Genomic DNA, 144,179 nt, shown 5'->3' on the forward strand with positions numbered 1-144,179 from the left:
ATTATAGGATTGTTTTTGAGTTAGCATCAATGTGCAGGGAAAGGCTTTTGGTTAATGTTCGCAATTGAAACAGGTTTTGGTATTGTTAAAAAAACAAACAGCCGACAGCAGCACAACTTATCCCGATTAGAATTTATTCTTTTTTTTGTATCCCCAAAGCTTTTAGTTTTGTTTAAGAGTTTTATCCATTTTGGCGCCCTTTGAATTGATTCGCAAACGAGGTCATGAACGGTGCCAAATGCTTTAACTCTTTTCCCTTTCACTATGTAACCACCAAACTTTATGCAGTTGTAGTTCGCAAGTCTGGCAGCAGCAGGAATATGAATCCAAGGAGCTGACTTCTTGCGTCGCTGAGTGAAAGAAACGTCTATTTGCACCAAACTTTTTGGCGTTGGCAGAACTGTACGTTCCAAAGAACAATAGCCCATCATTTACTTGTTTACTTGTTTTTGTGCTGTGAGCGTCTGTCAGCTTGAGCGTCTGTCAGCTTGTCAGCTCTCTGTCTTTTGTCATTTTTTTTACAGAAACACTGACTCAACCCGGACCTGCTGTGTTCCCCCGTTATCTACTGGGAGGCACGAGACACCACCAGATACACCAGTCAATCCGGTTGAGCTTGTCATAAAGCTTATGACAGTGATTCACAGCACAAAAAGGTATATACTTTCCCCCTGAAATATTGATATTGTAACTATTTGGCAGCTTACCCTCCTCAGATTGCAGCAGGAGGTGTGACCTTTGTTTATGCATTAACCATGTTCCGTTTTGAGTCTTTCTGTGTGTTAATGATGATCATTACATTACATTACGATCATTTGGCAGACGCTTTTATCCAAAGCGACTTACATTACATTACCACCCTTCGCAGAGGGGGGAGCACTTGAGGGTTTGGTGCCTTGCTCAGGGGCACCTCGGCAGGGGCTCGAACCGGCGACCCTCCGGTTCCCAAGCGGAAGCACTACCCACTGAGCCACTGCCTCATCAAACACTCAACAGACAAAAAATATTTCTCAACATTGTCTCCATTATTTACTGAGGAAATATGTTTCTTAAATCAACTTCTCACCTCCCGATGGTCTCAGAACTGAATTTTAAAAAGTAAATCACAATCGAGCTCTGCCAGAATGAACAAAGGAGATGAGCATCCGGTAGAGCTGAAGGATGTGCTGTGACCTCCCTCCTGGCAATCTGAAAAGCCTTTCACAATTAAAAAGTAGGTGAGGGTAAAATGAGTGGGATCAGCACAGAATCAGCACTATTGATTTGAGTGTGTGCGTGTGTGTGTGTGTGTGTACTACAGTGGAGGACTTGGGTGGGAACATGAATAGGACTAGAGGCAGTAAATCCTGCGCAGGTCAAGGTTTACTGGATGCCTGAATAAAGAAAAATACTTTTCCAGCTATTTCTCTACAAATCCAAGGTTTAATGAGTTCATCCAAGTGCATCCAGAGTACCGAGTGAAAAATGCAGTCAAGGTAACGGTAAAAGATTGACATTTTTCGCAATTCCTCATATTTCAAAGGCAACATTTTGCTTTTGTACATTTGTAAAGACCATTAGGAATCAGGAGTACTTGTGAAATTTTCCCTATGTTTATGTTTTAAGAGTTCAGCTATCGTGTCTTATCTTTTGTGGCATGTTGTATGCCTCAAAATATACACTAAATTGTGTGTATGTTAATATTTCTAATCAGAGTAATTGGTTATTTTGCATTTAGTTTGATGGTTTGGTTGATAAATTACTGATAAATGACTTATTGTGATGTTTTTTATTGGATTCCGTTTTGTTTTTGTTTTGTTTTATCCGTTTTGGCGCCCTTTGAATTGATGCCCAAACAAGGTCATAAACGGTGCCAAATGCTCTAACTCTTTTCCCTTTCACTATGTAACCACCAAACTTTATGCAGTTATAGTTCACAAGTCTGGCAGCAGCACAAATTTGAATCCAAGGAGCTGACTCCTTGTGTCATTGAGTGAAAGAAACCTTTGCACCAAACGTTTGGCGTTGGCAGCCGAGTACGGCGTTCCAAAGAACAATAGCCCATCATTTACTTGTTTTTCTGCTGTAAGAGAGGCGTGAGCACATTTTAAGTGTTCAGCAATCGTGTCTTATCTTAAGTGCCATGTTGTTTCCCTAAAAATATACACTAAACTGGTGTAAAACCCTTCTGTATATATGTAAATATTTATAGTTGTTTCTTTGATTAGTATGACTAATAGACTGATTGTTTGGTTGATAGATAACTGTATTGATATTATATTTTATATTGGGATTCCTTTGAGTTTTCACTATTTTGTGTCTTCCTGTTTCCTGTTAAACTCAATTAATGACCAAATATTTTCACTTTCCCCCTTCCTAATGATTACACACACATGCATTAAGGCCCCAAAAGAGCCATAATGGGTTGTTCTCATCAGTCTGAGAAAAGAAATGGTGTATATGTGTGTGAGTGTGTGTGTGTGTTGCATAGGCTCCAAAAACCTGCCTCTAACTATCTATCCTGCTGAGTAAGTAACATCCTCTTTCTCTATACTTTAAAGATAAGCTCCTTTTATTCTTTGCCTGGCTGTGTTCAGATCCAGCCTCTACCTTTGACAGGCACACAGGGGCAACATTTATGGAAAACCTCCTCAATTTGGAGTTGCAGCCACATTGCAACACCTTTCTCTCATCTGTCTCCTCTCCTCCATCCACAACTTCCTTTGATGACAGAAAATGAATTTCTCAGGGAGAATGAATAGCGCATCCTGCTTTCACCTGGTCAGCCTTTTCCATTGAAAAGCAGCTGACCTTGTGCACATGCTGTCTGTAGATGTTAGCGTTGAAATGTTGGTAGATTTCAGTGCAGTGTTGGTAATAAAGAAGAACCCATTGAGAGGGCTTGTGTGTAGTTATGGTAATGAAATGAATGGTAATAACTGCTTACTAAATGAGCCATTTGTCTGACATGTGCGGGTCAGGGATGTTTGCAAAATGACAATAAGCTTGGGGTGCTGACCCTGAAAAATGTGCTGCTTTGGAACATTACTAATCAAACAATATAATGAAAAATAAATGTCTGTTGTATAGAAGTGGGATGCTATTGCCACAGATATTTGTGTTACACAGAATATAGCAAGAAGCCCATAAACAGCTGGAACCCTTTCCCTCTGTGAAATGAAATCCAGACTATAGGAAAGGTGTAATCAATGCAGCTTGTGCAGTTACTGGTGGATTACACTATTGGTGGAAAGATGCAGCATGTGTTTTGAATGATATAAGAGACAATGCAAGAGAAAAGAGGTCACTTCTTTTCTACAATGTGTCAGCTGTAGTTATTTGCCTGAATAACTTAGAATATATAGAATACAATATCACACGTTAACGTACCAAGCAAGATAATTGAATCAAACTGCAAAAGGTCATTCTGGTTTCATAAAAGGAGAAATGTGAGACCTCCGTATTAAGAATTCTACTTATCAAAGACAGTTGAGACGTGGTATTTAAGTAGGACCAGCTTACCATGATGGGTTAAGGTCGGCTTTACAGCTTTGGTTTCTGTTTCTTTCTTGTAAATGAAGGCGTGGCTGCAATGAGCCTTTGTGATTCAGCAATAAAAACTCCCCTGTATGCGTCTCTTGTGTACAGTGAAGATTCAGATGATTGAATTCCAAATAAAAAAAGAAAAAATCACACTGCCCTGGTGAAATATAAACAAGCATTTCCCCCAAAAGATATTTTAATATGCAAAATGAGAGACATTATGACAGCAACAGTTGTCTTAATGTCACAGCCTCAAACCACCAAATGGGTTTGAATCCCCATGTTCTACATTATGAGCTTGCATGTAATTCATCTACTCTACTCAGCCAGTCATTGAGCTCCTGCAAGGCCTATACAGGACATATAAATAGAAACCAATCTGTAACCTCATCTGGAAAGTGTGTAGTCGGGCACAGCGGTGCCCGGTGGCAGGTATTGGGCTGACGCGATATGGCCAGGATGTGTAGTGTTTGAGCGTGTCTGATTATGTTGGGGCTGTCATCGCCTGCTCTACCTGAGCTTGCAGCCATCCTGAGGTCACTGCCACACAGCTCTCCTGTTTCTTAGGTGAGTGGGGAATGTTTTTGGCATGGCAGTACATTGGTATCCTTTAGGGTATGTACATTATATAGCAATGTCACGTTACCAACCATCAAACCTGAGTAGCTGTTTCTTTATTCTACATGTTTTTTTATGATGGGAGTAGAACCAAAAATGCACAAAACTGTTCCACTGTCATTTACCATGTCAGTGTGTGGAAAAGAAAAGACACAATCTGAAAAGAGGACGTGTTAATCAATCATCCATGGTTGATTTCTGTTGACGTTTTTGCTTTGCAGCTGCCAGTCAATTTCTTTATCCTGTACACACCGTGTATGCTGGATTCCAGTATTATTCAGCGTCCATTTGTCATCATTTTCATCAACAGCAACAAACACTTTGTAGCTATATTAATGATTTATGGTTTAAAAGGGGACAAACAGTATTATTCAAATGTTCTCAGACTGCACACATGCTGGTCAAACACAAGGGCAAACTAGCATGATACTTTGTGGGCGTGTCTAACCAGGCCATAAATTCCTAAAGATTGTTATGGAATTAATCTCATCAAAACTAACAAACTACTCGCCTCTGCTAAATAAATACATATAAAAGAATAAATGTTGTAGTCAGAAAACAGTTCATAATTAGCTGGAGGATGAGTTCGCTGGGCGGCTGATGCTCCTCCTTATCGCAACAACATGGAAAATGTGTTAATTCATACCAGAGATCAGCAGCTGTCATAAAGACAATTAGCAGTGCTTTGATATACCAGCTTCTGTTTTACCTTCATCCAATCCCCCTTTGCACATAATGATTTATTCATGAAACTCACCAAGCATCGCAGCATCCTTTTCTTTGTTTACTAGCCAACTTTCAGTAACACACTAGGGGGACTAGACATGAACGATTCCCATAAAATTATCCCAGAACATTTTCTAGGACGCCTGAAATTTTCTTGACAGCGTTGCCGTTGAGGGAAAGCAGGTGATTGGATATGCAGTGAGTTTATGAATTTGGTTTGTTTTCTTTGACAGTGCATGTAGTGCTGCACTCAGCCCACAGTCTGAGTTTGACTAACATTTTGTTACCTCCTTGTATTTTAGATGCTTATGAACCAGGGCCTCTGTGAAGCCATTTTGTTACATGATAGATAATTTGATTGCTTCATCCAGTGGTCCACACAACCATTATCTGTTGTTTATATGGAGCTCACAAGTCCCTTTACCCCCCACCCCCCAGTACCTGTGACATCCCTGGCAGTCTGAGGCCATCTGGGAAATATAATCCCTCCAACATATTCCGCTTCTGCCCCACGGTCTAGACACGCCTCCCCAGGAGGCCCAGGAAGCGTTCTGATCTTTCAAGGTGCAGTTCTCTCCTGAGCTCCTCACCACGTCACTAAGGATGAGTCCCAAAACCCTTGGAGGAAACTCATTTCAGCTATATTTTCCAAAATTGGAAGTCGCGTTCAAAGGGAATTCCTTTTAAAATAGTGTTTTGCAATAGCTGCTTATAGTACAACTACTGTGCACTACTTTTTTTCCAAGTGATGTAGGAAGAAGGTAAATGTTTTTTTTAGCAAAATGTGGCATTGTTGCAAGGCGTTGACATCTTGTTCGATTGATCATTAACGATACAGAAAATGAATAACGTGTTGTGAATCTGAAGGATTTGCACGGTCATATCCTTCATCATATTGATAAATGCAGCAGCTACTGTGGTTCCTTCTTTCCTACCACAAGAATATAAATGTAGAATTGGGCTGCATAGTTTTTGTCTCGCCCATGCAAAATGAATGATTCTAAATATTTCCTGGTTCTTACTCTCAGGTTTTGCTATCACAGCAATAAACAGTCATTGTTTATTTCACAAGTCTTTGGGTTAGAACCTTATAGTGAACATCCATCTAGCCTGTAAATGGAGATGAATAGACAGGAGATGTCTAACAATTTCACTTCACTAGGAGAAATGGAAAGGGAACTTTTGCGCCTAACAATGCAAAGAATCTTTAAAATCACCAAACTCATCACTGACAGTCAATGCAGCTTTATAACTCTGAGAATAGATGGGTAAAGTGATTGTGGGTATACTAGAGTACACCGTGATTGCCAGTGCTTATATTACTTTCTTTGGTTTTGTACTGTGATATGATTGACGCCAGAGTGTAAAAGGTCACACTCTCTGCTGAGATAAAAAAATAAAGAATGACTGGATAGTAGCTCTAAAATAGTTGGTGTTCATGCCCTACATAAAACATTTACAACTCAGAAAATATAGGAAGAAAACAGCGTAGACTCAAAGGAAAGTTATCTCCTCAAATTTCTCATACAGTGAAAGATTGATGTCTTTTCCGAGAACTTGTGAGCAAACATAAACTTAAAATAGTCTGTCTTCTAAATCGCTGTCAGGCGGTGTGTGTGTGTGTGTGTGTGTGTGTGTGTGTGTGTGTGTGTGTGTGTGTGTGTGTGTGTGTGTGTGTGTGTGTGTGTGTGTGTGTTTGTTTTTCTAACCTGGTGGGGTCCATGACCTGACATATCACTCACGCCGTGGGGACCAATATTTCCCGTGGGGACCGATTGCTGGTCCCCACGGGTACGAGCATTGCAATCAATAGAAAACAGTCAGCTGATATGCCTGGTGCAGTTTTCTTTAAAAAAAAAAAGTGGTCCCCACAGAAGTGATTTTCACTACTCTGTGTGTGCGCCAGTGGTCATCGATGGTATTGCGGTGTGTGAAATTGCACCGGTGGGGTCATTTTCCTGACAAAGTGTGAAACTGTCTATATCATGTAAGCTGCATATTTTATGAGTAGTATTACAGTCTGTGCACTTTAATGTGATCAGACTGATGTTATTAAATTAGTTTGCCTAAAATCAACCAGGGAACCCATTTAGACATTAAACTTCCTTTCAAAGCGGTTTTATTCTTGGGAAGAAACTGATGATAACATTTTTGTTGGCCTGAAAACTAAAAATATAAATAAATAAGGGTAAGTATAAACAATAATTTGTAAATGAATAAATTTATATTAATGTAATGATAACACTGCCCTAAAGTAACAAGTAACGAGAGTCAAAATACTAAAATCAAGGATGAACTGATTAGATTTTGGTGGTCAGAGGTCAAGGGTCAAGGTCACTGTGACCACAAACAATGTAATTTCAAAATCATCAGTGATTTTTCAAAATTCAAACTACAACCGGATGACAACAGGCGAACCTTTCCGGTTAAATCTTGATCGAATGCCAGAGGAAACGTCGAAGTACTTCCTATTTGAGGTAAGTTGCTCTAAGATAAAAAATACACAGCGGCTTATTGTTTGCTTCTACAGCTAAAATATCGGTAAAGATTACATGTGACAGATATCTTTGAAGTTATTTGAAGTTTTCCGTTTGTTGCGAATTTGCGACATTCAGCCATGTTGCTATGGTTAAGGCTATGGTGGCCATTTATATATTTAAAAGTATACTTTCAGTGCTTGCACACATTTTCTATAGGAAAAAACACTCGTTTATTTCTATAATCGTTAAAAGAATAGCATGCTAAGTGCAATTTCTGCCCTTTAAATTCTTATGCAGCAAAGCCAAGAAATGAAACCGTCTGTGTTCTCTTTCAGGTGATGAAAGCAGCTGCGAAAGCAGTAATGAGACTGACAACAGGAGCAGTGCTGAAGACTCTGCTGAAGAGTGCTGAAGAGGGAAATGAACTTCCTAGCACCACTGAGAAATCAGCTACATCAAAAACAAAGAAACAAAAATTAGTCTGGAAGACCATGAGGCAAAAGAACTCTGCAAAAGAGGTTCCAGAATGGAAAAATGCTCTCCCAGATGCTGATGCAATCAGACCACCGATTCATTATTTCAGATACTTTTTTGATGTAGATCTTTTAGAAACAATTGTGGAGCAAAGTAATCTGAATTGCACTCAACAAAATCCAAATTGTTCCCTCAAATTGGAACGCAATGAACTGAAGCAGTTTATTGGCACTTTAGTGTACGTGAGTGTTTTCCATTTACCAAGGTCAAGGATGTACTGGTCCAGTACATGCCGAATACCACAGGTGGCTGATGTGATGCCCCGAGACAGATGGGAACAAATAAAACAGTTCATTCATTTCAATGACAACATGGCACCCAACAACAGTGACAGGCTTTTCAAAATCAGGTCACTCATTGATTCACTTCTCCCCAAATTCCAGGCTCTACCTCAATATCAAATGTGGTCTGTTGATGAGCAAATGGTGCCTTTCAAAGGCAGATCAAGCCTCAAGCAATATATCCCCAAGAAGCCACTGGTGCACAGGGCTGGTGCACTCATTTGACATATTTGCAGGGAAAACTGATCCTGCACCAGGAGAACCAGACATTGGGGGAAGTGGGAACATCGTGCTAAAGCTTGCACAAGTCATTGATGGTGGTGTCAATCCCCTGCTGTACTTTGACAACTGGTTTTCCTCAGTGAATTTGCTTGTTGCACAATTATAGGGATACCAGCCCTTGGCACTGTGCAGCAAAGGCGCCTGCAAGGATGCAGTTTCAGTACAGACAAGGAAATGAAGAAGGGAATAGGGACATTTGAAGAAAAAGAGGCTGTTGTGGACAGTTCGGGAATAAGAGCTGTGAAATGGTTTGACAACAGAGGGGTAATCGTTGCCAGCACTTTTGCCAGTGCCCAGCCTGTTTCAACTGTGGAAAGATGGGACAGAAAGTTGAAAGAGAACATGTCCAAGCCTAATCAGCCTTTACAATCAGTTCATGGGTGGCGTTGATTACATAACATTACGATCATTTAGCAGACGCTTTTATCCAAAGCGACTTACATTACATTACCACCCATTATAGAGGGGGAAGCGATTGAGGGTTTGGTGCCTTGCTCAGGGGCACCGCGGCAGGGACTCAAACCGGCGACCCTCCGGTTCCCAAGCGGAAGCTCTACCGACTGAGCTACTGCCTCCCGATGCTTGATGCTCTTGATGCACTGATTGCCTATTACCGTATCCGCATCAGGTCGAAGAAATATTACCATTGTTTCTTCTTTCACTTTGTGGGGGGCAGTGGCTCAGTGGGTTGTGCTTCTGCTTAGGAACCGGAGGGTCGTCGGTTCGAGCCCCTGCCGAGGTGCCCCTGAGCAAGGCACCGAACCCTCAATTGCTTCCCTCTCTGCGAAGGGTGGTAATGTAATGTAAGTCGCTTTGGATAAAAGCGTCAAATGATCGTAATGTAATGTAATGTAATGTAATGTGGATATGGTCATAGTCAACAGCTGGTTGTTGTATCTGTGTGGATCACTGTGCATTCCACAGAAGAAGCAGAGGGATTTACTTTCCATTAGAACATCTATTGCACAGGCACTTTGCATGCAGGGCAAGGATCTTTCGAAGAAGAAGAGGGGTTGGCCTTCAGCCAGGATGTGGAAAGGGGGTTTGAAAAAAAGAGACATCGGGGACCAGCCAGGGCAATTCCAACAAAGGAAGTCCGCTCGGATGCTGTGGGTCACTGGCCAGTGGTTGAAGGTGTGCGTCAATGCTGCAAACTCCGTGAGTTTCACCAGTGAGACAGAGACACACACATTACGTACATAGTGCAAAGTGCTATGTTCATGAGTAAGGCAGCTGAACTGTTAATCACGTTACAGTCGTGTCAACTGTTTGTCGTGTTACAGTTACACACACACACTTCTTCTTTCTTTCTTCAAAGTGCAATGTTAATCAATGAGACTGGAAAGACAGCTCAACTGTTTGTTTGTTCTAATAAATGGGAAAATGTGTTTTATTTCTATCTCTCTATCTAACATTACTGTCCTTTAATGCCTTTTGTCACTAATGAGTGCCATACCTACATTTCTAGCTATTCAGTGTGCTAGAGTCAAATTGCCAATCTCCACTTAGTTTAGCATCTGCTTGAAGGCAAAAACACTTTTTTTTATATATATATTATGTAATAATCCAGGCGTCAAGGGGTTAAGAATTTAGGATTTTAAAAACGTACTAAATTGTTTCTTTTGGATGCGCTAATATGTTGGTGAAACATGAGTTCGGCAATGCAATGATAACATTACCGCAATTAATCAAAGAGGTGAGGGAGGAACACACCTTTCCTGACAAATTCGGTCCCCACTTTACCCATCCATGCCCATCTCGCACCCGCCCCCCGGTCACGCGGTTTCAAGTCAGGTGCGTGCATGGCACAGGTGGCGCAGACAGGCAGACAGACGGAGACTAGGACGATTGATGGCCAGAGATTGGAAGAAAGAAGAAAAAATTGTACCTCGAAGAAGCTATTTTTCGAAAAAGAAGAAGGGAGAAGAAATGAAAACCAAGTAAGTAACTTGCATGAAATTAACTGTTAATTAATAATTTCTTAATTAAATGAATAATTACTAATTAGGCTAAGCACTGTGGTTAACGTGTTAGCAGCCAGAACACCCATTTTTATATTGACATGGTTTGTTAATGCTAACATGAGTGTTGGACAATATTGTTTGCAAATGGTACAATTTTGAGCTGGTATTTCAGCATTTTTCCGGTTATGGACTGCTTTTTTGCTGCTTACTTTTACTTGGCTGTCGTCAGATACTGTATTATATTCTTATTTTTTATATTCGCGGCCGAGGAGACAAATGACTAAGGTTTAATTAGCATTTTTCTGAGTTGCGGATTCTGAATACTTGGATTACTTCCACATTGAATTGCATAGAGCTGAAGATCTTTGCCCGAACCCGTTCGGGCTCCGCGTCGGGCTCCGTGTAAAGATCTGCGCTTTCATCCTGCCTCGCCACGCGGTGCTGAGTGCAGAGCGACAGACAGCAGGCGCTCAGCGTGTGCAGAGCGACAGACAGCACGGCGGTTAGAAAGACGGAGCCGGTTAGAAACCCGGTAACCTGCACACATGGCAGAGAAATCGGAGGCTTCTTGTTGACAGTTTATGATAGTTAAGAAATCAGCTGACTGGAGGAAGCCACTGTAACCTGGTTAATTAAGTGCAGGTAAACACACTGATAAGAGCTTCATGAACTTGAGCCAGTTTATCATCTGTATAACAACCTTTTAAGCAGGGGGCATTTCTCTGAATAGGTTTAAGCATGGACTTGATTTCCTTAATCTCCAGCTGTGTACAGGATACTTTTTTATTGACTTAACATTACCAGGTTAACTGTAGAGCGGCTGGTTACCCCTTAAATTATAGATATTTTCATTTGAAGTTAAATGCATTTCTAGGTATACAGATGTTACATCAACTGTTTTGCCTCCTGCAGACAGAGTGCACGATCCACCAGGCGGAACGCACGCTTACAACGCCTGAGAGAGCATCATCAAAACTGCTCCTGCAAGAACATGGAATACGTAAAACACCAAACACCGGTAATGATGATGGGGCTCTGATTTCAAATGTGATACAATATTCATACAAACATTCAAAAATCCGATTTTATACAAAGACTGACCTCTCTTTTCAATGGGGCCTCTTACACACACTTCTTCTTGCTCTTCCTCTCTCTCCCACTCTCTCTTTCTCACACACTATCTCTGGGTGTGTATCTCTTTCTTCTCTTATTTTCGCTCTCCTTGATGCAAACAGACCATTTCATAGCAAACAGTGAAACAATTAGAAAGGGAGAGACAGAATTGTTGATGCAATTCTTAATGTCGATACACTATATCCAATGCTAACCTTTTCATTATTTTGATACACACATATCATACATAAAAACACCATGTTCTTAAGCTCTTCATAAACCTCATGTTCTGGAGAAATGGTAATACATGTGTCCTCTGTCTGTGTTTTAGCCCTCAGAACCTTCATCTGAGCTACTTACAGTTTCCAAGACTTCGGTAAGTGTCGAGCACTTTTAGTTTGTTGTTGCGCAAATCATGGAAAACACTCAAATAATTAAAATGTAAACATGAGTCTAAAATCACAATTATCTCTTAACATTAAGGTGCAAAAATGAAGAATACGTAACAAATGCTTAATAAAGTGTGATAAAATAGTGCACATAGTGTACAGTGGTCTGACTACGGTCAGACTTATAAAATCCAAAGAAACGCCATACTGGCGAGTTGACTTTCCTGTTTTATCACCAATCCTCATTTTGTATTTCTCACTCCACGCCGGTTCTGTTTTATTGAACACATTTTTTTATTGATATTGATTACGTGTCTATGGCGATACATATCGTTATCGTTTTATCGCCCAGCCCTATTCCATATGACAGGCTTCCAAATAGTTTACTTCACCCTGCTATTGTTTCTAGCCAGTTACAATGCAAGTATCCTCCCAGGTAATTAGAAATTCCTGTAGTGAGTGTGCAGCACTATGATTGAGACAAAATAATGTATGAGTTGTTGTGTGCTAGCTGTAGGCTATCACCAAACCTAAAACTGAAAACACTGTCTACCCATGTGCAGCCCCTCACATTTTACTTTGCTATTCTTACTACTAGGAAAATCTTCTGCATTTGGATGTTGATATCTGCTTGTCTGCAGCTCTTTAGCTTTTTCATAATGTACAGGTTTGTGTCAGAGTGAGTTAAGCTGTCATTGTTCTAACACACAGAAATACCAGCAAACATGATCCCAACCATGCATTCACAGCTGTGTTGTTAGCATGTACCTTTACTCCACACCACAAAGGTTCATAAGTATGGGATGTTCTTAAAACACGAGCAAGTAGTGAATGATTTTGCATTGTAGGAAATAAGTCCTCTTTTGACAAATGCTCTGGAAGTTACAAATCGTGTTTCATGTCCTTTTTCAATGTATTACAGTAACTGCTTCTGCCAGTGCTTCATTTTGTTTTGTCCCCCCATAGGAAACAAGCCCAGGTGGTGAGAGCGACACAGAGAAATGCACCTCTGGAAGTTCACGCTCTGGTGTTAGTGATGACCCAGATGTACCACCCCTGAGAAGAACTGACAGCATATTTGTAAGTTTGCATAATGAAAAGTAGCGGGACACTTAACTTTTACAAGAGAAATAAACATAAAGGATAATTCGAGTAGTTTTCTATATTTTCCCTCTTTTCAACAAAACTCATGTTTGGATTCAAACCAACAATGAACTCATCTACTAACAAGTGCGGTGTGTGTATCAACGCCTGATATATCTTATTCTCCTGTGCCATACGACTCTGTTGTTTTACAAAAACTACTAAAAACATTGAGATTTGTTGACAAGAAGAAAAATTTAGGAAATTGCCAGCCAAATCCCTTAACATTCATTCCAAATAATCCTTTGGTAAATAAAATAGTCAGTGGAATTTACCTCTATGGCCCTCTATTAACCTCGTAGCTGTTAACAGAACTCTGACAGTACCTTACCCTAACTCTAACCCTGTATCTCACACAAAGGTTGATTGTCAATTGGTTCAGTTGCCCAGGTTTTAAGGGGGTCTCATAGACAATGTAAGATTTACATACCTGGTTAATGTTTCTTGCAGATAATTTAGCTATAAGCGTCTTGTCTATTTCACTTCCAGCTTACCAAAGAATACCTGGAATCAATCTCCAAGGTGTCTGAGAGACCAGAAGACACTATGAGCTGCGTTGAAAGCAGTGGGGATGAATATATTCCGTCAAGAGCCTCAATACATGGCAGCAGTTCAGAGGGATCTCACGATCTTACGAGCAAGGTTCCATTGGTGAAACGGAAGAAACGGAAGACGTCACAGAGGACTTATAGAAGAAAGACGTCGCCCAGTACTTCTTCAGTAATAGACAATAGCGGAGCAGAAAGTAAAAACTCTGATACAAACCTGGGAAAGGTGTCAGTATTGAAGCTGCAAAAAAAGAAAGATGGTGCCAGAGATTACAGTAAAAGACATTATTGTCTGTACTGTCCCACGCACTGCCATAAAATGGCGAGGCACTTAATACGTAATCACGGCAATGAAACAGCTGTAGCAAAAGCAATCTTTTTTCCTTTGTACTCAAAGGAACGAAAATTGCATTTTGACGTCATTAGAAACAAAGGAAACCGTGCTCATAATATGGAGGTCCTAAAAGCTGGTAGTGGAATGCTGATCCCAAGTCAGCAAGCTCGGGAACCAGTGGAAGCAAGTGACTACATGCACTGCATAAACTGTGAGGCTTTTCTTAAAAGAAAATCATTATGGAAGCACATGTCCAGGTGCAGGCTTTCACAAAAATGCAGCACAACAAAGCCAGGCAAAAGTCGGATCCAATCACTCTGTGCCTATGCACAGCCGGTCCCAGATGGTGTTAGCAGAAAGGTTTGGGAGCTGGTAAATGCTATGCACCAAGATGAAGTCACAAACATCATCAAAGAGGAGAGAAGCATTTTGAGACTTGGAGAACATTTGTATGCAAAGCATGGACATGACAAGACCAAACATGAGTACATCAGACAAAAAATGCGAGAAATAGGAAGACTAATTCGGCAGTCAAGGAAAGCTGGCAGACTGAAACGAATTGAGGACTTCTATGTACCTTCCAACTTCAACTTTGTGGTTGAAGCAGTAAAGAATGTAGCAGGCTTTGACGAAGACAAAAACATGTACAAAACTCCATCCTTGGCTCTGAAACTGGGTCATACTCTCAAGAAGATTGCAAATATTCTTGAGTGTGAAGCACAGATGGCAGAGTCTGACAATGAGGAATTTCTTAAGAATCTGGAGAGGAGCCGGAGTCTTTATGAGAAAAAGTGGGATGTGTGTGTGTCGTCACGTGCCCTACAAACTCTAGAAGAGGGAAAATGGAACACTCCTCAGCTCCTCCCTTTCACTGAGGATGTGAAGAAAATGCATATGCATATTGAAAATTGCAGACCAGAATACCAAAGCAGACTTAAGAATGATCCTCAGAAGAAGAACTGGTCCAAGCTGGCCAATTTGACTCTTTGTGAGGTGATTCTGTTTAATCGCAGAAGAGAGGGTGAGGTGTCAAAGATGCCGCTTAGTGCATTCACCCTAAGAGACACTTCAGGAGTCCATTCAGATTTGGCACAAGGACTTTCAGAGTTGGAGCAAAAGCTTTGCCAGCATTTTCAGCGGATTGAAATAAGAGGGAAACGAAACAGGAAAGTTCCCATCCTTCTAACTCCAGACATGCTCTCCTCAATGGAACTCTTGATTGCCCATCGGCGGGCCTGTGGTGTGCCTGATGAAAATCCCTTTTTCTTCTCCAGACCTGAAGCAGAGACTCACTTAAGGGGATCAGATGCCATCAGACAGATTGCAAGGGAATGTGGGGCCAAGCATCCTGAAACTCTGTCCTCAACCAAGTTAAGAAAGCACATATCCACACTGTCCACGGTCCTAAACCTGAAAGATAATGAGATGGACATACTTGCAAATTTTCTTGGCCACGACATCCGGGTCCATAGGCAGTACTATAGACTACCTGAAGGAACGCTGGAGTTGGCTAAAGTCAGCAAACTGCTAATTGCCCTGGAACAAGGCCGACTGTCAGACTTCAGCGGAATGAGCCTGGACCAAATCCAAATCGATCCCAATGGTAAAGGAAATACATATATATATAAATTGTTTATTTATTTATTTTAGAGTAAATGTCTTTTTTCATGTCATATTTGGTTTTGTTATCCCTGCTTTTCAGAGGAAGTGCGAGCAGCTATGGACAGTGATCTCTCAGAGACAGAGATAGACTCATCTTTCTGCTCTATGTCATCAGGTGGGTTACACATTTAACTGTTCTTACCTTCCAACACAATAGACATTGCTTAGTGTGGAGGCTGAATTAGCGTTGAGATCAACCATAGGCCGATTTATTAACTTTATTGTCCTTTTTTTTTGTCAAAGAATCTTCAAGATCTAAAAGAAAACAACCAACCCACTACCCTTTCCATTCTTTCCTTGTTTTTAGAAACACTGAGAAATTAAAAAAATGATCTAGTATCTGTTATTTTAACAGCATCCTCATCATCTAAGCGAAGACGTGAAACTGAGTTGGACAGTGATGCCCCAAAAACAGGTATTTCACACACTAAATGCACTCCTTGGTATTTGTTAGTTACCTGCTTATACAAAAAGGGTGGCATTAAAAAAGACTAATGTGCTAGCGTTATAATATTCTGCCAAATGTACTGTTTTTGAATTGAATAATTACAATTCTTTATTGAAATTAGTGACAATCTTTTTCATTCTATAAACTATTTATTCTGATAGGACCCGCAAGACCCAACAGAGGACAACAAACGTCTGATGAGCCTGGCAGTGCTGAACCTGCTACCACAGGTATCCCACAGACTGAGGCCCTATTAAAATAAGCTCTGATTGGCAGCTTTCTCACCCTCATATGACATGTAATATTACGATCATTTGGCAGACGCTTTTATCCAAAGCGACTTACATTATATTACCACCCTTCGCAGAGGGGGAGCAATTGAGGGTTCGGTGCCTTGCTCAGGGGCACCTCGGCAGGGGCTCAAACCAGCGACCCTCCGGTTCCCAAGCGGAAGCACTACCCACTGAGCCACTGCCTCACCTAATATAACTAATATAACAACTATTTAACACACTAAATGCAGTAGAATTTTAATTGTTTTGTGAAAAATGTTTTCAATACATTGTTTAATAATTGTTTGCTTTAATTTTATAAATTAGTTTGTATGACTGTCATTCTCAATGACTATACACTACCTGTCTTCATACAGGAGCAAATGAATGTACAGATAACTGTTACAAAGGAGCTAATAATGATATAATCATTCATTCTTTTAACAGGACCCTCAAGATCTAAGCCAAGACGTGAAACTGAGTCGGACAGTTATGACCCTAAAACAGGTATTTCACACACTTAATGCACTCCTTGCTAGCTATTTGTTAGTTAGTTAGTGCTTGAGCTCCTGTATAATGTGCCTTTGAATGTGCATGTTAGTCAGTCTGTTGTGCCTGCCCTGTATAAACGAGCACAAGCTGCAGTTCAGGAATTATCAACAGGTCAGAGTCTTACCATGGAGCATTACTGACATTCAGTTATTTATTTTTTCTGATTGGTCACTGAATAATCTTCAATTCACACCCCTGATTGTCTTTTTCTTTTCTGTCTTTCTTTTGTAGAAACCTCAAAGAGGAGGAGTTGGTCACTCGCTGAGGTCCATGCTGTGGAAAAGACACTCATGCACCTCATCGAATCTGGTAAAGTACCAGGAAAGGCAGAGTGTGTCGCCTGTATTAAGGCTTCACCTAAAGCACTTGAAAAAAGAAGCTGGACGGCGGTGAAGTTCTATGTTAAAAATCGTATCGCTGCTATTCAGCGTAAAAGTGCGAGAAGAATTTACTAAAATAAGTGTGTGTGGTGTGGCACTTGTTCATCATGTGTTGATACATGATACTTGTTACAACTGATCATGTTTGATGATATCAGTGTTCTTTATTCAGGCCACTGAGGAGAACTTTTGTCTTCCTCTGCTTCTCTGAGCTTCTCTGTGCACAAGGTGGGGGTGTATCTTGTTGTATCTGGTGTGGTGGGGGTGTTTTAGTGTATCTGTTGGTGTGGGGCTGTGGGTATGTCTCAGTGTATCTGGTGTGGGGGTGTGGGTGTATTTTATGTCTTAAGTTTAAATAAATGGATAAAAAACGGAACAACAAGAAATAAATTCATTCTTGGACATGCAGACACGCAGTGGAACAACAAAGCGGCCTATATGCGGGAATTACGGTCCCCAGGGGGGCCAAAATTCAGGGCTAAAATTTTTGAGAGAGTTTTTTATGTTTAAAGTCATTTTCGTGTTCACATGAATTTACAATGAATTTAGCAGTTAAAATCATGACTCTAGACCCTTCAGAAAGGGTGGATCCCATCAGGCTGCTGCCAGTCAGGTGTCCTCATGATGTGATAAAAACGGGTATGTGTGTGTGTGTGTGTGTGTGTGTGTGTGTGTGTGTGTGTGTGTGTGTGTGTGTGTGTGTGTGTGTGTGTGTGTGTGTGTGTGTGTGTGTGTGTGTGTGTGTGTGTAACCAGAGGAATGTACTCTCAACAAGATGTGCTGGGAAAGAAATACTGCCATAGCTCCACCGTTGAGTTCAGTGTGTGCGCTGTCCGTGGTGCTGAACACTGTGGCAATCGTAAAACAGTGCAGGGGCCTGTAGTTTAAGTTCTTAGTTACAGTTTAATAGGTGTCAGAGTTCTCCAAGTTGTGGAGTATTACTGCTTTAGTACAAGTAGAAAAGAAAAAGAAGAAGAAATTAGTCATACACTAGGGGAGGACAGATCATTTCAAATGTCCAAAATGTAAGGCTTTTTAAATAACTATATTCTCAAGCCACTGCCCTCCGACCGAATTTTAGCCCAACAGTTCATAGGGGATTCAAGTGGACTCTTATCATCAATATGAGCTGATAGTTTAATTTCTGCCATAACTACTGTACAGCACAATTTCAAAAGAAATATTCCATCTCCCCAGGGTAGCTCTGGTTCAGGCAATAGTTAATTACTGTCAACTGTGAAGTTTACTTTAAAAATACTGTGCAAAAGTTGAAAACATTACAAAACGGAAATTGAGTAGACTCAGATCTCTCAGTTTATAATTGCCATTTGTTTAGAGTAACATACATTCAATAGAAAAGACAATATTAAATAGCAAAATGTTAAATGATAACAAGAAAATAACATGGTTATGGTCATCAACGTTAAATCCTAAGAAATGTTGAGATTCCAACAATTCCTAACATTCTTTAGCACATTGTCTTAATGTCTTACAGACTAATGGGAATTTGTAATACACCCCAATTAATCTAATTTCATGAATTATCTAACAATAGAGATGAAATCGCTCACAGGTTTAAACCTCTACGTTCTGTAAAAACACGGTTATATATAAAAAAGAGACTCTTCTACAGCATTAATGCATTATTTATGTTTTTAGTGAACAGAAACTATTTGGCAGTATTATTTTTCAAAGCATAAGGACATTCTTTGCCAAGTTATCCTGAGGGACAAACAGAGACCATTTTGTCCTTGTAGACTGTGGCACCAGGGCGCTCACCCAGGGCGACCAGTGTGTGCAGCTGTAGTTGTTTGGGGAACTTTTGAAAACATTTTCCTTTGTCTCACTTCTAAACGAAGACTTGATGAAATTAAAATGGAACAAAAGCATAAATGCAGAGCCTCCAGTCCTCTTCTATTCTCTCAGGAACGCTCCTCCAATTGCTGGTGAATTGATGGAAAAGAAGTTATTTGTGTGCGTCCTTCAAACTCACATGACAGCTCTTCAACAACCATGCTATCATTGTGTTGGCTTCCCTTGTATTGTCCTGAATGCACCATGTTTATTGTCAAAGTGATCATATCTTCCTCATCATCCTTTGCTTTCAGAAACAAAAACCTAGCTTGACAAAGACCGTAAAAAAAACATAAAGATCACTGTGACCTTGCTGTTGTCCTCACAACATGTTATTGTTCCCTACAACTGCTTTCATCTTGTGGTTTGTTGAAGCCCCTTGTCGTGTGGCTACCAGTGCCACTCAACAGGCGAAGACTAAGTGTTCGACAAGGCTGGGAGCAAATCAGGAAATGTGAATATAAGTATCGTCTATCGTATTCGTTTTTCTGAAAACACACAATTATACTCTACTACTCGCACACATTCCATGATCATATACTGTGATATTGTGGTGGCTTGTGTGAGTGAGTACAGCAGTGTGTTTGTGTGTGTATGTGAGAGGCTATGATAACATGCATGCTAGTATACCAGTATGAGAGTAATCCATATATGAGTATGCTGCTGCGTATGAGAGTCTCTCATACCCTTTACTTGTCTACTACTTTGACTAGAACACAGACACACACACACACACATATAAATGATGAATTCACCTTAAGAGCCACAGGTGTCTTAAGGTACATATTATTCTTAAACATCATTGTAATTAGTTAAGATGACATCGCCATGATACTGGGAATTAGCAACTTTGAGAAGCTTTATTTGAAGCAACACAGCTCAAAAAGCTTCAAAAAGTATTCGAAGCAACACAGCTTTTGACCATAGATCCTTGGACTTTGCGACTAAAAGATCTTGAGTAGAACATTTAAAGGAAGTCTGGTCTTGTCGTGCTCATGACAACCACAGTTTGCAGAGCTTACCCAAGAAGTGACTCATCAAGTCAACTTTTTAAGCACAGGTCTTGACACAACTGAAGCCTGGCCAGTTCTTTCTTCCCCCCCAGTGAACGCGCACAAGTCAGCAGCCACAAACGCTCATTTGCATATTAATTTGAAGACAGATGCTACATGAGCTTTCCACTGTGTGAACAGAGCCCAGAATTGGTCCACATCCACGCCGCTCCAGCTGGGTTTGGTTTACATTCTGTATCCTCCAGATTTATTTAACTTTATTTGGAGGAGTGCATCAACTTCTTCTACGTCTTGTCTGTAAACTGAACTGGATTTGCTCTTGCCGCTGATGTGCCCGTTTCACTTGAGTTGTGCTGTGGCGGCGGCAACGAGACGTGTTCATAACCCGGAACGTCATAAAGAAGGAGCACACAGCCAAATGAGGGGTCACGTAATATCACTATATCAGGGCTGCCACATACAGTAAACGCATATGAATGTTGATGATATTGCTGCTGGGACATCTTGAAGACGCAATGCAATCAAAAACTATACTGTATATGCAGATGAATGCATCTCCCGCTCTCTAACTCTTTCTTTGCAGTAACATGTGCAACTTTATTCTCTCTGAGCTGCAGTGAAGTCTTTTATTTGCCTGTAATTTTATTGGTTTACATTACATTTCCTGCCAGTGCTCCAGTCCAAATGGGCCAGGGGGCCGCAAATACAAACCGGTAGAGGTAGCTTGTTTATTTGAGTCAGTTTTTTACATTAATCTATAATGGAAACCTTTTACTTCCTTTGCAGCAATTTACCTTGCCTACCGCTGATATTTTTTAAGTACACGTAGTGAAATATGAACATGAGGAGCGCCGGTGGAGACTGCAGATTGACATCATTCGAGTGCAACTGCTGTAACTGCTTGCAATCACATGTCAACGTTCATCGGTTTATATCTGTAAAAAACCATCCATCTTGGTGTTTTTGGGACTGTTTAATACATTGAGGGCAAACACAGCAACACAGCAACACACTTCTCATAACTTCTCATAACTCCCACCCCCTGACAAAAAACTGTAAATGCCCCCAAAATTGAATTAACCAGTTCCGGGCACACCTTTTCTAAAGAACCAACTTGCCTCCTGTCTCACTGTCTGTCTCTCTCTTCTTTCCGGCCCTTTGTCTCTCTGTCTCCCTTCTCCCTTCATGTTCGCTCTCTTCGATCGTCTGCAGACCTTATTACGTTAGTGTCTGACTGCGCCGCGCCTCACTGGGGGATGGAGATGAGGATGGTAGCAGACTCCCTGCGTGGACGGAGGAGGATGCTGCCCTGCTCCTTCTGGTTCCTCCTGCTGTTCGCCGCTGGAGGTCTCATCCTCTTCATCCACCTGCAGGACCTCTGTGAGATGGTTCAGCAGCAAGGACCAGGTCAGTGTCCCTATGGTTTTGGTTCCTATGGTGATAGTAAAATTTTCTGAATGATGTCACAAATAAACAAGATGGTGCATATATTTTGTTCAACATCATTAAAATTAGGGAGTTTTCTGGGTCATTCACAATACTAGCAGCACAGTGAAGAACCTCACAAAAAGTGTCTTAAACATTAAAGCTTTTCTTTGAAACCAATAAAGCCGATTCAATATATTTTGAATCGGCTGCTCCACTTATGAAATGCAGTAAACATTTCATAATTAACTATGAAAAGCTGGCATAGAATGAAACTGGATCATGAAACACACACACACACACACACACACACACACACACACACACACACACACACACACACACACACACACACACACACACACACACACACACACACACACACACACACACACACACACACACACACACACACACACACACACGGATGCATCTTACATCCTGTTCTAATTCTAATACATTTAAATAAGCATAAAAACACCCACACAAGCGTATCGAAACACAGCAGGAACACGTGCCTGAATAACTGCAAAAAGACATGCACGCATTCATAATTTCATAGATTTGAGGTATTATTCAGTGTTTAACATGGAGATAATGCTCATTCATTCCCCTTTTGATTCCAGCTGAGTGGCGCTGTGCTCAGTTTCCTGCCTGATAGGAGGAGAGGGTGTGAGTTCTTTGTGTCTACACTGCTTGGCACTCGGCATTAAGCAGATTGGGGTTAAGCAGCCTGAATGGACTTGCAGTCCTCATCACGATCGGTTAATCCAAGATGCTCGTGTCTCAGAAACAAGAGTCCAGCTCTGCACTCGGTGTGCCTCTGGGCTTCTATTACTTTTGTAACCTAACAGAGAGCTGCATTAGTTTCATATTTCTGCCGTTGTTGAAATAGTGCTCAGAGGATTGGATTTTGTTTCCCAACAAACATAAAACTTGTTGTTTCCTCTTCCAGGACACTGATCACCAGTTTACAGTAAATGCGGTCATATAATGTGGGGTTTTCACTCAGATTGTTGTATTACTTTGGAATTAATGTGTATAATGCATATTAATTAACATAAATAGTCCCACACATTCCTAAACTGAATTTGGATATGCACCATCGACTTGTTGGATCTCTTTGCATTCATTTCATTTTCCAGTGAAAGCAAACCAAGAACTGCATCCTCAGTTTTCGAGTCATTTTGTGTAACATCCAGTTTAGAATAGTACTATTTTCATCTGCCCATATAACTCACACAGCACTCCTGTAATAAGGCAGCGTGTCTTTGCTGCTCACAGTCCAGCGAGCTTTGGGGGGAAAAAAAACCTTGACCAGCAGAGGCAAAGACGCTCCAGTCCACTTGTGCAGCGGCGGTATCATGTATCAGCAGCGCAGTAGCTCATTATCAATATCAGAGCAGTGTCATATGCTGCAGCTATAAGAGCCACTTAGCCTGAGTGGAATCTCTCCAACCCTCTAATATTCCTCTGATTGTCAGATGCTTTCAATGATGACGCCAGGGGAAAATGTACACTCACAGTGACACACACACACACAGACAGACAGACAGACAGACAGACAGAGGCAAGGGCACAGACGCACGCACGCACGCACGCACGCACGCACGCACGCACGCACGCACGCACGCACGCACGCACGCACGCACGCACGCACGCACGCACGCACGCACGCACGCACGCACGCACGCATAGATAGTAGAGTATTTGCTTGTAACAAATGCATATTCTAGTGTTAATGCTGACAGTGTATCTGCATGTGTAGACGTCCTAAGAACAATGATTTACTTGCAGCACGTACATGTATGTATTGTGAATACATAAGATTTTGAAGACAAAAATACAAAAGTACAACGTCAAACAAAACTGCAGCACATCGGCTTAATGCATCATTTTTTAAAAGAAACACACATTGGTGTCAATGGAGAGCATTAGCCTGGCGATCTGTCTTCTACTTGACATTTAAGAGGCTTGCTTGCAAAGGGAGTATTTATATGTTTTTATACACAGTTATTCTCTGTCATATTGCAAAAACTGGGCAGCACATTGCTTCTGTTGTTCGTCATGTTCCCATTTTTTTGCTTGGTTTATATGAAATGATCTGTGAGTAAATGATCATGGGAGATAAAAGCACTTCATTGATGATTTTGATTGCTACAAATTGTGTCTGCCACGTCCTTGTTATCTTGCTTGCTGTATCCCAACTGCTGATGTTTACGCTACTGCACAGAGCACAATGGCTGCACGGTCCCCACAATGAGCAAACTCTTATCTTGGCCTTAAGCGACGGAGCTCCAACCCAGCAGGAGCTCACATCTAATCAAGTTGAGTTTAAATAATGTACACTGGGTGTCAGCTTTTATCTGCCTCCCCCTCTTTCTGCACCTCTTTATTTAGCTCACGGTGCACTGAAGAGCTTTGTATTCCAACAGTTATAGATGGAATGCACAATGACTGCTCTGAAAGCTGCACATTAACTGGCAGGAGCCCCTCCCCCCTCCCAAGCTCTCTTTTAAGTAATTGTTTAAGGACAATTGGATGAAAGGCAACCCGTTTTCCAGGGAAGAGAGACACCTGAGAGTTGGCAGTTTGGATAAATTGCCTGCACAAATTTACACCTGTCTATTTTTCTGATGCACATGGCAGTGAAGACCAACCGCTGTCATGAGTGGAAGGTCTGTCTAGAAATGTGTGTCTCCTCATTAAGAGACCTGTCCCGCTAGCCCCAACACAACAATTCTTAAATGGAAGAGAGGGAAAGAAAGTGTTGCTCTCCTGCAATTGTGATTTGTGTCTTGTAATCTGCGACAGCTTGTCAAAACCTGTTAGTACAATGGATTTGAGCATTTCGTCCGGTCATAATGTTGTTCTGCTCATTAGCTTCCAGCTACAGTCTGCAGGTGTCAGCAGTTTGTGCCTGATCAACTGTGAATGACATTAACAACAAAGTAACGGAGAACAGTACATGGATCTTTTTAGCAAAACTGTGCTGTGACATCTGGTCTAATAGGGGTATGCACACACAATTAGTCTGTAAAACTTTCAAGGTTTTCAGCTTGAACATTTTTGGATTTTGCTTTTGTTCCATAAAATTGTGTTCCATTATTGGGTGATGTTGAAATGCCTCTTTTAAAGGGAGAGATGTCATCATTGCCTTACACATTTGAAAAATGTTTCAAATATTCCTGACATCTACTTTCCTCAGTTTTATTGTATTCATCCATGGCAAGACGATGAATCAGTTATGATTTGTTTATTCCTAGGCTGTAGGCCTTCAACACCAAAGCGTTATGTTATGTTATGTAATCAACACATCTCTAGGTGTAAATTTTGCCTTGCATTTTGCAGTGAACGGTGTTAAATTATGCACTGAAGCAACAATTGTAATTACAAAAGCATAATGGCAGGTGTGATGATGTAATTAAGACTTATTCCAATTTATTAAATAGCAGCATCACAAGGGATGAGCTGCTTCAAATACAGCAGACAAGTAATATAAAAGTGAAGAGAAAACTAAAAAAGGAACCAAACAAACAGCATCACTTTGATCCAACTGCTATTTCAATCAATCATCTGCCTGTCCAGCCCGAGCCAATCCCCATCCCCATCTGTCCACATGGAACCTGACAAGATCTGACATATTGTTTCAAGGTAAAATTTGATCTCTCTGTCAGAGGTCCAGTAATCCCTTAAGCCTAGTCTGTTTACAAAATCTTATTTATCAGGCACTTAATATAATTAAAGCATGCTGCTGACCCCGCAGCAGTGCAACAACACTGTGCTTCAATGCAAATCCCCCACTGCATGTTTGTGGAAAAAACGGAATGTTATTTCACCCTGCTATCCTTTCTTTCGTCAGTGCACACAAAGCTGCTTTAACAAAGCCTGCTTGTGTTGTACTGGCACTGCACTCCCCATACCTCCCAGAGCAGGAAGATCATTGGAAAGCAATACTTGGCAAAGGTCGCTCCATCATGGTGATTTTACACAACCTCAAGTACAATATGTCCTGCGGAAACAAGGGACAGACTGTCTCCAGGGTACAACCTACGTTGATTGGCATGTTGAAACAGTGTAAGCCAAGCTTGGCTACTCTGCTCAGTATTTGAATCCCGACAAGCCGCATGTGGCATTGGTAACCCAGCAACAATTACAGCAATTCAACATTCAGCTCTGCCTTGCGGTGTTCACTCAAGGGGTACCTGGGAAATCTTACTTAGGGCCTCCAGGTTATTATATACAAAAATGGAAAAACAGACTATTTCAATGCATGGATATCATGTGTCTGCATCACCTTCCCTTCAGCCTCGTCCAGACCCGGGCTTAGTCAATTGGATTTAAAATGGGGCTGCTCAGAGTCAACAGCAAGGTCATGTGGTTTTCCATTAACATTAATGCCCAGGGTTATGCCATTGGGCCCTGCAGCAAAATCTGTTTTCCCTGCCACCTGATCCTGCGCACTAGTAGCTTCTGTGTGCCAATCTATACCACTTTACTCCACGTGTTCTAATAGACGTCTGAGTAGAAAAAATGTAGAGTGCAGAAAAGAAGAAGTGATCGCTAGTCACTAGACACCACTAGGGCCTGAAAAAGTCTTTTTTCAGTCAGTGGTATTTTGTATATAAACTCTAAAGCCAAGGTTGAAAAATTGTAAAGATTATAACAGGCAAACTCCCATTAAGGCTTTGATGAAATAATTTCACCAAGAACAATTTTTCTTGTGAGTATGTTGTTGTCCTTTGAAGGAAATGCTACTCTGTATGAGAGAGTCCAGTGGGAGTCACAGTCACAAATCACATTAGTGCAGAGCTGAGGCTCAGGAGAGTGTTACTCTATTCTTCACTCTTATACATGAGAAACTTCAAAACAGCTGATCTTGTGCTATCCAGGAAGCCAGAGAATATTAAACAGTCACCCACAAGCAAGCATACACAATGAGATGAGAGGAGCAGAGGAAAGACATTAAACTTACTGGAGATGACAAACAAAAAACACAAAACAAAACAACACAAAAAAATCCATCTTTGGAGCCTCTGACAAGGAGACAGGGTGAGGCCTCCCACTGAGCTGCAGTGCATCCTGCTGGTGGTGGAGGTGCTTTCAGGTTGCCCTTTTCCTCGACGCCACGTCAGGTGGCATTAAACGCACCAAAGGAAATGAAACACAACAAAGCTAAAGCACTAGGTGGATCCAACAGAGAGGATGATTTTTGAAGACGTCTTTGAGGACTGTAATCAAAGATTGCGTTTGAACGCTGTTAGTCTGTGCCATGCTATGTCACTGCCAGAACCACATATGGTAGAAGAAAGAAGAAGAAAGATATAGATAAACACAGGTAGATGCAAAATCAGGACTCAGGCACAAGTAAAGGCCACGCTAGACTTCACGCTTTGAGTTCTTCTGCTCATATCCGATTTGAAAGACTGAGTGTATCTATTGTATGATGGAACCCATATCCAGTACCACTCCAAACTAGCAGTGTTGATGTGTGAAGATGTCACATCTGATTTGGTACAGATGCCTCTCATGCTTGTTTGGAATACATATCAGTTACAGTTTGTGTCATTTCAGTTTCACAGAACAGGAGTACCGACCAAAATGCCATTTGAGACGGAGTTGGCAGAACAACCCCCCCCCCCCTTGAACAATGCACGTATTGTTACCCTGTTCTTTTGTAATTAATACGAACAGGTCTGTCTCATTGGATCAGAGCCTGCCGACACGGATTATAGTCAACACTACCTAGACGTTCTCCTGGTTGCCTGTGTTCCGAGTCCTATTCTACTGTTTGTCTCTCACTCAAATACACAATTTATAAACAATCAAGCCTTACTGTGTTCACACCATTCTGCCTAATTGCACTTTCCTTTGAAGAAATGCTCACAGAGGTGTCACAATCCCGTTAAAACATTTTAAAACCTGAATAAATCTATATACATACACATGATACACATAATGTATTCATGTAATGTAATGTAATGTACGACTCACTTACTCACATACTTTGTAACGTTTGAAAAAGAGCAATCAATCACTGTTTAATTAAACTTCTAAAGTGCAACAATAACCTCCCCATTTATTTAGGATTGGATTGCTTATCAGAACCTAACTAATGAGCCACAACTGAAATCTCTCTCTACCCAACCTGCTACTGAGCAATCTTCTTGTATTTTTTCTTCTTCTCCAAACCATAAATTTGCAGTTTCAAAGACACAGTCGCAGAATTTCACACAATGTCCCAAATTGCTTTTTGTCTGAGCTTCTACTTTCACCACAGGGCTGTTAGGACAGAAAATGTTGGTCAATTGATGCAAACCACTCTTGCAGATACATTTAAGGTTGGCCCTAAAAATTGGAAGGGAGGGAGGGTGGAAGCTTTGATCCATCTTTTTTTTTTTTTACAGGTTAATTAGGAAAATGTTTCTAAGACATTGTCATTTTGACTACAATAGAAGAGGCCTGTGGGGAACCATCAAACCAAGCAATGAACCACAGGGCCGTGGTTACACACCAAGACACCGATAGGTAGCTTGGAGTCGTACCACAGCAGTGAAAGCAGCCAGTTTAGGGAGGTATCCTTCACACGGCCAGCAGGGTGGAAGCCTAGAGGTAGACGTCAGAATACCCTGCAGGGATTAAGATCTCATATAGCTTGGGAATGTCCTTGCATCCCAGAGGAACAGCTGTAATATGTGGCCGGGGAGATGGGCATCTGTTACTTTGCTGAGTCTGTCCCAGTTGAGAGATGGAAAATGCCTTGGGAGTGTTTTCTTCTTCTTTCTTTTTTAGACCATATGGGATGAGTCCAAAATGTTTGCTGTGGCCTCCAAAGACTGTGGAGACGTTATGTATGTGATTCTGAGCTAATAAAATAAACTTAAATGAACTTGTAACCTGTATCCATTGTGAGTCTAAAGACCATAAGGTGTTAAAACAGACTTATCATACAGTTTAACCTCCAGCTAGAATTTTACCAGTTCACTTTACTTCATCAGTAAGTAGGGTCTTTACTTTATGAGCGCCTTTACTTATGTAGGATTACATAGGTCTAAATATTAAAGGGGACATTTCAGTATTCCTGAATATTGGTGGTGAAATCTCCACTCTGTCTATACCGCAATCTACACCTCTGGCTGCCAGACAGAGTCAGACAGAAACTTTAGCTTTTATAAGGCAGGAGCCGGTGTGTTGCATAAGCAGTGTGATTTTTCATGTCAAGTCTGTTTGCATCAAACATAAAGTTTCTTTCAGATGCTCAACTTCACCACGCACCAAAAGCCCTCGTCGAAAGAATTGAGAATACTTTCAACCATAAAGTGAAGTTTCAGCTTTGTAGCTGTCATCCTGCAGCCTGGTGAGGCTACGAACGCCATAGACAGGAAGAGACATGCAAAGAGAGAGTGGGAGGAGAGGGGGGTTATATAACCAGCTATCACCAAGGAGACGCCTTTAAAGCAAAGCAGTGATAGAAAAATGCCAATGATCAATGTTGCTCATCTTCTAAGGAAAATAATGCAATGTGGTTGGTCAAAGATAGCATAATAACACAATAACAAGCCATTCTATTAAACATGGCAATGCATATTTATTATGGCACGCCTCTAAACATCACAGCCAAGGCTGAGGTATATTATCAAGGGACATAACCTTCTTCTCTCATCTCTCTCATCAGGAGAAGGCTTCTTTCTTCCCCTAAGACTTTAAGAGACACAATAATATCTGCATGACCCTTTATTCAAATATTTGCTCAAAGCCAAACAGTTTACAGATTTCTACAGCTGAACAGTTTAGATGGCTTAATTAGGGATAGCTGCTGCTGGAAATAGCTTATCTTCTTTGTGGAAACCTGGGGTCTTAGACCAGCTCATACACTTGGCCACACTTGTCTTGCTTCTGTTGGAAGACACAAAGGTATTAAGCTATGAGAGTTACAGCATTGTGCAAAAAAACATCCCATTCTCTGCTCCTCTTGATGATCAGGGATATTATTGGGAGTGGGATTCCACAGGGTGCGCCTATATGATTGCTCCCAAAGGACAAGCCCTGCCTCAGGAGCTGTGATACGTGATGTGCAGAGTGGAAGCCAGCATAGCCATTATCAAATCAGTCTTGAACCCATCCCCTGTCTGCCAGGGAGACATGTTGAATGGATATCATTGTGCACTGCTGAGGCTTCCATCACTGTAATCCCTCTACAAAGTGCAGGCACTCTAAGAGGAAGATGAAAAGAGCAGAGGCGAGAGTGGCCTATTCACCATGTGTGTCACTGCAGAGGGCACAAGGAGGGAAGTCAGTGGAATCAGTGGCCTGAGCTGACGACGACTCAGCCCTCCCCTGCCCAGAAAAGAACAAAAGATTAAGCCCTCCTGCTATCCAGAGTGATAACAAGCTGTCAACTTCTAAAATGTAATCTGCTGACTCCGGGAGGAAGTGGTGGTGTCAGTGAGGCCGCCAAAGGATCCTTATCTCGTGAGTGGCGCGCCATGATGGAGAGAGCCATGGCCGTGCTGTCAGATACACAAAAGCCACCTCAGTCTGCCGCCAAACAAAGAGCAAAGGTATCTATACCAGGCCAATTTGCAACATATGCATACGCATACATCCCACCCAGACCTCACCCCTCAATCCCTCTCTGTGTGTGCCACAAAGGAAAGGTGATGGGGACGATAAATGTCATGAATAGGAGCCAATTGACTGGCGATAATAAGGCGCTACCCCTGACAATCGTGACAACTGATGGGAAGTCCCCCCTCTCTGTCAGCTTGTCTCTCAAGCACTTCCATTCCATCTTGGCACAGATTGTTAAATGTAAAAGCCATATTGCTGCCAACACGGTGTCCTAATACACAATCCAGTGGGCAGGGTAGCTCTGATATTGGAGCTGTCACCAGGCTGCAGTCAGTAAATCAATCCAGCCAATATGTAGCCCTGTTACCAAGGGAATTGCCATATGCAGCTAATTACCCCCACCTTTTGTTTCTCCCAAATTATACAAGTCAAAGATTGATTTTAAATTACCCAATGGAGCTGCCAGATGGCAAATAAAGCATGTACAGCCATCTTTGATCATACAAGTGATTAATATTTACTGTTAGATGTGTGTGTGTATGTGTGTGGGTGCGTGTGTGTGTGTGTGCGGGGGGGGGGGGGGGGGGGGGGGGGGGGGGTTGTGTCTGTACCGCGTAAACAGAACAGATTTTCTGTTCCGTACAAATAAAAAAAGTCACTTTCAATGTCAGCCGTTATAGCACAGAGAAGGAATTTAGTCACACAGGGGCTATTTCAGGCTGTTTACAATCTGATTTCAAAGCCTGGGGGGTTTTCCTTGTGGACTTGAGGCTGTTGATCCTCAAGCACCAGTCATACGATACGATATGGATTCATTTAGTTGTTTTCCATACAAGCTAGTGGGAGCAAAATGACTTTGACTTAGTGCTATTTTGGATGCTTTGGAGTTATTCTTTGCAGGGGCCTGGTTTCATGGTGTATGTTGACCACAAAGTGCTGATTGATAATGATCAAATTACCAAGATGACAGGTCAAGTTGAGGGTGTGTAGGTTTTTAGCAAATGCTGACATTTTGTGACAGCTGCCAATTATGGATCAATGAACAGAACGCCCAATCAGAACACAATATACATGAAAATGAATTTATATTTACACATTGTTTACATCTGGATCACGGGCTTGTTTTGCTTTTTGAAGTACCAGAGCAATTTGATGCATCTCATAGTCTTGATGCATCTCTACTCTAAAACTCACTTAGGCTCATCAAACATTGACAGTGGAGAGCAAATACTGGAATCTCTGAGGAAGTCTCAGCCAAAAAGAAAAGCCAATTTCCTGTCATGTAGCAGGGTAACTAGTTTGTGTGTGTGTGTGTGTGTGTGTGTGTGTGTGTGTGTGTGTGTGTGTGTGTGTGTGTGTGTGTGTGTGTGTGTGGCGCTGATGTAAGTGAAACCAGTGGGACCAAAAAAAAAAAGAAATGCTGTACATTGAATATTGGGTTGTTGGTCGTGTTCATGTATGTATCCAGGGATGATTTGGCAGTGCACGGATGTTCACAGCCCCCCTAACCCCCACATTCACTGTTGTACACACTAATGACAGTTATTTTTGTTGTCAGTCCTCTTGTTTTAATCTCCAGGTCAGAGGAGGAAATGTAGGTGAACAAGTAACACTCTGTTCTTAACAGCTGCTGTTGTGTTGCCCTAAAGCCTTGTACTGGTACATGGTAAACCCTTCAAAGACTGCACTGCACTGCACAGGGGAGAGTCCACTGAGAATACTTTGTTATAATGAAAATCTCACTACACATTAATTGAAAAGAGGTTGAAATTAATATGAATAATCATACAAGTTAAATGGGGAAAAAATCCATTAAATTCAGAGAGTATTTCCTCTCTATTATTGACCATTAAACAGATCAACTTCAACCAGGTGCTACTTTGGAGTTAAGGAATATTTGCTTTTCTTCTCAGTTATTTTCCTGCAGGTATACGCTGTAGGACTTAACTCCCAACCTAAACCATTTCCCTATACGTTTCACACCTTATCTCAGCGCTACGCTTATAATCGGGAACATTCTGTGAATGGATGTCAGTTCTGATGGTGCTGCAAAACATTCTCAGCCTCATTTCTGACTCTATTACTGCTGTCAAGATGACCACATCTGTGAAGAGTCCATTTTTACCAAATGAAGAGGAGTGCTCATTTTTCCACTGGCACTTGGCGCTCTTGAATGCATCCAATGCCTTTACACTTGACACATAAATGAAGCTCTTTGGACTTCATTTCAGGACTGAACAGAAACATTTCCCCCACATGGTTTTACTTTGTGCAACAGTTGTGTTATCCTTAACATGGTTACTATTGGCAGAGCATATTGTATGTGACATTGCTGATGTGAAATGCAAGTGGATGTCAGGGGTATTGCTTTTTGTGGCTTGCATGTTAGGGTCTTTTTTTTTATCATCTATTCACTTTCACAGAAAATTGAAACACTTTCAAGCCGCTCTCAGACGCTTTCCCTGGATCTCCTTTTTTCCCCATCGCGTTTTACAGCATTAGACTGAGCCCATAACAGGTATGGGCCATTAAATTGCATCAAGACAAATTGAGCTGCTCGCTACCCATTTTCAATTTGCTCAAAGGTTTGCACATAAGAGAATTAGCATAGAGCCCCTTCTATTTATTTTTCAGTGCGTCTTTGAGGCATTTTGTGTGCTTGTGCTGTAAAACAGCTGAGCTTGTTTTATGAAAGGTGACTTTAAGGAGGCAAAAGCTGAAGGATTTAGCCTCCATATACGAATGGGACTGTCTGCCACTTTCAATTCCAGCTGTGTCATGGCTGGGGATTCAGTCCACCTCCAGTGGAATTGATACACTCGCCCCGGCTGTATGTCTCCTCGGCCTTATGGCTTATTGGAATCTCCGATAACTCAAGGCACAGAAAATAGTACACCACCTCTCACACCCCTGCATATTGATTATGAATCAGACTATATTTTATGATGGAGCATTTCTTAATTTGTCGCCAAACTTCATTGTGGGTGTTTATGTGCAAAGAGGATTCCTGTGGATCTGTACAAAAATGGTAGGAGCACTGTTAAGAAATAAGCCCACTTCAATAGGGGGATTTGCGGAGCCCACTCAGAGGTGCGGGGAGCCTTTCAAATCCACCCTTTTTCTAAAGGCTGTTTACTGCACTGTGTTGCACGGTGACTGGTAGCACTCAGCATGTTTCGACTAAACAACAATCAAAAACTTCAGACTCTGGAGCTAAACCTTAACCTGCAGTACTGCAAGTCTCCTGTGTTTTTGTTAATCTATTTCTTCTTTTCTCTGTCTTTTTCAAGACATTTTCTCTTGTCTTTTTGCGATTTCTGTCCATGGTCAGAGTTTTCATGTTTCCAGTGCTGATTTTGGCCAGCAAATGGATAACAAATAGGTTTGCTTTTGGAAAAAGGAACATTAAAATTCTGCTAACAGATCAATGTCGCCTTAAAACTGACAAATATATCCCCTTGTACTGTCTGTCCCATCATGGCATGACGTGACCCCTAAATGGCAACTCTATCAATTCAGTGTCAATCCTCCTCCCAGCAGAGGCACGCAGGGAAGTGAGGCAGCATTAATTATGAGCCTTCAAGCTCCAAGGGACAGTTAATCTTTGTCATTTTGCTCCTGGAGACATTTGGATCTGCCACCAAGATTGGAGCCAGGTCACAACTCTTGACCCTTAACTAAGAATACGTATTCTGATCACGCTTATGGAAGAAACCAATTTGCTTTTCCTCCATGTTGCCTCCAGGCTGTTGTTGTCCGTGGAGTAATGTCTCCGTCTGGAAAGTTTCTGTCATTTGGAAAAAAGTTTGAGATTAGTTGGTCACCTTTGACAGAGAGAAATAAAGTGCATTCTATTCTGAAAATATCTTTCCTAGACTCTCCTAGGTGATATTTATAGTTGACTTTATCCGGTCTAGTAAGCATAGTAACCGTAATTTAATATTTATCATAGGTGTGGAGAAATGTATATATTTGTGAATATTGTCATTTATAATTTGTCAAAATGAATGTTTAGGGATTGTTGTGTCTTTAGCTCACTATCAAAACATCTATCCTTGCCAATAGAGGGAAAGCACTACTTAATTAAAACGCAAAACACAAAAAGATCATCTGTATCCTCTGATGATGTATCTGGAACGCGGCGAGGCTACTGGGGGCCATCATAACCCAGGTGTGAAGAGCTGATTGATTCTAGCAGGCGAGCCAGACAACAAAGCACCACAGAGAAAACAGGGAGGATTCAGTGACGGAACATTTTGACAGATTTGGGGCATCGCCTCGATTATACCTCCTCAGTGCCCTTTTCTGTGTGCTTAATATTGTTCGAACAAGGGAGGCTCCACTGCAGTAAAAATGATGGCGATCATAAATAACCTTTTTTAACCTCACGTGTAACGTCTAGCGATTCACATCCAGTCCAGCCCTGATGTGTGCCTGCATACATTGTCTCGGTGCCAACAGCAGGCGAAGGACACAAACAAGCCTAATCTGCACTGCAGTATGCAGGGTCATGGACGCAGGTGTAGGGAACATAAAGAGACTTCTGAGCTGCTTAAGCTGTTAATTCTGTAAATGCCTTCACACAGGTTGTATTAAAATAGAAGCGTGATTTGTCTTTCATCTACTTCCCACGATAAGCTCCATCTCTAGCTTTGGCAGCATGCTGCACCTCCAAGATGTCGAATAACACTCTGAAGAGAATATGCCGCTCAAGAGACAGGCAGACAGAAAAGGCAAACTCTGACTCTAGATGTGATGAAGATTAATTTGGCTCCCGGCGTCAGTGTCAGTTTCATCTCCGTGTGGAGACGAGCGTGGGATGTTGGAGGAGAGAGTCCTACCATTTCCCGATGCGAACTTGGTCCTTCATATCTTAGGAACAAGGAGACGTTGTGGGGGGGAGGAGGGCTGATCCTGGCGTTGGTAGTCATTGAGGGGCACGTAGGGGATTGATGGAGTGTCACTGTGCGGAGCTGAAATATGGGGGATGTGTTGACTGTGTAAAGTTCAAAGGCATCATCAGCTTCATCTGATGCAGCAGAGCTGCTCAATGCAGGAAACCCCAACAGCTGCTCCATCTGGACACCTAGCTACTGCTGGTGTAATCTCCATGGTAACACCCTGGGAGGGCTCTAGTGGGCTTACTGCAGCGCTGATAAATGACAATGATACATGATGAATGACTGTATGAAGCGATTCAGGCTCAGTCCTCCTGCCTGTTTTAATCAAATTGATAATCAGACCAATTACATTACATATCATTTACTGAATGTATTTTTATTGTTTCATCCCAATAAGACACATTGGCACATTCGAAGATTTGGGAGCTGCAGTGACATCAACAAGCTGTCTGTACTAAACTGAATGTTGTGTAAGAAATGTGGAATGACGCACCAAAGTAATGGCTACTTCACCTAAATCAACAGCAGTAATGTTTACGTTATGCCATGTGAGTGTAGGTGAGGATTGTATGCACAGAGGTGTTAATTAATTTTTTTCTCTGCCAACAGCAACCGGGATTATGCATTTGTGTATCAAACTTGTTATTCACAGATTAGTTGTGCAGAAATATTGTTTTGAGCAAAGCCGCCCATTATTCCTCCTTCTACACAGGAAGTAACGTAAACACACGCCAAGAACAAAAACACAGCATTAGGCAGTAGTGGCAGAAAATGAGATGCTGCTAGATGCCGATTCATTTGTTTGACATAATATTTGAGGAAGATCTGTCAATAAAGAGAGACGCTTTTCATGGCCAGCAATAAATTAGCAAAGGGTTCACAGATCAGGATTTTCTTCTCGCCACCTGTGGTGATTGAAGGGACGCTGTGCCAATCAGAGCCATGATTACCGTGGCCAAATTTGAACAGTCGATTAGGTGGGCTTCACAGTTTGCACAGTGTTTAATAGGAGGAACAGTTCTGCTCTTTAAGTGGCTGCTTGGTGGGTTGCATGGGATGAAATATGTGCCTCACTCATACAAATTTTGAATTATTCATTGCATGCAGAAGTATATCAAAGGCTCGTACCAATTCAAGAAGTCAGATTCCACGCTGCTGGTGGAACAATATGGTCTTTGTGTTTCAAAAGTTACTTGATGAATGCGGTGCAATAAAGGTTGTGCCTCTGAATTAATCAGGGCAAAATGAAATATTTTCGTCACCTTCCCCGAGTGACATCTGAACAGTGCAGCACTTTATAATATTGAATTTTACCTCGTCCTATTTATCACTGTCCGCAGAGAGACAAAGTTATCTGCAACAAAGAATTAATCTGCCGTTTCTCTGGCTTCTCCTTGTCTGTGCGATGCCAGTGATACATTTGCCACTGCACTGAGATTGCAGATATAATAAAGTAATATATTTCACGGTAGCTAATTACTGCTTCATTTTCAGTGATGGCAGTATTTCATTACGCTGTACATAAATGTGCATGATATAATAACTACTGTATGCCTTACAAAAGATAATAGAAACATAATAATTGTCTCATAAATTAATAGAACAACCATATATGATATGTCTAAATGATGTCATACCTTTACCATTCTTAGCTGGTCATTATGATGATTATCTCGTGCTTTTTGATGTCGCGCCAAAATTCCAGGTCGTCAAAAGTCCATATAATGTGATTCATCTTGCTCAAGAATCATAGTCATCTACATAACATGGGCGTGTATAGTGTGGATCATATTGGCCGCGTCTCATCTGTCCTCCACGTCACGTTTCTCCTCAACTGTCTTTCTTACTCATGAGACTTTGCTGTGTTGACACCAGCTGTACACTCACCCGTGGACACTTTCTCTTCGGCACCTTGCTCTTAACTCTAACTTGGTAAAATGGGATAATTGTATAATGGTACGGTGTGATGTCTTAAAAAAAGGTATTGTGTCAATCTGAGCGGGCCAGTTGGCAGCAGAAATGATTGGGCGGGTGAATTCTCCCTGTGTAGCCAAGCTCGTCTAATGAATTGTCTTGGCGTAACTCGGCCTCATGGTCCGTCTCTCTCTCCAGTCTCCTGCTCGTCAGGGCCAGAGGGGTCAGCAGGCTCAATATCCCCTCTTTAATTACTCACCTCATTAACACATGGCGCCACTGACTCTATTTCAGCCCGGCGCTCGCTCAGTGACAGTGGCGAGCCTCTCATAACGCAGCGTGATCGATTGGGGCTCACTCTTGTTATAGCAGTTAACATTATCGACACAATCTGATAAGGAAAACAGGCCTGTATGCTTATGTAACATTTTACTGTTGTGGATAAAGATCATTCCTGGTTTAATCGATGGTCTCCTGATTCTCATCACGTGAAATCGGATGTGAAAAGGCAAAATCTACAGTTGCAGTTGTGCTTTGGAGAAGAAATGGAGAAACGGTGCTGAAATAATTTCTTCCCCTAATCCTCAAATGGCAGATTTAAGAAGTTCTGAATAATGCATGAACACAAACCCCTTTTAGGGATCAGTAGCCCCTCTGCTGACCAGTGATAAATCACACACGCATTTATCAGTCCAGCAAAAGTTAAGGGGACGATAAGGAAGGGGCCAGAGAGACATTGATAAATACTCATCCTACTCCATGGGAGATGGAGGGGATTTTGGGATCCGCTGGGGTTCTATCTTGACATTTGTATTATTGATTCTTTTTTCTTTTGTGCTGCTTTGGCTTTGGCTCCTAATTGGATTCTTTCTCTGTCTGATTTGTGCCTCCTGGCTACTTCGGATGATGCTCCATATTCACTGGAATCAACAACAAAGGTCCAACTTGTATCTTGCCGCGCAGAACAAAGCAATGCATATCTTAAATGAACCCACTGAATTCGATTTAGACTTATCCAAATGTTGCTCTTTGTCTACTGTGTGCTAGCTGTAGATATTCACTTAGTTATAAGCAGCAATGAAATGTATTTCCTGAATAATACCTTACACTCCTTACTTACTCACTATAACCTCTCGTCTCTTGCTTTTCTGAAACCATCTATAGTTTCTGTTATGTGGTTAGATTAATTTAGAAAACTTACCCTGCAGAATGATTAGCTGGCTGAGACAATGACTGAAGAAGAATGATTGAAAAATGATTGGATACACTAGAATGGGTGTGATTGTTGGATACAGATACGGCACTGAAAGTGGAACCACTGTGTTAATTAAAAGAATACTAATTTAGCTCTACTTTGTACAAGAACGAATGATGTGCAATGATTATCCCTGTACCTCCTCCTTCTACTACATGCACGCATTGTGTTGCAGTATCTCAACATGAAGTAGTGGTACATTTAACCCCAACACCATCTTAATCTGCCTCAGAGGCTATAGTGGGTATAGTGGCATCTAATATTGGCACAGAAGCCTCTAATATAGTGACATATCACTTCCAGCGAGTTTGTTCCATTTATTGGATCCCTCTCTCTGGAAAGCATCTATTGTGTTTGAGGCCTGGAGTTATTGCAGCCATTTGTTTGCTGCGGTGCGGCTTTATCAAGGAGCAGCTACAGTAGAAAGTGTTTTCTGAAACCGGCGGGCTGCTTCAGTCCTTGTCTCCACTCCGTTAGAGGTTTGACGTGATTAATACTGTCAGCGACCGCATTAATGAAACACTATTTTTAAACCGCGGACAAAAGAGAGCTTTCTTTTGAGTAAAAATAAACCAAGAGCTGAAGATGAGAGTGGACTGAGGAAGGAATGGAGAGGGTTTGTATTTTAACGTGATTATTTTCCCGACGTTTGCAGTAATTCCTCAGCATATGCTTTGCTGTGTGTGTAGTTCAATGCGGCACTTTTCAGATGCGTTTGATTGATTCCCTGTGGTTAATGTTATGGAAATAACATATGGAAATACAACATGTAGGGATATTGTACATGTGGTATGTGTCGGTATGTGTACAGAAATGAGAGTCATGAGAGATGTCTGTGTATTAAATTTCTTGGCAATTCAACCGATTCTGCTTTTGATCCAAGCTGTCTGGCGTGGAAGCACAGAGTGTAAAGAGTGTGTTCTGAGGCTTCATCCAGGGGAAAGAAATTAAGGAAAATTGACTATTTACTATTATTATTATTATTACCCCGCAGTCTTGGTTTTCTCTAGCCATTTAAAAAAAATCAGAAATGATGTGTGATCGGTGAAAAGTGAAAGTGTGTGTGTGTGTGTGTCACTTCATATCCTGCTTCACCGCTCCTCAATATTGCAGCCCTGGTCAGTCACAAGTTGCCCTTATTATGATATCTGAAGGTGCTGAGACGCGAATCACATGCTAATACAAGCCTTTTTGACTAAAATACGTGAGCCCACATGTTCGTTTATCAGTTTCCATAAATATAATAATTAGAGTCTATAAGTCTGATGTCACCAAATGGATGGCCTCATTATTTTTGACAGGCCATGCATTTTAAGGGTTCATTTCAGGTCAGCCAAAATACAAGGGGCACACACACACACACACACACACACACACACACACACACACACACACACACACACACACACACACACACACACACACACACACACACACACACACACACAGATTGAGTGTGACCGCCTTCAGTCGCGGCTTTGAGATCAACAAGCTTAACACAGTATTAATGTGATTCATTCTTCTCATTCAAACACGTCAGACACGACAGTCACCTTTGAACAGATTCCAGGCGTGGTCTTTACCTCAGCATGACCTCAGTGAACTGTGAGCCTGAATACTCTCTGTTATTCGTATATATTTTTATTGAAGAAAGCATTTTGACATGACAATGGGCGGACAGATATTTTGGAGATTGGTAATTAATACAGAAAGAGAGGGAAAATGAGAAAGCGGAAAGAAATATTGACTGGGACCTATAGAATGTGATAAACTGTACATGCGGACAAAATGTATAAGGGAATGTGGGGACGGTGACTTGGGCTAACCTGTACGGGCGAGTTGTTTATTGTAGTGTTGTTGGAGACCTCTTACACTCGTATCGTCTTAAGCTTCGGCTGGTTTTGTGCCGCATGCCTGCATGGTTTGCTGTGCAGCCGCCCGTTCATGCGCGTTATTCTATGGCCTATTTACCGTCAGTGCTACGGTTAAAAACAGCTGTACTGTCAGTGGGAAATCATTTGTCATCGTTTTGTTTGACAATTATAAGGCTGTGAAAGCAAAACCAGTGAAGTACGATCAATATGACAAATAGAAAACATATCCACATTTATTAACACTTTCATGTGACTGAAGCCTGCAGACAGTGTAAAATATTATTTTCATAAACTAAACCGAATTGTGCATTACATGTTGAAAAGATAGAAATGGACATTTGTGTGTGTGTAATCAGTTTAAGTGTCCACTTGTGTGCTTGTTGTGTGCGGTGCTGGTGAAGCAAACTTGCAGCCCCATTCCCCCGATTCCATACGCTATTTCAATGCATTTACTGGCCTTTGTTGAAGCTATAGAGTTGATGGATGCCGTCACAATGTCTAACAGGAAGGTGACAGGATGATGTCATTTTGAGATCCTTCCTGTCATTCAATCATCCCTGAAGAGTTCTCCACAGTATGAAAGTGTCACAGTCCCGAAACCTCCCGCCAATATAACACTGCGGCTGTGTGGTGGCGATCGTGCTGACATTGCACACACTTCTGCAAATAGGTGAGGTGAAGATATCCGACGGAAAGAGATCACGGCGAGTGCGAGATAAGATAAGGCTCCATTCTGAAATCGTATAAGAGGAAATGGCCATGTGTCGCTCGGGTAGATACTGCCACTAGGTGTGATTTAATGAAGCATCTATGCTGTGATGTGTTAAATATCTCTAAATTATTTGCATCTGTCCAGGATTAGGGAGTCGAATTAAGATTAAGATTACGATTACGATTAAGTTTATTTATCATGTTGCATGCAATTCACGCACAATGTTGGTTAAATTGAAAATAAACAAGTTTGTGAATAGAATATAGAATTCAGCTTTATTGTCATTGTACGCTGCACAATACGGAGAAGCAGTAGGATATAAAAGACTTCAAAATATAAAGCATTCTAAAGGTAAAAGATAGAATCAGTGAAAATGTGAACCATAACTATCACCGTTATACAGTCCAGAGTTTGGCCCGAGCTGCAGCTGGCTCCTCCGGATCCTCTCCATCTTCCCGGATTTTTATTCTACTGTGACTGACAGATGATCGTGCCGCCGTTCATAATCTCCTGGGTCACACTTCTCACTGAATATGAGTCACCTATGATATACAGTATATAAACCCGGTGAAGCGAGGGGAAATAGCTATTTTAAAAATCATATTTGCTTAATGAGCCCTGCACTTCCCTCTGCAGCACCGGGGAGCACGTTGGAATAAATGCATACTTTGAGTGCTCCTGTTATTTAGGAAAGTTCCCTGTTTTCGGCCCATGGCGCCTCCTGTTATGGAGGTCTTTAGGGGCCAAGACCGAGCTATAGGGACGTAGTCATTATGAAGAGTCTTCCTCAGCAGCAGGGCGGGTCAGCGGTTGAGATTAACATTTTAATGAGAGGCAAACGAGGCAACCGCAGCAGCGGGATGACCTATCAGGTGACAGGCTATGTAAATGATTCATTATCTGGGATGCATTGGGATCGTTCGCTTGTTAAAAAGAATGAGGAGCCTGTCAGAATACACTGCCAGTATTGATAGTATCTGTGTGTATCACTGTAATCCCCCAGTCATCCAGTAAATGGAATGTGATGATAATTAAGTGGGAATTAATGAGATTTCCAGAGGTAATGTTTAAGAACAATGTCCAGTGAAAGCCGCTATTAAAGCGCACGGCTGAGCCATAGACGATCACCGGGGTGGAAAGAGATGGATTTTCATTGTTTTATTGTAATTTCTTTCCTAATGAAATAATCATGTCAAACTTGGCAACACCCTCTAATCAGAGGTTTGCAAACGAAAGAAACACTCCTCTAGATTAGGTAAGCAAACTCTGTCAAAGTATGAATGAATGAATTTGACCTTAATAGATAGCATGCCAGATTATGACCACATTTGAATTTTTAATATCATTCGATCTTCTCCCTGAATCTAAAATGGACCACCATTAAAGTAAAAATGGATTTGATGGTGTTTCAAAATTTGTGGTAATGAGCATATTGAATATTACCCAGCTTCTGCCTTTAATGATTTAATTAATCAATTTGTAAATTAGTAATGCCTTCGTTTGAACTCTTCCCTGTGGAGAATCAAACCCAGAGCTGCATAGAGAGTGAATGAGCAGCATTCTGCAGAGCCCAGCAGTAGCTGACAGTCACTCCATTGAAGCACAACCTTCCCGCCGTCTCTCAGGAATGATATCAGATGAGATATTATTCTCAGAGATGTAGGTGAAATAGAAATGCAAAGAAAAATATTGCTCCTTAGGTAAAGGGAATTTGAACATGCTGTATCCCCCATGTGTGGCCCTGTGGTGCTAAAAGCTGCAACGCAATTCAACTGAGCTGGCAAGGCAATGAGAAGTCATTTGTAAGAAAGACTAGACTTTGTTATTTTATGAGAAGAGCTTACACGCCACTCTTATCTTCTATTCAAACTTCTGAGAAATCTGCAATAACGTGGAACCAGAAAAAGGACCTCACAGGCAATTTATACTGTGTCACATCCACCAAAAGCAGCATCTATTTTGAGAACGCTGCAGTTAAAATTTGAATGAGTGTCCCGTGTTTGTTTCATTGTGCCAACACCAGCCGGTGTAAGTAAAAGATGGTGAACGGCTCCTTATCCAATGTGTGATTTTGCATTCATCTCCAGAGTTCATCTATGGGGTAAATTGAGACAGGGTCCTTGTCGCAGAATGTTAATGGTATTATAACGTGTCAGCGCTGAGTCTCATTGGCTTAACCTGCTGCAATGAGATCTGGAAACGCAGCTTATCAGTGACCCCAACAGGTTTGCACACCTGATCTAGTTTTCCCGCACTGGAGAGGTTGAGTCAGGGTGAATGGGAGGAGTGTAATTTCAGGACCAGGTTGACTGTATTAGAGAGAGTAAGATGGGGTGCACTCAGGCCCGAGAGGAGGGAAAGCATTGCCGGAGCCCCGTGGCAAGGGCATTTTACTGAAATTGGTTCCACGCCGTGAAATCTGTGATTTGACATGTCATTTTGAGGATAGATTTTTAACAATTTATTAAATTCAAGTCCAAAACCTGCTTTTGACATTTATAACTGTGGAAAACATTCTGAATTGTCCGGTGTGAGCCTAATGCTACCCTCAGCAGCAAGGATGTTTTTCCATTAAGTCTGTGCACCGCTTGGTACTAATCTAGAGTATATACCGTACTTCTATAACGCCAGCGCTCTGTGATGAAGAGTCTATAAGTCTCTCTATTTTAGGTATGTACTAATGAAAGAACCTAGCGCTGTTTCCAAGGTGCTAAATTACAAGAATATCACAGTCCAAGGTCTACATGCAGCACACATGTATCATGTTGAGTCAATTATGTCCTTGTGCAGTCACAAACAACTCATACAACACAAGGCCAGTTTAACAAAACCTTGAACAAAGCTCTGGCTTGTTGTGTTTTCATGCAATTACCACCCAGGGACTGTGCTTACTGTTTTCATGGCATCCAAAACATTGCCTGGCCTTTGCTTTCTTAATTACTCTAATTATCCCACTGATTCGCTTAGCAGCTTCAATTCTGATTGCTTCCTGCAAGAAAGATACGCACAGTGGGGAACAAACCAACTTTAAACACTCAAGGCTTAACACAGCAAAAGACACATAAGGAGCTCTCGATGTATCTAGTGAGAATATATGCTCTGTGTGGGAAAATACTGCGTGAGATACAGAGGGGGGAATCACACATTTCTATCTTCTTCTTGGTTATTTATAGTTAATGCATAGTTTGTGCATCTTTTATGCCATAAAAGTACCGAATGTGTAAATTGGTCTAATCTGTTATTGGTACATCAATATGAGATCGTTCTGGTTTATGCAGATGCTGGAGCAGGTGAATGAAATAATTTATGTCGTAAATATCGATGTAGTCACTGCTTAGTTTACAACAAAGAACAACCTACAAATTTGGACAGAACAGGAAATTAAATGTCAATAATTCCTGTGACGTTAACAGAAATGCTGCATTGTATTGTTAGCTCTCTGGGCCTTTGTTTCAGCTTCCCCTTCATTATGAGTACAAGCAGACGAATATAATAAACTATTATTTTCATTTATACTATTTATCGCTTATAAGGAAGTTTGTAAATTCCCTATCTTGCAGCAGAATATACTGCAGGTGATTTATTACAGTATTGACACCTGTCTCAAATGTAGTGTATGTTTTTTTTTAAATAGGCTCAATAATGTGACGACACTATAATGAATAATTGACATTGAGTCGAGTTGTTGACACTTTGCCTGACTTGGCAGTGTAAAAAATCAATGTAGTGTAAAATAACTCAAACATACCTCAAACTACCAGACATAAACTCACACTCATCACAATAATTTGGAGGAAAAACTATCTCAAAAGCTGTGCACATCACAATAAATGCTTGCATTTTCACAAGTTAATGAAGTCGCAGCTCTGCTGAAATCCCCTGTTAATTGTGCTTCACTGTAACACGAGATCACACTGGTCACCGAGGAAACTAGACTGGTGTTTGCCAAATCTTCAAATTAACTCGAACATTTTTACCGTGCCATGAAAGTGCACTGTAATGTAGCAGATTGGAAAACAAAACAAGAAAGGTGTCTTTTTCAAATGAAAGTATACACTGTGGTCGTATTTCATTTAATGGCTGATGTCAACAGATGTTGGATTATGAGGTTGTTCTGGCTCTCTCATTTTCTCTGGCTTTGTTTCCTGTTTAGCAATCAGAACCGTGCAAATCCCTTGATAAGTAGCTTGGAAGCCTCCTTCTTCCTCAGATGAGATTTATTAACCAAGTAATTTAGAAAATTAAGTAAAAGACAACAGGCAGCTACGTTTGCAGTGAACCAGGAGACTTTCCAAGGGAGGAAGACTTCTGAGCTGCTGATAATGGTTTCCTCCTTAGAGACGATAAAACAGCGTTTTTATCAAAGCCAGCTGTGTTAATGAAGGTTCCAAAAAGTGAGGTGCTATCCCTCTGTAATGGAGACACAATCACTCCATCGTGATAAGATAAAAACCATTTGTGTTATTATGTTGAAATGATCACTTAGGAGTCCGCACTGTGTTATTGCTGGTCAGCACTCTATGAAATTACAGCCAATCCTCTGCTTGGTGCTTCTCATGTCAGTACATGCTGTCAACACCGTGCACTGCTGGATAATCAATGTGCAGGATTTTTAATGGACGCACAGTACATTCACTGGTGCAGAGATGAGTTGACAGCTTATGCAATATTTATATATTCACACACATGGCTGAGAAATCACACAAACTTGTTTGCAGAGCGGATGGATTGCGTCATAAGGCAGATACAGTAGCTGACTATTAATCAAGTACTGTATTAAGGAGCAGTGTTTAAATACCTTTATTCACTTGGTTATTACTTCATTTTCATGTCTGCTCTCTACTTCTCCAATACATGTAAGTGGGAAATATCTCACATTTTAGGTTCTGACAACTGTTTGCTTAACAGATTGAAACTAGGAATCCTCATTTTTCGTTCCAGAATCTCCATTATTTCATACCAATTCCCCAAAATTGGATGGATCAGATACACATACTTCCAATAGGTACCTTTTCTGCAGGCATAGTGAGCCACTATGCAGATATCATCAGGTCAATAGCAGGCTGGGTATATAAAGCTCAGTAGTACAGCTTGTCTCTGTGACAAAAACTCTTCTTTTCCACACAGCTTGTGTCTTCTTCACTCCCTTTGAGAGAAAAACCCCTTGGGCATGAACTCACCAGTGACCTGTTTGTTTGAATAAAGCTTTGTCGTTGTACTTGTTTCTGGTTAACCTGATGAGAGAGAGGGGTGAGAATTTCTGCGTCATCCCGTAACGACATGATCACAGGACTGGAATTCATGCCTGATTGCACTGTGTGTAATACAGCAACTGAAGCGATCCAATTAAAAATGATGCTACCTGTGGCCATGTGGCCTGCATGTTGAGGAGACCTCAGCTTTGGCTCAGGTGAGTGGGCTGCTTAGCGGGGAGGCAGGTGACACAGCAGAAGAGCCTGTGTGCATCTCGCAGGATGATTGCATTATCCAGTCTGCCCACCCACTCTCAGGGAAGGGTGGAGGAACCAGCAGGGCAGATGGGACCAGACTCTGACTCATTTAAATGGGCCTTGGAGTTGCCAGTTGGCGTCTTGCCTGTGAACTGAGGCAGAAAATAACACCTTCTAAATAATGAAATAAGCCCTCATTTAATGAAAGATTCAGACTCCATGTCCTTTTCCCACATTAAACTCAATCTGACGTTTTGGCAGAGGTTTCCCACATAGCGCTGAGTAATACCCTTCTATCTCTCTCTTACCCTCGGTCATTATTCTTTCATTTCAATATTTCAGCTGATTCGCCTTTGTGGTGATTCGGTCTGAATCATTTTAATTTATCTTATAATATAATCATGGAAACTGACACAGAATTGCAGGATTTACATAAGATAAGAGGAAATTGCAGATATAACAGACATGATATGCTGGGTGACCGTTGAGTAAGCATACAGTAAGCAGGACACGTTTGCATTCAAAGCCAAAGATTTGCATCCATCTGGGTAAGAAGGCTGGTAAATAAGATTTATACTGTCAACACTGTGGGGGCTGAAAAACTCATCAAACCATAACTTATCATATTCTTCTAATTAGCCTCTTCTACCGTGCCTTCCAGTGGCCTTCCAGTTAAAAATTACATCTCATTAATATTCAGTCATTACTCAGGAATGCGTGCATTTTCATAATCACAATATGAATAAAAAAACAAAAGACACAAATTCACAGCAGCACAGCCTGGCAGATTCTTTGTTTCTCTACTAAACAGTCTTCTAAATAATGTTTCATGTGCACAGTAACGTTTAACAATCAAAGACACTCAAAGGTCACACTCAGGGGTCTGTGCCTCCTCAGACAGAGCTGGGAAATGCAGCTACCCAGTGTTGTATCTTGTACCTGATGTGTATTGTAAACAGAACAGTAACTTGTTTACTTTGTAAGTCATATAATGCGTCTGAGGCTTAAATGTTATGCCTTTGAAATGATTTGTTCCTGAATAACATCCTGCCTGATATCTTGTTTCAAGAGGAAATCAAATTTAGGAAGTAAGATCGGGCTTTTAAAGATCAATGCTTTAGTGATTTTTTTTTACAGTCAGTTTGCTTAAAAGACTTTAAGATATGACTCCATACAAGTTTAGAGCCAAAATCATAAGGCAGCGGGCTGTGGATCAAACAATATTATCATAAGTTACAAACAGGCCTAATGTTGCATCTCACATTTTTGTCCTATCCGTTTTCATTAAATTGATGATCAGTACATGAATTTTCATCTGAGCTAATATATCAGTGTGTCTGTACTCTGGAAGCAGTGGAGCTCTCATGTTACCTGCATTTTTAAGTACGAACAATACATTTTGGCTTACTCTGGCAAATAGTGATCTGCTTGTAACAGTATTGGAAGAAATGATGGTTTACATGGATGGCGACAAATACAAATACAGCAAATTGCAACTTGCACTGAGCTACATGCCTGATTACCGAGCCCTGTTCCAGGTCCCGGTCTGTCAGAAGCATTGACTGTTCCACCACTGATACATCGCCTTTGCATTTGTGTTCCCAGTGTGAGGTGTGGGTGTCTCAGTCCTCCCTGTTGTGAGGAAGGAGGGCCTGCTGCCTTCTTCCTGTATGTGCAGGTTAGATGATTGCCTCTGCTGGAGTCTGCAGCAGCAGCAGACAGTGGAGCACAGCAGAGAGGCAAATTAAGCTAGACGGCTATTGGGCCTGTGAGGGGAGTCACAGTACTTGCCAAGGTGTGGGTTGGGGGGTCGCTCTGGACTTGCAACCTGTTGATCACAACCACAAGATGCTTTTGTGGACACTCCAGAGGCCCAAGGTTCTTTGAGAAGCCCAGCTGGTGCCAGCACACACTTATACAGATGGAAACTAATACACAAAGAGCCAGGTAGCCATACTGCCTGCTGAAACGGCCTTGTAATTGCGTAGAAAGCCCTGTCTGTAACACTGGTAATGGTGGTAACACTGGAATTTCTGCAAATGACCTTGTTGTTGTCTTCAGAATGTGTAGAAGCTGCTGATGAGCTCATTTGTTTGTCTTCCAGCTGTGGAGAAGAACGGGGCAACTGCTTTCCTTTGGGCTCCATCTGCTTGTTTTGAGATTGGGTAATATCAGGGTGCTGCTCTGCTCTGGATGGGCGGGGCGGTGAGGGTGAGGGGGTTACTGAATGCCTGTTTGCCTCAAGAAAATAAATAAGGAGGCGTAAAGTTATCTCTTAAAATGCTTACAAATGTTGGCTCATTCGTGGTAATATTTAATTGTATTAAATGTGAAAATAACTGCACTGCTGTCTATGTTCACACAATTGGTGTTACTTGTCATATATGTGTCATGTGTCTATTAACATCTTCACCTCATGGCTGCTGCTATTAACGTGGCTGGAATCATATTCAAACTTCAGCTGCTGAGTTTGCTTTTCTACTGCGTATTATTCATTCATGTATCTATACATATATACCATAACCTCATGAATGCTATATCATTAAATGTAGTTTCTTTACTGTCCCAGTTAAGCTGTGGAGTTTCAGCACAACAGGCAGATTTCCAGGGCAATTTATATCTTATTTTTATTTTTATTTTTTCAAAGTACACTGGGTCCTTTTCTTTTTTTTTGTCGTATTTTTTTAATATAGCAAACATTTGACATGACAATGTGCCTACAGTTATAGGACATTTTGGACATTGTTTTATATAAAGCAAGAGGAGGGAAAGGAGAGAGAGCTAGAGAGAAGGGAAGAAGGTTGTATAATTATTATTATTGTTAAGGTAAAATAGACAATATGAAGTAGATTGAAATAGAAACAGCAGGAAGCCACGGCCGCTGAAGGTTGTGAGAACATGGCACAGTAGTGTTGACGGGTCCTCACGTCTAAAATAGTCAGACGTTTAACAGGATAAAATACACTTTTGAAGGGCGCTGAGGATATACATCCGTCCCCAAATCTAAATTTCCATCGGGGGAGTGAGATTTCATGGCGACGATGCGGTGATGATGATGTAATGCAGAGCAGGGGGTTACCTCTTTGCTTCACAATCTCCATCACATATCATTAACTGTTCACCTTCCTTTATACCTTCCCTCTAGCCTTGTTAATATCGATTACATGACATCTGATCTATCTTGGAAAACACAGGCAGCTGTCAGTGGCATTGAATTCCAGATTACATTACTACACCTTCTTCTTGACCTGCTGGGAAGCAAAATCTTTGCAATTCTTGGAGGAGTTAGAATAGGGAGATGACTTCTGAGTCTGAAGTGCAATGCAGGAATGTTATTCTACTCTCTACACCAGTACATGGATTGGTAGCATATGTGCAAGAGCCGTCCTGCTGTGGCTTGTGTGTGACTTTACTGTTACATTTGTAGTTCAGTTGTTTTGTCAACTGCTGGATTTTGCTGTTAATGAGATTTGTGTTATACTTCACTGGTTTTCTTTCGTGCTAGTGAAGAATAAACATACATCTGCATTCAGTGATGTAGGAAGGGAAAATGATTATGTGTATTTCACTGCAGACAGGCATACATACAGCTAGAGTTTTAAAAGGTGATGCCCGCCTGTTCCTAATGTTGGTAGAATTTACAAAAATAATGAGCAACTCGCTCATGCAGGCACAGTCATACACTGTTAAGGCTGCTCTGCCTGTGAGCCTTTATATATTATTGTCAGAGTGAAATTCCACCTGCTGTCCAACATGTTGTGACTGGAAATCCATTTGGCTTGCAGCACGTAGCAGAAGTGAGGAACTACAAACAAAGCAGAAGCCGTACCAGATTCCATCCTCAGTTGAGGTCAGATGTCTTGGGTCTGAGGCGCTTCCCCTTGATTGAATTATTCTGCTATTCAAGCAGAAGCGTTGCTTGGCGCACAAATGTAAAGTGAGAAAATTCAATGTGTAAACCCAGATGAGATGCTAATAGAAAAGAGGAATTGCCTTCAGAGGAAATTCGAGTGGGAGGCGATGCACATCAGACATTTAGAGACGGAGGGCAAAGCTGATGTCTAATGCCATCTCAGCGCCACCGCTCTTAGAAAAGGATGAGACTCTGAATGGAATAATCGCAAAGCCCAATCAGCTTTTATGTAGGCAATCATAGCTGCAATAATCCCCCCACGATCCCAGCAATCCCATTGTTGGCATGCTTGCTCCCACCCAGCAACTGGCCACTGACCAACTTCTTTGCAAAGTGATACGCAGAGCACACACACACACACACACTCTCAGCCTCGCCAACACATATCCTACTACTGCATGTCTCACACTCGCGGTCACACAAGCCTGTGTTAGAACCTCTTCCCCCCCCCCCGGACCCACCCTCTTGCCCGCACAGTGGCCACCTTTAATTAGCCGATGTAAGCAGAGCCATATTCATCTCAAGAAAAGCTGTTACACTCAGTAATTAGCCTGTCAATCACAACCCATTCCCAAGAATCTCCCATTTCCCCCTGCTGCTTATTAATGACATGAAGTGAGTTTATCAATGTGCCATATAGCAGAAAGCAATTCATTACCCTCATCTCCAGGATTCGGTGAAACGCATATCTTGCCCACCTATTTGGCGCTGTGCACACATAGTAGAGATATAGCATGCATGCAGTAATGGGGCTTGTTAGTATGCTAATGTCAATATCAGTTCAGCACACACATACAATCTCTGAGCAACACGCAATAAAATGTGCACATATCACCCTCAGGTAGACAAGCATGATGGGAGAGGCACAGGGAGAATGGTGGCCATAAATCCATAAATCATATTATGCACAACTAACAAGACAAACGCTTATATTCCTTTCTCCATTAACAAACATGAGCCTGGGGATTCACAGCTGTTTACATAGGCAGTAATTCTGAGGTGAATACATACAAAGCAGCTTGGAACACATCGATTTGGAAAATTTTGTCCCAATTCCTTTAATTGCTTTGAGTGCTTTGAGATTTGATTTTACAGATTTCTTATTTTACATATATGTTGATATTAGTAAGTATGATAACAGGTTGGAGTAGTTATTATACAACATACAGATTTGATCAAATCCAATGCTGCTTAATTCGCTTGATTTTGCACTCTGGTTCAATAAACCACAAGTGTAAGTTACACCGACATCCCGGTATACAGTGTCGTCCCTTGATGCTATATATCACGCCACTTTATCTGGTGAACTAAGATATCAGGGCCTCTCACAGAAAGGTGCTAAATAGCTTTCTGTTGCCTTTATCTTGGCAGCTGGGTGATGTCGTCTGTGGGAGGGCTCCCTGGTGAGGCCTTAAGTGAGAGAGAACAGAGAGGTCCTCCACAGTGAGGTGGGAGCTGGGACAAGCCTGAGGACGAGCCAGTGTTCAACAGACAGAGGGGAAGTTGCTGGATGGCAAATTCAGAATACAACTCCAACATGTCCACAAATTGCTAAATTGCTCAAATTACACGTCAAATATTCTTGTAATCTTGCCATAATGTTGTAGTGCGCACAACATACAACTGAGCAAAAGTACACAAATTACACGTGTGTATGTGTGTGTGTGAAAAAAGGAAGAAACGGGGGCAGAAAGTCAAAATCGGTGTTTTACTGCTTAAGTCATTTCCCCTCCTCTCATGCTCTCATTAGCCATTCACCAATGCCATTCATGGGACTGGAACACACATTTTATGAATCACACACATTAGACGATGATATATCTAGGATATTTTGTATGAAGCAACCTTTCCTAATAGGCTTTTTAGAAACATCAACTCATAAGTTCCTTGCTTCAAATGTCCTCTGCCAGTCTGGTAGCAAGTAAGAGAGTCGCTATGGTTACAGGTGCACTGTTTTGTTCACACATAGCTCATTCGAACACCTGCGCAGCATTGTTTGGACTTGCATGTATTTAGTGAAGCGTGAGCACAGCAGGATTTTGTCATCTGTCGCCGGACATTTTGCTAATGAAAAGGAAACAACACGATGTCCTATATTTTAACTGATTCATCACTCTAGTCTACACACTAGACACAGAATAGCTCAGTTCTGTAAAACAACAACTGAAATGTTAAATGAGAAGATATGCAAATTCTCCTTGCAGCTGTGCTTCTCGCCTCACCTTCAACCTGTTCATATTCCCCCATCATCCAACAGGAACACTTTGTCTGATCCCCTGGCATCAACTTTGCAGAAGGCACCCTTTTGCATCTGAATAAAGGCACACAGGGTGGTCAGATGACTCCAATGTTAATCTCCCTGCAGCAATAGTGGTGAGAATGGGTTTGTTCCTGTCAGCTTGGGTCCGTGCGTAAGTCGAATGAGCACTGAGCACTGGGATCCTTCGTGTAGCCTTTGTCCAGCCTGATGCTTGCGGGTGCTTGGTTGTTTGTGTATATGACAAAATAATCATTTATGGGTACGCTGATAATGCTCTGTTAATGTAATGGTGACCAATAGAAACACTGCTTGACATTCAAAAAAGCCAGCTGAGGTGGTTCAGGCCATCTAATCAGGCTGCTCAAGGAGGCTTCCAGGCACATCCACTTGGGAGAAGAGCATGGGCCAGAGCCAGACTACACTGGAGAGATTATATATTCCATCTGGCCTGGGAATGTTTAGGGATCCCCCAAGAAGAGCTATGGAATGTGGCCATGGAAAAGGGACATCTGGGCGACTTAGCTTAGCTCAATGCCCCGGACCCGGATAAGCCCTGGAAAATAGATGAGAGGATGGAGCCATGTAAACGTGACGCAGCTGAATGTGAAGAAACAACATACAGCAAATTATAGCTAACAAGGAAATCTTTAAGCTCCTGCTAAATAGTCCCAAAAACACGGCACCATGTCACACCATTCATGTCCAATCACACGAGTGAGTCCGATTTCTTTCTTTCTGGGAGTAATACATTTGCGAAGCCATGTGGGAAATTACAACAAATTACAGTTTCATCTGTCTACTAATAGTGTATGTTCAGATATCAGTTGTATTACTATAATGGAATTGCAGATATGATCTCTTGTGAATTCAGTGTTGGCAGCTATTACTTCTTATTTAATTTGCATGTCAAATGACTCAGGAGTGCCCCCCCCCCCCCCCCCCCCCCCCCCCCCCCCCCTTCATTTAACAGTCTATTACTGTAACAGCTACAGGGTGGATTTGCATATACGCTGCCCCCCATGATGGCTTGCTAAGATTTGTAGTAAAAAGTAATTACAGCCCCTCACTATTATTACTATACTTATATAAATAACACAGAGGTAAGGAACACATTGAAAAGAATCAGCAGATACTCTCGCAACACTGCTGTGTGTGAGTGTATGTGAAGTTTCTTAGTTGTATTTCTCAGTGCCATATGTATATAAAGAGGTGTGTGTGTGTGTGTGTGTGTGTGTGTGTGTGTGTGTGTGTGTGTGTGTGTGTGTGTGTGTGTATGTACAGTAGGTGTAGTCACAGCTATCAGTCTGTGTGCAGTGTCTTCTCTGTGCCCTGTGTGTTTCAGACGGTCCCCGCATGATGAAATAAAGCCTGCGAACGAGTCACCATGAGGAAATAAATTCATTTTCAAATAGGATTTTCTGCTGGGTGGAATAAACAGGCAGCGCATTATCTCATGATGAAGTTGTAGGGTCGACTTCATGTGAATACTGAAAGCCTTTTCTTCGCAGAGGATTCAAATGCTGGGTGGTGATTAAGTTGTAAATCGAGAGGAGTCGCGATGCGTTCAAACTGCCTGGAGGATAATAGCCTGTTGTTTTTCGGGGGTCAGGGGAAACTAATTATACTATGTCTACTTTTACATTACGACTCACTCTTACTCTCCTTGCTTTCAGCATGTGAAAGGCTGTCTTTAATCTGTTTACGTGGAAAGTGTTGTGCCTGGACACCAATTACGTGTAAAGTGTCAAGTATGATTCATAGCGGGTGTACTCTAATTACTGTATATTACACTATGAAATGAGGGAAAATAACAATTAAATGTATATACCCTCTTTAAAATAGCTTTGTGCCCCTGACATGTGACACTGTGGTGCAGAGACGAGATTATACAAGGCTTGTTTCAGCTAAAACGTGCAGGCATGAATGCGTCTGCAGGACCAACAAGCAGCCAAAGGTTTACAACCGCAGCATGGAGCCCCATTAAAATAACACTGTGAACCCTGCTATAACTCACACTCCTGGAACATCTCCACATTGACCCATTGCTGTTTTGATTGGGCATTTCTGTCAAAAGGTCCGCCGTCACCGCAGGGGAGGTTTATGAGGCACAGCCAGAAGCCTTGTTTATTTTATGACGCACTCTTCAAATAAAAAAAAGAAAAGAAAAAGAAAAAGCAGAAAACACAAGCAATGCCATTAATTCCAATGCATGGCCGTGAAATGTTGTCTTGTTTGTCTGTTGTGGTCGTTGCGTCCTGGTTTGTTGTCAGATCTCTGTCCCTCACCCTTGTTTTGTTTGATACGGCTCATTTAGTTCCAGGCTAATGTCCTCCTTGTTCACTGGACCATGCTTAGTTATTTGTTATTATTAGTCAGTATTGTCCTGTGTCCATATGTGCTACTATGTGTGACATTTTGGATTAGCCACAAGGCTACATCATGCCTCCCTGCAAGAGTCACTCAGTACATTTACATGCAATTTAAAAAACGATTAACAATGAAATTAAAGGCAGTTTATTAAGTTTTACAACATTGTGTAAACAATTTGATTAGATTGAAATCAAATAATATCATAAATGAGTTAAAAGTGTTCGGTTTTGTTGTGTTTCAGAATCAGAAATTCTAGTTGAATCAGGCCTGAGCTGGACACCATGGACACCTTGGGGCGGTGAAACTAGCCAGTCTCCCTTTAACCTTGTACATGGTGGGTGTAACTAACCAGCTGTGTAACTTAACCATAACTTCAAAACTGACACCTGATGTTAACAGTGTAAGGAAGTGCAGGACTAATCAAAAATGAATGTTAGTTCAGGATCTATGGGCTTTGGCAATATCAGCACATGCAGCACAAACCCAGGAAGTTTTCTTTTTTAAATTGGTTTGCTTTCTTTGGATTTAGCTTGAAGCACACAGTCCATAGAGCCCTGATGCTGCACCAAATTGAAAGCAAAAGGCAAATTTCCTTCTATTTTACTTTCTTGCTTTATCTTTCCTGCTGTTAAGGCTGTCAACCATGCTTCTTTCATGAGGGTTTATATTAAGGAGAAAGTCCATGAAGCATCTCCCAAGAGAAAAACACACACTATAGTCTTCATGAGTTAATCTAAGTTATAACAATCTGCTTGAATGAAACATAATTATGCATGAAGAATATAGTGTGCTTGTGAAAAATAGTGACAATCTAATTGTCTTTAAGACAATAGTCTCTAGTCCCACAACAGTGCTGCTATCAGTGTTGAAGATGAAGTAGTGATCTAATTAAGATGTATCTAAAGTGCACCTGCGTACGGGGAGACATATTCAATCAACGTGTTAATGTGAAGTTAGAAGCATCTTTTTCTGCTGTCAATTCTTTACCTCGGAAAACAAATAACTCAGGGTTTTCCTATGCGGTGCTGCAAGCTTCCTTTCTGAACTCTTCCTCAACTCAGAAAGACCCCAAACCTCATCAGCGTTTATCAGAGGATGATGTCGGACCCTCCAAATACAGAACAAAAGCTACAGTGTGAGGCAGAGATGAACGAGTTACTTTACCAGCCATTACCTCAGGGTTTTGTGGTCTAGAATGAATGGAAAATAACACGGCATGTAATTTATTTCTTAATATAGGATATAGTATATGTTTATAGTAGATTGAATCATTATGATCAACTGTAAGCATTTATTTTACAGAAACAAAATGTTTAATTTGAATTTAAGATTTGAGCATACAGTAAAGTAACAATGGAGGACTCTAAACAATTTCCTTTCTAGCTTCTTGAGTGCCTTCTTGTCTGTGGTATGATTACTGTGATGTTTTCCTAGTGATTGTAGTGGATCATGGTTACCATCTTTTCCAACTGTATTATCATGAACCCATTTCATGTCATCAGTTATTGCCCATCTTTTATTACAGTCATCTAATCTATAATCAGATGACTTTCTTACGTGGCACAGTGGCAAAAAATAAGACATTAGAGACCAGGCAGTTGTATTAAAGTCCATTAGGCAGATTTATTGTTCTTTATGAGAATGCTTATTTGAACCAAACATCCATTTCGCATTTCCAATGAGTCATGCTCCATTAAATTCAATGTGTTTAAGATGCGAAAGAATATTATTAAGCTGAGCGGGTATGTGAATTAATTAAAGCCCTACTTTTTAATTTAACATAAATGTCAACCTCTCCGTGTGGCAGGATATTGAAATCAATCAGGCTTTAATATTATGGGATCCTCCGCCTGTGACGGGGAGCAACATGTTTGGATCACATTTTGCTGCTTATGCATGCGGAGTGGGAGGATGTCTGAAGGCTCAGACTGTCTGTCCTCTGATGCGCAGCTGTTTGACACCACAGCACAAGCGTGACAGTGAAAAACAGCATCCGATCGTACTTAAGAGCAGTGAATCACCACTGGAAAACTGGATTATCTTTGGCGTCTGTGTTGTTGATAATATATTCCCCTAAGCATCCGCTGACATCTGACAGCATTTGATTGACCTTTAAAGTGACATGATCTCATCGTGGGGTCTATTGTAGAAAGCTAGTTAGGAGTTTAAACGATTATTCTATTGAATTCCGTTCTAAACCATTTGTTTCTATTTTTTTTAATAAGGCTATAGCTCTGCATGTCACATAGCAAAACATGTGAAATTGATTACACTGTATTACAGCACATAAAAAATTCACAGCTACTTTCAAAACCGTAATGTATAGACCGTTTATGGCAAAATGTGCCACACATCCAGGATATCACACATTAAACTGCATAAAATCACACCCATATATCAACACAAACTGGCCAACTCTGTCATGATGCCATATAAACATTTACATATAAGGTTGCCTGCAGTGACAGCAAAGGGAAAAGCCCAAGAATTATTCTCTTTGTAATGGTAAAATCCATACACTAGGAATGGAACTGTTACTTGGGTATCTGTGTTCATCTACAACAGCTTCATCCAAGAGCCAGAGACCTTTGAATCAGAGAGAACGAAAGAACAGAAAGAACTACAAAATGATCGGGGTTTGGTATTGTTTATTAATCTTCCTATTGGACATGATAGAGCAACAAGGATATGGATCAGGGCTGAATCTTACCGAGCCAGCAGCCTGCTTGACGTTCCACTGCACTAACAGCCGACAGCTGAGAAGTGGCAACGCATGCATGATTGGCTCTAACATTGCATCATAAGAAACGAGAAAAACAGAGGCAGCATGTTTAAAAGCTCTCCTTCACAGCAAATCTCAACACTTAATACTGCATTCTGACTGTAAACAACAATCATGTTCCTGAACTGGATTGTCGAGGGAGTCCAGGCACTATTTACCCTTTGCTAGTAGTTGAGCAGGGGGGAGGAGTTGTGCACACCAGGAGATGATGTTATTGGCTCGGGTAAGACTCACTAGCAGGGCAAAATCGAAATGAATGTTTAATAGTTCAATTAGCAATAGCACAGGTGGAATGTATGGGGTTGCATTGCTACCCAGGTGTATATAAAGTAGTTTGATGTAGACTAAATACATATCAAAAAAGTGTTCTGTTTTCTTTTTTATAGTGTATCATTGGGGAAATTGCAAAACCTTTGATTAGTCCTTCAGTAACATGTTGACAGCAGCATGTCATCAAGTGTTTGGCCAGCATCTGTTTCGCAATGCCAGCTCATGCCTGCCACAGATGGCCAATCAGAACAGAGTGGGCCTTTAGGGAGGGGGCAGGGGTAGACAGGATGTAAGAGAGCAGCAAAGGAGACCAGAACTCAAGTGTGACCTGTTACAATGTATTTCTTCTATCACTTCCACCAAATAACCTTGTAACATTGATTCTATCATTTTGCAGTAGTGGAAATATGAGGTGTGCACATGTAGCTCTCACTAAATCACTGTGAGTTTGTCCAGCGGCTAAGTTGCAGGTTGCAGTGATGGAGCAGTTTATTTTCTAATAAGTGTGTCATTAGATGGAAGAGTTGAGTCTGCCATTCTCGGCCACACTAAGCAGCAAAGGGAGGGAAGTTGTGACTCATATAATAATAGGAAGCAAACCAGCTCACTGTGATTTGTGGTAATTGGCTGGAGGTTCTGCCTGGGTGTGCAGGCAGAGCCTATTCACTCACACTTTGTGGGCTTTTTGACTCAAACAGCACCAAAATACATAATTATGTTTATTACATCTCTCCACACAAAATGAGTGGCAAACTGGATGGCTTCAGTCTCTCACAAAATATGACACTTGGTAATGTAACACCTAATTATTTTTACTGACTGATTGGGAGCCTGGCAATGTTCACATTATGGGCTGCACTGTCTGCCCTCCCAGCTGACTCCTCTCATCTTCCCTGCAGTTATAGCAGCGGTTGTATAACACTCTGATCCAGCTAAAGACATTCACAGTGCTGGAAACACTTTATGTCCCCCACAACCAAGAGTGTAGTTTCCGTTGGAAAATCTAGGTTTTGTCCCCCCAGTATACCACATACGTCACCTCCCACCTGTTAGTGTGCACTCACAGCGGAAAGCTTGATGAGCAGCTCAGTACTTAAGGGACCTTTTGCCCCAAACTTCACCTCTCAGGCAACATATATGCAGCTCGGAATGCTAGGAGATTCTATTCTGGAAATTCAGCTGTTATTGCCAAACAGCGTCCAATGCCACCAAGAAGAAAAATCAAGAGCAGTTTTATAGTTTATAGCTGTAGTGCATATTCTGCTTCGTGAAATATTATTTGCTCGAATTGGAGAATCAGAGGTGAATTATATAAAAAGCAGTGCAAGGCTTTCTTGAATTCCTATATTTGCTGTCATCAGACGGATTGTGTTCTGCATAAACTTTGACAGAATGGAAGCAAAAATAAATAAATAATTTAATACAATAAAAAAGAATCCCATTATGCAGAATAGGAAAGTAGAAAGACAAAAACTCCAACTTCCCAGAATCAATTGAAACATATTGCATGCGAATGTGCTTGTGATTCTGTAACACATTTCACGTCTTTGTTCTTTACTAACACTAATAATAATTCTATGACGAAAAGCTGCAGTCAGAGCTTCTTAGGAATATCACAAGTATTAACTGTGTTAACAATATGGATTGATAGATAAGACATTCGCCCTTGGTGGGTTACCATGTTCAACCTTGTCACATTTCACACTGCTTTGCTCAGCTAAAAATAGTAAAAGTAATATTACAGCAGGGTCTGCCTCCGTGAACTTGTGATAATCCCCATCCTGCTACAAAGGCTGGATCTTGCTGTAGATATTAAAATTTGCTCTTTGATGGACAGCTTTATTCAAAACTCCTTACAGTGCCATCACTGCTCACCAATGTGCTGTCTGCTGCTTTGCCTTTTAATTTAGTCGGCTGCTCTGTGATCGACAGTTTATCCGGCTCCATCTGAATTGTCGACCCCACCTGTGGTGCTTCCAGCAGTTCACAGCAAACACAAATAATTATTTGTGACGTATTTTTGAGCCAGCTCTGATCTGTTTAAATGGGGGACAAATGGTTGGTGCAATCTGCACCGCTAATATCTATGAAATTAAATATTTAAAACTCAAATTATTTTGGAATAATTATCGTAGATAGATGATCAACTTTGTTTAATCATCAATTAAGAAGATAATTACATTTGCTGGCAATTGCAGCCCGGGCTTGATTTAAAGTGTGAAAGGTTGGTCAGTCAAGGTCAGTTGTTCTTCTCTTGCATGCTGTGAAGTAATTTATCCAGCAGAGCTCCCAGCAGTCATAAAGTTCCTAAACGGATTTAAGAGAGTGTCATCCAGGAAGGATGTTCACAGAATTATCTGGGAACTCAGGAAATGATAGAAAGTCTTTGTAAGTAGAATATCTCATTAAGCATTTTACAGGATACTGCACAGCATATTAAGTGTATAAAGATGATTATTTTTAGTTTTCAAACACTACATGGGCACTCCTGCAAGCCCAAACCCTATCATAATGCAAATCAATGTCTAAATGTGAACAAAATTAACACTAGCAAAATAGAAGTAATGCATTTTTTTAATGTGACTTTTCACAGAATATCCTGTTTATATTCTATATAATGTTTTGCCTGGAACGTATCATTTTGACTTCGAAGCTTGGTTCTATATATTTTCCCAAACGTTGAGAGATTGCTCTATTTCAAAGATAATAGAAGCAGATAATAACAGAAGCGTCCACTGAATCATCCAGAGGAGGGCCTGTGCTTTACTGTAAGTGTAAGCAGTTTGTTTATGGTGAAGCCCACCTCCAGAGCTTTTCACCAATAAAACAATCTGGGCTATATTAAATGTAGATTAATTGCCAAGCTGACCACTTAATCTAATAAAATCTAATTTCATTGATGTTTTATTTAATACTAATGTATAATTAATTAAATCACCTCCACTTTATTATGAAGCGGCTACAGAGGTCAGAACCAAATGCGATAATGACATGACTGCAATGTTCGAACAATGGCTTAGATTAATTTTTCCCTTATTAAACTCATTAATGCATGTTTGGTGTTTTGCTTGCACTACACAGAGCATTAGGACAAATCAAACTGTGCTTATCTGTTAGTCCCAACACCCCCTCAATGCCACATTGATTTTGGGCTGTATTGCCTTGGGCAACGCTTCTGTAGGGCAGCGAGTGGAAAAGGCGTGCTGGAGGAGGTTTAGGGCCAAGGGAAGTCCTCACTGAGGCCCTGGAGCCGATAGCTGCAAGCGAGGACATAAAGGCACAGGGCGACAGAAGAACACAGCTCTCTGATTCTGCATTAACTACCAAGTATGGGGACAGGAAATTTGAAAATAGAGACTTGAGAGATGTTCGTGGTGGTGTTCTCTTGAAAGGTCTCTAAAGGTTTCTCTGGTGTGAGAGCTGAAGCTGATCCTCTCTGTCTGCTGTGTCCATCTGTCCAACACTGAGAGCTTGTTTAATGCATTTTTCTTGTTCCTCTGAAACTTGTCTCCTAAGACTCTTTCCACCATTTGATTCAGACACACACACACACACACACACACACACACACACACACACACACACACACACACACTTGCGTATAACAGCAAACCTTTATACCAAAATATATACATTCTTAAAGTATTGTTATTGAGTCTATGTTGCTGTGTTCTGCTGATAGAATAGAGCCTTGCAGGTCATTGAGGCAGATCATTTCACAAAACTACCGACCAAAGCTATGAGTCTTTTCTTACACTTGTGAGCCCACTTATTATATATATATTGTGAATAATAATAGTAGACATAGTACACAACTGTAGAGTATGTTCTGAAAAGCTACAAGAAAAAGACTTCAGCAACAATTTAAATGCAGCAAAGAAGGCTAAAATAACCATTTAATGCCTGTTAGATTTGTTTAGCAGTGCTGATCCTCAGTGGTGGAAGAAGCACTGAAATATTCATAGAGAAAAAAGTAATAAAACAAAGTAAAAATCCACCGTTTTGAGAAAAGGGCGAGTATGAACTGTTATACTAGAGTAAATATTATTACAAGTTCTCCTTAATATATGATGTTTAATGTCAGACATTGACATTAAACATTATCTTTACATTCTTGCACGTTGAGCTGCATTTATTGCATGAATGGGCCTTTACAAATAACAACTATTATGGTTATTATCACCTAGATTGGCTCTTAATTCTTTTTTTATTTAATGAAAAAAGTAACTGACTCTCTTTCTTTCTTCTTTGTCCGCATGCCCTCTCCGTTTCTGCACGGCGCCTTCTTCACCTCCTCATGTGGATGTCTGACAGGTAAGCACAATTCACAATTCAGTCTGTTGCTTCATAGGCATTTAAAGGTTCAGGTTCAAAGTCACAGTTACTGAACTGAACTTTTGCATTTCGCCCACACAGCCACAAATGCATCACATGAAAGAGCTGCATATTTCATATATATCACTTTATTCATCAAAGTTCTGTGACGTTACATAGTCCTAAAGAGTCTTAGTATTGTTAGTATAGTTTTACTCATAGTGTGAAGAAATGCAAGGTTTCACATCAGAGCCCTATGATTTGGGTGTCGGTAAGCAGTTGTTGTGGGCACAGAGCTAAATATTGATTTGGAAAGAAACATAAAGCAGATTTCGAATGAGTTCCACAAGGTTGCTTATTCACAGAGCAAACACATAATAGATATGCAAACTATATCCCTATGCACAGTGCAGCATAGCAGAAAACATTTCAGTCGAGCTTGCATACTTGCATTTGTTTGAAGACATCAAGGCTATTGTTTGTCCCCTAGAGGGATTTGGCTTGTTGAAGGAAGACATTTTCTGAATTGTTTTCTATTTTAGGATTGTTGCACAAGATGTGTAATGAATTTATTTATGAGCACCAACATAAAAGTAACTTAAAGAAAATTAATATTGTTGATAGAAAGATTAATAAGAAACTCAAGACTGAATGTCTTTCATGTGGCGTAAATAACACACTCCTGTTATATTAAAGTACAGCTGCAGTGCACCAACCCCACGATAAACAATAAATAAACAATCACTCTGCATATTTTAATCTTTGAGAGCGGCTCAAAGACGAAAAACTGCGATGAAGTTGCTCTTTGACTCCGATGCTGAGGGTCAGCTCTTCTTTTCCCTCTTTTTCTATCGACTATATTGATTCGGTTTTACTGCGTGTAATCTGATCTACTTTGACTACCGACAAGTCTGCTTCTTACTGAAATCTCTTACATGTTGTGACCTTTTCAAAATATATCCGTCTGAAATGTTTGAAAAGCCTGTGGTGAGGAAGGCCAAATATTGACTGCCTTCACCACACCCTTAGAGGGCAGTTTGAGCTCAGATCCTTTGACCACTTAACTCAGCTCTATGAATAATCTTTGCACCGTATTGACTTTGAATCTCGGATCACATCTACTGGGGTTCACTTGATTTTTCTGCATATATTCTTAATTCAACTCAGGTGTTTATCATGTATTCCTGTGCAAGTCTTAAAAGGTTTGACATTATGATACAACACCCCTTGTGCTACTTTGGTGAGCTCCTGTGGAAAAAATAAGGTGAGAGATGATGTGTCACTGGAGCTCCTCTGCAGATCCTTCATAAATTTCAACAAATTACTCCTCCAGAGGGCTCTACATTAAATTCTGGACCAGCCTTCTCTCCCCCTCTCTGTCCTACACACACCTGTACTGAAAAGACATGATGGAATAACCAAAGAAGAGGCCACTGAGCACTGCAGTATAGTCCTTAAAAACCTTGGTCCAAATATTATAAATCCAGTTGTGTCCTGTTTAGTTAGACACAAATGGGTGTGGCCTATATGACTAGCTGCTGATAGGCCCTTTTAATCCACACATAAAAACACTATTTTTGATCTAAGGTTCAGAAGTTCATCAAAGTGGTAATTTCAGCACAAACCTGACACACAGTCAACCCACCTGCCAAGATGGATCCAAATCCTGTTACATGTTTGCAACCTGCCACTGTGACAGACAGACAGACAGACAGACAGACAGACAGACAGACAGACAGACAGACGGCAGTGCCTACAACACACCTGCTTGGCTGCATGTGTGATAAGAGAGAGATAAGAGTGAATCTTCCACAAACAATGTCGGAGACATTTCTTTGGTTCCTGTTTCTATGCCGATGTCATTACCATCAGTGCTGAGATGTAACAGAAAATATTCCTCTCCAAGCTATTAGACACAAGAAAGGAAGGAAGGATGAACAAATACAATTTACACATCAGTGTGAGAACTAATTACTAGTTTGATGGTTGGGTTTGTGCACACCGTTACGCTGTTAAAATGAATGTGAGCTGTGATCCACTGTGTGTGAACCTTGTCAGATCTGAAGATGATCGAAAACTCAGCAGGGACAATCCTCTTATCTGTGTCCAGTCACAATTCTTTGAGCCCCCCCCCCCCCCATTCCTCCACGCAGCTTGTTTATGACATTCGGAGCGGTGTCTTTGATTTCCACAGTGAGGCTACATGTCACGTCCTCTGCCAAAGTATTGTTGAGATGACTCTGTCACTAAGGGCGAGTCAAGCTTGTTTTTGCTGCAGCGCTCTCCACCTGCGAGGGTTCTCCTTCTGCCACTCCCAAGCAGAGCAGAGACTTCGCAAATAAATTGAGCCCCATACCACGAGCTTGTCTTTACCAAATGTGGCCACAGTGCCTCACAGTCAGAAGAGATTTATCGGGGTCAGCCTCCCACGACTCAAAGGCAAACAGCCGGGCCAGCATACACCAACCCCACCTCCCTAATGAACCCAGCTCATGTGATGACTCAATCGTGCTACTGTTTGTGTGTGTATGTACACGAGCACCCATGCATATGCATTTGCGGGTTTGTGGTAGGTTCAGCACAGACCGCTGAAATGGAATTGGATGAAAGCACAGAGGCTCTTTATGTTGAAGAATCGATGGCTGGTGACAGAGTTGTGTCTTCATAAGGTTTTTAATGAAAGCTAATCTTCTGAATTGATTTATACACAATGAGCAGTACTTCTGATGGAAGGATTTGATGAGGACAGACAATAAGATATAGCATTAAACATTAATGTGCTATAGTATCATGTTTTGTAATAACAAGCTTGATTTTTGCTCTTTTGGGGGAGGTGGGCGGATTGCAAGCTGAGGCAGGATCTAAAGGGCATGAACAATATCGATCACAGGAAGCATTTTTGGAATTGAAGTGCATATCGTGCGTTTGTTGTACAGCTTTTATGCATATGAAAAGATGAGGTGATGTCTATTCTTTATTGAGGTGAAGACGTAATACCCCAGAGGTCACGTGATCAATAGCAGGTCATATTAAAAACCATAAATAAATCCACACTTGACTTCTTTTGACAAATATATGCCAAAAGTGAGAGCTGGTAGAACAATATCCCTAAGGAAAACACCAAAAATCTCATGTCCTTCTTAATAATAACAGATAAAATCATATATATATATATATATATATAATCAAGAACGCACATAAATCGAAAACATACGCATTATTCAAGTACACCTGCCAACACAGTATAATTTCCCTTATCCTGTCTGCTGCTATTCTATGAATAACACATCTGCTACCATTCTAGGGAAGTGTTTTACTTAAGAAAAATGCAAAAATAAAATAAAAGCAGGGTTAAATAATGAGGCAGGACAAGATTTTACCAACATTATTCAATGAAAGTTTGGAACAATTTTTATTCACACTATAACTCATATGATGTAGGAGAGAGTAGTCGCGGGACTTGGAAGGCACACGCACTGGCCGTGTTCTCCGTAGAGAGATAATATGTCATCCAAACCAATGGTGTGGCTCTGTTTTTTAATGGTTTTTGGAACACGGACAAAGAAGCTGAAGATGGGCGACAAGTTAATGGAAAAAAAAGAACATAGTGTCTTTGTGAAGTGTTGGGCCAGCAGGAGAACAGCTCCAGTGCACCTTGGCAAACATTGCACGAGTCGTCTCTCCTGGAGGGCTGGAACACAATCCAGAGGACTCCTGGTAGTAAATGATGATCCGGGGGGGGGGGGGGGGGGGGGGGGGGGGTGGGGGTGTGTTTCAATAGGGTTTGTTGACAATCAGGAAAAACAAAATAGCTCAAGCCTCTTTCTTTAAATGAGTCATTATTGTAAAATAGGCGCAGTTCCTCCCCATATCCACATTTTTCAGTTACCAAGGTCAGTAAAATGTACTCACATTTTTTTTTAATGTGTTACAAATGGCACTTTTGTATCTTTGGCTCAATCAAATATCGATCTGCTTGCTGGTGTGATGTCTCATCGTTGTTGTCTGCACGGAGCCAAATCCAAGGCTGGACACTGACCTCATAAAACAATTCAAGTCTTGGAGAAATTGCTTCTATCTGCCAGGCTTTTGAAAGCGTATTAAAGGTTTCAGGAACTCGGGCCTCCAGTTATTCTTCACAAAGAGTAAAAGCATCGGCTGATGCAGCAGCTGTGCAAGGACATGTTCTACTGGCAGCTCAATGGTTTCGAAGCTGCCACATCACAGTGGCTTGGCCTTAGATCTTTTTATTATTTTTTTCACTTACATAAAGATCCCAGCTGTCCTATATGTCCTTTCTTTCTTAGAGTTGCCAAACGCAGTCAGGGAGCCATTCATCTGTGTCTTAGCTGCTAAATTCATTGTGGCGTCATGTGAGGCATTGAACATCTGTGCTTACGGTGTATATACATGTATACTTAAAAATAAGCATCAGAATGTTTTTATTTCCATAAGTTAGCTGTCTAAGCCCTCCACACATCTCAGAAATCTCTGGACAATTCCTATAAATAATTGTTTATCTCCTCATAGCATTGATGATTTCAGTGCTGTCATACAGTGATTGCATTGCCGGAGGATAGAGACTCACACAGGCTACTCACTTGCCCACTGCTCCATCCACCAAACAGGGTACAGGCGGCTCACCACAGCCTGATTTCCACTTTACCGGGGGCTGCTTCTGCACAATATGGATAGCTCTGATTAAACCGTTAGCTTTGACACTGAACATACCCACACTGTAACATCCTACTCAATCCGTATTCCTCTTTGACTACATCCTCCCTCCATCCAACTTTTGTATATGTGCAAATAGCTTAAGTGACGTTTCCACATCGTCGGGATCTCATGAAAGGTCACCCTCCTGTTTATGATGTAATGTAGAATTGTTTCAGAAAAGTGACTTAGCACTTACACTTATTGAAAAGAAACCAATTCAACAAACAAATTACTCTGTCAGATTCAGCTGATAATGCTTTCTGAAGTGAAGGTTGTAAAATTTCAATCATACCTCTGGTAAGATATTGGAAGTACAGAATGACTCCTGTGGAGGACAGCTGAGGACCTTCAGATTTGCAGCATAAAGATTTCTTTTCATTTTTACACCTAATGACAGCAGTTTTGTCAAATCAAGGCTGGTGAAAAGCCAAAGAAAGCTGAGACCTTAAATCCACAAACACGGAACATGAAGTGCAGCAGCAGACTCAGATTCTGAAACAGCCTGCTCATTATAGCTTCAGCAACAAAACAGCTTACCGTGTTTGTAAGTATCATTTATATATCCTTTTTTAACAGATGACACTCTGACCCTCTTGCGGTTTCATGTTTAGGGCTATATTGTGTGTTAGGTGCAGTTAGCTAATTCTTGGCAGTATCTCTTCAAAAGTTATAAACCAAACAAGGACTCTGAATGACAGCTGGAGTCTCAGATTCACTGCAGGCTGTATTACATTATCCGACACTGTTGTCGCAAGACAGGAAGGCAGCAGCATTGGTAACCTGTCAAATGAAAGAGAATTCCATGGTTCCCATGACAGCAGCAGGGTTGATGTTTAAACGCATACTAGCCTCTGTTTTATCTTTCCTTGACTCGTGACAGTGTGGTCAGTGGAAGATAGAGCACAATCATCAACAAAAATGCATAAGCTGTGAATTCTTTTCCCATTTGTATTGATTTCAATTTGCTTTGCTAATTTTGCCAATAGAACATGACTTCTTAATATTTTTTGAATGTGGGTATGGTATCTTCTGTTGAACACCAGTTAAAAATTGAAAATCATTATTTGTAGTGATGAAAATAATTTTCTCTGACCTCATCTAAAGTTGAGATAATATGCTTCTTTTTGTTTTCTGTTGTGCAGTAGCGTGTTTGCTGCATTCCCAGTCACCATGGGTGTTGCTGCCCGTTCAGCCCTGATGCTGATGGCCAATCAGAACAAAGTGAGCTTTTTCGCGAGGGAGCCTTATAGAGACAGTAACCCTAAATGACCTGTGTTCACTCACTTTGCACACAGGCGCTGTTGCAATGGAGAACAGCAAATTCAGTATTGTCCAAAAGCAATGTTTGCCTATAAGTAACATGTCACACCTATCCACACTTTTACCACGCTTGTAAGGCTGCACACATGAACCTTCTTTATGGCTGTTCATTGAGGTCGACAGTCAAGTCATATGAAATATGAATGCTTAATGGATTTAGCAATGATGCAAAATGCAATCTGTGAAATCCATAATGTGGCATATCAAATTACAGACCATCCTTATGTCTTCCTGCTGAGGTGCAGTGTCCCGCCCAACCTTTAAGGCTTGATTAACACAAGTCAACATCAATTACAGTATCTGTGTAACCATTAACATCCCATTACTGTACTATAGTGTTACAGCACATCTGAAATATACGAGTCTTATCCCTATCTGCTCCTCAATGCACACTGACATTTCCAGGCAGGTTTACTGATGGAGAAAAGACAGCGAAGCGAAAGGATTTAAAAACGTATTACAATGAAACCTATCTATATGCAAAGGAAGATTTTTAAATAGTATTAAAGGGACACATTATCAGCCATACGCATTCCTCAGATTTATTTTTGTTCATCAATCTTTTCTCTGGGAAAGTGACAGTTTTATCTTTAAGGTTTATCATCTGTTGTGTCCTTCCATATCTGACGTTAACCTGATAGCTAGAATAAGCTTTTTCAAACCGCCAAAGAACCGGAGAGCTGTAATGGCCGACTTTTTGCAACATTAACTATTTATTGGAATTCTATGCTGCACTTTCAAAACCCCATGCCATCCATTATCCTAGAGGAAGAACAATGCATGGATGTGAACACAAATTCCAGGAGAGGATAAATTTGAGTCCATTTTTCTAACCTGGCATTTCATTTGTCATCCTCACAGCCTGAGGAGCGGCTACTACCTCCCAGGTCTCTGATTAAACAGGAGAGAATTAATAACAGGTGTCTGAGAAGAGGGGGAGGCTCTGCCTATTGAAAAGGAGTCCTTGGGAATAAAGGCCAAGCAATAAGCCACAATCTGCAATTAGAGCAAAGAAGCAGCAGGTACCGTGAACCAAAGTGCATTTGCTGTCTCACATCAGCCCAACCCAATAGTTTGCAGGTCTTGATGTTGCAAATCAAATACTGTAACAAGAGTCAGCATCCTTTAATGGTTGCTTATGTTTGAGATGGAGAAATAGGCATAACCCTTCAGAATAAATATACATAAAAGCCAAACCCATTATTTATATCTGTATTGCATTTTCATAACATCCCCTTTAAATGCATTTGAGGTGGGGGAAAATATGGAACACTGAAGGTGCTCGCTTAAAGCAAAGGTAACAAATTCAGGAGAATCTTTGATTACCTCTAATGTGGTTATGGGTAATGGTGACCTGTCTCTAAGGAGCCAAGCTAGAGCTAAATTATATTTCAAATCCATTAAACCTCAGCTCAGATCCATGATTTGCTTCCAGCAAGCAGCTACCCAGGGCAGCAGGTAATTGAATTTCAAACCTGCAGCCAGGAAGCAGATAGGCCCCAGAGCTAAGTCCTCCGTATGAGGTGGAATAGTGTTATGCATAAAGTCACGATTTATTCCTGCCTATCAAGTCATGTAATGGGACGCTTTGGCATGGAGAGGTATGACCCCATTTGTTGAGACAACTCTTCCATTAAAAACTAGGTGGCTGACCATCAGATGTTACTGTTATTGAATTTAATTTTGCAATTAGATGGAGAGCAAATAAGGGGAGAGAGTGAAAATCTTAATTGCAAAGACAAAAAAAAGACACATTCTACATCGTAGTCATCCTGTCTGTATTCCAAAATGATCGGTTACTGAATGAATCAAAACCAGAGGCGAAAAAAAAACATAAAATAAAAAGCTTTTAAGATTCTCCACAGTGGGTGATGAAAAAGAAACCCCTTTTTCTTGAGCAGGCTTTGGTTCAGCCTGGTGACAGCCAGACCAGGCTCTAACCTTGATGTGTCTAAATGCTTACAGTGAGCTGAACACTAAGGGCGACTCTGGCTGTTAATAGGAGGATCTTACACTCTGGGAAAACTATTGGCTCTTCTTTCTTCTTGCTGTCATCCCTGCTATTTAAAGAAATCCCTCACCCTCACCATGGAGTCCAGACAGACAACACCAAACTCAATAGTAAATCAATCATCAGACCAATTTACCAATTAGGCTCCATGTGCTCTATAAATAAACACATCACAGCTCGCCCATATTTTACCTCTTGAGAGTCCAGTACAGGCTAACAAATCATATTAAACACAAGTCTCTATTGTTGCCTTGCAAGGAAATAGACTATCTTTAGTTATCTTGATGCAAATAACCCCAAACCCCAAATCTACTCAAAATGTTCACCCTTCAGCTCTCACTTTTGAGGAATTAGTATTTTATTAGGATAGTTTATGGTAAATATACTTATAGATATACTTGAGTGAATTGAAGCTATGTTGCCATTCTGGTTTCAAACAAAATTCAACAATGTATCTAAACTATCACTACAAGAAACTAGGACTTTTACCTTGTTTATATCAGCTGTGTGCAAGCGAATACAAATCTGGCAATGTAACACTGAAACTGTGAATGCTGGAAGACATAAGTAACAACAGAGTGGCTTTTCTGCCATGAAATGTTGTTTCAGACTCTTCCATTAATTCCTTAAAATAGTCCACAGTTTGTCGGTTCCTTTTATGCTTCACTCTTTTCTGTCTTATATTACAGATGCTCTCATGAGATGCAGATAACTTTTGATTTCATCCTCAGTCACGGATGCCTGTTTCCCATCTTTACATGGTGCAGCTACATCCTTTCACATTCCCTTTTTTAATCTGCAAATGTTTTTTTCTATCAGGCAGTTGGTTTTGGGTTTCTCCGCCCGTCTTTTGACAAATCAGAATAAAGGTCTAATAACTCCTTTTATTGAACGAAAATGTAACCATCTGAAGTGAATTTCCATAACACATGACCTTTACATAGGTGCGCTAACATTTTGTCATTTTTCTTCTGTTTGATTTCTGTTTAATGTTGGTCACTCTTGTAACACGCATGTACAATTTTGTCCCAGTTTGGGAGAAACATTAACATTTTGTACATGTTGTCTGTACAGTGCGACAATGAAGTTGAATTTAATTGGATGATGTTGTTCTACCAAATTGACCACAAAGGAAAAAGTTGTAAAAAAACTGAATTTATATGCATAATTAGTCAATTCATAGTACTTCTTAGTTACTTCAGTAGCTTGGTTCTCTTTGGTTTTTGCAGGGGACGAGTGGTGTGTGTGAGCTTGTTTACAGGAGCCTCAACCGGACATTGTGAACATGGCCCAGAAAACAGATCGAGTCTTTACTCTTTGTGTATATTCTCTTTTGGATCTGGCTTGTGTAAGATGATTTAATTAAATCAAAACATCTATTTGGTACGTGGTATGTTTCTTTGTTGAGCATCATAACTGTAGGCATTTGGATTGATGACTTACTACAGCATTACTTAATCTTTGGCTAATGAATGCTTAACGCCCACCTATTCACACAACAAATTCAGTATACAGCAACATTAGTCATGCAAAGATTCTCTAAGGGTTCTTATATTTGAATCTAAGCTATTTACAACGCGGCACAGAAGTATGCTGCTGTAAAGATAAGCACCTCCACTCAAAAACAGGGAGACAAGTGTTTTCAGGTGATTGGTTGGCTTTAACAGTTTGAGTTCAAGGCTCAGTGTATAATCTATAGTAGCATTGTAATGATACAACAGCACTTGGCACCATTGCTTCCCCCCTGGCATGCCGTCTCCTGCTCTCAGCCTCAGCGATGGAGCCTCTGCTGCGGCTGCGAGCGTTCAGAACTGCCAACGCTCCCACATGTTGTACCCACCTGTCACCACGCGAGAAAAACAATTCATTCACATGGAAAGATTCATGTCAGTTGCTCTCACTGAGAACCACAAGCATTTACACTAACTGTCAAATCACTAAGTTTGGGGGCGTGGGGCAGGGGGTGTGTGTGGGGGGGGTATCTACAGCTTTTTTGTGCATACACAGACAGCGCATGTCAAAACCAGGATTACTTTATTTAGCAAGAACAACAACATGTACAAGACTTGAACTGGAGTCATATTTGCAGAGACATATAGGACAAAAAGGTATCATAAATACTGGCAGATATAATAAGGGGATAACAGTGTTAAATGTTGCTCTGTTGAAAGGAAAACATTGTGGATGCTCCTTCCCTACATGCATAGCAATTTTTCAAAATCAGCACGCCATGCTCTGTCTAAAGCATTGATCAGTCTAAGCTTAGTCTAGCTATGGTTTCACCACCTTTGCCGCAACCTAATGTAAAGTGCTTGAGGTTAGGTTAGGGTTTGGTCTAGTCCCAAGATAGGCTACTGTATGCATGTTAATGTATCTATTGGCGCCTTTGTGGGTATAAGAAGAGAGACAGTTGAAAGCTTTTCCACTAATGCTACATTCATTTAGATGTGTGTAAATGTGTAATGACATGCGTGGTACATAACAGCTTGGAAGGAATGTGAGAGTTACTGCAGCTTTTTGAACGCCATTGTTGCTTCAGTGAACGGCCTCCCATAAACTGAGTGCATCCCCAGAATAGAAAAAGAACTGGTTATTGACTCCACAGTACGCCCAAGTGGGCTTTATGATTTAGTGCAGTGAGCCGTCAACTCTCTGAGCAATGTGTGGCAAACAAAAACCATTTTATCAATATTCCATCAGCCAAGAGTCCTCTCCCTGTTAATATAGTACCCAGATGCGTCTGAGCACCCAGTAAGATCTTGCCATCAGGCAACATTGTAGCTCAGAGGCTGCTGCCTGGCTCATGGGACAGAGTTGAATTAAATGGACTGCCACTGCCATGTCACATTGTTGACAGGCATGTGATGAGTTTTTGTGAAATTTTATGCATCTTTTTTTCCATTAAGATTTTGTCACCTGAAGTGGAAGTTGTTTGATACCCACATGCAAACCCTGACTAGGCGTGTATCAAAAAATAAATTGTTTGATATGAGTGTGAATGTGATATCTCCCAAAGGTCCATAACTGTAGGATTTGGCCGGTATTGTCTTTAGAAAACGATATACTCTTAATGTTTCTTCTGCTATAATTACCTGGATAGGTTTGTCGCTTTTCTCAACTGGGAAAACAGATTCATTTGGAACGTTTCCGCTATGGTTGTGCCAAAATATCTATTCTGAAGTGTTGCTTGTTTTGTGTGCTTCATATAATTGGGTTGTGTGACAGACCTTGCCAAAAATGTCTTCTGTCAGTCAAAGGTTCTGAGAACACAAACAACAAACACGCTTGTATTATTTTGATACTTAAGATGTTGTGCCGAAGTCACATTTATATGATTGACGTCTGTACACGGACAAGAGTGACAGTCAGTCAGATTGAGGAGTGTCTCTCACTGACTGCCGGTGTCGTTTGATATTGTATATAAGTGATTCCCCCCCGAATTGAACAGCTAATAAGAACTGCACTCCTGCTTTAAACATTTTCTAATATTTTCTTCGAAAATGTCATCAGACTATGAATGAGCGATGCAATTTATGAGTCATTCAGTTTGTTGCCATGACAAAATAGAGGCAGACGGTCTAATATAATGTAATCCATTCCCTGGGGTTCGACCCAGTGGGCTCTTGAAGATCCTGAAAGCTTTAAAACGGCTTTGCAGTTGTGGCCCAAAATAAATGAATGAATAAATAAATAACATGTATAATCCCTTTAATTACTGCTTGAAGTTTCCCAATTTCAGTAAAGGAATGATTGACAGTGCCCTCTAGAAATTCGGTACAGACTAATCATGCATTTTTTCAACAGTTTGATGAGGCCTGTTGTCTTGATTGGTATTTGTGTAGTTGTGCTTTAACGTAACTACAGAAGTGGACAAAATGAATACCTGTATAAAATAATGCAATCTTAAACATAAGCCTTGCAATCACGATTACCTTTATGTGTGGTTTGGAGCTGGAGGCCATAGTTTGTGTGGCCGTTGCCGATTTTATCTGGATCTTGTTTAACGCAAACGATGGCTGCAAGAATCACCATAAAGCTGAATCATCATTTCCCTGACAGAGTCGAAACTGTATATCTTTATAAAAGCTGTCAAGAGGTAGTGCGCTAGTTTTTCCTGACATAGTACAGCAGCTGTTCTCTTTCACTGTAACAGCATTTCAGTTTCCCTATTGAAGCCTTAAAAGAGGAAATGGGATGTGACCACCAGACCTTCCCACGTTGTCAAGCTGGTTGCATATTATTAAAAAAAATATTGTCTTGACAGCTTGAATATCTATTTCTAGCCCATAAAGGTCTAAACAAATGTGGTTGTTATTGATTTCCCTTAACATTTCATGAATTTGCGCTGATAGTGAGGCTGTACTGTAAACCTCTGCTTTACAGCTTGATGTGTAACCTGTGTGTCTGTTGTGCTTTTTTCACTTCCTTTGACATATACATCTTCAGGACATTTCATATGCTGGATCAAAGTGACAGGAGGTGCAATTTTCTGTGATGGAATCAGCAAGGCAGCGGCACGTGAAGGGATATAGAATGTGTATTGCTGCTTGAGTTGTGAATTAGGCTATTCATCATATTTCAGGGAGGCATTAACTGTGGTGTGGAAAGGCAAACAGTCCTCTGTGATAAGTAGATTCTGCTGCTGATGATTGCAACCCTGAAGAGAGGTGAGTTAAACTGTTGAACCAGAGCCGAGCTCAGTGGGCTCTGCTTCAATGTGGGCCACAGCCTGTTGCAAGATGAATGCTCCTGAGAGATGACTATTTTTGGGATTTGTGGTGAAACTTACTTAAGTGCAAGTTTAAACACCCTCTATTGTTAAATGTGGATGTGGGGATAATGTTTCCTCTCTCTATGCCAGTTCAAATAGTGGTTCTGCATCTCACGTCCCAGGAAAGTGATGAAGGTTTACCGAAAGCCAGCTGTGAGGTGAGCTTTGAATGGAAATATTTTGGACAGCGACTACAGTCATCATTCTTTTCCGGCAAACAGAATCACCCAGAGTGCAAACAGGTGACCCCAGCAGAACGGATGGATGTGTGCAAAACCTGCTGACACATCACATTATGTGGTCCTTCAGAGTTGGCACCGTGGCAAATGAAGGATTTGATGTGGAGCACTAGAGTAGTGGCTTGAGTGGCAGAATGCTCCTAAAGCCCCAGCTCGCTCTAATGAGACAGCTTCCTGTAGCCACTGGCTCCAGTGGGCCCAGGAAGGACCAGATGTCGCTCCTGCTCTCACTCACTCCTTCCAGCCTGCGTTCACTGCTCAGACCATCTGCTGCTTCCAAGCACAATCAATATTTAGCCACTGGGAAAAGTACAGGCACACTCTGGACCTCGACCATTATAGCGCCTCCGGTAAATTGGAGATGTGTTTTCTTCACCCTGACTAAGAGAAAACGACTCCCTCTCAGCCCACACAACCCGACGCCTTGGACTTGACCTCCTGATGTTTCAGATACTTCTTCTCAGTTCCCTTAACAGTGTATACTAATGAGGAGAAAATGTAATACATTTCTCTGCTAGATTGCATCCAGCAGCAGTTGAATAAGCCTCACAGCTCATGTTGCATGAGTCAGCAGTGAGTCATGGGTCGCCAAGGCACCACTGAGCAAACTGACATGCAATATGCCAGCTCTCGCCTGCAGATGAGAGAGCTGTAGCGACTTTAACAAATTGCTGTGAAGAAGGAAAAAGAACCAATTTCCTGCAATAGTTGAGTAACTTTGTCAGACTTTGTCAAGTGTCCTCTCTGCACAGAGCTTTGGACAAGTGACTAAGCACCATGACCTGAAATCTATTACCAAGGCCGATGCTAAAAAGTTATCTACTGAATGATGTGATATTAAATGTGGCACATTTTGAAACAATAAGAAGTTTCCAGAAAACTTTCGATTGTTGTTTATTAACATTATGAGTGGTACTTGATGAATATGAGTCACAGAAAAGAAACAACAAACCAGCATATTGGACACAAGCCACACTGGGTAAGCACTTATTTTTCCCCACATATAATAAAAAGAAATATGTACCTTGCACAGCTTATACAGAAAGTGTACATATAGATATATTACAAATTTATACTGAGAATAAGAAATGGGTAGAGGTTAAATGTAAAATGATGACAGATAATTAAGAAATCAAGCAAAAGAGACTAATTTGCTCATTTGGATGTCCTCCGAGCCTCAGAGGGTCAACTGCAGCATTTTTGTTCTCTTATGCATGGTGGTGGCACAGATCAGATCACTTGTATCCAAGACAAATTACCTGTCTGCAAAATTAATAAATGAATCCACGAAAATATAACCCAGCTAATGAAATTGGAATTGAACCACACACACACACAGTCACATACACACACATGGGTAAAGAAGGGAGATGATCCAGGCAGAGGCAGATATGCTAATCCTAAGTATTAAGAAATGTAAATGGTTTCATTTTTAAGGATTCCGAAAGCGTAAAATCATCCATCCTTTCTGTTGAGGGTAGCACAGCATACACAGGGAGGAAGGAGAGGAAACATTCACTAGTCGGGGTGTTTGGAGATGGAGATTTAAGGAGATAATTCAGCTGCATCCATTTTAAACAGTGAATTTGATCATAATAGCAAGGAGGAATGTGGTCAGCGCTTGAGGTGCATTTATATGAGTCACACGGTGTAAAGCAGCTACAGGAGGTTACTAAAATCAAAACAAAAGTCTCAAGTAGATCAAGGTTCTGCTTCCATCTTTACTCCCAGAGCGCCGTTCTGGTGTGCTGTGGTCCAGACACAGTCAAAATCCCTGAACCTTTGTGGACCTGCAAACTGAATGGTCACGTTAAGCTGCAGAGCCTGTTATTGATGCAGACAACCACATGGGATTATAATCCATTTTAGCAGTTGTTGTGTTTTTTGTCAAGTATACAAGACAATGTTTTGTTTTTTTACTGAGCCCTATCTAAGACATTTTCAAAATTACAAAAATGAATTCCAAGCTCTGCACAGCACTGTGTGGGTTTGGAAGTTTGCCATATCAATTTCAATGAGTGAGCCTCTTCTCAAACTTAAAAGGATGATGACACTTCAGGCATATCGCAGCCCATCCAGCATGAGCATACAAGGATAGAAAATTGATTTGAATTCAGAAATAGTAACAATCACATTCACCCCTCATCCCTTCAGTATATACGGAGCTTCTGAATCATGTGACCTCTTGAATCAAACACTGTGAGATCAGACAAACAAAACTTATGACTTGAAGAAATAGGCCCGACGAATCCTTGATGTGATGCAGCAGTGAGTCAGATTGGACAATTTCTATAAATGCCTTGTTTATACAGCAACTATCAGAGTATAACTAAACCTTTGAAAGAGAGGCTGGAGCTTTCTTAAATCATGGTATACATCAAGATACAATAAAAACCCAAGCTGACATCAAAATTATATAAGGAGGATATTTCAGTCTGTGTGTGAATGTCTGCCTATTTTGTGTGAGACCGGCTTTCCAACTATGTTTAGGTAATTTTAAAGCAAACATATACAATTGACTTTCCTACACACACAGTAGGTGTTGGCTGTAGTTTTCCAGCACGGGGAGGACTGAGCACAAACACCAAATGTGCTGCAGTAAAGGGCTTTAGAGTGCTGCAAGCCACTGTTAGTCAGTTTTTAAAAAGATATGAGCTATAGTTCCCATGCTCAAGATCTCAGTTCTCAGTCCCAGGTGTGTCCGTGCAAATAGCTAAAGAAATGATTTGTCTGGCATCTTGATCTATAGGCTTGTCAAGATATTAATTAAAGTTGCTGACAAATATTGTCCCAGTTAATTTGCAAAGCTAAATTTACCCTGATCATCCACCCACCTCTGCCACAAGAAACCCCAAGATAACTTTACAGTAAGAGCAACAGCAGGGTTGCGCCATGAGCCGTCCCAGCTGTGTCGATTCATAATTGATCTTAGCAGAATAGAACACATGTATCGCGTGCATTGTGCTGTAGACATCTCACGAGGAATCCGGGGCAACTGTTTGCTCAGCCTGAGGAGAGAGGTTGGTGTTGAACATGATGAAATAATAATAAACCTCCTGTACACTCTTAAAAATTTACAGTCTTTGCATTAAACCACGGGGCACGAGCCATTAAAGCTGTCTTGCCGCTCATCTCTAGGATAGCTGACAACTTTCCAGACAAAATCTTTTGTTTTTGTGTCAGTGTGTGCAGGAGTCTGCTCTTGTTTTAGTGTTGTGCTTGAGTGCTGCGCATCTCCACCTGTGCCGGCTATCAAATATCTGCAGGAGAGATGGGCTGTAAAAAAGCAAGGAGCGCGTATTTCATTTTGGTTCCTCTCTCTACGTGACGTGCTTTGCATTGAGTCTTTCCTGTGAGATGGATTTATATTCATACTCATAGAATGACATGTTTTGTTTCAGCAATGAGGATCATGCATGAGTAACTTGGAAGGACACGCTTGTGTCAGTGTTCAGGTTCAGCTTCCAGGCAAAAACAAGGCGGCGTTGTTCAACAAGTCATTCTGCACCTATGAACGGAATATTAGTGTAACTCTGTGTGTCTGATGAAGCTTTAACTAGGGTTCATTTGCATTCCATGTGCTTGGTTTCTACTCATTATGAAAATGAAGGTTAATCAGCAGCCGTTTCTTCAAACTTTTCTCCAAACTCCCAGAGATCTGTGTTAAAATATTGAACATCCCTCAGTGGATTTCAAGTCATTACAGTAATTTGTTTCTTCTTACTACTTGAATGCAAAATGTAACAAACGGATATCTCAGACTGCAGTGTCTACCTCAGAGTCAAATGTAGTTGAACACTTTGCTTGAGATGACCTTCTACTCAGAGAATCATGAAGCACCAGCCTACCAGTACATTATTTAGTTGTTTTTATTCATTATGTCATTATCTAATTGTAGATGTATGTGGCTCATCTATTCTAGCCTCACACTATTTGCATACACATGACAAATGCTGTTATCCCTAACATGAAGTGCTTTTTGGACCCAATGTTCAGAACTAATTTCTAAACTACCTTACCAGGTACTACATGGAGCAGAGGGAATATGCCGCTCCATGTATTTCATTGCTTTAACTACCTAGACGATTATGGAAATAAGATGATATGATGTCTCTGTCTATCAGAGCCTCTTCAATTATTGAGATCCCTGACGTTTTTCTTTTTAGTTTGTTTAATTTCCTTTCTCAGCCCTGATTTGTGTCCCTCTGGATCTCCTCATCTGCATAAATAGAAGAGCTTGCACCTTCTTATCATTCCACAATTTTGTGTGGCTTTTCTTCAAAAGTCTTCAAATCTCTCTGTTCACTCTTCAAAAACGAGATAATACCAGTATTTTCATATAGCGGTTGTACGCCTGAAAAAGAAACCATAAGCATATTGCACCATACCTCTAATGTGCAGGTAAGAAAGTGAAATGACTGTGAAGTACTATATTTTGCAGTGACATGCGTTTTGAAAAGACCTTTCTGGCAGTCGTGCATTGTCAAACTTGCACGGTAGTGATTTATTAGAACGTTTACTCCTCCCAACTCTTACATGATAGCACTCATTCATGTTCAGCACAATCATGTTGCCTCTCCTCAGCACCATTTTCATACGCCTGCATATGCGGCGTGTACACTGGGCTGCATGTACAGATGCGTTGTCACATCGTAGCAAGTTACCCATGAGCTCCCTGCCACATTCTCATCACATCTTCTTCTCATTAGATACACATCTAATGGGGCTGTTAGGAGGCCAATCTGGCTTGAGGGCCAAACTGCCCTTTTCAGTTCGCGCCTCTGTAATTATGTTAACATCCTGGTAATACAGCCATAAAGTCACAGGGATGACCCATTGTTAGCCAGCGACCATTGAAGTTGCACAGCTTCTCTGTCAGAAAATGACACCAAGTGCGAGAGCGCCGTGTGCACGTGAGTCGTTTGTACTGAGACGGAAGGAAAGGATGGAGGAAAAGCTTCAGTATGATTCAATCTAAGGTTGTTTGTTTTTGTGAGAGCCTTATCATGCAATGAGACATATTTTATATATCCACAGTTGTTATTATTCCCCTCCAGTGTCTCCTATTCAATAGTTTTGATGTAAAGTGCTGCACTGTTTTGTCTATTTGCACTGTCAGATCTGGTGCCCTTCAATTGACAACATCCAAAATGACTCCTTGTCTCCTTGTAAACACGGGATGATAAAGCGAGCAACCCCTTATAATCTCCTTTGATTCCCACGGCCCACTGCTCCTCTCATCACGCTCATCTCTGAAGCTTTTCCGTCTGGATTGGAGATCCAGTTCAGGGATTTTCCGCCGATTTTTTTTCCGTTCTCAGTGACTGGAGATGCACGATATTGTCATCTGCCAAAACACCTTCAGCATGATGTCCAATATTTACTCTGACTGTTGGCTCAGTGCAGTCAATATATGAAGTATAAAAATTGAGATAGAATTGAGATAGTTTTCAGTTTTCAGTGATCCCCATAAAATGAGTCTGTTTTACCCAAGGAAGTTGTGATTGAAGGGATAAATGAAATATGTCTCAACAGTTGTGCAACATGTGTTGAAGTACTGACTGCATTGTAGAAGTGAAGGAAGCTGCTTGTTGAGGTCCTGCATTTAATTGTTTATTCTGGTGCTTAATGCTTCCTAAATTTCTTGTCAAAATAGTTTAAATAAGGAGATCGTCCACGTGAGGAAAACAAACTGCAATAACTCAGATTAACAACATATGCAGGAGTAAACTTTCTTTGTTTGGTGCCAATTCAATCACATTAAGGTATATGCATGAAGTTTGAAAAAGATGATTTCTTGCCTTTATTGCAGTGTAATGGACTTTCTTAAGTGCATGTAAGCATACTGACTGATAAGTTATTCACTGATTCAAACACTATAAGAGCTTTAGCAGTGGAGAAAACGACAAAAAGCGATAGGCGGAAGAAAAGTGAGGTTCAAATGTCAAACATTAACGCTAGACAGCCTTTAGAAATTCTGGATTTGGTAATTGGATTTTTCATACCACAGAGGCTAAGATCTGCTAATTAAGGCGTGATGAAATAAGTGGAGAAACATAGGCTACTACTTAGTGAGGCTACAGCGGTGCAATAAATGGAATAAGTTCATGGTTATGGCGCACAATTTGGTCCCCACTGATCCTTATTTAAGTGCCACTGTCTTTATCACTTCAGCAAGTCACATGTGGACTGGAGCAGCAGAGACAGAACAAGTCCTGCTTCTGTGTAATTATGCTGAACTTTTAGATTTCTCTTCACCATTTGTTTTTTTGGTTGTTTACCTCAGAGAGAGAGAGAGGGTAGGGTAGGGTAGCCAGACAGAACCCCAGAGCTAATTGACTTTGCTGTGGCAGTACAAGGGAACATCTAAGTCCTGGTATTGTTCATCAGAAATAATATAAAATCCATTCATTCTTAGCCATTTTCTCCCGTGTGTTGAACCAAGTGCATTTCTTTCCTCTTTAGTCTCTTAACCATGGCTGAACAATTCTGGAATCCTGAAATGAAACTGGCGATGCTGATGATGAGCAGATCTAATAATATTGCTTGAGAACACAATAGCCAAGTAAAGGCCAGCTATTATAGCCGTGCCAGTAGGATTTCCTCAATTCTCAAAGTGTCTGCCAACAGCAGAAAAGCAGGACTTCTTTACTCCTGTTACATCAAAGCACATCCCTGACATATGACACACTTACTGTCCAACGCTGTGGATTCATGTGCCAGTGTAACACTTTTTCAGTCAGAGCTTAGAAAAGAGACACATATATACAGTATATATATATATATATACCACATGGTTTTTCAGGTTAACTCTTTGAGGATTTCTTTCTGTAGCTAAGTTCACTCAGAGCTTGTTCGATTTATGTCTCCTCGCTTTTGGCTTGCAGCTGCCTCTGGCTTGCATCCACTCATTTCTGAGCCCAGTGGCCAAGCAGCCTCCCACCAACAACAACTGCCTCAGACTGCGCTGTTTGCAATGGGAGCTGCATTAAATCAGTAAAAGGGTTAAAAGATACCTGCAAAGAGAAGAGGGAGAGAAAAAACAACAACAGAGGCTTTTGAAGCAGATGGTCTGATGCCGGGTGGATGCATCTGCAGTGTGTGGTGTGATGAAAAAGAAACACACTGGGAAAAAAAGAGCCATTCTGCTGCAATGTAAGACGGAAAAATAATCAGTTAATCGGGGGTTTTCTGCTCACATGGCCATTGCACACACTGATTATATAACAGAAAAGCTTGACTTGGTTGACTTTCTGTACTGCTGCAGCAAAAATCTATTAGCTGATACTGAAAAAAATCCTTCATTTCTGTCCTCCAAATCTGCGCACTCACATATTAGAATGTCCACATTTACAAGACAGTTGCTGCAGTAAAACAGAACAAAATGCTTACTCTCCTTCGTGTTGGTAGAGGGCTCAAAAGAAAGAACTCTGGGTTCTGGGACATGTAATTCTCCATGGGAATTTGGCTGTCGTTAGCTGACAAGGAGGAATAAATGAAAGAAATGTGACGGCAAGCTCATCTCTGTACTCGATAGCACAGCAGAGCTTCTCTCTTCACCTGGAGAGAGACCCTAAGAAGATCGCATCAATCACATTTCTCTCTGTTCTCAGATTACCTTATAGATGCAGTGCAACCAATCCTATCACTCCCAGACAAAAAGCACCACTGAGTATTTGGGGCTTTTCGCCAGCTCAGCGCTTTACTGCGTGGAGAATTATGATTCACAGTGGTGTTGTGAAGGTCAGGTTGGTGCCTTACCCCTTGCCCTTTGATTGGACGTGTTAAATTTTGTCACGCTTGGCCTTCAACCCCCTTTTCAGCACACCCTTGAGAACGCCCACGCCGAGGGAGAAGGCGATCGTGGGCGGCCAAAGGAGGAGATGCTTTTACTGCAGAATAAATCAATCTACAAGAGGGTCCTTAAATCAGCAAAGATGGCAGCGATGTCCTATTCTGCTTGGCTTCATCCATGTGGCATTAGTTTAAGGTCAACCTCATTGCTGAGAACAGAGACAGACATTGTATTGGCAAAGGTGTTTTTATTCCCTGTAATTCCCAAAGATCGATAGAAGCAGTCAGTGACCCACAAAGCTTGGAGGTTGGCTTGTGGTCTATTTATAGCAGCTGGTGTATTTGCTCTTTACTGTCACACAGTCATTCTGAGCCCCTGAGTTGTACTGTGAGTTCAGGCTTGTAAGAGAAATATGTCTGTGAGTTAACGACTCACTGATAACATGGTGGGGATGAAGGTAGGGGTGGCGGGGGGAGAGATGGGCGTCATTGATGCAGTCGACGGGTGGTGGCAGGAGTGTAAAACTTGACTAGCGAGGTGAGGAAACGAGGTCAGCGTTGAAGAATCACTTCCGCTGGTGATTCATCCAAATGTGTGTTCTTGAGTCACAGCTGTGAGTAATGCAAAGTGAAAAGGAGCTGTAAAAAATGTAATATTGAACTCACATGGTGTGAAAGAGAAAATAATCAATTACAGGCAAAATAAATGTGATGGCAGGCGAGGGAAGGATGGACAGCTGATGACATATTTATCAAGGCACAATCACCACCAAGGAGTTGTGGAGCTCGGCGCGCACTAGGTGACAGATGGAGAGTGCTGCTTCTTTAACAGCTTTCCTGAGAGACAGGTTTTAAGGAAATGGGACCGCACAGTGCATTTGAGCTATTCAGGGAAAGAGACTTGTGTTTTAAAGCTGGAAGGCATATCATAAAGAATTCATCCTTTACCTGAAATAATAACACAGATGGGGTTGAATTATGCACCCAATCCCACATGATACATCTCTAACCAAGTCAGAGTGGGAAAATGTAAACTAACGTCAAGGAATCTTAGTCAACGCACCTTATGTTATATTTGTCAGTAATAATAGATGCACAGGAACAAATCTTGTCAATTTAAAGTAAGGACTCTGAATGTCACCTTGCTGGAGTTTGTTCTCAATGAGCAAACGGTGAGGCTCCTCAGAATTAAACTCCTTCCCTCAGATTGCACAGCCACATGGAGACAAAGCACAGCGACCGTGAGGCATGTTTATTCTTCTGGCCCCCAGTGCATGCTCCAAATGAATCACACAAATGTTTGTTTAAAGAGATTAATTCCTCTTATGGTGTATTATTCATCAGGTTTTCGAGGGTAGCCTGGCTTATAATATTGCTTGTCATTTTCTCCGACTGACTGAAGCGCGGCTAAATTGTCGTGAATAATTCAAGGGGCCAGTAAATAAAACAGCAGACGGGGCTGGCACACATCCGAGTGGAACAGACTGAAAGGGCTCTTCAGTCTCCAGGTGAGGAATCTGCTCCTCTTTGAGGCGGGAATGTACGAGAAAAAAGAATATTATTTAAGCTTGAGAACACTGGGCCATCGTCCAAACACGGAAGGTTTTGCAGGAGGAAGAGGGGGACAGGAGAGCAGGACAGGCAGTTGGCAGCCTGCGGTGAAGCCTGGAGCCGGGGACAAACACGGAGCACCAGTGAACAGAAGGCGAGACCGGGGAGAGGAGGGGAGACCTGAGTGGCTTTGAGGGGACAGCACAGCATCACAACAAATTAGACCTGTGGTGATGTGTTGAAGGTGCATTTTATGAAATGTCCTTTAGCTTGAATATGCCCATTGATTTAATCTTACTCACTCAGGAGCCCAGGGTCATGCACAGGGTAGAATTCAACAGGCACAGGGGTAGAACCAATCTACCTAACTTGAATCTATCTACGCTGGAAACGTTATCACTGTCTTAACCTGTAAGATGTCTGATCATGTTGTAGCTGGTCTAAGAGTTAATTGTGGTGCTATATATACTTGTAACAGCTTAAAAATCCCTTCAAACACGCATTCTTTGTTAAATTTTACTGTGTTAACGACTATGTAAGTCTGTGCTCAGCATGTCCACTACCAGAGAGGTAGAAAGTGAAGGTTGTCACATTATTGGATGCATTCTCATCTCTGAGTCCGTTGTAGAAAGTGGTGGTAGTCGAAACTACCGGAGACTCATTGAACCATCAGAATGTATTTCCTATTCACAGCTGGAGGTGAATGTGAATTCTAACACAAGCTGGTTCTGTACATCATTATTGGTGAAACCTGGTGTCATATGAGACAGAACAGAGGCATTGTAGACGACGTTTTCTTGCATTTTGAGTTCTCCCCCGTATTTACCAACAATAAATTCCACCATCACAATAAATATAAAATGTTGGCAGATGGTCGTGCTGTTATTATGAGTTTTTCATATTCCATTTACATATATGATGTGATATTTAAGAACCTCTCACTGTTGTCCTGTTCCCATGGAATAATCACAGGAAAGTATAGTGAAATTATATTCTGAATAGTGAAGATGATCATTTCTCCCTGTAATCTACTGATCCCACTGAACTCACAAGTCTACAACTCAATGCAGCTTTCATCTCACAAATCTCACAAAATGATGCACTTAATGTGAATGTGTGGACTGCCAGACTTTATGTGACCGGCCACACAGTGAGATAACAGAGCATAGCAGCAGATTTTGCAGAAATTACAATATTTTAACCAAGATAAGTGAGGTTTCAGTTTTAAGAGCAGCCCCCTGAAGCTCTCAGAACTCTGAGGTGGTTTCCTAGTCCTGATTCCTATCTGCTAACCTCCCTCCCAAACCTCTGAGGAGCTTTTATTTCATTATCAGTTGGATTCTGTGAGCATCTTCAATTTCCAAAGTCCCCCTGGAGCATCCAGAGGAGCTGCACCAAAACTCAGGAAACGACTTTTCATGTCTCACCTTCATCCTCACCACCACCTTCACTGATTGGACTGAAGAGATGAAGGATTGCAGCTCAGGTCCTAATAGGAGGACGTAAATTCACACGTACACGCCTGTACTGTTCTTCTTTACACATGCAGCAGAAGCAGCAGCAGCAACTGGATTTGATTTTACCATCACTCCACAAACCATCCATAGCCTCCAGAGGTAGTCACTCACCATTACCCAGCCTAATCACTGAACATGCTGCTGTCTCCTATTAATGGACTGACAGTGTTGGCAGCATCTGGGATGTGAGTTGAGTGGCACACGGCCTGCTTGACTGAGCATCTTATTGGTCCGCCAGTACAGAGAGCGCTGTTTAGTGTTCTGTTGTGTGATCTAACGAGATATCCTGCCATGTAGTCACCGCATGAAGAAAAGGATCTCTTCCTGACGCTGAGCTGAGCACCTAATGATCCGATGTGGAGAGCTGCACGCTGGCCTCAGGATTACTATTGGACAGCGATCGCTTTCTAACCCTAGGCTGGTTATTACTGCAGTTATTAACTTGAGCATTTCAAAGCGTAATGTCCAAAAAGCTGTTTTTCTATGGACATCATAAAAACTTCACCTTCAGATGGTGTGAACAAACGTCCCCAGATAATACAGTCCAATACAAGTAAAAGCTTAAGAATTCCTTCAATGATTTCTTTTGTCCTACAGCCATGGAAAGAGAAATTCACCAGAAAATCAACAGATTGTGAAAGAATAGTCAGCTTTACTGTTACCGTTGCCAAATAAGACAAGATAGGTGAGAAATTCAGCAATAAACCTATAAGTGTGTTAGAAACACCGAGATGTCATGGGTTTTGGAACGTAACAGAGTAAAAATACTATAACAACAGATGTCAATAAAATTGGTCAGCCAGCAACAATATGTTGATTCATTCTGCCGGCTAGTCTGCACTATCTTGGTTACGGTGTTGTGTGTGTTGAATAAAGTTTGGACTATCCACAGTCAGGCATACTTTAATTTCAATTTAATGATTTGCTTTGGCACAGTCCCTGTCAATAATTTAAATGTACTGTCACATCTTAATTCTGCTTCCTGCAACAGTAGGCTCTCTATCTGACAGAGATGAAAGAATGGTGTCACCATGTTTTCCTTCTCCTTGGCCCCTCTGTTAGAAATGAATGATGTCCTTCAATCCGTCCTCCTTTTGGGGTTTTTGCTAGAACTTCTCTTAAAGTGTTCCTTTTAGTAGACTTGCTAAAAGGTTCAAGTAAAAGTAGAACACACACACACTCACACACACGCTCACGCTTCAGGCTCAGTGCTCAGTCAGTGTTTAGTTAAAGCAGTTTTTACAACAAACTAGTCTTGTATGTGCTGATGTAAATAGTTTTGAGTGGGAATTAAAATCTCATTAAATCAAATGGGTTGTTGACCTTCCCTCTATTTGGGAAAATTATGCAGGCAGTGAACCCGAAAGACTATTATGCAAAAATGCCTCTTTTCCATGTAACTTCCAGCGGAGATTCAACTGCAAATATGAATCATTACCCACGCCACTGGATGAAAAATATAATTACCCTCATATCACTGCCATGAAATTGTTATTCAGGGGTGTCAGTTAATGCACTACATCTACATTTGCTGTCACAGAATGTAAGCTTGGAAGAGCAGCTTCAGATGGAGATGAATCCTGCCGAGGATATTAAATTATATGGATATTAAAACAGCTCTTCAGTGGAATATGAGGTACTGTCTGTGGACCAGAAGACTTTAATAACAATAAAATATTGCTTTGGATATTCATAGTAAATTCAGTATGATCTTTCCAGACTGCTTTCTTTCATTTTGAGAATTATATATTGCTTTCTGTGCCGGGCAGCGCAATGATACAGCGTTTTGAAATTGTGCTCGTCTTCATTATCCGACAATCTAATTTTCATTCAAAAGAATAGCCGTCTTTTCAACTTGAGGCAGCGAGGCAATATTAATCCCCATGTTCAGCGTGTCTCTTTTCATACAGTGCACTCGTACGTGGTGTGAGCTTTCCAACAATTTCCATTTCACACAAGTGGGTCAGCAATAAACAAATTTGCATGTAAAGTGGATGACCTAACAATCTATCTTGAAATCTAGTATTCTGATTCTCCATTTTATCATATTAATGCTGCAGATCTCTGTCAGCAAAACATTCATTTTGAACAATGTTAGTTGTACAACCTTTGCAAATTTGGGGACACAGGTGTGCTTATCATTGCATTAATGTGATTTTGCAGTCATTAGATTTTTTTTTGTTGTAGGAAAAAATTCAATATAAATATTGTGCAAAGAATGAGCAAAATATGACACAAAAATTATGAATTTAGATACTGATGACTTGCACTTGTGCTATAAATACATTTATCTCCAACTGGCATGACATCACTGTACATAAACAAAAAAAGGCCTGAAATTGAAGATGATGTCCAAGGTGAAGCTTTGCAATGAGTTTTCATGATAAATCTTTGTTACAAATCTAATATTTATGTATTATTATGCAAATAAAGAGTTATCAGGTTACTTACGTGAAAGTCGTCATGATACCCTTAGATGATAACCCATAGGGGCAGTTATGAAGAATACATTAACTTTGTCTTACAATGATACAGTTTATTCCCATGACTAAAACAACACAATATGTTTAATTCATCAAGTAGGATTTGATCCATTGATTGTTCAGTCACATCATTGACAGGTTCACATAGTGCATAAGTACCAAGTTTGCCTGAGCTGCATCTTTATGTCTGAGATGTTAAACACCTAAAATCCAGCATCTCAGCCAGTCCTCATAGAATTCATCCACATTTATTTATGATTTTTGCCTGGCTTACAGTCTGAAAAGCTGCTGTAGGCTGTGACATTAAAAGGCCGACAGTACATGGAGTTTCTTTGTGTTTTCTATCTTTTGAAGTAAATAAACTAAGGAAATCTTTGGTTGTTGACACATTCCCTCCTTTCATAGTGTAAATACAGCAAGTTTGAAAGCCACAACTCCAATTCAAAGTGATATTACCAATGGTTGAGGTGTGAGGTCAGATTGCCAGAATGGAGCAGGTTTTTTTATAGACGTTAACTTAAGGATGCTTTCACTGAGCAGAGAGTAGAAGTGGATTGGTTTGTAAACAAGTCTAAATAAACCATGTGGTGGCTCTCTGATCCAAGGTTTGTATTTGTATTTGTCCGGTTTTTTCCAGCGAAGATTTTGCCTCTCATAATTCTAAAAAGCAACCTGCCAATGCCGTCACACTTCAAATTCTTTTGGCAAACTCATAATGTATTCTCTGCAATGAAGTATTTGAACACTGACAAACCTTTTCTACATCATGTCGTGTCGCTCCTCCCGTGGTTCACACACACACTCAAACAGTTTGTTTTCAATCCAACAATAATTTCCATATTCCACAAACTAATATATAGACAGGTCGTCTCCCATTACTATCATAAAGGCTACAGCACAACTGGAAATGTGTATCGCACTTCAGTATATATGGATGTGAAATGAGTAGCGCTTGAATATCAACGTATTGATCGCTGGGGAATTGATCTGCCAGCGTCTACCTTTTCTCAGCCATCTGGACTACGTGTAAAATTAGATCTCTATCATATCATATTTGCTCTAAGTGAAAGTCAATGAGCCTTTGAAATGAACTAAATACAACTGACTTACAGGACCGTCACATCACTTGCTTACTCACTGAGGGACATGAGTTTAGAATTTTGTTCTACAGTGTGTTACTGTGTCCAGCAGGCACCGCGCTCATCTGCCTGGAGAGTGTGTCTACTTTTGTGCGTGTCTTTTTTGTAATTTCTTCCTGTTCCTCCTTAAAGGTGCGTGTGTGTGTCTGTGTCTGTGTCTGTGTGTGTGTGCTTGGTGTAGTCGAGGTAGGGTTACACTGACCTTTTTCTGATGGATTGTTTCCTTCCAAATGAAGACATAAAAGAGGTGGTGAGGATGATGTCGACAAGGTGTGTGTGTGTGTGTGTGCGTGCATGTGTGCATGTGTGCCCCTCTTGAAGTGCCCAGAGATGAGCTTCTGCTCTGCCGTGTAATTATGTACTCCTCTTCCTCTTTCACCTTCCTCCCACGCCACCTCCCCAAAGCCGCGGCCCTTTTTTCTTTCTTTTTTTGCTCAGCTTTCTTTCTCCTTCAGCTCCCAGCTGAGCCGCAGGTGGTGGCAATCTCTGCATGTCCCGCTGCTCCGACTGTACACACGGAGCCAGCGAGCTGCTGGCCAATAACACAGGCAGACACGACATACACACACACACACACACACACACACACACACACACACACACACACACACACACACACACACACACAAACACACACACACACATCTGTAGAAACACCCTGCACACAGACAAAAGCACAAATGCATGTATGACTGCATACAGAGCAGTTGCATTACAGCTTGAATGGACGTAAACAAAGATGGCACTCAGGGGTAACAACACATACACACAAGCTTGTGTGTTTGATACATGATAACTTGTGGAGCATTAATTTCTTGTTAAAGCAAGAAAAAAAATATGCAAAATGAAACACGAAACTTAAGATTAATCATGTTGAACAATAAACAACAACAAATACATCAGACAAAAACAAACTCTGGGCTCCATGAGAGGATGATGTTGTTTCAGCATTTAATCCGATTGGCTGTGAATAAATCAAGGCACTTGACAAATCATCAATCTCTTAAACTCCAAATGCAGTTTCATCACAGTGTTTTGAATTGATATCCATTTACTTCATCTCAAAATGTGTGTTGTTGGCTCACCTCCATCCCTCTGCTGCAACAATTTACAACAAATGGCAATTTTGTTGTGATGTGATCAATTATTTTGGAGAGATTCATGAAATGAATATACAATTTCAAATCGTCTTTGAATTCATCAACAAAACAGCATCTCATTTTGAATACACAAGCATTTTCTTTATCCATTACCATGCAGATTTAGCAAGGTTACTTCAGCATCTTCAATACACTTCCTCTTCAATCTTAACTATGTGGAAAGTCTCTTTATCTAGTTTTAGGATTGGCAAACGGCCACTAGGGGGCGGGGAGTTTCATGTCACTGCAATTCCTATCTTTAGTGCACTATTTACTAACACTTTTGATGAGAATGAGCACAGGTTTGATCACGGTTCTTCATAGGATCAGCTGGTGTGCGCTTTAGACACCACTTCATGTACATGTGTCTCATCACAGACCGTCTCATTCGCAGAGGAAATATTTGATCAATGTTCCTCTAGGCAGATCAACACCACAGTCAGTAACTGCAAGACTAGCATTATGAAAGTTAAGTCAGAGAGAGTTAAGATCATTCAGACAACGCTTATAACTCTGATGATGATCCCTGCAGTGAATCAATTAAAAATCGATAGAATATACAATGAATTTATGGTCACCTGCTTGGCTGAAAACTAATTAACGAGTGGGAGAGTGTGAATAGATGCTGTGATAAAGTGATTTCATTTAAAGCCGTATTGCTGTCCTGTCTTTACTCTGATCTATGATGATGAAAAGCACCACTTATTTAATCTCTCTCTCTCTCTCTCTCTCTCTCTGTCTCTGTCTCTGTCTCTTGCTCTCTCTCTGTCTCTCTCGCTCTCTCTCTCCCTCTCTTTATGTCTTTAATGCGCCACTTTTCTGTCCTTTTGCAGGCACAAAACTTCAGTGTGGCCCTTCAGCACTTTTTCACTAGTTTGTGCCTAAAAATGCAGCAAATTCTTATCAAATCCGGCTCAGTGTCCATAGTTCCACTGCTATTTGTAACCCTAAAGATAACGTCAAGGGTTTGTTAAGCGCAATTATTTTCTATTTCTTAAGGCCTCTCTTCTCTCTTTCTATCTAATTCTCTCAATACAACACACACACACATACACACACTCTCTCCCTTTCAAAATCCTTCCGAAATCGGCTCTCTTTTTATAGGGGCCTGATCTCATTGTATAAAATGGAGGCTCTTTCTCTTTGCTAATATCAGTGATTTTCTCCCCATGAAAACTCTGTAATCCATCTCGCGCTTGCACGGGGCGGCGATTTATTGTTCGCGCTTGAGCATTAACACGCCACCACCAGCAGATGCATTGCTTTAACAGATAACACGCTGGAATGAGATGGAGCATTCAGATTAGCTGCGGTGTCAAATAAATTGCATGCTATGGGAGTCACCCCGGAGTCCTGAAACTGTTTCCTCTCTATCAGATGTGCCGCAGGTTTTGCCATGACAGAGACTAAATGAAGCATGGCATTGCATGGGTTGCCTCCACACACACACACACACTCACACACAAGCATGCAAACAGTCTTCGTTTCTTTTTTTCTGCTGTCAGTCCAATGGTAATATTTGGTCTTTGTGGTTATGCTGAAAGCTCAAGTTCAAGTCCACTTCTCCTGACTTGAACTTTTTATCTTTGAATTCTACTCTAATATTTTGTTATCAGTGTCTCATTTTCTGCACAGTGGCCACGTTCAATGGAAATCCCCCCACTTCTGTTTCTGAATTAAAACATTCAGAGTTCAGTTATCTGAGGGATAAGGGAGGGAGAGGGAGAGAGAGAGAGAGAGAGAGAGAGAAGAATGTTGGGTAGCCAGCAGTTCACATTTGCATGTTGCTTTAATGTGCAAGATCATGAAGCACGCTGAGTGAAAACACACAGTTTGTGCTACTGTTTCTTGAAGAACCCTCCTGCTTTGTTCTGACAGATGACAAGATGAGTCAAATGTGTTACATAAGGATGTCAGTGTGTAACGCAGATGAACTGTATGCATTTCCATAAGCATGAATCTTCAGTCGTGTGACTTTTGACATTGTTCCTCACACACTCCCGGCTATATTTCACAATGGAAACGATCCCTTTTAAATCAAACGGCAAAGAGAACGTTTTACCTTGTTGACCAATGAGAATATTGACCGATACGTAGGTTTCTTTAAACATTAATCAGTCTGCACACATGAATCAAACAGAGACTTTGACAATCAATGACCACATAAGTGAAGGAGCCATTTGCTCCTGAATCTTGTGGTCGAGGTGGCACCATCCTGAAACACACACACACACACACACTCTTACCTACCGCCGCCCTTTTTCGCCTCTCAACCCGGTGGCCATCAGAGCTCCTTTTGTGTTGTGGTGGAGGACAACAACGGCGGCTCCTTTTTATCGATGGCAATGTTTATGAATATTTGAACGCCCCTTCTACTTGGCATGAGAGAAAATGGGGAACAGCAGCCTTTGTGAGTGGCATTTATCCTTCTACAGCACAATACGCTGCTCATCTTGAGCGCCCTTTAGAACATGAGTGTGAGGGAGCGGCTGTGTGGATCCTTCTCTGTGGGCAAATGTCACTATCATCCAAAGGCCCGTCGTCCACACCCACTACAAATGATCAGTGGAGCCATGTAATTCGCTTATCTTTCTTTCTGTCTCTCCTACTTTCTGTTTGATATGTATGGCAAAATACGGCCAAAGTGGGATTATAAAGGGGGGAAAAAATGGGGAAATATTCCTTCGGTGACTCATCTTCCTTTGTGTGTGTGTGTGTATGTGTGCACAGGTGTGTTTGTGTGTGCATTTTAAATCTGTGTGAGCTCGGTGAAAAAATTAAGCAGAGAAAGAGAGGAGATGATAACTCCAGATAGCAAGAGCGAGCGCCCACACACAGCGGGGGGGGGTCGCAAGGTCAGGCTGATTCACCCCTCCACCTTCTCTCGGTCACACACACCAGTTGCTTTGGAGTCGCTCCAGCTTCAGCCGCCACCGGAGAAAACACGGCTGACCTTTTCCAGCACTCAAAGCTGCAGGATATGGGCTCTGAAAGGGTTGTGATCCTTACGTTCGCATCCCCATCACTGATTTTTATTGCTTTCTCTTGTTGGCCGATTCAATCACCGCAGTACACACACACACACACGAGCATAACATCAGCGGAATTTGAGTCTCTGCATATTTTCCTGACCCAGAAGTGCATGTTGGCGTATCATCACAGGGGTCAGAGCACCGGTGGAGGCTTGACGTATTCTCTGGGAGACAGGTGTGGGTTCGGGGTCACAGACACTTCACACACGTATAGAAACATCTAGAAAGCTCCAGCTCGGCTTGACCGAGCACAAAATTAACCATTTCACTCCACCTACACTGTTCCTGCTTGCTGCTTATATCAAATTCAAAACTTCGACGTCTTGCAGGCAGTTAAGCTGATTTTTCTGTCGCACCAGGTTGCTCAGAAGAATATCAACTAAAGAGCTGCATAGAGATGTTTAAACACTGGAGACATGCAAAGGGTTTTCTATACAGGCCACACTGGAGAAAAGGATAAATCAAACAATGTCAAATATAAAAAGCTGTCCATCAAGTTGGAGACAGCTTGCTGATGTTAATATTCTGCCCTTATCACTCTCACATTTCATCAGATGAAGCTAAGAGGAAAGAAAGAAGACGATAGCGTTTGCAGTGTTGTTTGATCGTGACACAGTCGGCTCAACTCCCCTCCTGTGGGTAAACAAATCCATTTTTTAACCTGATACGCGTGAAAACTTTAGATGGATCCCAATGTTTAATCTGGGATATTCTGGGAAATCATGAAGAGCACTTGGGATCCACTCAGTGAAAATAGAGAGCAGCAGCCAATACCGACCTGAAACAAATCATTCACCCTGAGGTGAAGTCATTTCGGTGAACATGCTTAGAGCCAAATTGAAGCCTTGCAATTATGAAGATGATCATATTTTCCTTCCCTGCTCATCTTAACTTTGAAATCCCACATAAGCAGCAGCAGCAGCAGCAGCAGAGTAAGTTCTCTTTATTTCACATTAAAAAAACTTCTCCCTGGATACCGGAGACAATCTATTTCTCAAGAGACAATCAAACATCTCTCATGTTAAACTTTAGGAGCAGAGGAAATTGGAACTAAAACATAAAAAGCTGACAAATAAGGAAAGCGTCTCCCCGCCGTGCAGTTTGTCACAATCTGAAACATCTGAATGGAGCTCTGGTGTATATGCTGCTGTAATGAATGATGCCTCCCAGGTTTCATTTGCAATTAAGGTTAATTAGCAGATGTACAGTCGCCTTTAATCTTGGCTGGCTGTGGAGTTATTAGGCCTCTGTATGACAGGAGGACACCCTATGGACCCACACTCAACACACACTGGGGGTGAGCTAATGGGACACACCAGTAATTAGCTTATGTTTTGTCTCCAGATTGTTTAGCGAGGCCAAATGTTTCACATCACTCAGCAGTGCAGACAGGCTCACATTGGTACCAAAGGGAGGTAATCTGGCTCGCTCAGGTGACACCATACCACCCTCTGCTGTAGGTGTGCGGGTGTGTGTGGGTGTGTGTGTGTGTGTGTATAATGCGCTTTCAACTCTGGTACTCACTATTTTGGTCAAATAATAGTGAAATTGTTACCACGCATGTGATCGCATCTGATTTTAAAGACAGATTAGGGTTAAGATAAGGTTTCTATGAGGGTTTGAACAACAGGGAAATATTTATACATTCACTGGGATAAAATTGATATTTACTTGTGTAAATGTATCGATTCATTTCTCTCTTCGCAGCACTCACTCCATCTCCTCCATCCACGCATCTGTGTGTGTGTGTGGGGGGGGGGGGGGGGGGGGGGGGGGGGGTTGTGCCTGTGTGTGTTCATATTGAATAGTAATGTTCTCTGCTGCATACTAATAGTAATGAGCAACTCCAGCCCTCTATGTTGTTTGATCCATTAAGCCGCAAACAGCGGCAATTTTTGTGTTATTCAGATTTTATTGCTTGAGATTATCAGACGCAGTGAAGCTGGGTGTTACTGCTATGCTGTCAAATGATCAAAGGTGTGGTCACAGTCCATAAATATAACTTGGTATATTTCCTAGGCTATGGAAATGCAGTGAGCCGTGACAATATGTAACTTTTTAATGCTTTCTGTAGAGTGCACTTGGCTGTGGTTCACATTCTGTTAAGTTATTACAGCGTTAAATGCGTCACCGGTAAATGTTTTCACTCCAAAATTAAATATGGGCCACATATCAGCAGAGCGCCACCTTAAAGCGAGGATACGGCATTAGATATTCAAATGAAATGGTGAGTGTTACATCAAAGTGCCATAACCTTCAGAATGATGGAAACACTCAATAGGAGGCACTTGTTCCAGGCTGGCAGGAGGCACAATTACTGCACTGCACTGTGGGGGATGAAGGGTGCAGCCTTTCACAAATAACGCTCACAACTTCTTGTCTCCTCTCCAAACGCTGGAGCGGTTTGGTTTTTTAATATTCTGGCTAAATGCGAGCTGGCACGCTGCCCTTGTTCCTGTGTTACACTTGAGGTTAGAGACGACTTATGACCTGAGATCCAACTGGCAAGAGAAAAGCGGGCGAGTTTGTTGCAGTGCTGTTTATGTGAACAAAAACACATTGATCGGGTGAATAAATGTTTAAAATAAAGACAAAGCTGTGTTGCAGCTCAATTAATTGAAGCGTAAGTGCACCTGCCAGGGAGAATAAGCAGGTTTTTGTCCTTAACCAGCTGATAGAATTACTCCACCATTTGCCTGTGGAAGTCAATGGAGATTAATAGCAGGTATTAAGCCTACAAGTATACTGTAGCCATGTCATACTACAAGCTATTTTAGATCATTTGGATGTATAAATACCACAGGGACTAACATTATCATATCTGATCGTAATCTGTTCATCGCCGCTGCCTACCAGCAATTACTGTAGCTTTGGCATTATTGCTCTCTGTATGGAAACTGTAATTAGATAGATAACACTATCGCTCCTCCTCATTCCTAACCTTGGTATCAATATATCATAATATTATTTTGATAGAAGCATGTCATTTATTCATTACCTGGCGATGCCCCTATCGCTCCGTCGGCCATGAGCGCATGGACGAGCCGCGGCTGTAATAAGGCTTCAAGTGTCTGTCATTAATAATGCTGCTCTGACACGACCGAGGCCTGATCAATTCGGCTTTTTGGCCGCCATCATTAGGGCCGGCCGGCTACTCTCTCTCGTCATTGAGCTATAGGCAGCTCCGCAAGGTCTCCAGCTGCAGCGAGTTCTCAGCAAGTCTGTCAATCACCTGACTGACAGCTCATCTCCCTGGAAGTTGATGTCACGTCTGCTCTGTTGTTGGCGAGAGGGGAACGATGAACGGCTCGCTATTAGACGTGCGGGGCAGATTAATAGCTTGGAAGTGAGACAAGACGCTTCCTCAGATCCACAGACACGAAACTCAAACTGTTGGACAAGCACACTGGGATACAACATCCCCAGTTTGCTTAGTTCAGTATATTAAGTGCATTAAAGTATTAAATCTCCTTCCTGTTTGATTTGACTTTCAGGGATGTGGTGTCCTGGATGAGCAGTAAAGTTTAAGGTCACCTCCCCCCTCCCCCAGAGTTTCATTGTGTTGCAGGAGCTACTGCAGATATTCAGCCAGTGAGGATGGATTTGGGGCTTTGTAGATGTGACTCATGTGTGCCAACATTGAGTGATTTATTGTTATTAAATCAGTGTTTTCATGGCCGTTGGATTGTCTGTCAACTGTCCACTCAGTTCTTCTCTTCACGACAGCCTTGGTGAGTCAGTTGAGTAGATTGTTTTTTGGTGTTGGTGCTCATATCTGTGAAAGAGAAAGTGAGCTGAGATTGAACTCACTGTAAATGCAGTACTAAGACTAAAATGTACAGGATTTGAGTGAGATTTGAGATGATGATGAATGATGTCATTAAAGTGGAAGTGAAATCCAATATTTAGCCTAAAGTATGAAAGAAATTATGATTGATTTCAGGTGTACATTGATGTTGTTTACATTGTGACACAGTCGCAGTTGGATTCCGGTTCACAGGTCTGTGGCCGGGTCGCGACCTTCAGAGACAAATTTGTGGAACTACAGTTATGGGTCAGACTTAAAATATGTGTGTCGGATCGAATGGTAGGTTCTGGTCTGGTTCAAGCACGTTTGTACCATTTGAATGCTGACACACACGGAAACAAGCTCTTCATGACCGGTAACCAAATCAGAGAAAGATTGAGTGAAACACTAGAGTGTGATGAGTAAACTCTTCTCTAACCATCCATATGGGCAGTGAACCACACAGACTTCCAAAATCACACCACTCTGAGCTCAAATCATTTACAGGCAAAGAGCAGCTGAGCAGAAGAACCTGATAACCGTGTTAACAGGTACTCCCAGATATGAGCGGCTGACCCACGTTCATGAATAATTAGGCTGTGAGCGGCTGAGGAGAGCGAGTCGTCTCTTCCTGCTTGAGTTTGTTGTCAGATTGAGGTCACATACTCTTCTCCTGCACTCCGCTCCTCATGTTTTTTCTTGTGCTTCTTTTGCTTTGTCCTCCTCGCCTCTTCTCTCGCTTTGTGTCATTCGCTGCCTCCCTCTTTCTTCTTTCAACACCACTGCCTTGTTATCATGTTGTCATACAGCCCACAAGGGTTTCTAATGGCTGTTGAAGTTGCACCAACAGCAAAACTGCCATGTTTCGTTTGAAGTCTATTGTCGACCGCATCAAGTTCAAAGTGTGCCTGGTTCCATAACACAGATCTCCACCGTCGGCCAGGCTCCCGCTCAGCCAGCGCCCCTCATGAGTCCAACCTGGTTTTCATGCAACATCAGAGCTGTCAATCTATCGGCCCGCTGAGGGTTTAAACTGGCCGAGCTCTGCAGCAGCAGCGCCTCAAAGCACAACACACTGCCGAACGAGACAGAAAGACAGATATACGGGCACACTGCCATGGGAGGGGGGGGGGGGGGGTTCAGCTTTGAGCATGGGCATTTTACTGATGACAAAATAGACTCACATTTTTAGGTCAGCAGCATCAAACAAAAAAATGCCAGCATTCTAAAACCTCACAGACACTAAGTTTCAAGCCCGTCGCAACATCAGTTCTTCATTACATCATGGTGTTTTCATTTAATTTCAGCGGATGATTTTGTATTCTCGTCCAGGCTGCATGTGTTTACCAGCTGTCCTGAGTAAAGAGAGCGGGACTACGTGCACTAAGGGTCCTCGAATGGATTAAAAACAGGGCGCTATGGTTACCTGACAATGTCCTTGACTATCAGGTCATCGTTTTTGCTCTTTAACGTTTGGGACTTGTGCTAAGGTGTCAGCAATACACTGATGGAGGATACGGAAGTGGGCCTCATGGGAACAGATAACTTCAAGTGCTAGCGTTTGTGTGTGTCTGTGTGTGTGTGTGTGTGTGTGTGTGCGTGTGTGTGTGTGTGACATTGTGTTAAAAAATGTTAAAAAGAGGCTTTTCCCTTTTGGCGGACACACACAGTTGAAAGTATTCTGTCTCCTTCTCTTCCGGTCTCCGTCCTCCTCCACCTTTCCTTTCTTCACTTCTTTCATCTGATTTCACCTCTCTAACAACATGTATTACACACACACTCACACAGTTTTGACACACACACCCGCACTGCCTTTCTTCCCTCTGTCCATCTTGTTTGGATTTCTCCCAGACTGGAGGTTCTGGCCCGTTGACTGTCCTCCTTTGGGAACACAACTGAGCAGAGAGAAAAGAGGAGAGATGCCTAAAGCTCAGCCTCCTTACCCTTATTTTACACATGCACAGGCACGCACACAGACACACTGACACACACACACGCTTTTCTATGTGTGTATAGTCTTACATAACTATTCGTGGTGGGAATCTTCAAGTTTAACAAAATTTCAGTTGTCAGGGGTAAAATTCCAGATGAATCGTTATTTTCAGCTCACTGAATGGTGAAATTGAATTCCATTCAGTTCCTATTAAGAAAACAGCATAGAATTGGAAGAATTTCATTAAACTGGCCTCAGAGATTTCAAATTGGACATTCAAGTGATAGAAGCAGACGGGGAAGGTGGTGTTCCCCAGAATTTCCAGCCGAGGTGCTGCTGAGTTGATAACGTCACCAACAAGTGACAAGACTTTCTGAAAACTTTCTGAGCAGCAAGTTTATGGTACCAGAAAGTGCTTGAAATTGACGTACAAACTCAGATTAGACTGTGTGGTTGAGACAGACCAGAGAGATACAGGCTGGGCAGTAATATGAGTCAAGGTTGCACGGTAGATTTCCATATTTTTGTTGACTTTTATCTAATACTTTACAGACGTATAATTAAATTATTCCCCTGTCAATCAGCGCCTCCTTATGAGCCATCTTATCTTTAAAGCGTTGACGTGTAAGAAAAGGAACCATTCAATTACCTGAAAGTGTGTGGATGCAAATCAAATCAATGTGAAGTTGCAATCACCTGAATAAATTCCCAAACAGCAACGTTGAGCCACTGACCTGTCTTGTCTGTCAGTGTGAAAGGGCTTAAAGGAGGCGTGATTACTGTCAGGTTTGTCAGGTACACAGCAATTACCACAAGATACAACCATGCCAGGGAGCCGGCACACAACGGCCAATCTGCAGGAGGTCAATCATACACTCAAGTCTGCACACAAACACAGTCATGACAATACACAAACGTGCACAATATACACTTGAGTTGTACTTCTGCTACGACTACACACACACACACACACACACACACACACACACACACACACACACACACACACACACACACACACACACACACACACACACACGTAGCGGTGGGCGGTCCCAGGCGAAGCAGAAACACATTAATGGATAATGACAGTGTTTGAAAGCACAAGAGTGAGCTGAGTCACTCTGGGCACACAGGCGATGAATAAAAGAATGGGAGCGCTGTCTGAATGTCCCACGTTGACTGGATTTCCTTTGATACCTCACTATTCCTGCCAGTTTCCCTTGGTAATCCTCCTCATTTACACTGTGCTGTCCCTCTAGTCTGAGGCTGGCAGCAGCAGCGGCGGCGGCGGCGGCGGCGGCGGCGGCAGCAAGCACTAGAGCAGAAGTGGAGGGATGAAAAAGTTGCATTTCCTGACTGAGCCCGGACAGAACGACAGGTTGCAACTATTGTGCCTCTATTGTGCTGTCTGTGTCTTAATCATTAGTCAAGCATTCAGCCTCCACTGTAAAACACTTTGGCCATCATCCTCAGACATGCAAACACAAGTTGTGACAAATGAATACGTTTCAGCAGCAACTCTCCAGACAGTCGCTTTTGTCCAGGAAGTACAAAATACAAGCTGCTGCACTTTCTGTGATATTTGGCATGACAAGTGTGTTTCTTTCTCCTGAACTTGCTGTGTAGCTGGAGTACAATCCTGAGAAAATGCACTCCTGTTATTCACAACCTATATATCTAACTGTTCTCTGTCACGAGCCAATTCAAAGATCTGTGCAACCGACAGGTCATGTTGTCCTACTGCTGTTTTGGTTCATCGCTGTTTGACAAAAACAGGATTTCAAAAAATGGCAACTGAAATCACGCTTGCTGTTTCGATGCCTTTGCCTCACTGATTTTGGTCCAGTTAACTATAACTCTGGCCAGCATTGGAGTGTTGCTCACTAGAACTCCATTATGCCAAACTCGTAATCTGTAATGTTCCAACAGTCTGTTCCCCCAATGGTCTCCGATGCAAACAGCTCCCGACGAGGCCAGATGTCTACTTTCTCTGATTAACCCATTACTGCTTCACTTCAACATCTTGTGAAACCTATTCAAAGGATCTCCAGTTCGCCTTTTATTCCCTATTCTAGTCGGATGAGCTAAATGTTTAGCTCTCTCCGTCAGTGTCACATTGACACGTAAATCGCTATTCCAATTATTCTACATCTACTCTGCTCGCTGTCAAATTACCAGCACTGGGAGCGGAGCACGGCTCTCCCTGCACCTCTCTGGCATTTCCCCCTGACAGGGAGGAGAAAGAAGCCAGAGATAGCAGAGAGAGGGAGGGCTCCGGGCTGGATGAGGCTTTTAAACGCTGTAGCCACGTAATCAGACAGACTCAGGTTGAGGCCACGAGGGAACCGTGGGGATAGAAGCTGTTTTGCTGCGGATTGTTTGCTGTGAAACTTGCAAGCAAGCGGTTGAGTTTGTGAATACCTGATCAGGCGCTTCACTCACAATGCACAAAAGAAAACAATTGAAAAGCTGCAAACTGAATTCATGCTCTCTTGTTGTTTTATTTGGGGAACATTTGGTTGTCAACTGGTCTAAGTTATGGGAAACAAGGGCATATATTTTTAGAGATGGGGGGAAATGTTTTCTGTTTGGTTTCTGGAACTGCAAATCTGGACCTAGGCAGTAATGAGGAACATTCCTCCCTCCTGAAATATCTCCTATTGTACTATTTTTGTGCAAGGTTGTAACATCTAGGAGTTTCTTAATGACTCAAAGCAGAAGAGGGTAATTTTGGCAGTACTGAAAAACAAGACTCAGCTCAATATGCTTGAAAGAGGTAAAGAAAACACACAAAAAAAGGCTTGAGATTGCAGATTTCTTTTATATATTGCAAATTGACTTCAGGTGTTTTTTGGTGATATTCAAGGTCAACGTCTCCCTCGTCGTCGTCGCTTCTCTCAGGTGGTGGTTGACTTGTTTTGTTTTCAGTGGAGCGGTGGGCTGGCAGTCAGCGGCGTGTAAGCTCCTGCAGAAACAAGCAGTGTTTCTTAAATGACACCTCAGCTCCAGGGACCCGGGGACAACAGGCAACTGACGTGTATGAGAGTTATTTCAGGCATAAGGGAGTGTCAGTCAGAGCGACAACCCTGTGTAGCATTCTCACACACACACACACACACGCACGCATGCACGCACGCACGAACACACACATGCTCACGCCCTGTTGCACATGCATCCTCTCTCTCATTAGCACAGCTCTAGAGGGGCTGAGTAAGTACTGCTCTGTTCAGACATTCTCACACACTTTTGCTGCCTGTCAAATCACAGCCACATAGAGCAGCGAGCGACAAGGGGCTTCTGTACAAAGACTCTCAGAAGCAAAGTTTTGCTATTATCGTCTCTATTATCAGCGCAGTGCAGAGACACCGGGAGAAATCTCTCGTCGTAGTCACGCATATGTTCCACGAATATATCCCTCATTGTATTGTGCATTTTTTGTGGTTATATTCACTGTCGCTGGAGAATAAATGGAGGCGCAGGGCGGAGCAAGATGAAATTAAAGGTTTTGACACTGGAGGGCAGAGGTGGCGGTGAGTTGAAAGGGAGCAGAGAAGAAAGGACAGAATGGAGATCAGGCTCTTGGCAGGGAAGGTGGAGTAAAGTACCAGCATCTGCAGGGGAATAGAAAGAGGTAATGTGTGGGAAAATGTGTGTGTGTGGGGGAAAAAACAGTCAAACACACCAGAGGCGAGGAGGAATACAACAGGAAATTGCTGCAGGCGAATCAGGTAGCTGTGAAGGCCCAGACTTGTTTGTGGGGCGGATAGAGCCCACAGGTGATCTACCAGGCATGAGACGGACGGTCCACAAGCAGAGGAGAAAATGAGGCTGAAGAGGAGGAAGAGTAGGAGTAACTCCAGGTGCCGGTCCAGTTATCTTCTCCTCCATGCAACTCACAATTGCCGTTTGTTTATGACAGCTAATCAATTGGAGCCGGCGTCCTTTCACACTTCAGTGTGGAGGAGCGATGCACTCTCAGGCTACGGTTTCACTGCCTCATTAATCTGTCTCCACTACACAACAAGATGTGAACTAGATCAGTTGTACCGGGAAAGATTATATGTCATTTTTTATTTGCAGGGCTGCGTGTGTTATTGCGGAGGAGTTGGGGGTTATTAAGGATCTTTGTGATTTACCTCGAAGATCGCCGGTTGATGGGGTGTAAAATGTTAACGAGTCTTCTTTGTATGTGTGAACAAGCACACCGGCACAAAGAGAGGAAACTCAGAAGAAGAAAACGACAAAGCTGCTGGGTGTCAACTTATTTTCACTGTATGAGTCAGCATACAAGGAAATGTTGTATTCTCAGATCTGTAAAGATTATGCAACTTGTTAGATATGCACTGGAAAATAACAATAATTATAGGCTGTCATACTAGAAGAAATCCAGTAGAAACAAAGCTCCTGTAAATCAGGGGTATTGTGAAAACATCTGTAGCTGGTGAAAGTAATCGTTGTGAATCTGCATAAACTAACAAACGTGTTGTGTTAAATGCAGAAGCACTGAACTGTAAACAAGTTTTTTGCGAATGTGATTCTGTATTTATACGTAGTCACAAATTCTGCCTTCTGCTGTCTAAGAGACAGAAGCAGTGGCGCTCACGGTTCGGGCTTTTACTGTTGTGTATTAAACAGGAGTTCAGAGTGTGAGATTGCAGGCGATCACTTTGTCGAACTCTAGACTCGGAACTCTCTGGACGTCCACCTGGATGACTGACCTCAACTGTTCTCAGCAGGTGTGTGTTGGAGCGGCTGACCTATCGATGTGTGGAGGCGGTCCCAGCCCCCCCACCCCCTCCTCCTCCTTTGCTCTTCGACTTGGCATTCCACCACGGTTGCCGCGCTTTACTCACACGTCTGGACTCATCAGGTCCTGCTGTAATCAGTAGTTGGCTGACAGGAAAACAAGAGGCGGGTGAAGGAGAACGTGAAGCTAACTCAAATGAGAGGCAGGGGTAAACAGTGACAAGGCCAATTCCACTTCCCAATCTCACTGCAAATGGAGGTGAACAGGGGAGCGCAGCAGTTTAACAAAGACATAGCAGCGGCCGATCACAGTGCCTCAGTGCCTCGCCGATGCACCAACAGGTCGTGATAAAAGGGTTTGGCTTTCTCTTTAATCTAGCAGAAATAATCTGGAGCAAAATCCCAAAGCAACGACTTAATCTCTCCTAAACCACCTCAATATCCACACTAGGTATTTTGTGAGTTGTCTCAATTTTTGGGATAAGTGTCCGGCAGGTTGTCTCCATTTGACTCATTCTTTGATGAGACACAGCACTTTTGAGGAAGTAGCCACGCCCACTCAAATATCGCAATTATAGCAAAAGCAGATATAAAAAAAAAAAACTTTTTTTTACATTTGTATCCAGCTTGGTCCAGACGTTCAAAAAAATACAATTGTGAGACAAGAAATCAAAATTGAAATGGCGGAAAATAGCCTCAAAATTGGCCTCATTGGGTGTGGCCTATATGGATCGACCCAACTCAAATGTCACTGGCCAAAAATGAAAGCGTTGCCATCAGGCTAACCATCACCACAATTTAATGAATGTTTCCAAGTCCAAACTGTCCAACAAGTTCCTTGAAAATTGGTTCATAACTTTTGGAGTAATTCTACTGACAGACAGATGGACAAACCGAAATTGGTGAAAACATAACCTCCTTGGCAGAGATAAAAAACAATCTCATTCTTTTGATATCAAAATTCAACATTTGTTATTTGCTGCATTCTTTCACAGACTACTTTCCCTTACCCGTCTGACAGTCTGTCAGTACTGTGTCACTCCTGGCAGTGTGTCTGTTTTCTGCCTTTGCTTTGAATAGTTGACTCTGTGCTCAGGCTGCAGATACATGAGAGCGTATCACTTCTCTTATACATCACCTTCAGTTCACACAAATCCTCTTCTTCCTCCAGCCGCGCCGGCGCAACTTTCACGACGACAGAGCCGCCTGCATATTCAGTCGCATGATCCCTTTGTAAACATTCCTGGCTTCTAACCCGTCATCTCTCAAAAGTTTGCGTATTCCATCAGCCTCCCGTTGTCATTGTCCAGGGAGTGGCTGACAGAGAGATTTTGCTGAGGTGTGTGTGTGTGTTTCTATGCCTAGGTCAAGAGCTCTGCAGCATCTAAATAAGATGTGAGCCAATTAAAGCCTCCTGTGCCTCGTCTCAGCTGAGATAATTCACTTAACCCGGGGGCCCCAGCTGACAGGTAGCATTTGTTGACACATCCCTTCTCGTGCAGGGTGCCAGGTCTTTCTTCTACGAGGCATTAAAACAACCTACCACTCCCCCACATACAGCTCTGACTCTCTGTTTCCATGGAAATCTGCTCACAGGGAGTGTTTCAGCTCCTAACCTTGAAAGTGCGCCGAGTATGTTTGACTCTGAGAATACATATGATTATATATATATCATATTAACGGTAATCAGTGCCACATTCTGTACCCCGTTTGTGCCGCCTCCTCTCTTCGTAGTTCATTATTTCCCCTCCTGCTGTTTTCAGTGCCAGAACCTAACAGCGTGAGAAACGGATTCTGAGATGTGAAAGAAAAAGAGACCCAAGATATCCCAAATTGGAGAAAACGAAAGTATGAGGCTGATTATTATAGCTGCCTGTTACATGGTCCCAGAGACACTTTCTCCTTCTGCATCGTTAAAAGGCAGTTTCGCAATTCTGTGGCTGCTTATGAAAGCTTTTATTCCTAAAGCACCGTGCAATATATCGACGTTGCCTCAGTAAGTAACCAACTCTTTATGATTTACCCATCACCCTTTACTAAAAACTAATAATAGGAGTGATGCCATAACGACGGTGGCGATGTTGATCTGATCAGCCTGCATTGCCTGTGTGCAGAAACAGGAAGAGCTCTGATAATAGAGCAGAGGTGTTAATTCAGCTCCATTGGCTCACATCTAAATAGCTCTTACCAAAGCTCAGTTTTTAACCCACCGAATTCTGATGTAATGTTTCTATGCTCACTCTGTAACGTGCCAGGGACAAATCTGAGCCAAACCATGTGTTATTTATAACGCGTGGTCCGTACACTGATTGAATACTGCACACGGACTGAAGTCAGCGCTTTCTATATGAATTTCAGCTAATGAAAGAGCACAACCCTGACAATTTATGAGCCTTGACCTTCATGTGGGGTCAGAGGTGAACAGCACTGTGGGTGTCATGTAATTTATGAATCTCTTGGTGACTCTGTCCTCGTATGCACCATCTGAGATGCTGCTAAATGGATTGCATTTCAGGGTAACGTCATCAACTGCAAACTGTTCAAAATGGAAATGAAGCGCTAATCCACAGCAAATGTAATAAACATGTAGCGATACTGTCAGCATTTTTACCTTCTCTCCTTCCATGTTCATGTTTTATTTATCATATTAGGCTCTCGTAAAATGGTAATATGCAGCCGTGTAGTTGTGTATCTCCACTGGGCATTGCCTCGTGAGCGATGAGCCATCCAGACACATTAACAAGGATTAGGTCATTTATAGCCTTTATTGACCTCTATTGGTGAGCAGGGAGACTGCAACTGCAACAGCCTCTGCAGGGAAAGACACAACAACCTCCTGACCCTCCTGAACTTGTGATTAGACGGGACGTTATTCTGCAACGCTGACTAATACACTGTAATCAAGACCGACACACAGAGGTATAAATGTCAGATGAGTATAGGATATGTCACAATGCAGACTAAAGCACTAATGGAATAGCTTTGTGATTTATGTTTTCAGCTATACGGGTTTGCATCTTTGAAGTGGTTGACTGCTGATGTTCATTAAGAACCGCATCAAAAACATTGTGGCCATTTGGTTCTATCTTAGGAAGCAGATAATTACTGGAGATGATGGCGTGGTGGAGATTTTAATGTCTTACACTCGTACTGAATTTGCATCAATCCATCTACAGTTTTTTACCAATTTTATATACTCACTTATCCTGCGTAAAGGAATAATGTGGAATTTAATGAAAACGATTATACCCAAGGATTAGTTTTACTATTATTTCTTCATCTTTAATGTTGTCTACACAATGTGATTGAGGTTTAGTGCCATCCTCATGTGGGTGTGTAAGACTGGCAGACGGTTAAAAGTCTCTTATCCTTACAACAATCCTCAACAATTTGCCATCCACAGCCCAGGAGGAGCTGCGTCTCTCTCATCTCCTCAGAATATAAATAGAGACGTTTTCTCCCCACTTGGTTTAAGAGTTGGAAATCATGTCCCAGCTCTCAGCGTTCAAGGCTAAAGCCGTCAGTTTGCTCCCTGGCAGATATCTTGTTAAAAGGCTCTATTGTTTCCTGGCTGTCAGTAGACACGTTGTCATTTAGCCGCGGCAACAGGGAATATCATGTATTATGTTTACATAATCAGTCCAGTGAAGGATACATCATCGATCTCACATACCTGTGTTTTCTCAGGAGTTGGTGGAGACCAAAGCAGCTAAAAGGAGCGTGAATACCTTCAACGGTATTATGAATTCATTGTGTTGCTTGGCATATTGCTAAGCAACTGCTGAATGCACACTTTTTAAACAGAATTTAAAACATGTATGCAATTGCAACTTTAAAAGGCAAAAAAATGTCAGGCGATTGCGTGAACCTGGCTCGCTTCAGAGTTGTTCAGCCATCTAGTGGACAAAATTGATTACTGCAGCTTTAAGTGACATTCATATGCATTTACAAAGAGTTCCATTTAAGTGCAGAAATCAAATTCGACTTCTGTTAGCCCTTTTTAATTCAGTAATTAAACACAATCCCGTACAGTGTCCACAGATAGTTCCACTCACTGAAACTGTGCTTTGTTATGCAACTGAAGATCTGGATTTACAGCATCCAAGCCTTCTTTCACAAGCTACACTTTCAAATCGAATACACGCATGAAATGTATCCGCTTAGCGTTTTGTCTTTGGAGCCTCTGCCAGCATGTATTCACTGCCAATCCGTCGATCGCTCAGGTTGTCTTCCTCCCTATCAGCTGAACTCTACGGCTGAGACCAGGAGGATTTCAGCACCAACTGCTCGGTGCCGGAACATCATTTTATCTCTTATCACAACAAGTTAAGACATCAATGGAACAGAGCTTAGAGACTAATACCGCTGTTCTCAAGTGTTTTTCCTCTGATAAACAGTGCTATCATGGCAGAGCATTTTATTCCCCCCCACAAGAGTCAAGTGGAGGTGCATGTGTGGGTGGGTTGTGGGGGTAAAAAGCAGGGGGGAAGGTGCAGCTGGTTAGGGTCACAGCGGCTCAGTGTGCTGAATGACTAATGAATGGTTAATAGCAACACACAACTGCTGAATATTCTGCTGGGGGAGAAACGTCTCATCTTGCCTCCAGCACCCTCCTGGACTGTCTCTGGCTGGAAATCGGCATTTAATAAGTTCTCCCAGAACACAGAGGGCACGATCCCTCACTTAACAAGCTCATTATTTCACATTGTTTTTGTCCTTTGTGCCTCCTTGATGGCAGTGGCGGAGAAAAGGATGTTTTGGTGTGTGTCTCTGTTCGAGAGCCGTCCGACGGTCTTTGAGAGGGAGGGATGATAATGGATGTGCAAAAGATGAGGCCCGTGCTTACGTGGATCCATGACATGAGGCAGAATCAGGATCTTTTACCCTGAAGGAGAGGAAGGTTCTCAAGGTTATCTGAGTGGACAACACTCAGGTTGCATCTGCCGGTTTTGAATCACTAAAATTATTCAAATGACTGCATTTTCTATTCGTATGAGCGTATTTGAACAACTTTGAGCTTTTCAACGACAGCACCAAAGCAGAATGACCACAGTTTTTAATGATCACTTTTTTTATTTACTCCACAGGTACATTTATCCTGCTTCAATTTATTAGTCCCTCATGCAATGATTTTGTGAATGTTACCCAATAAAACCGAGTATACAGCATACAGCTATGCTTCCACCCTCCCTATTACAGCTATTTGTCAAATTACAAGGCTCAATGTTCTGCATCTCACAGGACGAAACCTCAGTCTTAACAATTTATCACTGTTTCACCACACAGCAGTAAAAATCAATAGCATAGTTATACTGAGTAGAACTGACTGAGTGTGAAATTGCAATCAAACAACAGCTATTAGCCTAAACCAAACAGATACTACAGAGATAAACGATGTTTACAAATCCCTTGAAATTACACTCAGTTTGCATTGTTATATTGCTTGTTGAAGTTATGGCCTATCACTGAAGAATTGGTTCTCCCATGAAATGTAATCCCGACTACTGGAGGAAATGGGCCAGAATTTCAAATTGATTTGAAATACTGGATTTATCACTTCAAGTAAGGTTTTCCCAACTGTTCCAAAAAGATAGATTTGTCTTAAGTGCTGTACAGTTCAGCTGGGTGGACAAATATTCTGGAACTACATGACCTCCTCAGGCTTTACAATAGCTATTTCATACCAGGTTACCATTTTAACCCCAAACCTTCCCAGAAGAACAGAAATAAAGATCAAATGGATACAAACCAAACACCTGCAGGCGTCTCTCTTCTCAGTGGTTCAGCAGCGTGACAGATCGCATTCAACACCGAGCCATCACTGTGTTGGTGAAGACGTGACTCCACGCCAGTGACACCAACAGCTGTGACAAAGTCGCGACAACAGCCAGACAAAAGCTCCTCTTAAAAGGAACCAATTAGACCTTTGGAGATTTCAATTACCACCTTGATGGGGTTTTCAGGATCAATAACCCAGCGGATATGTTGACGAGGTGGTACAAGGGGCCTCGCTGTGCTGCGCCAACGAAAAGTCCGTCGCTATTGTTCTTCTTGGATGGCGTTTCCCTGGCAATGGCATCTGTTGAGTTGTGATAAATATTAATGTGTTGTGGTGTTCGCCACGATAAACTGATATCAAAGATGCACATCCTACACGATCTCTCATTAGGGTTAAGAGATCAAATAGCGAGGCGGCATCTAAACAAGATTAGAAAATGTCACACACCGCCTCCTCCACCTCCTCCGCCTCCAGTGTCTCGTTTAGATGAATGAAGACAAGTAAAGAATCAGCTCGGGCACCAACACAGACCTCTGTAGCGCATACTAATCTAAAACAACATTGTATCTCGGCAGCAAATTTTACTCCGGCCCCACTGAGGCGTGTTTAAATGTGAGATTGGGCTCTGCAGATCTCATCTCTTAGAGAAGGTTGTGGCCTGCATCTCCAGCTCCCTTGCCTCCGCTCCCCCTGTGCAGGTTCCTATCACTTCAATCCTCAAATTGGAAGTGACAGGCCACTCAGGCAGAGGTGTCGGCACTGCCCCATCAGTGACCGCGCAGACCCACTCCGAGCTGTCAGCCTGATTACACATCAGCCGGATTTGGAGGTCTAAGGAAAGGAGATGTCCAGCTGGAGACAGACCACTAAACACATCATGTGTCCTGCTGCCTCACATCTGCCAATATGCATACACGCTGTCCCCAAAGGCTGCCACAAAACCAATCTGTGTCTCCATCACTCTCAAGCCTGCCGTCATTGTCTCACTGTCGCCCCTTCTCATTGTTCCTCCTCTGCAAACCGGAAGGGAAGGAAATGATTTCAAAAGGTTTCTTTCTCTCCAAAAGCAAATTGCATCTCCTCTCCCTTTCTTTCTTTTCATCTTTCCTTCCCCGTCTCAGTTTACTACGGGGTGCACAACTCATTTACCAACTTTTCATGCTTGTGGCAGCTCATTACACAGATAGATCCACCTGCCTTCCCTTTGTGGACAAGTGGAGCAGCGGCGGCTGCCAGGGATCAAACGTAAACGTGCTAAGTGATAGGAAGCATTAAACTACTGGAGCTTCTAATGCATCAGAGCTCCTAACTGTCGGCACAGAAAGACTGAACTGATGATTTTCTGGTCTTTTCTTTTCTCTCTCTCTCTCTCTCTCCAGGCGTGAAGCTGGGAGGCACTCCACAGAAGTCCGGAGAGGTACATGTTTACTCCATTTTTTCCCCAAAACACAGATATGTGGATGCTCCCACCTGTTATCTCTAGCAAAGTGATTGTTGGTGCTGTCCCTCTCAGCGTGTCTGATAGCATCGGTGCAGGAGGCCGCGCTCACGTCGTACATTTAGGCAGCCAGAGCTACAGAGTCAACAGCCACAGTCAAACCAGGTGCACTGTACGTGTCGATTACATCCTAGATTGTACCTGCACTTTTATGCATTTGCTTTGTTTTGGGTGCATTTTTGTTTTAGAGGTTGTTTTGATCAATCGAAGTGAGTTAGATTAACAAATTAGGAGCGCACAGACACCTAATTAACACAGTGATTAAGGCATCCTACTAAACGCATGTACGTCCTTCTAGCCAGGAACCTCTGCTGCATATCATTACAATCTGAAGTCTCTAGGTTTCTTCTAGTGATTATCATCCTTCTCTTTGTTTCTATTAAATTGCACATTTGGGACAGGATGTATTTGTGCATACTGTAGTTCAGGTATTGTTGTACCAAACAATACTAAGTGTAAATGTGCCACAAATCACGGTGAGGTCTGAAAAGAGCAAGTTGGAGGATTTGAGCTGTCGGTTCAAGGGTTCAGAGCATTGATGAAAGAGCACCACTGTGATTCCAGCACAATCCACACACTCGGTTGTTATGTCAGACACGCTCCAGCTGACTCTCTACTCTCAGCTGACCCCCGGCTCGCTCTCATCTCAGCTGTGCTCATCAGTGCCAATGAGAGGAGTGCATTAATGCAAAGCCTGAACGCTGTGTTGGTTGCAGCCCTACGCTTCCCTTGCACATAAAACGGACGGCGAGCAGCAACTCTGTCCTTTTTTGTGAATTCCAGATGTCTCTACGGATCAAAGAATATGGCCGTTTTAAGTCAGGTGGGAGATGAGGCGAGATTCATGCTGGTCCCATCACCTTGTCCGTTGTAAAATTTAAATTATGCATCCAGTCCATTTGCTTTATGATGCCATTACAGCATTTAATTGAAATAAAATGTCAGAATGCATGATAGCCTTGGGCGTCGTCTGATGGCAGTGCAGAAGATGATTGTAATTTAGATTTCCCATTTAGTGTTTATAAGACATTACAGCAAAGTTTACTGATAGGTCATCCAGGGTGCTGGGCAGTGTGTGTGTGTGTGTGTGTGTGTGTGTGTGTGTGTGTGTGTGTGTGTGTGTGTGTGTGTGTGTGTGTGTGTGTGTGTGTGTGTGTGTGTGTGTGTGTGTGTGTGTGTGTGTGTGTGTGTGTGTGACGGATACACCTTTTGACCGAGTTGTGGTGAAACAGCACCATCAAGTGGCGTTTTGCAGTATCGAAGGAAACGTTTTGGGTAAATGTGAGTAAATAGCCAATTATGCTTAAAAAGTAATGACGCCATGAGTCAGTGTCAGAGAATAAAAGGCTCAATTAAATTTCATAAATAGTCACATTATCACCTGCAAACCTATGGTGATGTATGCCCTTCATTTCTACCTCTATATTTAATCTGCTTGTTTGTAATTGTTTATCCTCACCTCCTAACCTGTGCTGATTTTGTCCCACAGATTCTTTGCACTCAGGACAGGGAAGGAGGTAAATGTGACCCTAATCAGGATCACCAAGCAGCAGAAGAGATCTTATCAAGCCCCATTCCTCCAATGCAGTTCCCAGACTTTGAGAGGAGCAGACAGACAGCCACCCCTGGGTCTCGTGAGCATGACATGGGCTCCCTGCGAGTCACCAAAAGATATCGGAAACTGTTGAAAACAAGTCAGCTGATCCATCACTCCAACAACACTTTGATCCCCTCCTCCAATTCTTCTGCTTCATCCTCAGGCTGTACCACCTCCGCCTCTGGCCCTCTTTCATCTAAAACCTGGAGAAAGCTCTCCAAGATCCTGGAAGCACGTAGGAAACTAATGAAGGAGATGTGCGCCAAGTACAAGGGCAGCATCTCCAGGACCATCACACGTGATCATGTGAGACACATTTATGTGGAGGACAAGCACAAGCTGTTGTACTGCCAGGTTCCCAAGGCGGGCTGTTCAAACTGGAAGAGGACACTGATGGTGCTGTCAGGCAAGGCCTCTGATGCACAGACCATTAAACACAACATGGTCCACAGTGGCAACCACCTCTTAACCCTGAACAGCTTTGACCTAAACGGCATCATGAGCCGTCTGGAAACCTACACCAAAGTCATGTTTGTCAGAGAACCTTTGGAGAGGATGGTATCAGCCTACAGAGACAAGTTCTCCAATCCCAACGAGTACTACCACAATCTGTTTGGGAAACCCATTATCCGCAAGTACAGAGCCAACGCCTCCATGGCGGCTCTGAGCACAGGCAACGGGGTCACCTTCTCAGAGTTTGTCCAGTACCTGCTGGACGTCCACCGGCCCGTCGGCATGGATATCCACTGGGAGCCCGCGAACCAGCTGTGTAACCCCTGTCAGTTGGACTACGACATCATTGGCATGTTTGAAAACATGGAGCAGGAGTCCAACTTCCTCCTGCGGATGGTTGGGGCGCCATCCAACCTCACGCTGCCCACTTTTAAAGATAGGGACCCTACAGCTGAGAGGACGTCTCTGCAGATCACAGAGAAATACTTTTCAGAGGTCAGCATAAGGGAGAGACAGCGGATCTATGACTTTTACTACATGGACTACCTAATGTTTAATTACTCTAAGCCTTTTAAAGATTTATATTGACGGATCCTGTTAAAGACACTTTTACAGTCACATTCCACTCTATCTACATGCATCTAACCAACATATGATAACTCACGCACACGCTCACACCAATCTAAGCAGAGATGTGATTTCACTATAGGATATTGTTGGTAAATGTTGTGTAGGCTTAGCAAGAGTCGCTGATCATAAAGCAAACAGACGGCCCCAAGGGTATCTCTGTTATATTTGTAGACAATTATTACATGAAAAGGTTTTATTCATGAAATACTACACTTTGACCAAAGGTGCTGGTTAGTTTTCACCACTAGTTTGATCTCATGGTGGGGAAGATGATTAAGATTCTAAATTGTATGCCTCTGAATTAAAATTATTATCAGTCAAGCTTTAAATTAAGCCCATGGGTCAAATGGGAATTGCAAATGCATTTTACTTTTTGTTTTACATTTTACAGAGCAGATCACAGCAAACCCCCAAAAGAAAGGGTTTGTTTCCAAAACGCCATTAATGATCATAACATTTATGAATGAGAGACATTGCATTCAGTCTTAGTTTGGTAGCTGATGATCACACCACACACAGTTCAGCGTTCTGGTCAGTGTTTTCATTTGAAGTGTTTGCATATGCTATTTGACTTAGATTTGGCATCACTATACCTCTATATATAAATGCACACTGAATACAGATATTTATTGTAAATTGTTTCTCTCAGCATAAACCATAACATAGTGAAACACTATAAATCTTCATAATGCGTGAGGTGTTGCCCACCTGGCCACTGTATTGCACATACGTAGCATTTTTGTACCTCTGAAAATGTCAGTAATGTTTGTGTTTTAGTCTTAACATGTGAGAGTTGCAGCTGGATGATGTGATGAATCATATTTCACTTCTAAATGATTGACAAAAATGGAAAAATAGATGTTTAGATTAATGATGATCTAGAATCCATAATCAGGACACAATTTGGAGTAGACGAAAAGTGTGTGTGTATCTGTCACACTAAACACTCTTAACAGCTACTGTATCTCATAAATCTCAGTCAGTCAGTGACACTGGACCCACTGCATATATGTTCATCATATCCATCAAAGGCTTTTTTCTGATACTAAAGTGTAAATTGTATGATGGGCATTCAGATGACTATATTTTTCTAAGTATTTCTAAAATAGATATATTCAGTGCTTCTTGGTGGAGGTATGCTTATTCAAATTTTTAATGTCATTTATTGTTCTTTCAGTAATACCAGTGTAGAGTGATGTGTAACTGAAGAGCTTCTTTCTAAAAAAAAAAACACAATATCCGCTGAGTGTGACCCTCCAGAAATTAATTACTGCTCAAATATGGGATCCATTTTAAACTGTAGACGATAATGAAATTTGGCCAATCATTAGGTGAAACCTCTGAATGATTATTAAGTCAAAGACTTATTTTACAAAAATGGATATACATCATTTTGGAAATGAGCTCTTTAATTACGTATTTCCTAGATCTGTTTGGTCTCTCTGTAGGAAAATAGACCCTGTACAGATGAGCTGCATTTTGCCTATAGTTACCCACGCTCGCTAACCACATTTGTACCCATGGCAACACCATCAGCACCCTGTGACAACAATGCATTGAGGAAGGCACAAATACCGGGGCGTGTGTGTGTGTTTTTGTGTGTGTGTTTTTGCTAGAAAACTTTGCAGACACACTCTACTGTGTGTGCAGCACTACTGGCACGTTCAAATAATTCATGAAGATTTTTCAGAAATGCAACTTAATGTAGGTTAGCGAGATAACTGTAAAATCTGATGGGAATTAAATACAATCCAAACTTTATCCTTTTACATTTAACGTAATTGTCTTTTACCAAATTTCAATTGGAAATGGTGTTTAGTTTAGGTTTTTAGTCCACTACAGTGTATTTCATTCATTTCAACATATGCAAATGACTTCAGCTGGTTACATATTTCAAAAATTACCTCAAGAAACAAAACAAAAAAAACTAAATCATATCAAGATGACAAATTTGAACAATTTATAAATGATAAGAGAAACCTTTTAAAATGCTGGAATGATGCAAGGATAATGTTTTCTTTTCTCTAGTGTGACTCTCGGAAGGACCCATGCCTGGTCTCATTTAACACAGCAGTCAGCATTCAGCTCCAGTATCACCCGTGTGCAGCTCACTGGACGTGTTCTGTATAAGAAAATATTTTATAAAGACGTGTATTTGCCTATGATCATAGGCAGATATACATTATTTAAATCTATATGCACTATAATCTATTTTTCCCCCAAATGAAGATGTTTAACAATTTCAATGGTATTATCCTTCCACAGTGATGGCACTTGTTTGAATTCATGTCAGTATAGTGTGTTGGCTTTTGCAATTCCAAAATCTATACTTATTATTCAGGCTGTGGTTGGATTCTATATGTAGGTAAGGCCAAGCCCTGGCCAGAGAAGCTATAGCATCATTATGAGTGTTACTCTTGTTCAATGCTCTGTCAAGTCCCTGCCCCGCCCTGCCCCACCCCCCTCCAGCTAATGAAGTTTTCTTGGTATGTGGGTGTATGAACAGATTTATCAAAAACATAATTACAGTAACAAGTGAATGTATAACTGTTTATTGTTGGTGCAAAAGTGTGTAAAATATGATCTTAAGCCCTTTGCCTTATTTTACACTGCCAATCAAATGGTGTATTTCAGGAAGACATTCTTCAGGTGGTTCTTTCTCCGGCTGATGAGTGTCTACTAATAAACTGTCTATTTGTCAGTACTTTTGTCTTTGTATGTTTAAAGTTGTGTTGGTTTGCAGTGTTTCAGTGCAAACTGACAAGGAGATGATACCAATTAAAGCTACAGCAACATTTTAACGTCGTTTGCTGAAATCCTCATTACATCTATATGATGATTATATTGAGTGTGATGTCATGTCTCTGTAGATGAAATATGATTTGAGTGAGAGAAAAAACAAAGTCAATAAAAATGTTCTCGTCTCTCACTCACAATCTTATGAAGTTTTACTGACAGTTTAACTTTAACTGGAACAGTGGCTCTCACAATGTGTACCACAAGCAGTACTCAAAGTGCCCACTAGTGGTATTATAACCCTATGACACTGGAAACGCATAACAATCTACAAAATATGGGAACTTTGTTATGTTGAAGAAACTGATTAAAATTGAAAAACAAATATTCTCTTTTAATTAACACGTCCCATGTGCAAAGCATGTGCTCAGGTGTGTGCTCATGTATCACTAACCTTTCTTAGGTTTTGATTTAGTTAGAGGTACTTGAACCTTATAGTAGTACACATCCTGTGTGTTTTATTAATATTCTCTGGTCTTCTTCAGCATTTAAGCTTTCTGCCAGTATATGTGTTATTCATACAGCAGTCTCTCACACACACACACACACACACACACACACACACACACACACACACACACAGCTTTACACTGCTGGCCTCCGTGCGGCTCCACTGAATTGAATAGAAGTTAAGTCCGCGTTTGTCATTTCAGTCACTGACTCAACTTCGATTTGGCAGCAGAAGGTTACAAAGACGTGATGTCAAAAAGCTTCACACACCTTATTCCTGCACACCGACGGCTCTGCTCTGCTCTGTTGGGTTTATAATAAAAGATATCAAACAGATCTAACAGCAGTGAGGGCTGCACCCAACGTCCTTAGACTCTGCTGTGAAAAAGGTTTATATTTTGCTTGACAAGAAAGAATCTCAACCACAAACTAGCACTGCTGTGTGTTATGGTGTCATGTTATTCTGCTGCTACTCAGATGAAATGTTATAATGAAATGTTTTGCTGCACCAGGTTCATTCCAGCTATTTCATCTACCCTTGCTTCAATCAGTGGTTTCTCTCATTTCCCAGAATGACCTTCGACAAAATAAATCAGAGCATCTGCATGAACTTGTTTCATCCAGCTGTTAGTTTTACATGAAGAAGAGAGAAACAACACTCATTTTCCAATTATACATAAAAAAGTTGATTGGAGTTTCAGAGCAAACCGCATCACAAAGAAGCTCCTCTCTACATTTTATTGTACCTTCATCAACATTAAAGGGTTTAGGGTAGATGACTTTGATTAAGAATGTTTTAGATCTGAGCTCGACCTTCTGTAACACTGCTTTGGATGTATTTATTGCACAGGTAGCAGTTCACTCAGCTTTCATGAGCTTATACGACGAGCTGTGTCTGTGTCTGTGTATGTGTATTGACTTCCGAGCTGTCAATACACAAACACAGACTTTGTTTTGCACCTGTCAGGACAGAACAACTTGTACCTTTGTAGCAGCAAAGTAGATGGACTTTGGTAACCCCAGTAAACTCCTGGCATAGTGTTGCATTCTTCAGTTATAGTTATAGAGACATCCTCAGGTCACAGAACAAACTCATGCATTTGCAAATATCTATTTCATATCTAAGGGTGAAGCTTCCATGCTGAGATGTAAGTGTTGCTATCATAGTGTTGTGTTGCTCTGAAGGACCATTTTTGTTTCATTCTGACGCTGCAGCGACTGAACGAAGCCTTCTGTAATTTACATTATTCCCGCTTCCCAAAAAATGCTGTCATCACAACATTTTTTGTCACACCAGCATTTCCAAAGTGACATTGTTTTAATAAGAATAAATAGTATCCTTATTTCCATATCGATTTCCATTTCCGTGTGTGCGTGTGCGTGTACGTGTGCGTGTGCGTGTGCATGTGTGACGCTTGTGAGGTAGACGAATCTTGCAATACAAATTGATCACCGAGTTAAAAATTTGATTAAACGCTGAGGGCTGATTTCCGCAACAGCTCCTGTATAAGTCATGAGAGCACTTTGGGGGGGAAGTTGGAACTGTGGAGAAAACAAAAGCCATCCATTTACCTCATTAGTGCACGGCGAGAAATCTTGACATGCTTTGAAGAGAACGTGCCCGCGTAGCTAAATCAGCTCAAGGGCCCAACGCAGACATGCAGGGGAAGCGAGCAAACATCTTCTCAGAGTGATAAACAACCTCATCTTCAGTTTAGAGGACGGCAACAAAACAGAGGCTTTGCTCTATTTTGCGAGAATTGTTGTAATTGTTATACTTTAAGTTCTTCCAGTTATCTTTATGTTTGCCTTCAAGCTGCATTAACAAGGCTGATGACAGGTTTCTGCATCTTCTAGGATAGTTCTGCTTATGCAAAAGCAGTCACACACATACACACACACACGCATTATTAACAGTATCAATGCCTTTTCTCCTATTTATTATCAGAACCAAACCGATGTATCCTCAGATGCCAGTTACACGGTTTAAGCAGCGTGTCTGTGATTCATGTGCCTGCCAAGCTTTTTCCCATTTTCACATGAAATCCTTGCTTGTCTTGGCGACGTGCTGCAGGCTTCTCATGACACATCCCAAATGAGAAATAAAGCCCATTAACAGATTTTTACACAAGCTCTTTTTGTCAACAAAGCTCAGCAAAATGACAAGCGGGAGATTCTTTTTATGGAGCAAAATGTAAAAACTGCGGTTCTGTTGAGGACGTATAACACCCCGACAGCTCAAATCTGCCATCTGCTTCACTGGCCTGGACCTTCTGCCAACACACTGTCCGTCCTGGAAACGAGTGTGTGTGTCATTTGGCAGGAGCGTGAAGCCATTTTATGATTGTGTGAGAATGTTTTTTTATATCTTTTTTTTAGACTCTTTCATCAACAATGACATTCACATTGGTATTTCAGTTTCTGTTTCTCCTACAATACTAATATATTTTACTAAATGTGTTGCTCTTTATACTTCAGTATATGATTTGAGTATTTCCTCTACTGATGCTTATTATGTTTAAGCTGCTCCCCGCTTTACTTTATGTGATCTTATACATCCAGAGACATATTATACATAACCACATGATGGCAGTGCTGCCTCTGAAATATCCCAAACCCCAACGGCGGCGTTATATTTCAGAGAACGTCGTCCCCAAAGTGGTTCCATGCACATGAAGCTTTGTATAGTATAATAATGTAAACTTTAGTAATTTGCTGCCACCACCTGTCAGGCTTCTGTTTTGACACTAAAACACCGATGAAATCCACTGCAAGACTTCTAATTAAGCTATACGCTGGCATTGACATGAATTATGCAGCAGCTTTAATGAGCTTGAATCAATAAACACAGAATCTATAATTAAGCCAGTCACACAAGCTGCTGGGCAGAGAGCTGCTTTAACCTTGAGGCTACACACACTCTCCACTGGGGCGACACGACTGCTGGGAATGACTGCAACATTTGGACTGATGAACTCATGCTTTAGTTTGATTTTTTCACATCTTTGCCATCTTAGAACCCCCACCCACCCACACACGCACACACACACACCACCAACACCATCACCACCCCTAAGGACAGCATATTGTCAATGTATTTTTAATGTAAAACCACATCAAGGCTTCAGATGAACATCTGGGAGGTGATGCTTAAGTACAGGATGCGAAGCTACAGCAGCACTCCACATTAACGGAATACACAGTTTGAATTTTGGTTGTTTATATTCATAAATTAATCAGCGTCTCTAGTTTTCCTTAAAAGTGTTTTACTTAAAGTCGCTGCAGCATCCTCATCATCTCTGCGGGGAGGTTTGTCCCCTAACTTGTCCTCTAACTGCTGGGATGAAACCACATTATACTTTCCAACTTGTCGCTGACTACTTCTGATGAGGACCTTGTTGCTCATAGGCACTCCTGCGTGACAACTCCATGCAGACTGGACTGTCCCTCAGAGACTGGGACTCCAAAAATACAAGAAATCAGCATTTGTCTGTCCATATCTGAACATACCTATGCATACTGAACATGCACAGAGAGAAACTTCATCCCTTCTTGTCTAAAAACATGTTGGTGTATGAGGCTGAAACCTCTGTACAGCCAGAAATCCTCCATCGCGTGTCCTTCACCAAGAACACAGCTGCAGAGCAACATTCTCCTTCACCTCACACACGACTGTACAGCAGATGAAACAATATACACTGAGGAGGAAAGCACTCGCGAGCTCCATAAAACCAGCAGGGATCCAGTTTCGAACAGCTGGAGTTCTTCATCAATAAAGGTGCATCACACACAGTTTTTAAAATAAGTTTTATTCACTTTGGAGAAAACCTCAGAGCTGCAGCACTGAAAGCATTTTTCCTCATGGCTCACAGCTCACAAACACCTTTTTATAAAGAAAAAAGGCAGCCACTGTTTCTTTCTACGCTTCTCGTTGAAGGAGAGACTGGAGCTTTCAATGAATCACCGCCTGCACCCACCGTGTTCTGAACTGTGTCTTCCCTTCGTCAAGCAGCGTGAGTGATGGAAACCACGGAGGAGACACCTGCCCTGAACCACCACTCACTGGGAGGCAGGGGGAGAAGGAGCGAGGTGAAAGGAGAGAACCGCACTGCCTGATGGGAGAAATACACAACCAGGCAACAAACTCGCAAAGACTATCACTTATAGTGACAGGCCAGGAGGTGCCGTGCTATTAGCAGGCCGTGGGGGAGGCCCAGAGCACGGCCCGTCCTACAGAGGATGGATGGGCCTCTCTCTCGGGACTAAATTAATACTGGGAGTCTAGTGAATTGCTTTTGGAACAATGTCCTCCTAAGGAGCTAATCAGACAGGAGTTATCTAGGAGTGCCTGTAGGCTGCCTGGCTCGGTCGCAGCTCTGCGGCTGCCTGGCAGAAGGCAGGTGCACCACGCCGACTCACAGCAGTTCATTCCAGAGCGGCAGACAGTGGTGTTATTCATTACACTCCGCTCATGAACTCGGAGTTTCCTGTCCAAAGAGAGATTCTGTCAGCGCGCAGAGAGGAAAGAAACGCGATGGAAACGTGCTGGAGTTTCAGTGAAAACTGATGCCACGAGCGAAACAACTGTTGAAGTGGAGAAAATGATTGAATTTGCTTTATTAAATACTTCTCTGTCAGATGAAGGTTAGTATCTGTAGATATTGAATTACAATGTATATGTGCTTTATCCATGTGTGTGTTTTTTAAAGTTATATTGATAATTCACAGCTTACAAACTCACATTTCCCCATGTCACTTAACTGATGAAAAATGATAAATAAAAATGATAAATAATAATATATACTTTTTTCTGTTCATAAAATACCACCAAAATCTATTTTCCAGCGATGAAACTGAAAGGAGATGGACCCCACACACACACGTGAGTGAACTGTGATCACCTGTGAGTGAATCAGCTCCGGTTACATTGGAGGCCAGTGTCACTTATGTCCATTTAACATGCAGGCTGGTGAGCTGCACAGACTTCTGTCAGATGTCAGCTTCTCCGCCCTCAGAGCAGAGCACAGACCTCCACCTTGTGACAGAGCCAGATGGAGACTCACTGCACGAAATCAGACTCATCACATGATTTCAAACGGAGAATTTGGAAATGCTGCAGAAAAAATGCGGTCAAATACGCAGGAGATGAGTTCAATCGCTGGTGTGTTGCATTTGCATTTAGATGATCTTCTTATCCAACAACAGCAGAATATGCATAAATTCATCAACACCAATATTATACGTTCCACAGATAAGCATAAACAAAACCAAATCTAGCAGTGGGAGTAATCAAATACTTCATAAAAGTGAGTACATTCACAGAGAGAAATGAGGAACAGTTCTTCCTGATGATTGTTCAAATAACAAAATACACAAAACTTGCAGTAACCCAGATTTTCACACATTTGCAATATTTTATGATTACAAAGTTTATAGCTTATTTGAATGATGTTGGAATCAAATTGTAACAATTCGCAAAACTGGAATCACGAGGCTGTTCACACACTCTACTTCAGGTGGAATCAGTTCAACATTCTCTCTAAGCTGAAACAAGACATTGAGATACAAGAAAATATAATAAAAAGCAGCATCTGATGTTAAAATGAAAGATTATTGTGCAAAGTCACTTGTTAATACAGTGACAAAAACAATCGGCCAATAATGTAGAATATTTCCCACAGAACTTTTAAGTCAGAAGTAAAGCACAACACTGAACATTTACCTTAAATGTATACTTACTTGCACATTTGTGTGTATTATTAGTGCAGTTGTGTTTCAGTTTTTTCAAAATAAAAGCTCCACAAACATTTGAACATTCCTCTTCTCTTCGTCTTCATTTCCCTCCCATATGGAATGAGTTTAGAGATTATTTTGCCACCCACTGGTTTGTTTACTGACACAGAAAAATGCATCGTCCTTTGTGAGACTGTAACTCAACAAAAGCACCAATATCCATCGTATTCAAGCTGGATTTTCACCAACTAAAGTTTGAGTTGGATTGCATGTTGTGACCATAAAATGTCATCAGCCGGCAGCCTGGGTGCCTATCAGGCAGTCTGCTGCACAGAGCTCTCTCCTTCTCGCCGCAGGCACTGGCCACACTCACTGGCACCCTTCCCCCTTTGTGTTTCTCTCTCTCTCTCTCTCTCTCTCTCTCTCTCTCTCTCTCTCTCTCTCTCTCTCTCTCTCTCTCTCTCTCTTCTCTCTCTCTCTCTCTCTCTTACCAGGCTGCAGCGACCCACCCTTCCCCTCCCTGTCACCCCGAGGGGCTCGGCTCCCGTAGTGTGTGTGTGTCTGTGCAGAGGCCTCAGTGTTGACAAAGCAGCAGGCCTTCAGAAGACACATCAAACCCGGTCCCTCCGCTGTGCTGAGAGGGAGCTCAGCGTTCAACAAAAGGACAGGGACATCAGTTTCAGTCCCGGGCCATTATGAGTCTTAACAACATGGCTGCGGACAGAAAAAGACCCTGAAGGAGGTCGAGCGCATTGCAAGATCACTTCAAGAATGTCTTCAACACGTTCAAGACCAGATCCGTGTTTAGTGGCTGTAGTGATGACAGCGTTATGATGGACGCATACGAAGCATAAGTCAAGGCTCGGGTTGATGCCATCATGACACATGATGACATGCACTCTAATGAGGGCTGTGGATGCCAGGGTCTCCCCCCAGGGGCGCGTTAACAGGGGGAATGCTGCTGTGTGATGCATAGCAGATGTGATTGGAGACGTCTCACTGTTAATGTTGGTACTGCAAACCAAACAGTAGCTGCAAAAAAAGAAACATCATTTTTCCTCTGTTCACACAATCAAAAACACTGTGCCTGGTGTGTGGAGGAGGTTCAGCCAGACGCAGAGCAACAAGGCTGAAAAGAACATTGCAGCACTTTGGAGGAGTTCCTCAGATGGTTTTCAGTGATGGAAGAAGAACTGAAATCCTGCACATAAGTAGCAACAATGCAATGGAGAAATGCCCTGTTTCCAACAAAAGCCACAATGTTCCTTATAAAAATGTGTACTCAAAAGAAAAAAAATGTATAATAATGTTCAGATATGTTCAATAACCGCATGTTCATTGTTATGTCATCCAATGCTGTCTTCAATAAAAATATATTACAAAAAATTCCTTCTTCTGAATAAGTTTGTCTGAATCTGCTGAGGCCAGAAGGGAAGGAATTGAGGAAATAAGTGAGCGAGGAAAGGAGAGGGGATGGACTGATGGAAAGAAGTGATGGAAAGAAAGAAGGAAAGAAGGCAACAAAGGAAGAATGGAAAAGTAGAAGGAAAGGAAGAGTGGAGGAAAGAAATGAAGGTCATATTAGTGACGTCTCATACTTCTCTGTTGCTAAAAAGGCTGAATCTTCTTGACTCACACCAAAACCTCCTTTATCACCTGAGGGCCTTCAGGCAGGTACAGGTTGCCTACTTACAGCTTGTATTTTACTGTGATTAGACTCTCAGACCACATGATGGCAGCAAAAGAGATTCTTCAACCAAATCTCCCAAAACATTTGTCCAGATCATAAACTGAATTATGGATTTATGAATTAATAAATGAAACAAGTTGATCTTGATCTTGAGATTCTGAAATATTTCCCACTTATTTGAGTTGAAAAAGGTCAATTCCAGCTCAGAATCAAGGGGTCAATCCATTCAATCAGCATCCAGGTCCCTTTATACGTTTGGTTAAGATGTACTAATGTTGCATACAGTCAAATTATGTTCCACATAAGTGCACCAAAGGGGACGGAGTTCAGTCTGTGTGAGTGGGAGAGCAGTAACATCAACTGTGTGCACACTCACTAGTACACAAAAGGTACACACTCTCTTTGCACTCAGCTTTTTTGGAAACTTAATTGCTGGTATTAAGCACTTGAGGGAATAACTGTGCTTGTTAGGTGTTTGTGCGCAACACAACCCCACACATTCTATTAATAAAATGACAGCCTCTTATTTCTCTCCTTCTCTCTCTCTCTCTCTCTCTCTCTCTCTCTCTCTCTGTGTCTCTCTCAAATAATGAACAATAAGTGTCACTGCTGCACCTCAGACGCACACACACACACACACACACACACCAACATCAAGCAGAATGTCAAATGGCTGGAAGAATGACGCGAGTGACAGCAGCCAGGCTCCAGCGTGCATGCAGATTACTAAAAGCAAGTTCTGAATGTTCTTTTCAAACTTTCTCCACTATGCCAGAGGGGGAAAATAGGAGTGTTGATCTGATGCAAAATGCTTGAAAGAGATTCTTGCAAATGCGGTGGTGTTTAGAAGGTAGGATGTGACTGTATCGCGTCGACTGTTCTCACCTCGCCGTGCGTGAGGATACAGTGTGTAGGTGACCTGAGTGATGTGGGTCAAAGCGAGAAGGCATCCAGGCCTCACTGAGACTTTAGAAAGAGATTGATCTCATGAAATATAACTTGTTTCTTTCATAGATCGGAAGAACAGAATAGAAGTACTGCATGTTGTGTTTTATGGCTTAATGTGTGGCCACCGACAGGGTTTTAGTACATAAACTTTGTCGTTATCAGAGTTATTTCTATGAATCTACTGCGATTTATTTATGTTATTAAAATTCATTGTACACGTGATCATACTGCAGAACTTTCAATGCTCAATGTTGCTGCTAACCAGTAGATGGTACTATGTTTCTGTGTTCTTAATCACACATCATGTATTTATAAAGAAAGACTATGTGGGGCATTGACCATACAATAATCCCGACCACACACACACACAAAGTTTTAGTTGACCACATTTGACATCCTTAAATATGTTTCTAATTCTGTCTCTGTCTCTATTTCTGATGTTTTTCCAACAATAATCTCATAATCCAAAGATCTTTCAGTGAGATTGTCATGGGAACTTTTTCTGTGTCTTTGTCCCAAAATCCAATCTGGTTTCAATGCAAATGCGGAGATTTTAAAGTATAATATTGCCATGATACTGGTTCACCCGAGAGGCAGTGAGACTACATGCAGCAACTATAGGGTCAGATTAATCAAATACTGTAGGTACACAGTGTATTATTGTAGAATTGGGAAGCAGAAAGCCACAATATGCGACTTCAGGCAGCACAGCTACAGCACCTGCTTTAGAACCTTTAGGCAAAGTTATTATTCATAAAGGGTCATGCATTAATTCATATGCTTCATTAACATATGCTGTCTGGAAATGTTGACTGATTTTCCATTGTTCATTTCGTAGGAACAATTCTTATTTTATCATTCAGCTTATCTGAAAATTAAGCAAAACTTAACGTTCATTCGACTGCCTCAGATTCAAAAAGGAAACATGCAAATGTTGGTAAATTGAGTGTAACAATCCTTTCATGAAAGCTCACACAGTGCTCTTATCTCTGCCTGCTTGTGCATGAGGGAGACTAAACATTGCTAATCTCATTGCTCGGGTCAGATATTAACATCAGATCTTCCTTTTTTTAATTCTCTGAATTTTGAGTCAACAACTCTTGTCAACAACAAGAGTTTTATGCCGGTTCCAGAACTAAACAATGTCCTGTGTGCTGTTCCTTCATCTGCTCAGGTGCTGGTCAGGAGGGCAGATGTTTGGATCTGTTGTCGAAGTCTCCAAGCTGCATGCAAATCCTGATGATGACCTACTTCTTCTCTTTCACATAGACACTCCGCTAAAATCCATAAATTAAGGAAATTAACTGATGGGGCCCGGGGCCACTTTGTAAGCTATTTAAATCTTTAAATTTACAACATCCCCGCATACTTCATGTAATTGAACTTACTCCAGGCTTGTTTCCTTTAATGAGAAAAAAATCCAGTTTCCCCTTCAGCATGCACCCCTGGAAACAACAAATCTGTGCCTGAGGGGTAATGGGTGGGGGTGTGGGGCGTAGATTGGTGAGCTCAGAGGCCCTCTGATGTCTATCTAATTATGAAGACTTGGTCTGCTCCAAGGAGAGATGCATTCTCACACTTCCAACGCTTCTCCTGGCACTAATCACCGGCAAAAGTATAACATTTCTGTTTCTGTTTGCTTCATTAAAAAGAGCTGCAGCATATTATATGTTAGACTTAATATGAGGATCCACTATGTGTGATTTTGTTGTATTATTAATGTTGAGTGACTGTAAAGAGAATGACACTGTTTCCCAATTGACAGTTACATTTATCATGTCCAGCTATTTTCTATGGACCGATAACAATTTTATCCACTAGTTGGCGCCAAATATCAAGAAACAACATATTCCACCTCTGTCAGGAGGCTGAAACAGAGTAATTACTGGGCTCAATGCTGCATCAATTATTCACAGTTATTTACCCGCAAATAAACAAACATTGGAATAAATAAATAATCATCATCTCCTCGGTGTGAGCACCTGCTTGACTCGCTTTGCTCCCCTGTTGGCGCAAAAGTGGCGCAACACTTTGGCGCTATTAGATCATTTTGCGTTGTGTCTTTATCCGACGTTGGGAAATAACAACAATCAGACAGACTCTATCATATTTTCTAAATAATAATAATAAGAAAAGAAAGGGGGGAAAGTCTGGAGGAAACCTGGTTCCACTGGAGGGGGGGTTGGTGTTTTGGGGTGTGCAGATATCTCCATCTAAGCTGTGCGCTATAATTGAAATGGCGCATTTTGGCTGCAGGCAGGTTGTGAGGGCGCTTTCTGCAGCAGCATGCATGCATGTCCGCAGACGTCATTTGGGTTTTAATGGCCTGCGGGAGATTTGGCGTTACAACTCCAGACATTAAGGCAAGAGAGAGAGAGAGAGAGAAGGGTAGAGAGAAAGGGGGAGGTAGAAAGAAAGGGGGAGGTAGAGAGAGAGAGAGAGAGAGAGAGAGAGAGAGAGAGAGAGAGAGAGCGATAGAGAGAGAGAGAGAGAGGGCGATAGAGAGAGAGAGAGAGAGAGAGAGAGAGAGAGAGAGCGAGCGAGCGAGCGCGCACGCGGGGGAAATCACCGCTCCAGCTCTGAGGGTCTAAGGATTTCTCTCCGTTTTTCCAACATATTTTTTCCTACTGAGACTTTATCAACAAGTTCCTCCGCCTTTTTCGCTCCGGTTCTGTCCGACTGAGGGACTGATGGCGGCCGCCTGTTCGTTTAAACTTTCCGTATCTTCCAGGCTGGAGATGGAGACGTTTGCCTGCTAGCTGGGAAACCGCCCGGGGAGCTATTACATCATTACATCAGAGCAAATGACAATGATTCGAATCTGCTTTTTGCTGCTCTGAGTCTATTGAGCGTCCTGACACTTTGGCTGCTCGGTGATCCACAACTTCACACCGTTAAAGGGACTCGAGCTCAGGGGGGTTGTTGTTGTTGTTTAGTTGTTTTATTTTACTTTTACCGGGGGGGGGGAAATAAGTTATTATATCTTGTACAGTCACAATCTGGGGAAACAGGGAAGTATCTCGGGTTCTTTCCTTGAGAAAATTGCCTGGGCGAGAGAGTGGAGCGGAGTTGAGCTAATTGTAGCCTAATCCCTTGCCCAAAGGCGCTTGGGCAGCCCGGAGCAAGAATTTTCCTTTTTAGCTCTGCTCTGTTATTTAGAGACGGATTATTGGCTTTCTTCTTCTTCTTCTTCTCATAACAAACCACGGGGCCAGTTTCATTTTGAGCAAGAATCCGAAAAGGACGAAGCGGGATTCGAACAAGAGCGCACTTCTTTTTCTTCTTCTGTTTTTTTTTAAACGCGAATCCCAAATAAAAGCAGAGGAAAAGGGGGGACGGAGATCTTCATCATCATCTATGTTCAAGGTAAGGACGCTTCCTGCGCTACAAAGAGGTTTGGCGAGGACGAGTCGAGCCTTTAAAGCCACAGAGACTCTTTGCAAAGCGCTTCATCACCACACACACACGCACACGGAGGGTTTCTGTTCCCAAAAAAAAAAACAGTTTATTAGTGGTGCTCGGATCCGGCGAGAAGAGTTCGCGTCCCTCCCCGATCTGCAGTGTGTGCATAGGTCCGTGCCGGAGCTGGACGGAGGTGTAGTTGAGCCAAAGTCGGGGGCGATCTGGAGGAAAATCATAGTCGTTTTCTGGGGGTGTTAAGCGGACATGAGCTGCTCGGACTGACCGCCGGCACGGATTCACTCCGGACTGCCTACAATGTTTGAAACGGTAGGATCACATGACAGAATTAGATGGGGGGTTATATTTACGCTCAGTGGGCATGTGTGTGCCGGTATAGAATCGGATGAGTGTGAATTCTGAGCGATCCCTAAGTGGATTTCTTTCCTTCATCCCTTCCCTTTGCGTCCTTTTACGCAGACTGGACACGTGCGCGTGATTTGGTATCAAACATCAGTGTCAGTAATGTGTTCCGTTATTATTGTACATCAGGATTGAGACGCCATATTGAGCATTTGGCAGAATTGGGCTCATCCTCTGTGTGTGTGTGTGTGTGTGTGTGTGTGTGTGTGTGTGTGTGTGTGTGTGTGTGTGTGTGTGTGCGCGCGCGTGCGTGCGTGTGTGTGTGTGTGCGCGCGTGTGTGTGTCGAGTGGGATGTTGGGAAAATAAATATGCCGCTGCGTTTCCGTTACACGTTTTTGTGTCCATTCTTTAATTATAACCAATTAGGATTGTGAGTGTGTGTGTGTGTGTGTGTGTGTGTGTGTGTGTGGGTGTGTGTGTATGTGTGTGTGTGTGTGTCCATCGCTGGGAGTCAAAGCTGGTCAACGCAGTGAAGCTCCCAACACAACACGAGCAGATCTGATCACAAACTTAGTGCCGGCAGCTGCTGTGATTTTAGTGGAGGAATTTGTGAGAAGTGTGTGTGCGTGTGTGTGTGTGTGTGTGTGTGTCCATGTGGAGGGAGAGGGAGAGGGAGAGAGAGAGAGAGAGAGAGAGAGAGAGAGAGAGAGAGAGAGAGAGAGAGAGAGAGAGAGAGAGTATTGGTTACCATAGTGGGATAGCCTAAGTGCCCCCAAACTTCTCAAGTCTTTCCAAGTTTCTGTTTTCCTGGGATTTGAAATGTAATCCCTGCGTCCCTGTGTGTGTGTGTGTGTGTGTGTGCGTGTGTGTGTGTGTGTGTGTGTGTGTGTGTGTGTGTGTGTGTGTGTGTGTGTGTGTGTGTGTGTTAGAGGAACCTGATACTGCTGTGACAAACACACTCGCCGTCTCCCTTTATGCCCAGCGGCGCGTCGCTCAGAGCGGATCTGACCTCAGCAGCTCCGCGGCCCTCAGAGCCTCAGCACCGGAGCACTAAAGTGACCAACGGAGGATTTGATTTCCTCTTTATTTCTTCTATTAACTCTTAGCAGGGCGACTTCATCTGTTTGGAAGTTTTGTCGTAAATAGCCAAAGCCTGTATAGTTTTGGAACTGATGTTTCTCTTCCCCTATCATCCGGTTCAGTCCCGCTTTGATTGACACCGTGACCGTGTACCGGAGCTCAGTCCCGCTCCGTGAGGTGAGGGTAAACTGGGGTGAGGCCGGTTCACACTCCGGTGTGTGTTGGCCAACTAATGACGAACGCTCCTCTCGCCGGAGCAGCAGGCGGATCAGATGGCATGTGTATCTAAGCGGGTTTTAAATGTTTCCTCAACATTTGATCAAGATAATGACCCTCCGTGCAAACTAGCATCGTGATCCCAACAAACTCCTGCAGACCTCAGACTTCCACAGACTGACTAGGTTCTGGTTCTAATTCTGGTTTTGACGCTTTGATGTTTAATTCTGAAATCATTTATTTGTTGCGATCGGTATTTACAGCAGGAGGCGTCTGGTGTGGAGTCACAACATGAATCTCCTTTACGGGTTGAGTCGTTAATCTGACTAATCTGTCTGTGGCTGCGTTCATACGTGTTTTAGATTAAATTACACGGTGCTCTCTTATTATCTCCTAACAGAATAACACAACTCACACACACACACACACACACACACACCCACACAACAATGTAACTGCCCTTTTATAGATATTTTTGGTGAGTGTGTGTTAAGAAAAGAAAAGTTTTCTCCCCCCCTCTCTCTCCTTCCTCCCCCCTCCCTCCATCCTCCACCTGTGTTACTCTCAGATTGGTTGTTTGGTGCGTCTGGGTGCATCACGTCTAACACATAAGGCGACCTTTAATTAGAATATTGCAGCAGCAGTTTGTTTTATTCCCCCGGAGGCTGACACCTAGCACCCCCCCACCCCCCTCCCCCCACACACACATCTTTCTCTCTCACTCTCTCTCTCTCTCCTTATCTGTCTATCTCTCTACCCTCTCTCTCTCTCTCTCTCTCACCCCTGCCTCTCTAATAAGCATCACCCTCTCCTCTCCTCGCCTCCGGTGGCGCATGAAAAGATGCAAACATACTTAATTAGAGCGGTGGCAATAATTTCCAGGCAAAAAAAAATATGCGACCAGACAGTCATGGAAGTGATCTGATAGCACTCGGGAAAGGATTCGATCTGCTCCCCCGGTGTATAGTGTTGTAGGATCGCCGCTCCCGTTTTGGGTTCTTCCCTCTTCTTCCTCCCGTTTGACTTCCGTATGGCTTTTCTGTACACTTGCTTTCAGGAGGGAAGAAGCATGTCTCGGTTGTCTCTGACCCGGTCCCCGGTCTCTCCCCTGGCCACTCAGGGGATCCCTCTGCCGGCTCAGCTGACCAAGTCGAACGCCCCGGTGCACATCGACGTCGGGGGACACATGTACACCAGCAGCCTGGCGACACTCACCAAGTACCCGGACTCACGGTAAGACACCCTTCCACACGTAAATGTCGTTTATTTGTTATGTATTTTATTTTTATTTCCATTTCTTGTTTGCTTGAGTTGTTGTGAGGAGCGCGTGGGAGTCAGTGCGTGCTGTTGCTTTTGTGGAGAATATGGCAGAATGGTTCTTTCTTAGGATTTCTCATACAAATCAGCCCTCATCAGTCTTAACATTATTTCATTGTTCAGTTGTGACTTTGTGTCTTTTCCGTGAGTCTGACTGCATCTGTGTTGTTGTGACTGACATTCAGAATAACACAGCGCCTCAGGAACTTTCACTGTACTGAACTGTGGGAAAATAGTTTCTCCCAAAATATCTCCCTTCCCTTCATCAATTCAACCCTTACACTCCGCTGTGTATTTTGTAATTATTCAACACACTGTTAGAACTCTTCAGGCCCACACTGCTTATATTGGCGTCAACTTTCTCAAGGTACAAATGTGGAGTTTTCACCTCAAATCACCTGATTTGGATGAACTCCCAGCTCCCTCAGGTGCTGGCAGGGATCCTTTAAGGAAAGACAAAGGGACCTATAGGTGTCAAGGTCTGAACGAAATCCTGCTTATTAATATTCTATTTTAAATCAATCAATTTCCAATCATAATTGTACATTTAAAGTAATCTTTGATCATCCCACACGTCTCCATATATAGTGTCAACTCCTATCACTCTCAGTAATGTGTCTGTCTCACTCGTTCCTCTTCAGTCTTATTCAAAAGTATTTCATCATTATTATTTTTTAATAGGACGTGTCTCATTTTGGAACCAAACTTCCAGATGTCACCGTTTCAATAATGGGTGCTTGCATTTGACACGACCTCATAGAGTTCATATTTATTTCATTCTCATTTTAACATTTTAACAGGTTCATACCTTGGCAATCTGCCCAAATCCCCTATATTTCAACTCTGTTTGCAAATGAGGTGTCATCGCACCGCCGGAGATAAGAATGCTTTCTGTTAAGATGGAAGGAAATAACAGCGTTCTCTTCTTAATTTGGACTCTTTTGATTTCTACCCTCTCAAACTCTCTTAAGCCCCCCCAGGTCTTTCTTTACACCACACGATGTCATTCATTCCATTACACTCTTTCTCCCTGCATCAGCTGACAAGACTCCCATGTGAGCCAAGGTAAACATACACCAGGTTGTTAGAAAATCTGCCAAATTGTCTACAGGAAACTATCCCCATAATCCCCTGGTAATAACGTCTTAAAATTCATAGAGTCTACTGACAGGAAATCCCTAACAAATCTCATTTTATTCTAGACAATAATGCGTCGTGAGAAAATTGAGCTCACCCCAGACAAGGGTTTATTATTGTTTTTTGTGATTAAGGCGCTTTTTTTCTCTCTGCGTGATGCAACATTACAGCAGCTTTATATGAAATATAGTTTTTGGAAGCGTTCGCAGCGGCACAGCTAATGTTATTTGGCTCTGGCTGTTATTGAAACTGATGGAGTCGTCCAAACCATTAGGTGATATTCAATATTCATTTAGCTGTAAAACATGTTTTAACACATCGCAGGAGCTTGTTAATCTGTGGGACTATTTTACTCTGTGGATTCTGTTGGTATTTGTGTGTTGCTTTTGTGTTTAGTGGGGTTTTTTGACACACTGGTTGGGGCTGAGTACTTTACAAAGAAGTTGTTCATAGAAGGAGAGTACAGGGCAGCGTGGAAATGGAGCAAAGAGTCATGTCAGAGCTCCCAAACAGTGTTTTTACAGTCAGAGTAAAGACCGGATACCAGTGTGAACTCTCTCTCTCTCTCTCTCCCTCTCTCTCTCCCCTCTCTCCTAGTACAGTTGGCCTCAGGGCTATACTTTCCACTGGAGCCAGTGGAAGGAGGGGCCCTTTTGTGTGAATTAGGATAATGGCTGACAGCAGAAAGCAAAACAATTACACTGGAATCGCCGTATGCAACGTCTAGGCCATGTCTAAGCAGAGCACATAGGGCGCCAGGGCAAAACTGAAAACCTACTGTAAAAGACGACATTTAAAGAATTTTAAGTTGATGATTACTTTTAATAGATTGACCCCTGAATAATGCAGCGTGCCAAGAGAAAGTTAGTCTAGTAACTAATGTGTGGTTATTCATCTTCCTCTGTGCGGCCATATTAAGGGACAGGGGTCATGAAACATTGATGCACACTCAGAGAGGGAGCGTCTCAGCAGTCACTTGAACAGAAGCTGAGGAAATTAGAGGAAATTTTCCACAGACAAGAGAACTATTTTCAAATGACCAGTGGACATTTGTCTCTTTGAAGATGAGTTCTGTGTCTAGATATGACACATCTGCTTGAGGGTTATGCTCATTTACTGCACCGTGGGGTCTAGAGTTCACCTGAATATATGCTACATTCATCAGTATAATCATCACACATACTGTGACATCGTCTGCTGTGTTTCAGAGAATATCAGGACTTCTGTTAAGGTCTCTGACGGTTGTCAGTTATTCATTAGTCAGTCAGTGATAATGATAATCCCAGTGTTACTCCTGTTTAACTGTAGCCATGGATACCATTTTGTACTTCTTTTCATGAATATTAGAATAAAGAAAAGTATTGTTTATACGTAGGTGGGGGTCTGTATTTTAATGAGGAGTCAGATGATCAGTAATGCAGAGTTTCTTAAAAAAAAATGTTCCACAATGGACCAGTGTTGCCAAATATTTGGCATATTATAGAACTTTCCAAGAAGATTTATCCTGCCTCTGCTGATTGTAATGAACTGTAAAAGTCTGATTTGAACAAATGCTTTCATATGTTCCCCCTCAGGCGTAATTTCCAATGAATCGTCTTCTATTCTTTGTTTGGTGGTGGCTGTTGTGGATTTGGGCAGAGCGTAGCGAGTCAGAGCGCTGGTGACAGTTGCTATCAGACTCTCCCTTTAGTCAGAAATCTAAGTGTGTGTGCTTTGATGTCAGACCAGGTATACGCTCATCCCTTCACCATGCCCTGTTTGATACGGTGTTCATTCACCGTTTGAGAAGTTACACACTCCAAACGGCATCATTACCAGTACGAGAGGGGATACCTGCGTACGATCGTGCCTCTTCTTCTTCCTCCTCCTCCTCTTCCCCCAGCTTTGAGCCGCTCCCGGCCTGCTGATGTAGCACTGATGCTGCTTGATATTGCTCACCTGTCCTGCCTCCACCTGGCTCTGCTGAGGTGGGAGATCTGAGCTGTTACTGTCCTTGGTAACTTCCTACACCCACCACCTCTTTCTGACTTTCTCCCTCGCTCTCTCTCTCTCTCTCTCTCTTTTTTCTAAGCCTTTCCCTCTTTTCCCTCTCTACTTTCTGTCATATTCTCTGATTTGTTTTGATTTGTTCTCTTTTCATCCATCACTTCTTCTTTCTATCTTTGCCTTTTTGTCTCTATTTCTCTGTCAATCCAGAATTTCTCCCCCCTGTCTCCGTCTCTTTCTCTCTTTCTCTCTTTCTCTCTCTCTCTCTCTCTCTCTCTACATGTACCCCTACCCTCTTTGTCCCCACCTAAAATCAGCATAGGGTGGGGGTGGGGTTATTTCTTTGGAGGTGAGACCCCCTCCCAATCAAGGTTTCTTTTTTATAGAAAGGGGAAAGTGAGGAAACGAGAGAGAGAGAGCGAGAGAGAAGAGAGAGAGAGAGCATGAGCAAGGGGAGTTGGAGAGAGGGAAAGAAAAAGAAAAACAGGCAGCATTTTAATTGCTTTTTAAAAAAGTGGAGATGAAAAACAGAGTTAGCCTGCAGGGGTATGGTGAAATTCTAGCTGGAAGAATTGCAAGACCATATGAGAAAGGAACACCTCGGGCAAAACAGGGAGATGAGTATTGGTTTTTTATAAAGCATTTTGCATCGATTTCCAGAGAGAAAGCGAGTAAGGGAGAAGGAGAGGGATGGAGACGGAGAGAGAGAGAGAGAGAGAGAAAGAAAGACAGTGAAAGAGAGAAAGGACAGCAGGAAGGAGGAGAGGAAGGGGAGGACCAGTTTTGGCCCCTCAGTCGACTCAAAGAAATGAAACGGGGATGAATTTGACATGATAGGCTCAGTGCGTTAACCCGACGAGCCGAGGTCAGCAGATACCCGATAGATCCATTAAACACAAGCTTACACACTTTTGCAAAGTACAGGATTGTAATAAAATCCAGTCAAATTTAATCTGGGAGTCAGGCTGACATTCCCACTGCGGCTGCCTTCCAGTGTCTTCTAATAGAGTTTGACAATGTCAGCGCAGGAGGCGGTGTTAGGTGTGTGTGTGTGTGTGCGAGTGTGTGTGTGTGTGTGTTCCTCGACGTGTTTGCAAAATAGGGTTTACAATTTCTTATTTTGTCATAAAACTTTGTCAGCCATCCTAGAAGCTGTTCCCATGATTAAACAGCTGATTACATCAATTGCAACAATGAGGATAATAGCAGCAACACTGAGCCGTGCCAAGAGCCGGATCAGAGCCACACAATGGAGACGAGCAGCGTGTAAATCACTCCTGGGACAAGTTGATAGTGCTCTTGTGTCTGTGCTGAGGGAGATTACACAAATATCAAATATTTTTATTTCTCTCTTCGAATTTTATTGTAAAATGAGACACACTCACTGAAATAGAAGTAAACTGTGTGTGTGTGTGTGCCTCTCACACAGCGCTCAGCTCTGCCAGAGACGAACAAGAGGAGGCAAGAAATGTGGTCTCATTCTAATATTATAAGCTGTTATTGATCGCACGCTTACATGGTGGAAATGTTTCGACACATTTGACTCCAATCTAATAACAAATAGCAACAGGGAGAAAATGGAAACTCTGCCCAGAGAAGAGCAGAACCAGCACAGGGATTGGAACCCAATACTTTCCTACTGCAAAGGAACAGCGCTGAACCTAAAGGGACCAAGAAGCGGCTTTAAAAATATGGTTTCATTTCAGACAAACAGATAATTAATAGTCCGCCACCCGTCCATCAAGTTTCAGCGCAATTGGTTCCTTCTAACAAACTAACATGGGGGGAAATGTTGTGGGTTGAGACAATCCTTAGCAGTTCAAGCGGCGTGTATGTGCTTAGATGAGACTTTAAGGAGCAGGAGTAACACACAAAGAACAAGGGGATGGGGGGGATAAATATCTGTCCAAGGGTATCTGGAGGCACGGTGCCAACCTGGTGAAATGAAAGTTTAAAGATAACAGCAATTTCCATTCTTTACCTTGATGAGCCCCTGTAGCAAACTGCATCTAAGCCCTTAATCTTGCTGTGCACCAGCGTGAGGGGTTAACATGCAACGCTAAACAGCAACAAGTATTGTATTGTGTCAATGTCGTGGCAGTGTCTTAATTATAAATGTAGAGAATATTTATTTACATTATTTGGGATTGTTGGAAATATATACAGTCAGTCTCTGCTTTGCATTTAGGTAGAAAGCAAATACATTCTGGATTCATTCAAACACAACACAAGAACAACTGCGAGGTGTTCCCTGCATGAAATCCAAACTAATTATGTCATTTCTTTCACCTTTCCTTCTGACATTTACACTAAATGTCATCTCCAGTTTTGAAGAAAGCACGTATCTGAGATCAGGATTGTGAATCTCTGAATTATTATTTCAGAATCGCCTCAATTATCAAAGAAAAATAACCTGGCGGACACGGTGCCAATTCACACGCTGTAATATAATGAGAGAGATTTACACAAAGATTAAGCTGTGCTGTAATTTGAATTTATCTTAAAGCCCACAGTTCTTGTTACAGAATTTAAATGAGAGAGGGGAAATACTGTAGTTGCTCATAAGCACAGGTGTGATAGATGATAAACAGATATTTAAAATGTAAATTCAGGCATTGTGTATTACATAAGTGTCACTGATGTCCACATTTTCACATTCATAACAAATTCACACTGTAAAAATGAAAATAACTCTTCCCAGATGTCGTCTTTGCATTAGTTTGCCGCCCTGCACAATTTCATACGTCTGTTTCATTTCCACCCCTCTGACAGATGGAATAATAGAGCTGTAATGCTACACTCATACCATTAATTTCTGTAAGTACAAGCAGCGAGCGTGTGTGTTGTTGTAATCTCTCCGCAGAAGGGACACTTCAAACAAGTCTGGAATGGAGGAACGGTGCCTTAAGCCCCTTGTTTCAACCTGGGATGCTAATGCATTTCAAGCTTAGTGCTAATAAAATTGAAAAATAAATGGAGGGTAATTGTTTCATGCATTTGAAGGGAGCTGGCTCATTTCATTATGTGTGTGCGTGTGTGTGTGTGTGCGTGGCTGTGTGTGTATTTGTGTGCACGGCTGCCTGTGTGTGTGTGTGTGTGCGTGGGTGTGTGTGTGTGTATTTCAATTTTCAGAATCAGTCGTCTGTTCAATGGCACCGAGCCCATCGTGTTGGACAGCTTGAAGCAGCACTACTTCATAGATCGGGACGGAGAGATATTCCGCTACATTCTCAGTTTCCTCAGGACCAGCAAATTGCTCCTTCCAGATGACTTCAAGGTATATATATACACACAACACACACAACATACTGTACTGTGCGCCTCTGTGGGTTTGAAGAACACACTCGCACATAGAAACCATCTGCCACTATAGCAGAGTAGAAACTTCCTTTTTTGATTGCTTGTTCTGTCTATTGTTCTATTGGTTTTGCTTCTCAACTTTTGATACTAGTGCGCTTGACAGTAAGTGTATCACAAGTTCAACAGGATGGTATGTATGTATTATTGTTTATGAAGGTTCTCAGCAGTAGGAGCCTCTAAGTGTTGTTGCGACCAAATTAAGGTAACTGATGACATCGGAGCTAAGGATGAAGATGAAGAAATAGCTGTGCGTGATGGAGGTAGAAGCAGCAAAATGGAGGAGAAGCTAAACAGTGTCGAACAACAACACAACACAAAGCTTTTAAAGGCTTTCACTATGTTAACAGCTAATGTAACAACTCCACAGGCTTCTGAAGAGATATTGTAACAAGACCTCAACTATAACTTCAACCGTACCCCAAACACTCTCAACACGGAGAGGTGCCATTTTGCGTGTCTCTGCTTTATAAGATAGCTTGTTTTGTCATAACATTAATGATGTATTAAGTCAGTCAGGAGTCAAACTTGGGGTACCTTTTGGAAATTGCGGTACGCGTTCATATTAAGGTTCGTTCAAAATAACAATTAGCTTTGGGTGTTGCTAATGATTAGCTACTTGACTACCTGAATATTCTTGATGATGTTCGCTGGTTTCTGTCTGCTTCTCGAGCTGATGGAAACGCGCGGCGTCCCATTTGCAGCCGGTGAGGCGAGCAACACTGCCTTACTGCCCACAAATGACTCAGAACTGAAGAGGCCGGTGGGATGAGTGGTGAAATGGCTCCCAGACTAAACAGCAAGTCCATTTGCCTCCATTCTGTCCTGCTAGATACCTACTTATTAGTCTTTACCCAGGTTGAGCGTTTTGAGCACCAGAGCAGAGCCACCAGTCCTGCGCTGACGTTTGACTCGCCCTCCTCTTCTCATTCCACCCATTAATGACATGCAGTGGCGTAAGCGGTAATTAGGAAAATCTCGGATGGAGAAATACGGAGGAGGATGAATTTGGTGCGGAACTACAGTGCAGCGGTGGAGAGGTGAGACGCCAGGCTAACTGGAGCACGGCCCGCTGATGTGTGCCAAAGCCCTGAGCTGTTGTTTTTCACTCAGAGTGCTTTCGATAGAGGTGAGCCCAGGTGAAATAGCCTGCGCAGCCCTTTGCTGCCCTGATGGCTCCCACAGACACACACACACACACTTAAAACCCACCAAGGCTCGTCCATAGTCTCACCAACAGAACATCTCGGTTGACATCTGCCCGTCCAGTGTAACACATGCAAACATCGATGTATGCATGCATCTGTGCCACTGCGTCCGATTTGGCCTGTATTAGCCCCATTAGGCTGCACACACACCTGGCTCCTGTTGGCTCCTGGCTCTGCATGTGCGTGAAAGAATCCTTTCGTAAGTGAATGCACATATATTATGTCCACGGTGGTGCTACTGTGTTAAATGATCCAAACCGCATGTCCATGGCAACCAACCAAGTGTCAGGGTTAGGATCAAATTATGCTTTACATGCATCAAAGAGAAGCAGCGACAGAACGGTTTCTGTGTCTACCATTCTGTGTAATATTCAATTGGTGTTGAAATGTATCATAGATTAATGTTTGGATTTTTGAACTTGTCACAGCCACCCGTCCACAATTTTTACAGTAAAGTGAAAAGAAATACTATTTTTCATAAGCGCACAAGCATCAAAACGGCCATGTGAAGCGTTGTTACAATTATTATACATTCTGCCTCAAGCTCCGTCCTGTTCAAGGTTTTTATTCAGGGATATTGTTTCCTAGGTGTATTCTACTGTTCACTTCTACTCTACCTAAACTTGAGTGACCTTTCCAGTGGGCTGGGGCTTGTTCATCATTTTCTACAAGGGAACAAGGCGAGGCCAAGCCACTGAGAGCCGGAGGCAAACTCTCCGGGCTTTGCAGCGAGTCTGAGCCAGACCTCAAACAACACAACATGACATGAAAGCCCTGCATTTTTTGGCAAATGACGGCCTGACTCAGTACCGATTAGTTTTTTCTTTCTTATCCACGGTCTCGCTCGCATTTCGTGAAGTCTTGACAGTCCAATCAGGCACCGGGGTTGAGGAGGAAGCTTTGGACTTTATTGTTTCAACTCATTACGATCCGCTCATATGAGCCCGTGTTGCTCTGCATACCTTTCAATTTGCGTTGGAGCCGAGGGGAGGAAAAAAAATGCAAATATTGCGAGGCGGAATTGAGCATGTCCTTATCTGAACACAATCAGGCCTGCCGTCGCCCCGGGGCTGGCTCTGTTCTGCTGCTGGCAGCCACGGCGCTGTGTGTTTTGCTAAATCAATGTGAAAGTCTGAGCAGAATAGGAAAAGAAATGTTTCAGCCTACATGAGTGGAACAAAATATTCACTATTAATATCCTCCCTCATCTCATTATTCAAACTACAATTAATCACAAGACTGTAAGCAATGCTCATATTGAGGGCATGGTTATAAACCGTTAAGAGACAGTGGCTCATGCTCTGGTTTATTCTAGCTTTAGTATTGCAGTTTAAATCAATAATAACTTGGTTTCTTCGGGTATCCAGCATGCTATAAATAATGGGAAGGGGGAGCATTTCATATATATTAATCTTTTTACTCAACAACCTGTAAACCCCTTTGTGTTCTGTTTTTGTTCTTATCACTCTTCCTAATCCCTCATAGCGACAGTCTCCATCATGTTCTCTTCCTCCCCTGTCTCTCTCTCTCTCTCTCTTTCTCTCTTTCTCTCCCTCTCTCTCTCCCTCTCTCTCTCTCTCTCTTCCTGTCTCCCCCTGCCTCTGTCCTTCCCTGAGATGTTGCCTTGCCGGTGGGTGATCAGGTCAGATAATTATTTTGAAGCTCAAACGGGCTGTCTGGATGCAGGATTGGGCGATGGATTGTCTGGCGGGGCTGGCAGCGGTGGCTCCGGCAGCCAGGACCTGAGCTGCTGGCCCCCCCTCCCCGTCTCCCCACCGCTCATCCTCACCTCAGCGCTTAGGATTACTCTGTTGTTTTCTGTGCTGCTCGGGATGACTAAAGTGCCTCGCAGACAGACCCCTGTTAAAAACATATCCATCCACGGCTTCAGACCTGTGAAGGATGAGGAGCTACACTTTGATACAGAGAGCTGCCTGAAGGGGACCATCTCGCTATGAGTTTTGTCAGCTGCAGTGAGAAGACCAGGAGAGAAAGAGACAGAGAGAGAGACAGAGAGAGAGAGAGAGAGAGAGAGCAAGGGGAAATGATCTGCTCCCCTTTTCACATTCTACAATCTTAAATATTAGACCATCAGTTTAAGATGTGTTACGTTAACACTGCGTCCAGATGGAGTTGGATTTGGGTGTCGCTCACGCGCCTCAGATGAAGGCACGGCGCAGATGAAGGAGGGGGCGGCGGGGGGGGAAACCAGCGAGGGGCTTTTCAAGGCAAAGTAGACTCACAGAAGTAGCAGGGTTAATGAATGTGTTGTTTGCCGCCTTGCCCCTGTTTCTGTACCCAGCAGTGGTCTGCAGAAAGCACAGGGAAAAACTCCTCTCAGATCAGGCAGGGCTCCCCCACGGCTCTGACACCCAACACCCACTGCCACTGATGATGCAGACGCTATGAAACGCGGTGTGTTTCCACGGCACAAACAGACGTTGCCTCACTTTTCATGTGCATTTAGACAAATGGCAAATCCTGCAGCTTTTATACACCAAAGCTTGAACCAGAGGTGGAAGAGTGAGGACTTGTGTTTGTGTGCTGCTCTCTGTTTCTATGTCTCATACGCCACTGCATTCATCTGATTACTGCAGTTATTCCAGATTTTGATCGCCAAAAATCTGAGAAATAAACAGTATATCGCAGTAAATGTAAAAACATTGTATCGCATTATTGTTTTAGTGTGACGATACAATGTAGTTTAAAATCTGGGATATTTTTATTTCCAGAATGTTCACTCCAAACTCTCTCAGAAGTAAAATATTAGATTCACACTGGCAGAGAAAAAAATGTATGGATCTTGGGGCTTTGTAGTAGAGTTATATGAACACCTCACTAATTAATACCAAGTAGGTTTACTTTCAGTTTTCAAGTATATTGTATTAATTTGATTTGACTCATGTAGAATTTTGAATGCAGTTGTTTTCCTTGTGAAATCGAGCAGACATTGCTGTTTGGCAAGTAGAGAATAGAGTCAAAATATAACAGATGAGAAAAGGCACACAAAACAATACACACAATCTACTCTGTCATATTTATACATTACAAACTGATCCTATATTCTGCTCCACCTGTCTATATGATTAGCATCTAAGAATAAACTGTGAATGGCAGCGATAGTAAACTAAAAACAAATTAAGCTGTCATTCTTTGTCACTGCTTAACACTAATCAGAACATGGATTATTAATTACTTATTGTTTAGCAGAAAGATTTGCAGCATTTAGGTGACATTTCACCTAATTAAATCTTGTTCTAATAGGAGCTTAACACCAAGCCACAAGCCGCATTAACATAAAATTGCCTCCATGTGAGGAATACATTAAATCCTCCTTGGCTGATGATTGTCCTCATGTTCACTTGCACATATCTCTTCTTCACCTCCCGTATGCTTCCAATGGTGAACCTCCGCCTCCATAGTATTTTCTATGGTGGTGAATGATGGTGCCATCTGGTCTGGTGGGAAATTAGAGGCAAGAGCGCAGGGGCAAATGCCCCCCAGCAAGCCCTGCCCAGGAGGGAGAGGCAGGCAATCTGCTGCAGACTGTCTGCATACAGGAATGCACCATCTCACTTCACTGGAGCCCCACTCACGGCCTTAGAGGAGTCAGCTCGCTACAACGTGCTAAAGGCTAGCACGCCTCTGCCAAGTGATCTGCAGCGCCGGCTATGCTTTGTTTATTGAAACAGTCGCTGATCAGAGCCCAACGCTAATCTGGCATTGTTGTTCTTTCCAGAGGATGTAGAGTGTGACATTGTGCCGTAGTCAGGTTTCATATTGATTTGGTGGATGTGCTTACAATGATAAGCAAATGTCAACACATTATAACACATATGTCTATTTATGTTTCTAGGTTGTTTATTTGATTCTTTTACGTTGGATTATTTAATTCTGGATGTTAAGAAAATCACTATTTTTCATGAAATAGGGTCAGAATGAGAAAAGTAAGAGAAAGGGTGGCTGAGAGAGGCAACTAGAGAAGAAAGTGAGAACCTTTAAAAGCTCTTTGTTGCAAAGAAAGAAAGCAGAGGGGGGAAATTCGGAAGGAAATCAAAAAGGAAAGAAGGACAGATGAAAGTAAAAAGTCCAATTTCCCACTGAAATATTATGAATTAATGTAGACAGCCAACAAAATGGAAATACTCAATGGAATGCCTCTAAATTGTACTAAAGTACACTACTTAAGTAATTCAAATGCCACAACCTCTGCATGTGGGTGTTTTCACAGCAC

General features: G+C 42.0%; 3 protein-coding genes across 3 annotated transcripts in view; all 3 read left to right on the forward strand.

Moving 5' to 3' along the window:
- Positions 1–14,288: 14,288 nt before the first annotated feature.
- LOC143004514 (uncharacterized) lies at positions 14,289–17,996 on the forward strand. Its single transcript, XM_076155460.1, has 6 exons — positions 14,289–15,537; positions 15,637–15,711; positions 15,952–16,011; positions 16,206–16,274; positions 16,764–16,823; positions 17,100–17,996. The coding sequence occupies exons 1-6, from the start codon at positions 14,316–14,318 to the stop codon at positions 17,321–17,323; spliced, it is 1,710 nt and encodes a 569-aa protein (XP_076011575.1). The 5' UTR covers positions 14,289–14,315; the 3' UTR covers positions 17,324–17,996.
- chst8 (carbohydrate (N-acetylgalactosamine 4-0) sulfotransferase 8) lies at positions 17,809–114,222 on the forward strand. The gene is made up of 4 exons (XM_076156025.1): positions 17,809–17,887; positions 21,328–21,522; positions 111,466–111,503; positions 113,074–114,222. Exons 1-4 carry the CDS (start codon positions 17,809–17,811, stop codon positions 114,220–114,222), a joined length of 1,461 nt encoding a protein of 486 aa, XP_076012140.1.
- A 14,082-nt stretch (positions 114,223–128,304) lies between these two features.
- The window catches only part of kctd15b (potassium channel tetramerization domain containing 15b), a 28,079-nt gene continuing 12,204 nt past the window's right edge, over positions 128,305–144,179 (forward strand). Inside the window, exons 1-3 of the mRNA XM_076156350.1 lie at positions 128,305–129,247; positions 131,998–132,173; positions 138,513–138,657. Coding sequence (XP_076012465.1) covers positions 129,239–129,247; positions 131,998–132,173; positions 138,513–138,657 — 330 coding nt within the window. The 5' untranslated portion in view covers positions 128,305–129,238. The remainder of the gene's footprint in view (positions 129,248–131,997; positions 132,174–138,512; positions 138,658–144,179) is intronic.

Source organism: Genypterus blacodes, unplaced genomic scaffold, assembly GCF_046128005.1.
Source record: "Genypterus blacodes isolate CSIRO-AG114 ecotype Tasmania unplaced genomic scaffold, CSIRO-AGI_Gbla_v1 ptg000067l_1, whole genome shotgun sequence".
NCBI lineage: Eukaryota > Metazoa > Chordata > Actinopteri > Ophidiiformes > Ophidiidae > Genypterus > Genypterus blacodes.

Excerpts from the sequence above, each read along its gene's own strand:
- LOC143004514 (XM_076155460.1), top strand. The coding sequence starts at position 14,316 with ATGCACCAAGATGAAGTCACAAACATCATCAAAGAGGAGAGAAGCATT. Across the intron at positions 16,012-16,205 it reads CAGTGATGCCCCAAAAACAG|GACCCGCAAGACCCAACAGA; the intron begins GTATTTCACACA and ends TTATTCTGATAG. Across the intron at positions 16,824-17,099 it reads CAGTTATGACCCTAAAACAG|AAACCTCAAAGAGGAGGAGT; the intron begins GTATTTCACACA and ends TTTCTTTTGTAG.
- chst8 (XM_076156025.1), top strand. The coding sequence starts at position 17,809 with ATGACTCTAGACCCTTCAGAAAGGGTGGATCCCATCAGGCTGCTGCCA. Across the intron at positions 17,888-21,327 it reads TCATGATGTGATAAAAACGG|ACCTTATTACGTTAGTGTCT; the intron begins GTATGTGTGTGT and ends GATCGTCTGCAG. Across the intron at positions 21,523-111,465 it reads GGTTCAGCAGCAAGGACCAG|GCGTGAAGCTGGGAGGCACT; the intron begins GTCAGTGTCCCT and ends CTCTCTCTCCAG.